Source organism: Coregonus lavaretus (genome assembly GCF_964263955.1).
Source record: "Coregonus lavaretus genome assembly, contig: HAP1_SCAFFOLD_1009, whole genome shotgun sequence".
Classification (NCBI taxonomy): Eukaryota; Metazoa; Chordata; class Actinopteri; order Salmoniformes; family Salmonidae; genus Coregonus; species Coregonus lavaretus.
Genome location: NW_028156130.1, coordinates 42,351 through 181,334, shown reverse-complemented (window position 1 = coordinate 181,334; position 138,984 = coordinate 42,351). Strand labels below are relative to the sequence as shown.

Here is a 138,984-nt window from a genome sequence, read left to right as displayed (position 1 = left end):
CTCTCTTTCTTTCTCTCTGGGGGCACAAAGATAAGACCACACTTTAGTCCACAGATCAAAGTGTGTGTGTGTGTGTGTGTGTGTGCGCACGCTTGAAAGACAAACCTATTCAATAACATAATTCACTTAATTAATGGATGATCTAACAATAATAATAATAATAATATGCAATTTAGCAGACGCTTTTATCCAAAGCGACTTACAGTCATGTGCGCATACATTTTTACGTATGGGTGGTCCCGGGGATCGAACCCACTACCCTGGCGTTACAAGCGCCATGCTCTACCAATTGAGCTACAGAGGACCACAAATGACTTATATGCTTGATATCACAGCACAATGAACATTATTTCTCTGGTTTCTACAAATTATTTTTATTCACTGAGGATAATATGCCTAATTCTAGGTGTTTTTGAATGTGTTCACTCTTGTCAAACATGCCTCAGAAAAGCTTCTCTTAATACTCTGATACTTAACTCCTATAATTTAGTGATTAGCCTGGTCCCAGATCTGTTTGTGCTGTCTAGGTCCTACGGTCATCGTCATGTTTGGCACAAACAAATCTGTGACCAGGTTATATTATCTCTACTTTTGCTTTAGACTTGACCCCTGACCCCTGCCTGCAGCCCATGTCAGAGGGGGGGTGTTGGGAGTATGTCCTGCTGTGGTACTACCACCACCGCTCCGGGGAGTGCCGGCCGTTTGTCTACGGGGGCTGTGAGGGCAACCACAACCGCTTCAACACCAAACACGAGTGTCAGAGGTGGTGTGGGAAAGAGAGGAGAGGTAGGGAACAACTTGGTGGCGGTAGTCTCCAGGTTAGAGAGTTGGCGGGGAGGAAACCCTCATTAGATGGGGGACATCTGTGGGGAGGTGAACCGACAGCCGGAGGGTTACCGGCTTCAATATCCCATGTGCTATATACCGCTGTTGTGCCCTTGAGCAAGGCACTTTACCCCTAATTGCTCCAGAGGCAGGTTGGGTACTGTGACAGCAAAAAAAATAGGATTTTTCAGTCCAAATGGACCAATAAAGCAAGTATTGTATTCTATTGGAATAACTACAGAACATTTGGGAAGGAGAGGAGAGGTAGGGAACCACTAGGGATGACTAGGGAATGACGAGGAGATTTGGGAATGAGACGTATACGTATTTCCATTTTCAAGGTATGTCCATTGTGACAACTAGCATGTCCGTTGACAACTAGAAACTGTACATTTCCTAAAAGAAAATGCAGCAGTTGAATGCACCATCAATCAGGGCCAAGGTTGGTATTCAGGAATAGAAGTGGTAAAAGATGGAAGGAACCAATCATACTAGCCAGAGCTGGCACTAGAAAAGAGAGGTGGTCTAGACAGCCATTGTGAATCTTGGGATAAACATGGGCACACACCAGACAGCCGGGTCAAACATTATTTGAAGTGCACTTGATTTAGCTTGCCGTTTGACAAATGTATTTGACATCAGTCTGGCACACACAAATGCAATGTCAAAGAAGCATGCGCAGTAAGCTATTGTTGCATTACATAACATATCCATTGTTTCTTCACAGGTCTTGAGCCTAGAAGGTGAGAGAGAGCCCGCCAATCAAGAAAATTCTTTTTTGTAAATGCCACAGTGTAAAATGTTAGAATTTTTGTGCAGATCTGTTTTTTTATATTTAAAGTAAACTAATGATTACCCACACTTGAGAGAAATGCCCATATAGACCAGAACTGAATTTGAAATTCTTTATCTGTGCCTGTTTGAGCTTGCCTGGCTTAATAACCCAATAGAAAAGTCCCCAAGCTGCAAAACCTTGCCCATCTGGCAGTCTCAAGCAAATGCTCAATGGATTTCTCAAGTATTTGAACGCAGGCATTATATTTTCTATGGACTATGAGAATTATAGTTGACTCACTATGTGAATGTTATGAATGTGTTCTTTCATGTTGTATGTTTTAATCAAAAGACAGCCTGCCATTCTGTTATACTACTTCTAAGTGCATCATTTGTTCTAGCTGTTTAAATTCTGAGTTTTTATCACTTAAACCCTGAAACTACTGAAAGATTTGTATTGTATTGGTACATGATTCTACACCAATGGCACTGTTTATGTGAATTGATAATGAGTATTTACTATTTTAATGTGTGTCATTAAATCACAACAATGAGTCTATGAAGTTTCTTTACCCCTGTGTGTGTCAGTGGCGGTTGGTGCCATTTAAGATGAGGGAGGACTATATATATTTTTTTTAGCATGGCCTTATTTCTATTACAGCGTATTCAATGACTGTCATTCATATTAAATTCACCCAGTTAAATGTTACATCGATAGGTTTAGGCAGGGGCGCAACTTTCAATGGGGACGGGGGGGACATGTCCCCCCCCAGTTTTATCATTGGAATGTGATACAAAACAAGGCAACCGCCTTGCACACTCTTGCCTGAATCTAGCTGATCTACAGTGTAATCATTAGTCCAACAGTTGCAAATGAGAGTTTCTATTGGACAAATTCTGGTATGTTTATCCTCGTTTTGTTCCGTTTGCTTCTGTTTAAGAAACGTTTTTCAACAGAATCGGCGGAATGAATACACCCCTGAACACACGCAAACAGTTCACTTAAATAGCCACATACAAACAGCTCGTTGTATTCCTTCTCACGTCTACGCGTCCTCCTCTCACCTCTTCCCTTCGTTTGTGGACTTCAATGAACAACACATCAGCTATATGTGACCAGGCGAAAAAACCTTTCCAAGCCAAACCTTCAAATCATGACCGCTAACCGCTACACACAGCCTACATCGTTGTCACCATATTTGCTAAAGTAACGTCATAGTCAACATAGCTAATAGAACTAACGTGTTAGTAAACCCGCTACAATCATGCAGTAACGTTACAGTGTACAGTCAGTAAGCAGTTTAGCAGTTACACCGGCGGGCCCCGGTGGCAATAAATTAGTAAAACCAAAAGCTTACCTTGACTTGGAAGAGTTCCAGTGTTGGATAGTCATAGCCAGCTATCTAACATAGCATCCCTCTTTGGGCTGGGTGTTTGAGTAGGATAAACTAGCTATCTAGCTGCATTTGCTAGCTAAGCAAGTGAAAGTGAGAAAAAAAAAAGAAATATAGCTAGCTTTCTCTCTCTCTCTCTCGCTCCTCCATTTTTGAAGAAATTGATTTGTTCAAAACTATTCAACTATTGTCTTTCTCTCTTTGAGTCAACCACTCACCACATTTTATGCACTGCAGTGCTAGCTAGCTGTAGCTTATGCTTTCAGTACTAGATTAATTCTCTGATCCTTTGATTGGGTGGACAACATGTCAGTTCATGCTGCAAGAGCTCTGATAGTTTGGAGGACATCCTCCAGAAGTTGTCATAATTACTGTGTAAGTCTATGGAAGGGAGTGAGAACCATGAGCCTACTAGGTTTTGTATTGAAGTCAATGTACCCAGAGGAGGACAGAAGCTAGCTGTCCTCCGGCTACACAATGGTGCTACCCTACAGAGTGCTGTTGAGGCTACTGTAGACCATTGCAAAACAGTGTGTTTTAATCAATTATTTGGTGACTTGTGAATATATTTAGTATAGTTTTATCTAAAAAGAATAACTTTTTTAATGTTTCACTCTTTTTATTTTTATGAAATTTGCTGAGGAGGATGGTCCTCCCCTTCCTCCTCTGAGGAGCCTCCACTGGTGTTTGTGTACGTGCATAAGTGTGTTTTTGTGTGTGTGTGTGTACGTGCATGTGTACATGCGTGGGTGTGTACGTGGGTGCGTATCGTGACCTCTTTTTTTGCACAATTTGGATGGCTACTTTGAAGCTTGGCAAAGTCACGGAACTAAATGCTGCCATGTTGGCTCGCTCTCTCTCAGTACTCTCTCCCTGCTTGTTTTGTCCCTCTGACTAAATGAATGTCCTGCACACCAGGGGCCACTGAATTCCCTATTAAGAGCATCTCTCTCTCTCACGCACATTCACTCTCTCTCTCTCTCTCTCTCTCTCCCCTCTCTTCGCTCACTTTTTCTCACAATTATCATCTTCTCCTCTATCCCCTAACTCTCTCCATCCTCCCTTCCCCTATCTCTCTCCATCTTTCCCTTCCCCCTAACTCTCTCCATCCCTCCCTTTCCCCTAACTCTCTCCATCCCTCCCTTCCTCCTAACTCTCTCCATCTCTCCCTTCCCCCTAACTCTCTCCATCTCTCCCTTTCCCCTAACTCTCTCCATCCCTCCCTTCCCCCTAACTCTCTCCATCTCTCCCTTCACCCTAACTCTCTCCATTCCTCCCTTCCCCCTAACTCTCTCCATTCCTCCCTTCCCCCTAACTCTCTCCATCTCTCCCTTCCCCCTAACTCTCTCCATCCCTCCCTTCCCCCTAACTCTCTCCATCTCTCCATCCCTCCCTATCCCCTAACTCACATTACACAACCCTATCACCTACCTTACGTAAAGCACCAGGCTTAAGGCTAAAACACCCGGGGGTGGCTGACTACCCACCTGCCTGTCTGCCTTCCCACCTCTCTCCACTACATATGTCCCCGCAACACGGGGCGACGTCAGGCAGGCTGAGGGCCAGATGAGAGCCCAGCGAGGGACCAGAGGGCTGTGTTTGTCAGAGAAGAGGACACACCGCCTACGCTCAGTAGCAGGTGAATCCTGGTTGAAATAGGTTGGTAGGATGGATGGATGGATGGATGGATGGATGGGTGGCTGGATGGATGGGTGGAAGGGGGTTGGGAAAGGAACAGATTTGACTTATTCCTTTTACCATATTGTTAAGTTCCCAGCTGACAATTTCAAAATGTCGCTCACAACAAAGGGGACTAACAAATAAAAATCACTTTGACAACCCAAAAAAAAACATAGATGCCCACTAGGTTTGCCTCCGAAAATACATACTAAATTAAAAACCCACAACAACTTAGGATACGGAGTAAAAAGAATATGGAGCAAAACAAACAGGAGAAACACCAAAACTCTGGCTTCTTTAAAACTTAAATAGGTTGAGCTCGAAATCACGCCTCAGCTGACGTGAAGTGTAGCTCTCCCAACATCTCTCAAGCTCAACTGGAGCACTGGGCCAGTCACTCTTAATCATCACCTGGGCTAGCACAGGTGAAACACCTTCCAACTAACGAGATGGACAAGCCAGCACAGGTGTAACACATACTTAATTACAAGGTAACACCAATCGGTGCGCCTTACGTGCTAACGTGCTACCTCTAAATATAAATGGAAAAACCAAAACCCGTAACAAAATATATACAGTGGGGAGAACAAGTATTTCATACACTGCCAATTTTGCAGGTTTTCCTACTTACAAAGCATGTAGAGGTCTGTAATTTTTATCATAGGTACACTTCAACTGTGAGAGACGGAATCTAAAACAAAAATACAGAAAATCACATTGTATGATTTTTAAGTAATTCATTTGCATTTTATTGCATGACATAAGTATTTGATCACCTACCAACCAGTAAGAATTCCGGCTCTCACAGACCTGTTAGTTTTTCTTTAAGAAGCCCTCCTGTTCTCCACTCATTACCTGTATTAACTGCAACTGTTTGAACTCGTTACCAGTATAAAAGACACCTGTCCACACACTCAATCAAACAGACTCAAACCTCTCCACAATGGCCAAGACCAGAGAGCTGTGTAAGGACATCAGGGATAAAATTGTAGACCTGCACAAGGCTGGGATGGGCTACAGGACAATAGGCAAGCAGCTTGGTGAGAAGGCAACAACTGTTGGCGCAATTATTAGAAAATGGAAGAAGTTCAAGATGACGGTCAATCACCCTCGGTCTGGGGCTCCATGCAAGATCTCACCTCGTGGGGCATCAATGATCATGAGGAAGGTGAGGGATCAGCCCAGAACTACACGGCAGGACCTGGTCAATGACCTGAAGAGAGCTGGGACCACAGTCTCAAAGAAAACCATTAGTAACACACTACGCCGTCATGGATTAAAATTCTGCAAGGTCCCCCTGCTCAAGCCAGCGCATGTCCAGGCCCGTCTGAAGTTTGCCAATGACCATCTGGATGATCCAGAGGAGGAATGGGAGAAGGTCATGTGGTCTGATGAGACAAAAATAGAGCTTTTTGGTCTAAACTCCACTCGCCGCGTTTGGAGGAAGAAGAAGGATGAGTACAACCCCAAGAACACCATCCCAACCGTGAAGAATGGAGGTGGAAACATCATTCTTTGGGGATGCTTTTCTGCAAAGGGGACAGGACGACTGCACCGTATTGAGGGGAGGATTGATGGGCCCATGTATTGCGAGATCTTGGCCAACAACCTCCTTCCCTCAGTAAAAGCATTGAAGATGGGTCGTGGCTGGGTCTTCCAGCATGACAACGACCCGAAACTCACAGCCAGGGCAACTAAGGAGTGGCTCCGTAAGAAGCATCTCAAGGTCCTGGAGTGGCCTAGCCAGTCTCCAGACCTGAACCCAATAGAAAATCTTTGGAGGGAGCTGAAAGTCCGTATTGCCCAGCGACAGCCTCGAAACCTGAAGGATCTGGAGAAGGTCTGTATGGAGGAGTGGGCCAAAATCCCTGCAGCAGTGTGTGCAAACCTGGTCAAGACCTGCAGGGAACGTATGATCTCTGTAATTGCAAACAAAGGTTTCTGTACCAAATATTAAGTTCTGCTTTTCTGATGTATCAAATACTTATGTCATGCAATAAAATGCAAATTAATTACTTAAAAATCATGCAATGTGATTTTCTGGATTTTTGTTTTAGATTCCGTCTCTCACAGTTGAAGTGTACCTTTGATAAAAAATTACAGACCTCTACATGCTTTGTAAGTAGGAAAACCTGCAAAATCGGCAGTGTATCAAATATTTGTTCTCCCCATTGTATATATATAGTAAAAGGAATAAGTCAAATCTGTTCCTTTACACAGTGCCAGGAGAAAGTATTCGTACCCCTTGACTTATTCCACATTTTGTTGTTTTTCAGCCTGAATTCAAAATGGATTAAATAAATAAAAATTCTCACCCATCTACACACGATACCCTATAATGACAAAGTGAAAACATGTTCTTAGACATTTTTGCAAATGTATTGAAAATTAAATACTAAAATATCGAATTTACGTAAGTATTCACACCCCTGAGTCAATACTTTGTAGAAGCACCTTTGGCAGCAATTACAGCTGTGAGTCTTGCTGAGTAAGCCTATAAGCTTTCCACACCTGGATTGTGCAATATTTGCCCATTATTCTTTTATAAATCCTGCCATAGCTTTTTAAGTAGATTAAAGTCAAAACTGTAACTCTGCCACTCAGGAACATTCACTGTCTTCTTGGTAAGCAACTCCAGTGCATATTTGGCCTTGTGTTTTAGGTTATTGTCCTGCTGAAAGGTGAATTCATCTCCCAGTGTATGGTGGAAAGCAGACTGAACCAGTTTTCCTCTAGGATTTTGCCTGTGCTTAGCTCCATTCCATTTCTTTTTTAACCTGAACAACTCCCCATTCCTTAATTATTACAAGCATACCCATAACATGATGCAGCCACCACTATGCTTGAAAATATGGAGAGTGGTACTCAGTAATGTGTTGTATTGGAATTGCCCCAAACATATCACTTTGTATTCAGGACAAAAGGTGAATTGCTTTGCCACATGTTTACCAGTATTACTTTAGTTAACCTTGCAAACAGGATGTATCTTTTGGAATATTTGTATTCTGTACAGGCTTCCTTCTTTTCACTCTGTTATTTAGGTTAGTATTGTGGAGTAACTACAGTGTTGTTGATCCATCCTCAGTTTTCTCCCATCACACCCATTAAAACTCTAACTGTTTTAAAGTCACCATTGGCATCATGGTGAAATCCCTGAGAGGTTTCCTTCCTCTCCGGCATACTGAGTTAGGAAGGACGCCTGTATCTTTGTAGTGACTGGGTGTATTGACACACCATCCAAAGTTTAATTAATAACTTCACCATGTATGTAGTAGGTCAAATGTATATGTAAAATGTAATATGTAAAATGTTATGTATATTTAACAAAAAAGCTGTAAAAAAAAAAAAAAATGTATTTGTGTCATCCGAAGATGGGGGGTGATGGATGGGTTAATGAAAAAAAAAATGAAACGAAATTACATGAAAATATCACCATGCTCTAAGGGATATTCAATATATATATTTTTTTTATTTTTTATTTTACCCATCTACCAATTGGTGCCCTTCTTTGCGAGGCATTGGAAAACCTCCCTGGTCTGTGTGGTTGAATCTGTGTTTATAAGTCCATACAATTTATTATGTGACTGGTTAAGCACATTTTTACTCCTGAACTTATTTAGGCTTGAATGCTTTAATTCATTTGTTAAAAAATTTCGACAAACATAATTTCACTTTTGATTTATGGGGTATTGTGTGTAGGCCAATGCAAAAAAATCTACATTTAATCAATTTTAAATTCAGGCTGTAACACAACAAAATGTGGAAAAAGTCAAGGGGTGTGAATACTTTCTGAAGGCACTGTATATGCCACTGAGCAGACACTTTTATCCAAAGCGGCTTACAATGAAGTGTGTGAACATTTGTAGTATGTGTTTGTGATCCATGTGGGAATAGAATCCACAACCATGGCATTGCTTTAGCACCATGTTCTTACCAACTGAGTCCCACAAAACCTAGTGAATTAACAACAGCAGAGGTCAACCCTTCTATAAAGCATGCTTGATGACATGTTCAAGTATGTGATCTTTCCTGAATGAAGCATTTGGATAGTATCACCTCTAAACCAGACATAAACCTAGGATTTATCCAACATAATGGGTACCATATGGGCACACAGTGTGGACAAGCCTGCCTGCTGAGATGATGCTGCCCTTGCCTATACATTCACCCAAGTCACGACTTATCTAACGTCAAGCCAACCTGCTTTATCTAACATGCCACTTAACCTCTAAAAGTCTAAGCCTTGGGGAAGGGGGGGCTTTACTACTAAAGCCCATAGAAACACATTCATCAATGGCAAAACAGACAATCCAAAAATAAACCATACAGAATAAGTGTCTGTTCTGTATCTAGGAGGCATAAGAAAGCGCAGGATGATTTTTTTTTTTTTTACACATATTTTACCCCTGTTTTTTTGGCACAAAACTACCTCCATACTTCCTTCATTTTTTAAAACCAGTACCAAGTTACCTTCAGACGAGTTCCGTCTGAAGGTTAAAAAAAAACGGAGACCACCATGGTGTTCGTGAGAGTCTCCCCTTTCCACAGTGTGTCAGATTTTCGGGATGTCTCCAAGTCTGCCACTTTCCACCGCAGATGCGGAAAACTGACATAAGCAGATGCAATGGATTGAGATGCAGCCCATGCAAAACAAAAAGTTATCTCAAGCTTAAACTGATGGATTTTGATGGGGATCTTCTTATTAAATGCACAGGTGCGTCAATATACTCTTATGGATAGGAGATAGCTCATTGATTAATGAGAATGTGTGTGTCTGGTGTCTACCTCAAATGGTACCCAGTGAGGAGGATGGACTGGAGTGCAATTAATTGTTCCAAGGATTTCAAATGGCAATTAAGGAGAAGGAGGAGGACAGTGTTATGTCCACAGAGAGAGAGGAAGTGTCATTGTCACTGATGGCTCTCAACTGTGTGTGTGTGTGTGTGTGTGTGTGTGTGTGTGTGTGTGTGTGTGTGTGTGTGTGTGTGTGTGTGTGTGTGTGTGTGTGTGTGTGTGTGTGTGTGTGTGTGTGTGTGTGTGTGTGTGTGTGTGTGTGTGTGTGTGTGTGTGTGTGTTTGTGTGTGTGTGTGTGTGTGTCATCCTCATCTATGCCAGGTAAGCTCAAGGAACTTTAATTGAAAGCTCAGGAAGTGTACCTTTTGTGTACCAAATGGAATATTCCAAGACATGCCTACTCTGATATATTTGGCCATAGCAGTATAGAGATGTAATGCCCCTACCATAGCTGTAAAAACAAGATAAACTCCTAAAAAGTTATTTTGAACACAAGTATTTATTTGTGTTGCATGGCATATATTTTTTAATGAAGAGAATCAAGGTCCAGGTAAACATCTGAAAAGTATTGTTCGGAAGGTTGCGCACTGCAGCATGGAAAGCATGGTGCGCGCGGAGCTGTCCATGGTGCTGAATGCTGTAGCGTCAACAAGTAGTGTCCTTTTCATTCTCTAGGTTTCGCATGAGCGCTATATTGAAACTATTGGAAAAACATGATATTGGCTGACACATACTGGTTAAAACTTTTGAAACTGCAAATAGCTTAATTGTAGGCTTAAATCGGAGGTGTTACAAAAGTGTCAGAAGGGTGACGAAATGTATCCTTGCACGGGGGTGTCAACTGATCAGAGTCAGTGTGTGATCTTTGAGAGAGAAGAGACCCAAAATGTCAACCCTATGACGTTAGTGCTGGCGCACGAATGAATTCCGAACGAATGGACGCGCGAGCCAAAATCGTGATCAGAAGACGCTGAAAGAACAAGGCGAGAACGAGGTTGGGAGATCAGGGAAGACCGAATTTAAACGCCGGGATTACATATATTGTATAGCCTATTAAATTGTTATCTAGGGTTGTTTTCTTTGTTTGTTTCTACTAGTCACAAGTCTTCTAGAATTACAGTGCACGGAACTTGGTAAGTTCTTTTTTGATCTGGCACATTTCCATGTGCTCAAATCATGAATGTAGGTACATATTTCGGATCAGACCTTTTTAAACCATGAAGTGTGGCTTTATATCCTTTTCAATAGGGAGGACAATAACGCATAAAACTGAGCTACTCTTTGGAATATTGTCTTTAGGCATGGTGAACATGGAGAGGGATATATTTGTCAGATAATTGGGGACTTTTAAAGTTTAGTGACCAATAAACTGACCGTTTTCTCTCTCTCTCTCTCGCTCTCTCTCTCTCTCTCTCCGGCCGCCTAAGACATCATGATGCCGTTCCTAAGAACCCTACTTGTGCTGGCTGTTCTGTGCGCGCCATCCTCCAGCCTCTGTCTCAGACTGTACCAGAGCGACTCCAACCTCCTATGTGACGACGACATACTAGCTGAGGTACAGAGGAACAACGTTCCCAGTGACGAGTTCCCAGTGTCGGATAGCTGGGGCTCCCTCTTCAAATCCGGAGACACCATCTCCTCCGCAGAGTCGCGCGAGAAAAGGACGTCGACTTACCCCGCCAACTACAGGTTTCTCAGTCAGACGCAGCTAAGGAGTAAGATGTTCCAGAACAGTGTAAAGAATGACCGGCTGAGCAAGTTTACCCTCTCTCTAGATGTGCCCACCAACATCATGAACATTCTCTTTGACATGCAAAAGTCCAAGAACCTGCGCGCAAAAGCGGCCGACAACGCGCGTCTGATGGCGCAGATTGGACGAAGAAAGCGACAGTAGCCTATCTCTCCAACGGTTGAAGCCGCTACCCTGATTTACCATTACATATTAGATTTTCACTCTGACAAATGAAGTTTGCTGGAAGTTGTATTTTTCCTCAAGTCGACCTTTCAGATGCAGTATTTGTGAGATGTTTTTTTCTGTGTGTATTTTATGCACATAAATGGTTGCCTTCACTTTGAGTATGATCTAGCAAACTTAAATCCGAAACATAGGAATTATTGAGATTGACTTTTCTGAAGTACAATTTGAGTTTTTACTGCATAGGCCTATTATATTTTAGAATCACTTAAATGTAATGAAAATCAAAAGACAATTCGAGATTATTTTGAACTATGCTACACACTGAATGATTTTCACGTCTGTTCAGAATATAAATTAAATTAACGTTTTTTCAAGATAAGGTTAGTCTCTATAGGCTATACAACTTCTATAGTCTTCTACTTGAGTGTTAAAGGTCGAATCAGGAAATGTGGTCTAATGAGAGGTGTCTTAGAAATTAGATAAGGCAAATGAAAATGGGAAATATGTAAATATAGGATATGCATAAGAGCTGTAATTAGCCTGTCAATGGAAATGGGTTGCATTTCTTCGCAATTGTGCCCGCGTTTTACATTTACATTTACGTCATTTAGCAGACGCTCTTATCCAGAGCGACTTACAAATTGGTGCATTCACCTTATAGTTTTATAGGAAAAGCAAGGCATGCATATGCTTGAAATACAGGACAGTACGGTACAATACAAATTATGTGAACAAATTGCATTCATTGAAATACGCACGCATGTTGTGGCATTTTTTGTGTAAAGAGAAGCGAGTTAGCCTATATAACTTTGTGAATAGACACTAGAATATGAAATGTTTATGAGTTATTTCAAGGTAAATGCATGGAAGCCTCAATGTTTGATCATCAAATGTCTGTTATTTTTATACGCAAAGGGATTATTTTTCCTCAAATAAAAGCAGATGAATTAAACTTTGTCTTCAATAACGGCCATTTTCACATTTAGAAGTTGTTGGAATTGAAGTGTTAGGCATAACCAAGTCAGTCAGTCAGCCAATGGAAAACAACAGCTTTGTCTATATGAACTATAAATATATTATAGGCCAAATACAGTGAGGGAAAAAAGTATTTGATCCCCTGCTGATTTTGTACGTTTGCCCACTGACAAAGAAATGATCAGTCTATAATTTTAATGGTAGGTTTATTTGAACAGTGAGAGACAGAATTACAACAACAAAAATCCAGAAAAACGCATGTCAAGAATGTTATAAATTGATTTGCATTTTAATGAGGGAAATAAGTATTTGACCCCTCTGCAAAACATGACTTAGCACTTGGTGGCAAAACCCTTGTTGGCAATCACAGAGGTCAGACATTTCTTGTAGTTGGCCACCAGGTTTGCACACATCTCAGGAGGGATTTTATCCCACTCCTCTTTGCAGATCTTCTCCAAGTCATTAAGGTTTCGAGGCTGACGTTTGGCAACTCGAACCTTCAGCTCCATCCACAGATTTTCTATGGGATTAAGGTCTGGAGACTGGCTAGGCTACTCCAGGACCTTAATGTGCTTCTTCTTGAGCCACTCCTTTGTTGCCTTGGCCTTGTGTTTTGGGTCATTGTCATGCTGGAATACCCATCCACGACCCATTTTCAATGCCCTGGCTGAGGGAAGGAGGTTCTCACCCAAGATTTGACGGTACATGGCCCCGTCTATCGTCCCTTTGATGCGGTGAAGTTATCCTGTCCCCTTAGCAGAAAAACACCCCCAAAGCATAATGTTTCCACCTCCATGTTTGAGGGTGGGGATGGTGTTCTTGGGGTCATAGGCAGCATTCCTCCTCCTCCAAACACGGCGAGTTGAAATGATGCCAAAGAGCTCCATTTTGGTCTCATCTGACCACAACACTTTCACCCAGTTCTCCTCTGAATCATTCAGATGTTCATTGGCAAACTTCAGACAGCCCTGTATATGTGCTTTCTTGAGCAGGGGGACCTTGCGGGCGATGCAGGATTTCAGTCCTTCACGGCGTAGTGTGTTACCAATGGTTTTCTTTGTGACTAATGTCCCAGCTGCCTTGAGATCATTGACAAGATCCTCCCGTGTAGTTCTGGACTGATTCCTCACCGTTCTCATGATCATTGCAACTCCACGAGGTGAGATCTTGCATGGAGCCCCAGGCCGAGGGAGATTGACAGTTATTTTGTGTTTTTTCCATTTGCGAATAATCGCACCAACTGTTGTCACCTTCTCACCAAGCTGCTTGGCGATGGTCTTGTAGCCCATTCCAGCCTTGTGTAGGTCTACAATCTTGTCCCTGACATCCCTGGAGAGCTCTTTGGTCTTGGCCATGGTGGAGAGTTTGTAATCTGATTGATTGATTGCTTCTGTGGACAGGTGTCTTTTATACAGGTAACAAGATGAGATTAGGAGCACTCCCTTTAAGAGTGTCCTCCTAATCTCAGCTCGTTACCTGTATAAAAGACACCTGGGAGCCAGAAATCTTTTTGATTGAGAGGGGATCAAATACTTATTTCCCTCATTAAAATGCAAATCAATTTATAACATTTTTGACATGCGTTTTTCTGGATTCTTTTGTTGTTATTCTGTCTCTCACTGTTCAAATAAACCTACCATTAAAATTATAGACTGATCATTTCTTTGTCAGTGGGCAAACATACAAAATCAGCAGGGGATCAAATACTTTTTTCCCTCACTGTATGTGCTTTAGCATTCAGGTGCGTTAAACACACACACATACACACACACACACACACACACACACACACACACACACACACACACACACACACACACACACACACACACACACACACACACACACACACACACACACACACACACAGTTGGGAGTCATCAGTGACCGTTACATTTCTTCGTCTCTTTATATTTTATTATGTATGTCATTATATTATATAAAAAATCGCATTTATTATGACAACAACAAGTAAGCCTATGTGCAAACTTTAAGGTGTGAACCAGTTGCATGTTAACGTTTTTTGTCATGAACCTTGTACTGGAGGCAGCTCTGCAGAGTGGTCACTAGCTGGCACAGCCACAAAGTCATAACATCTTTTTTAAACCTAACCATAACCTTAACCCTAACCTTAACCACACTGCTAACCCTAATGCCTAACCCGAACCTTAAATTAAGACCAAAAAGCATATTTTAGTTTTCATGAATTTGTACAATATAGTACATTTTGACTTTGCAGCTGGCCTATCTAAGGGGAAATCGCTCAGTTCTGTCTCCAGGAGAAGACTCATGACAATAAACGTCAATCTGCGAACCAGCCAGACTATAAACAGAGAGGAAGAGGAAGAGAAGAGTCCCAACTCGGCGGAAAATCTGTCTCCCTCCAGCAGGTGGCGGTATTTCGTTGTTTCGCCACCAAGCAAGGGTTTTTTGCATGGAGGTCAATGAGAGTGTCGAATTTGGTCAACAAAAAAATGTATGGCTTATTTGCTACCTGAGGTTTATTTGATCAAATATAAGTTTTGTAATGCTTAAGTTGTTACGAGTGTACTGATAGAAGTAGAACACATGACATCCCGGTAAGTCTGAGAAAAAACGCTTTATATCAGAGTTGTCTCGAGATGGCTATGCATATTCATGACATGAGGCTAGTAGCATAGCATCTCTTTCCATTGAATACAGGAGGTTGAAGTCAACAACCCTCGTTGAATATTCAAAAAAGGAGTACAATAATGAGATTTATGTATCCACCAATCCAAAGAAAGGATAGGCGGGAGCTAGACAGCCTGCTGTGCCTCTTTGTGGACAATGACTCCCATTGTTAGGGCGGAGAGACACGTATCTTGTCAGTATATCCATAATCTTTGCTACAATTCAATTTCAATTCAAAGGACTTTATTGGCATGGGAAACATTTGTTTACACTGCCAAAGCACATGAAATAGATAATAAACCAATGTGAAACAAACAATACAAAATGAACAGTAAATATTACACTCACAAAAGTTTCAAAGGAATAGAGACATGATAATGATGTGCAAATAATTAAAGTACAAAAGGGAAAATAAATCAACAGAAATATGGCAACAGGTCACAAATCTTACTGCAGTAATGGCACACTGTGGTATTTCACCCAATAGATATGGAAGTTTATCCAAATTGGATTTGTTTTCAAATTCTTTGTGGGTCTGTGTAATCTGAGGGAAATATGTGTCTCTAATATGGTCAGACATTTGGCAGGAGGTTAGGAAGTGCAGCTCAGTTTCAACCTCATTTTGTGGGCAGTGTGCACATAGCCTACTGCAGCCTTTCTCAATAGCAAGTCTATGCTCACTGAGTCTGTACATAGTCTAAGCTTTACTTCATTTTGGGTCAGTATGTTGTACACCGAGGATGTTTTTGCAGAATTCTGTATGCTGTCTCAATTTGGTGTTTGTCCCATTTTGTGAATTCTTGGTTGGTGAGCGGACCCCAGACCTCACAACCACAAAGGCTAATGGGTTCTATAACTGATTAAAGTATTTCTAACCAGATCCTAATTGGGATGTCGAATTTTATGTTCCTTTTGATGGTATAGAAGGCCCTTCTTGCCTTGTCTCTCAGATTGTTCACAGCTTTGTGGAAGTTACCAGTGGTGCTGATGTTTAGGCTGAGTTATGTATAGTTTTTTGTGTGCTCTAGGGCAATGGTGTCTAGATGGAATTTGTGGTCCTGGCAACTGGACCTTTTTTGGAACACCATTATTTTTGTCTTACTGAGATTTACGGTGCAGAAGATCTAGGTGCTGCTGTAGGCCCTCCTTGGTTGGGGACTGAAGCACCAGATCATCAGCAAATAGTAGATATTTGACTTCAGATTCTAGTAGGGTGAGGCCGGGTGCTGCAGACTGTTCTACTGCCCTCGCCAATTCGTTGATATATATATGTTGAAGAGGGTGGGGCTTAAGCTGCATCCCTGTCTCACCCCACGGCCCTGTGGAAAGAAATGTGTGTTTTTGCCAATTTTAACCGCACACTTGTTTGTGTACATTGATTTTTTAATGTCATATGTTTTTCACCCAATGGCACTGTCCATCAATTTATATAACAGACCCTCATGCTTTGAGTCAAAAGCATGAGAAGACTGCCTTTGTTTTGTTTTGTTTGTTTGTCAATTAGGTTTGTAGGGTCTGTCGTATGGTAATTTGGTAAAAAGCCAATTTGACATTTGCTCAGTACATTGTCATCACTCTATACCATGTTTCTTGAAGGATGACAACAAATATTTTTTGGAACTAAACACAGATACACCACAGCCTGTCATTTAAAATAGAAACAAATTAGTCATAGTGAGCAGAACAAGCAAGGAGGTGGGCAGAGCCAAGCACGAGTTAGCGAGACCCTATTGGCGCGTTCTAGCAGACATCTGCATATTTCCGATAGGGAACGCCTCTTTTGTGAAGTGCGCGTGTGCATTAACTCAATTCGCTTTTGCGCTCCTAAACAACACGATTTTTTCAAACTTTTGCAAAGGGTAAAGTCTACAAAACGTAGTCCACTCTGTTCTTTAAAGATTTTAGTTTTGGGAACAGAAAACCGTATTGATCAAATGTTTCATCGATGAAAAAATGTGCAGAATGTCGGCCAAAATCAATCTCGTTCCATCTTCTCCCACTGCCGGCCAGTGGGCTTCCTCTCAGTGGTAGTGAGCGGAAACACCAAGCGGATGCTTCACATATATAAGTCCGGTGAAATAGTTATCTCATTGTTCTATCTGTGATGACAATGTCTGTATTTCCAATGTATTTGATGAAGTCTGGGTTCCTGAACATTTTCGTGTGGTTTAGGCTCGTACAATTACAGTAGCCGTGAGCAGCGCATGTTGAGCATCTTATACATACTGTAGGTCGCAGGATGGGGCAAACCATCATCTATGCGTAGCTCACTGCTCCCCCTACTGCCCACTGCAAATCATGACATTTGACGTCATATCCGTCGACATGGGCACACAGACAGGAAGGTTGCATTTGGCGACGTGGAAGTGACTAGTCGTCTGTTGTGAGGCTGTACACCAACCACACTGATCCACAAACATTCCGTAACAATGATAAAGAAATTTGACAAGAAGGACGAAGAGTCTGGTAAGATATATTAAATGTAAAGAAGTTAATATAGCTACTTTGAAATAGGTAGCGTATTTTTTTGTGCCAACTAGCTACCGCTGACAGAATACTAGCCAGCTGGCTAGCCAACATCTAGGTAACTACACTACCCTAAATGTGTCTTCGTTTGGTGGATAAAAAAAAAAATCAAATGGACGTGTCTATCTGTTGATCACACTAGCTACATGTGTCTATTTGTTGAGCAGATATGCCAATTGCCTGCTATCTAGCTTAAAGCGTCTCAATCTGTCAAATTAGCTTGCAAACGAGCTAAACTAACGTTAATTGGTTATGAAGTGAAGACTAAGTTAACTAACTGCGCCAAGTCAAACATACACTTATTCTTCTTTGGCTGTGCCGTGGAATTGTTGATAATATATTCAAAACCTAGTTAGCTACATGTGTCTATCCAATGTACCGTATCCCTGTAGTTGGTTAGATAGCTAATTTAGTTAATTTAAAAACTGTCAATGTTGTCTTGCTCACTCAAGCTTGATGACCATAGCAAGATGAGGTTTCAGCTACCTACGTTAGGAAGTTACGAGAATCACATTCAACACTATAGTAATGACGCATAACAAGCGAAGCTACCTAGTTAGTTTTTATAAACTATCTTTATACACTGCTAAAATAAATAAAGGGAACACTTAAACAACACAATGTAACTCCAAGTCAATCACACTTCTGTGAAATCAAACTGTCCACTTAGGAAGCAACACTGATTGACAATAAATTTCACATGGTGTTGTGCAAATGGAATAGACAACAGGTGGAAATTATAGGCAATTAGCAAGACACCCCCAATAAAGGACAGGTTTTGCAGGTGGTGACCACAGACCACTTCTCAGTTCCTATGCTTCCTGGCTGATGTTTTGGTCACTTTTGAATGCTGGCGGTGCTTTCACTCTAGTGGTAGCATGAGACAGTCTACAACCCACACAAGTGGCTCAGGTAGTGCAGCTCATCCAGGATGGCACATCAATGCGAGCTGTGGCAAGAAGGTTTGCTGTGTCTGTCAGCGTAGTGTCCAGAGCATGGAGGCGCTACCAGGAGACAGGCCAGTACATCAGGAGACGTGGAGGAGGCCGTAGGAGGGCAACAACCCAGCAGCAGGACTGCTACCTCCGCCTTTGTGCAAGGAGGAGCAGGAGGAGCACTGCCAGAGCCCTGCAAAATGACCTCCAGCAGGCCACAAATGTGCATGTGTCTGCTCAAACGGTCAGAAACAGACTCCATGAGGGTGGTATGAGGGCCCGACGTCCACAGGTGGGGGTTGTGCTTACAGCCCAACACCGTGCAGGACGTTTGGCATTTGCCAGAGAACACCAAGATTGGCAAATTCGCCACTGGCGCCCTGTGCTCTTCACAGATGAAAGCAGGTTCACACTGAGCACATGTGACAGACGTGACAGAGTCTGGAGACGCCGTGGAGAACGTTCTGCTGCCTGCAACATCCTCCAGCATGACCAGTTTGGCGGTGGGTCAGTCATGGTGTGGGGTGGCATTTCTTTGGGGGGCCGCACAGCCCTCCATGTGCTCGCCAGAGGTAGCCTGACTGCCATTAGGTACCAAGATGAGATCCTCAGACCCCTTGTGAGACCATATGCTGGTGCGGTTGGCCCTGGGTTCCTCCTAATGCAAGACAATGCTAGACCTCATGTGGCTGGAGTGTGTCAGCAGTTCCTGCAAGAGGAAGGCATTGATGCTATGGACTGGCCTGCCCGTTCCCCAGACCTGAATCCAATTGAGCACATCTGGGACATCATGTCTCGCTCCATCCACCAACGCCACGTTGCACCACAGAGTGTCCAGGAGTTGGCGGATGCTTTAGTCCAGGTCTGGGAGGAGATCCCTCAGGAGACCATCCGCCACCTCATCAGGAGCATGCCCAGGCGTTGTAGGGAGGTCATACAGGCACGTGGAGGCCACACACACTACTGAGCCTCATTTTGACTTGTTTTAAGGACATTACATCAAAGTTGGATCAGCCTGTAGTGTGGTTTTCCACTTTAATTTTGAGGGTGACTCCAAATCCAGACCTCCATGGGTTGATACATTTGATTTCCATTGATAATTTTTGTGTGATTTTGTTGTCAGCACATTCAACTATGTAAAGAAAAAAGTATTTAAGATTATTTCATTCATTCAGATCTAGGATGTGTTACTTTAGTGTTCCCTTTATTTTTTTTGAGCAGTGTAGTTTGACAATCCAATTATGTCTTAATGTGGCTGTTTTTTCTCTTCGCTGCAAAATTAGGAAGTGGCTCTAACCCTTTCCAGCATCTTGAAAAGAGTGCAGTGTTGCAGGAGGCTCGTATCTTCAACGAGACGCCGATCAACCCCAGAAGATGTCTTCACATCCTCACCAAGATAATTTACCTGCTCAACCAGGTGAGAAACAAATCCATTACTTGCAAACCAGTTGTTTTGCATGTATACCCTTTGATATTAACAAAACACTTTTTTATGTTCTGTCCAGGGGGAGCACTTTGGAACTACGGAGGCGACTGAGGCCTTCTTCGCAATGACCAGGCTCTTCCAGTCCAATGATGTGAGGCTACATTTTTGTTTTGGGTTTAATTGATTTCAATACAATTTACTCATCCCAGAAGGGGAATTATTGCTGATCATACAAGAAAACAATTAAACAACATTATCGACAGAACATACCACAACATATACCATACATGATGACAAACTCACACAAACTAACTTCAGACAGGTCCAGCTAGTGCCGTTAAATTAGTATTCAATGAGTAGTGTTGTAATTGACATATTGTAGAGAAATGTGTCGCATAGTGTTTTTGTATAGTGTTATCTGCTTTTTGAAAATGTCTCTTTGTATTCCTTCAGCAAACCCTGAGAAGGATGTGCTACCTGACCATCAAGGAAATGGCCAACATCTCTGAGGATGTCATCATTGTCACCAGCAGCCTGACCAAGGACATGACTGGCAAGGAGGATGTGTACAGAGGACCCGCCATCAGAGCTCTCTGCAGGATCACTGATGTCAGTTTCTCTGTCTGTCTCTCTGTTTTCTTTCTGTCTCCATTCTGATAGCTGAACAGCATTTTCTATTACATTTTTTACATCCAGCTTACATTGTTATTGTCATTGGACTGAACCTATGCTTTTTGGTCAATAAACTGAAGCCCCACTTTGTAACTCCGTCCCACAGACCACCATGCTGCAGGCCATTGAGAGATACATGAAACAGGCCATCGTTGACAAAGTGCCCAGTGTGTCCAGCTCTGCCCTGGTCTCCTCTCTGGTAAGAAATTAGCCACACAGCGCCTGGATGTCTCAAGGTGACTGTGTCGTCTGTAAGTACTCCCATTGCTTTGTGGGTAATGTAGTTTGTTGTTCCTGTGTGTCTTTAGCACATGGTTAAGATGAGCTACGACGTGGTGAAGCGCTGGGTGAATGAGGCACAGGAGGCAGCGTCCAGTGACAACATCATGGTCCAGGTGGGTTACCCACACAAACACTGCGTACACACACCGCTCACACACTGTTGATAACATGTTCATTAGGCACCAAGCAGAAGAAAACAGTCAAACGGGGAGGTTCTATCTTTACTCTTTCAATACGAAATACACTGAAAAAGGTTTTGATATGTTGTTCCCTAATGAACATGACCCGGATAAGTTGAAAGAGAATCACTTCCACTGTGACCCCCCCCCCTCAGTACCACGCCCTGGGTCTGCTGTACCACCTGAGGAAGAATGACCGACTGGCCGTATCCAAGATGCTCAACAAGTTCACCAAGTCTGGCCTCAAGTCCCCCTTCGCCTACTGCATGCTCATCCGTATCGCCAGCAAGCTGTTGGAGGAGACCGAGGCAGGGTAGGTAGCACCATGGAAGTACTGTCACATAGACCAGGGTTTTCATAACTCTGTCCTGGGCCCCACCGGTGCATGTTTTGGTTTTTGCCCTAGCACTACACAGCTGATTACAAATAATCAAAGCTTGATGATGAGTTGGTTATTTGAATCAGCTGTGTAGTGCTAGGGCAAAAACCAAAACATGCACCCATGGGGGGCCCCAGGACCGAGTTTGGGAAACCCTGCTATAGACTGAGGGAGGGTAGGTAGCACCATAGAACCACTGTCACATAGACTGAGGGAGGGCAGATAAGCACTGTCATGGACCGTTTACTTGAATGGGTTTTCTATTTATTCTATTTCTATGGGTAGGGGTAAAACAGTGGGTTGGTGTCTAATGTTCCCTTTCATTGGTATGTATTGTTTTTATTGAACACAAGGGGGGGAAGGGATCTGTACAGTGACATCATGCATTACATGTTCACATACACATGGCAGTGGAGGACACAGAATACAGTGTCACATTTTACTTTATAAACATACTGGTATATTTTTCTCTTCCTGTGTGTGGCATTGTAATAAAAATGGTATGCTATTTTTCTGTTTGCAGACACGACAGTCCCCTGTTTGACTTCATTGAGAGCTGTCTGAGGAACAAGCATGAGATGGTGGTGTACGAGGCAGCCTCAGCCATAGTTCACATGCCCAGCTGTACAGCCAGAGAGCTGGCCCCTGCTGTCTCTGGTGAGTCTCTCTCTCTCTTATCTATTACAGACAGTTTGGTAATTACACCTTGCTTTCTGGTGTCCACATGTGGGTAGCTACCTGTAGACATAGATATTTGTGAGGTTGTAGTATCCTATGATCCTAGTACCTCTGGTTTTACAACTTGACTGTGTGTTAATGTGTTTCTCTCCAGTCCTGCAGCTGTTCTGCAGCTCTCCCAAAGCATCCCTGAGATACGCAGCCGTCAGGACCCTCAACAAGGTTGGTCTCCACTTCTCCATGCTCTTCATTACTCTGAATTACCAATAGTAATGTAGGCTATATCATGCAGATGAAGGATATGTTTTAGATTGAGTGTACTGTATTTACAACTGCATTTCCCCGTTTGTCCACCAGGTGGCAATGAAGCACCCGTCGGCGGTGACTGCTTGCAACCTGGACCTGGAGAACCTGATCACGGACTCGAACCGTAGCATCGCCACGCTGGCCATCACCACACTGCTGAAGACGGGCAGCGAGAGCAGTGTGGACCGCCTCATGAAGCAGATCTCCTCCTTTGTCTCTGAGATCTCTGACGAGTTCAAGGTGAGGAGGAGGATGTGTTTCAGTTTTAATATGTAGTTTCTCCTCAATGATATGCTCTTGTTTTTTCCCCCTCTGCAATACTCTAGTTGAATAATTTAGGAATTGAAATGGTTGGAGAAATCAATTAGAATACACTGAATATGTAATCCCCCCTCCCCCAAAACAATCTTTGTAGTAAGTTATACTATAGTCTATAGCATCATTCTGGATATTTTAAACAATGCTTTAATCTATTTCCAAACGAGGGTATTTCTTCACCAAAGGGAAGTCCTATCATCTGACTGCTGGGTGTGGTCCTATCATCTGGGTATGGTCCTATCATCTGACTGCTGGGTGTGGTCCTATCATCTGACTGCTGGGTGCGGTCCTATCATCTGACTGCTGGGTGCGGTCCTATCATCTGACTGCTGGGTGTGGTCCTATCATCTGGGTGTGGTCCTATCATCTGGGTGTGGTCCTATCATCTGACTGCTGGGTGTGTGTGTTTCAGGTGGTAGTTGTGCAGGCCATCAGTGCCCTGTGTCAGAAGTATCCCAGAAAGCACAGCGTCATGATGAACTTCCTGTCCAACATGCTCCGAGATGACGTGAGTTGAATACACTGACTCGAACACACCAAAAGTAGCCTGTCTTTTTTCACTGATGTGTAGGACAATAACCTATTTTAGCACATTTATGCCCTTTACACTGACATATGAAGCCCATCTATGGACTACAGACAATAAAGAGCTCTTTGGCTAACTCTGGCACATTTACATTGATTTGACCACTCAGTTACTGATTTATTGTACGACTGTCCCTGACACATAAACCATTTAAACTATGCCTCCCCTCTCTCAGGGTGGCTTTGAGTACAAGCGGGCCATCGTGGACTGCATCATCAGCATCATTGAGGAGAACCCAGAGAGCAAGGAGACGGGGCTGGCCCACCTGTGTGAGTTCATCGAGGACTGTGAGCACACGGTGCTGGCCACCAAGATCCTCCACCTGCTGGGCAAGGAGGGCCCGCGCACGCCCTCGCCATCCAAGTACATCCGCTTCATCTTCAACCGCGTGGTGCTGGAGAGTGAGGCCGTCAGAGCCGGTGAGAAACGGGCGAGTGTGTGTGTTTTAAGTTGACGTTTCTACCGGAAACCCCTGCTGGCCTGGAGTTGTCAATAGCGTGTGTGTTTGAGAGACAGTTGTGTGAATGGTAGTTCTGATAAATCTGTTGGGATTAGCTCCATTGTTAACTGGTGACATCACCAACCATGAAAGGTTCAATTCACTAATATGAAAATAATACCAAACAGAGTACGTAGGCAAATCGTATTTGCGCCTGGCTTTTCAACAGAAACTCACTGTTAATCATGAAGGGTTTAAACTAATTTGAGTTAGCACGTTTTTGTTTCTACACATTGTGTAATAACTAAGCCTAGCTCCTTTCTCCTCCCTCTAGCTGCGGTCAGTGCTCTGGCTAAGTTTGGAGCCCAGAATGATGACCTTCTCCCCAGTGTGTTAGTCCTGATGCAGAGGTAGAGACAGCCTTTCATTGGCTCCCTGTCATACTGATCCATTTCCTGGTTGCTATGCAGTGTGTGGTTACTACTCTAAAGTGTGTTGACGTATCCTGTGGGTTTCTAGGTGTATGATGGACAGTGATGACGAGGTGAGGGACAGAGCCACCTTCTACATGAATGTTCTGCAGCAGAAGCAGAAAGCCCTCAACGCTGGCTACATATTCAACGGTGAGAACCCACTGCGCTCCTAGTTTGACCTTGAAAGCACTACAACATGTGGACATGTCTGGTATAATTCAGAAAGTACGGTTGTGTTTTTTTGATTGTTGTCACTCAAACTCTCAGCGAATCGACACATGCTGAGAATTTTTTTTCCATCGAACCTCAAAATGAATACATTTATTATATTATTGAACCGTGTGTCTCCTCCCCTCAGGTCTGTCGGTGTCTGTCCCAGGTCTGGAGAAGTCGCTCCATCAGTACACCCTGGAGCCCACAGAGAAGCCCTTCGATATGAAGTCCGTTCCCCTGGCCAACACACCCATCACAGAGCAGAAGACAGAATTCGCTGCTGTCGCCACTAGCAAGCTGCCAGAGAAACCAGGCCCGACGCGCCAAGACATCTACCAGGGTACAGTCACCTTACTTGAAACTATCATGGCAAGACATGGTGTTATCACAAGGAAACAAAACATTTGGTCTGAATTTCTTGAGTAAAAACATCCAGTCACATTTATTTTCCAAGCTATAGCACACAATATTTGACATGAAACACGTTCTTAATGAACGATAGAATTCAGTGTGCTTGAAGTTATTAGCCATGGAAAACCAAGGATCATAGTAGCAGTAGTTGTGATCCTGGTATTGTGAGAACTTCAGGGCAGCTTTAATATTTAAGTAGTTAGGAATAGGGGTGGATTTGGAACTGGGCCTCTCCTCTAATCTCTCCTTCCCCTCTCAACAGAACAACTGGCAGCCATTCCAGAGTTCCAGGGCCTGGGTCCTCTCTTCAAGACGTCGGAGGCGGTGCAGCTGACAGAGGCGGAGACTGAGTATGTGGTGCGCTGCGTCAAGCACACCTTCGCCAGACACATGGTGTTCCAGTTCGACTGCACCAACACGCTCAATGACCAGCTCCTGCAGAAGGTAGGGCTACGCTGGTGACTGGTGTGAATGAGGAAATTCACGTCTCCTTGCCAAGGTGTGGAGATCTAGTTTGGTGCAAAATCACCCCAAATCCCTCCTTACAGTGTAGATAGCTTTGAGCAGTTTGTATTCAATTCATAAAGCTTTATTGTCCATTCGATTTGATAGTACAGTAGACAGAAAAGTGTCTTTGGTGGCTCACATTAAACTCTACAACACTGACGTTAAGACACAGGACAAAATATATCTAAAATGTTTAGAAATTAGAAATGTATTAAGTCTAAGTCCACTGGGTTGTTGTCCTTCAGGTTATGGTTCAGATGGAGCCGTCGGAGGCCTACGAGGTTCTCCACTATGTCCCTGCTGCTAACCTGCCCTACAGCCAGCCTGGCTCCTGCTACAGTCTGGTCAGACTGCCTGAAGATGACCCCACCGCAGGTTACTTTATTATTAAACCTCTGTGTGTGGGAGAAAGAGAAATAAGCTATTTTCATGTCACTCGGTTAAAACCCTGGATTTCTCCGAAAAACCCCCCCAGAAGGATCTGAATGGGGATCATGTAGCACCTAACCAAGATCAAAACACGTGGGTTTTCCATTGAGAGAAAAATGCAGTTATCTGCTGGCCTTCTTCAAACACTAAGGACACTGTTATTTACATCACATAGGCCTAGTCATGTAATGAATGCACCATATGTGTATGTCATATTGAATGTGCTCTGTGCTCCCCAGTGTCCTGTACGTTCAGCTGTACTCTGAAGTACCTGGTGAAAGACTGCGACCCCAACACAGGAGAGCCCGATGACGACGGTTACGATGACGAATATGTGGTATGAGCTCAATAGAAAACCTATTTTTAAAATCTCTAAAAACCCATTTATCAAAAAAATAATTTCAAAGAACCCTTCATACATCTCGTTTACCGTCAATTGCCGAAACTCTATTCACTCCTTCTCTTTTTCTACCTTCTCTCCTCTCCTCTCTCCCCCCGTGTGTCAGCTGGAGGACTTGGAGGTGACTGTAGCAGACCACATCCAGAAGGTGTTGAAGCCCAACTTCGCCGCAGCCTGGGACGAGGTGGGAGACGACTTTGAGAAGGAGGAGACGTTCGCCCTGGCCTCCGTCAGAACGCTAGATGGTAATTATTTCAATCGGGATCTTTGGATTTATCACCCCAAAATTGAAGCAGTGTACATTTTGTGAGATGTTTTAGAGCAGTGGTTCCCATACATAGAAATATAATTATTAACAATTGTATTTTTTTCTCCATACTTTTCTCTTTCCATTGTGACTCACCTAAAGCCTTTTTGAGCTTGTTTGTGAGGCATCAAATGGGCTATTTCTAACCATAAGTCTTTAAATACAACCCAATGGAACTGGCCTCGTGACAGTATTTGACCTATGTATTTAACCCAGGTCTGGAGTTGGGGAACTGACTTCACATTAAATGATCTTTGTTGATAATATTTATCTTATGACACAACTACATATTTAAGGCAGTGTGAGTAATATGTGTCTTTGGACACAAGCACATTTGAAGGCAGGTTGTATCTAGGGGGCTACAGTGTGTTGAGTAAAATCTCCCAGTTGTCTCTGTAGAGGCCGTTGGTAGGTAACGTCTCTCTGTAGAGGCCGTTGGTAGGTAACGTCTCTCTGTAGAGGCCGTTGGTAGGTAACGTCTCTCTGTAGAGGCCGTTGGTAGGTAACGTCTCTCTGTAGAGGCCGTTGGTAGGTAACGTCTCTGTAGAGGCCGTTGGTAGGTAACGTCTCTCTGTAGAGGCCGTTGGTAGGTAACGTCTCTCTGTAGAGGCCGTTGGTAGGTAACGTCTCTCTGTAGAGGCCGTTGGTAGGTAACGTCTCTCTGTAGAGGCCGTTGGTAGGTAACGTCTCTCTGTAGAGGCCGTTGGTAGGTAACGTCTCTCTGTAGAGGCCGTTGGTAGGTAACGTCTCTGTAGAGGCCGTTGGTAGGTAACGTCTCTCTGTAGAGGCCGTTGGTAGGTAACGTCTCTCTGTAGAGGCCGTTGGTAGGTAACGTCTCTCTGTAGAGGCCGTTGGTAGGTAACGTCTCTCTGTAGAGGCCGTTGGTAGGTAACGTCTCTCTGTAGAGGCCGTTGGTAGGTAACGTCTCTCTGTAGAGGCCGTTGGTAGGTAACGTCTCTGTAGAGGCCGTTGGTAGGTAACGTCTCTGTAGAGGCCGTTGGTAGGTAACGTCTCTCTGTAGAGGCCGTTGGTAGGTAACGTCTCTGTAGAGGCCGTTGGTAGGTAACGTCTCTCTGTAGAGGCCGTTGGTAGGTAACGTCTCTCTGTAGAGGCCGTTGGTAGGTAACGTCTCTGTAGAGGCCGTTGGTAGGTAACGTCTCTGTAGAGGCCGTTGGTAGGTAACGTCTCTCTGTAGAGGCCGTTGGTAGGTAACGTCTCTCTGTAGAGGCCGTTGGTAGGTAACGTCTCTCTGTAGAGGCCGTTGGTAGGTAACGTCTCTCTGTAGAGGCCGTTGGTAGGTAACGTCTCTCTGTAGAGGCCGTTGGTAGGTAACGTCTCTCTGTAGAGGCCGTTGGTAGGTAACGTCTCTCTGTAGAGGCCGTTGGTAGGTAACGTCTCTCTGTAGAGGCCGTTGGTAGGTAACGTCTCTCTGTAGAGGCCGTTGGTAGGTAACGTCTCTCTGTAGAGGCCGTTGGTAGGTAACGTCTCTCTGTAGAGGCCGTTGGTAGGTAACGTCTCTCTGTAGAGGCCGTTGGTAGGTAACGTCTCTCTGTAGAGGCCGTTGGTAGGTAACGTCTCTCTGTAGAGGCCGTTGGTAGGTAACGTCTCTCTCTGTAGAGGCCGTTGGTAGGTAACGTCTCTCTCTAGAGGCCGTTGGTAGGTAACGTCTCTCTGTAGAGGCCGTTGGTAGGTAACGTCTCTCTGTAGAGGCCGTTGGTAGGTAACGTCTCTCTGTAGAGGCCGTTGGTAGGTAACGTCTCTCTGTAGAGGCCGTTGGTAGGTAACGTCTCTCTGTAGAGGCCGTTGGTAGGTAACGTCTCTCTGTAGAGCAGGGATCATCAACTAGATTCAGCCGCGGGCCAATTTTTTCTTGAGCGGATTGCCGGGAGGCCAGAACATAATAAACCAAATCTTTTTAGACTTCAAATTGACTTCAAGAAGCCTAAACAGATATAATATTTGACTAAAACATAATAATTTGAAATCTTGATTACATTTGGGGACATTGTCCTGCGTAGGGTGCCGTCTTTCGGAATGGACGTTAAAACGGGTGTCCTGACTCTCTGGTCATTCAAGAGACCTCTCTGTTCCCTGTTGTCTCTGTAGAGGCTGTTGGTAACATCATCAGTTTCCTGGGCATGCAGCCCTGCGAGCGTTCAGACAAGGTCCCTGAAAACAAGAACTCACACATCCTCTTCCTTGCCGGTGGGTATTTTATTTATTTATGTTATCTTGATTTGAATGAATTATTGTTTTGCTATGTGAAGTGTATTGTAGGCTCATTCTGTACCCTTTATTACCGTAAATATGTTAAGAGCCGTTCCCAACCTTGACACGGCAGCTTGTGGTGGATGCAAGCCTCCCATTGGTCCTTGGTATGAATTACAGTTTCTATGTCCCTCCCCTTCCTCCAGGTGTGTTCCGGGGGGGTCATGACGTGCTGGTGCGCTCGCGCCTGGCCCTGGCCGATGGTGTCACTATGCAGGTGACGGTCCGCAGCTCTGACGAGACGGTTGTTGACATCATCCTAGCCTCCGTGGGCTAGAGGGCGCCAGCGAGGCCTGTTCATCAACAGGCCACGTGCCAATCCAACAAAGAAGAAGCTCCGAATTCAATGGCATATTCTAATTATTTTGTCCACTTTTTCCCAATTCACAATATTCTCCACGCAATGTCCTTCTCCCCTGCTTTGTCATTTGAATGTGTCTTCTTGTTGTGTTGTAGGGTAGCCTGTTTGTTGAGATGGAATACGTTATGGTGAGATGTGTGTACTACTGGCATCCTTCAACACACAACTCATTGTGTAGACTGGCCCCAGATCAGTTGGTGCTTTATAGCCAACTCCAATGGTCATTCATAGGAGTTGGCAAGGCAGCACAAACAGATCTGGGACCAGGCTAGCGTCACTATATTTCCACTATAATTATCTATCAAATCTATTAAATGTTGACCAAGGAAGTACAAAATGACTGTGTTTTGTGGACTTAATTATTGTTACACAAGCTTTTTGGAAAACTAATTTTATTTCAAGGAAAGTTTACTTTTCTTAGTCAGTGCTGCATTTCCTCCATACACAGAATGTAGAAATATCAAAATAATTTTCCTTGGGATGCAACCTGTTATAAATGCTCTACCACCTTATGAATTACATCAATTTGTCATAAACAACTATTAATTGAACCCCAAAGATAATCAAAATACTTTTGAGATTAGCTTGGGCAATCTTTGCTTCCAGTAAGATTTCCCATGGTACACAAATGTCCCTATAGTAGCAGTAGTTCCATTTAGTATTGTCATTTGCAGCTAAGCTACTGTAATTTTGTTCATACCGAGTAGCAGGCAGACAGTATCTGTCGGACTTGGCGCTTTGGTGACCTCAATAACAGGAATGGATTCAAGATGTCTGTGTGTCATATCAGGTTTGATTCAATGTGCACAGTTCTCATTCAGGTTGAAGTTTTTCAATTATGGGTGTTTTTCACGACCGACCCATCCAGTCAGAATCAGAATCTTCTGCACACTACTTTTTTCTCACATAAACCATGCATTGTTTTCAATGGGAGATGTGAATATGTTCATTAGGCACCAAATGGAAGAAAAGGACTACCTGGGCTGGACTCCAATAAGAAATTCATATTTTTGTTTTCCCATTGCAAAACGTTTTAAATCCTTCCCGTTGTGAGCCCGAATGAACATGACCCAGGTTATGCTCGCAGATGTCAAGTTCAGATTGTCTAATGCTGGTGAGGTTGCTCAGAAGGCATTGATGAAGCTAAAGTAGGCGTTGAGGAAGCCAGTAGGGTCCTCCAGCTGGGGATAATGGCTGATGTGTTCATCCAGAACCGACACAGTGGACCTCTGGACCAGTTTCCTGAAGGACAATGACAACATTGGGTTAGGAGGGACAAGAGGACTTATTCATACATAAGGAATACTTGCATTCTGTAACACCCAAATGAATGACTGCGGCTAAATACAGAAACCCAAATACTTTTTGTCCACATATGTATATACAACATTTTTTAAAGCATTTGTCTCAGGGCTCTATTCAATCAGTTCTGGTTTAGCTGACATCTGCATAGAGGTTGTTTTGGTGGTGTCGGAGGTGGAACTGCGTTAGCGCTGTCAAATCCACAAGCGGCTCCCGTCATTATACCTAAAGCGGACATTGCTATTGGCTGCACGGAGTCACATTAAGAGAAATTCCATGCAGCCTTGTTTACAATTTCAAACACTGGAATGTGAGATGTAATTACAGCTCCATTAGGCTGATTGAAAATCATGAAATTAAATAATGTTTTCTATTTGAGCGTAATTATTTCTCGTTCTGAACTTTAACGCGAGTGGGACAGGTGTGGCTTCATGACAATGATCAAGCGCAGCTCCAATTGCAGTTACACCGCCAAAACATCAGCTATGCGGGTGTCAGCTATCGCCGGTTAACGCTTAATCTGATTGAATCTAGGCCAACGCCTATCAAACTCTACACCATATTATTATTTTGAGCTATTTGCTATTATTTAGATTATAATCTGTTATTTTCCTGTTCTTGTTGCAGTGTCTCATTAGGCCACTAGGTTATAAGTGCAGTACTCAGGTAACTGAGGAACACGTAATGTGAAACGTCAGTGTACCGGTGTTCATCATGGAATAAAACCTGAGCGTAAGAAAGATGCTGTTTAAGGAGGACCACTGAAATATGAGGATACTGAACTAATAAACAGTGAGAGGTGGGGTGGGGGGGGACTTCAAGTCTGTTTTCTCTCTCCATTGATACTTTGGGTTGAATGTTGAGTAACTTTAAAGTCTTTTTTTTATCACTATTATCTAAATCCTGCAGTGGCTGAGTGGAATTGTCACTAGCTTGCAGAGCAAGATGATGATAGTTCAAAACCCGAGTAGGTCTGTAGCTAAGGCTATAGCCTCAAGATAGCCTTCTCCTGTGGCACAGAGGCTATGCCAGAAGGTACAAAGAACATACTTGTTTTTCCCCTTTTCGGACTAAAACCTTATGTTGAGGGAGCCCAAGACGTCATGAAAGAGGGTGGCATAAGCGAAAATCATGTGCCTCTCAGTGGAGAGGTTGTGGGCTCGAATCCAAGCAGAGTCCATAGGGAAAGACTTGGCAGAGACTCTGGGGCGGGGGGCGGTGATTAGCAGTGGGAAGCGTCTTTTGGAAAAATGGTGAGAGAGTCCAAAGAAGTGAGCAAACTAGACCAGCTGAAACTCCAGCAACTGACACAGAACAGTTCAAGTATGGAGGTGAAGGAAGGTAGCAACCGGAGGTGGCGAAGTGGGTAGAGTTCAAGGCAAGCAGAAGCAAAGACTAAACAATAAAAAAAAATTTCTTCAAGATTTAACCATGGTGTTTTTCTGGTTAATTATTGCATAACCATCTGCATTTATATCTCTGAATACAGGGACCATGCCTCCTCTTCTGTTCTCTTCGCTCCCCATCTCAGAGATGAAGGGTGGTCCTCTTCAATCCAGAGCCGGGACAGGGATTCCAACCAGCAACCTCATCTGTGTGAGGCAGGGAGCATCTACCATCGCCACAGACCCCTTCACACTAACTAGGAAACACTTGGTATATTAAAAAGGTTGACATCTGAAGAGAGTAGGTTCATGTTAAAACGACATTGGCTGGGATTTGAACCCATGACCTTGGCGATTCAAGGCAATGACAATTACTGTTAGACACCAACTCCTTCAACTCAGTGTCCTTTGATAAACCTGTGTATAAGATAAACTGCTCAGACAAAGAGAGTATTTAACATTCTACACAACCTATGGACTGAGCTTTGAGCCCCAAAATACCTCTACAATATACACTGCTCAAAAAAATAAAGGGAACACTTAAACAACACAATGTAACTCCAAGTCAATCACACTTCTGTGAAATCAAACTGTCCACTTAGGAAGCAACACTGATTGACAATAAATGTCACATGCTGTTGTGCAAATGGAATAGACAACAGGTGGAAATTATAGGCAATTAGCAAGACACCCCCAATAAAGGACTGGTTTTGCAGGTGGTGACCACAGACCACTTCTCAGTTCCTATGCTTCCTGGCTGATGTTTTGGTCACTTTTGAATGCTGGCGGTGCTTTCACTCTAGTGGTAGCATGAGACAGAGTCTACAACCCACACAAGTGGCTCAGGTAGTGCAGCTCATCCAGGATGGCACAGCAATGCGAGCTGTGGCAAGAAGGTTTGCTGTGTCTGTCAGCGTAGTGTCCAGAGCATGGAGGCGCTACCAGGAGACAGGCCAGTACATCAGGAGACGTGGAGGAGGCCGTAGGAGGGCAACAACCCAGCAGCAGGACTGCTACCTCCGCCTTTGTGCAAGGAGGAGCAGGAGGAGCACTGCCAGAGCCCTGCAAAATTACCTCCAGCAGGCCACAAATGTGCATGTGTCTGCTCAAACGGTCAGAAACAGACTCCATGAGGGTGGTATGAGGGCCCGACGTCCACAGGTGGAGGTTGTGCTTACAGCCCAACACCGTGCAGGACGTTTGGCATTTGCCAGAGAACACCAAGATTGGCAAATTCGCCACTGGCGCCCTGTGCTCTTCACAGATGAAAGCAGGTTCACACTGAGCACATGTGACAGACGTGACAGAGTCTGGAGACGCCGTGGAGAACGTTCTGCTGCCTGCAACATCCTCCAGCATGACCGGTTTGGCGGTGGGTCAGTCATGGTGTGGGGTGGCATTTCTTTGGGGGGCCGCACAGCCCTCCATGTGCTCGCCAGAGGTAGCCTGACTGCCATTAGGTACCGAGATGAGATCCTCAGACCCCTTGTGAGACCATATGCTGGTGCGGTTGGCCCTGGGTTCCTCCTAATGCAAGACAATGCTAGACCTCATGTGGCTGGAGTGTGTCAGCAGTTCCTGCAAGAGGAAGGCATTGATGCTATGGACTGGCCCGCCCGTTCCCCAGACCTGAATCCAATTGAGCACATCTGGGACATCATGTCTCGCTCCATCCACCAACGCCACGTTGCACCACAGACTGTCCAGGAGTTGGCGGATGCTTTAGTCCAGGTCTGGGAGGAGATCCCTCAGGAGACCATCCGCCACCTCATCAGGAGCATGCCCAGGCGTTGTAGGGAGGTCATACAGGCACGTGGAGGCCACACACACTACTGAGCCTCATTTTGACTTGTTTTAAGGACATTACATCAAAGTTGGATCAGCCTGTAGTGTGGTTTTCCACTTTAATTTTGAGGGTGACTCCAAATCCAGACCTCCATGGGTTGATAAATTTGATTTCCATTGATAATTTTAGTGTGATTTTGTTGTCAGCACATTCAACTATGTAAAGAAAAAAGTATTTAATAAGATTATTTCATTCATTCAGATCTAGGATGTGTTATTTTAGTGTTCCCTTTATTTTTTTGAGCAGTGTACTTTGTCTGTGTGTAGGGCTTTTCATTTCTGGTATTATTGCAGACATTAGAAGGAATACACAGGCTCGTGCTCCAACAACAGGAGAAGAGGTACTACCTTATGTACCCTACGACAAAATAAAACTTGATACGCCATAGAAATTATTAAATTAATATCACGTTTTAGTCATCGACCAAACATTAGATCCTATTTCAGTTGTACAACTGACTAGGTATCCCCCTTTCCCTTATTTGAGACAGGAAAAAAACAGGATTTTTCAATCCAACCCTAAGCAATGACCCAGTGCCTGTGAATGAAACTCTCACTAACACCTTTAATAACGCAACACATGTCAATAGGATAAGAGTATGGAGGAGGTGCACTTACTGGTAAAGGAGGATGAATTGGGGGTGAGGGTTGACTGGATCCAGGGGTCCATAGATCATATGAACTGAAAGACAAGGAGGTAGAGAGATGACAGTCAGGGAGAGGGATTATGGAAGAGGGGTTAGAGGTTAACGGGGGGGGGGGGATGTTGATTGACGTATCAACAGCTAGTGTGTTGAACAGGATTCTATGGGGATGGGGACCACGTGTAGTAGGGAGGGAGGTATGGATCACACCACTACCAGCTAACCTTAATGGGGCACAGATGGGCTAATAAACTCCTGGGAGGTATTAGTCTGCGCTAAGTAGCTTAGCCTCATTGACTGACTCGCTGGTCACCTCAGTTTAAACCAGAGGGGAGATTTACCGCTTACAGGCACTGTACAACGGCATTCAGAACTTCAGTGTACTAACTGACATGGCACTGTAACTTGTATTTGTGCAGTTTCATAGTAGGCACAAACTTACCCATTGCAGGAAATCAACGTCAACGGATAGAACAGCAGTGATTGAGTTAAATTAATGACGGACAGAGTACATCATTATCCTTGAAACTTCCTGCCATTGCCCTTCTGTCATTACAGAACCTTCAGAAATTATTCACAGTCCTTGACTTTTTCCACATTTTCTTGTGCTACAAAGTGCGATTAAAATAGATGTAATTGTCTTTTGTCAACGATTTACCCAAAATACTCTGTCAAAGTGGAAGAAAAATGTGAATTTTTTTTATTGTAATGGAAAATAAAACAGTAATATATTTGGATAAGATAGGTCTTCAACCCCCTGAGTCAATACATGTTATAATCACCTTTGGCAGCGATTACATTTTAGCCATTTAGCAGACACTCTTATCCAGAGCGACTTACAGTTAGTGAGTGCATACATTTTTCATACTGGCCCCCCGTGGGAATCGAACCCACAACCCTGGCGTTGCAAGCGCCATGCTCTACCAACTGAGCTACAGGAGGGCCCTGCTTGTGTGTATACAATCGTAAAAAAAGCAGGGGTCTAGCCCCCCTTGAGGTTCTTGAGAGCAGACATGGAAGTGAGAGAAGGGAAGAAGTCCATTTGAAGCAGCAGCAAGGGATGAACAATAGACTGAATGACACAGAAGAGGTGCATTGACAAAAAATTACATGGACACGAGAATTTGAGAATCTTCACTGTGAAATATTCTCTAAACGTGTGCATATTAAAATCTGTACAATGGTGGATGTGATCATTAAAAGCATGAGTGACTTATGAATGATTCCCATACCTCTGTCTTTCCAATCAGACTTTATTTACAGTATGTATGGTAGAAAAATTCTAACATTTATTGTAATGGAAAATAAAACAGTAATATAAGATAGGTCTTCAAACCCCTGAGTCAATACATGTTATAATCACCTTTGGCAGCGATTACAGCTGTGAGCCTTGTTGGGTATGTCTAAGAGCTTTGCAAACCTATATTGTACAATATTTGCCCATTATTCTTAAGAATTCTTCAAGCTCTGTCAAGTTGGTTGTTGATCATTGCTTGACAGACATTTTGAAGTCTTGACATAGTTCAAGCCGATTTAAGTCAAAACTGTAATTTAGGCCACTCAGGAACATTCAACGTCATCTTGCTAAGTAACTCCAGTGTATATTTGGCCTTATGTTTTAGGTTATTGTCCTGCTGAAAGGTGGATTTGTCTCCCAGTGTCTGTTGGAAAGCAGACTGAACCAGGTTTTCCTCTAGGATTTTGCCTGTGCTTAGCTCTATTCTGTTTGTTTTTTAATCCTACAAATTTTTTTAAATCCCTAGTCCTTGCCGATGACAAGCATACCCCTAACATGATGCAGCCACCACCATGCTTGAAAATATGAAGAGTGGTACTCAGTGATGTGTTGGATTTGCCCCAAACATAATGCTTTGTATTCAGGACATAAAGCTAATTTCTTTGCCACATTTTTTGCAGTATTACTTTAGTGTCTTATTGCAAACAGGATGCGTTTTAGAATATTTGTATTCTTAACAGGCATCCTTATTTTCATGCTGTAAATTAGGTTAGTATTGTGGAGTAACTACAATGTTTTTGATCCATACTCAGTTTTCTCCTATCACAGCCATTATACTCTGTAACTGGTTTAAAACCACCATTGGCCTCATGTTGAAATCCCTGAGCGGTTTCCTTCCTCTCCATCAACTGAGTTAGGAAGGACATCTGTATCTTTTTTTTTCACCTTTATTTAACCAGGTAAACCAGTTGAGAACAAGTTCTCATTTACAACTGCGACCTGGCCAAGATAAAGCAAAGCAGTGCGATAAAAACAACAACACAGAGTTACATATGGGGTAAAACAAAACAAAGTCAAAAATACAACAGAAATACATATAATATACAGTGTGCAAATTTTGCAAGTTATGGAGGTAAGGCAATAAAATAGGCTATAGTGCAAAATAATTACAATTAGTATTAACACTGGAATGATAGATGTGCAAGAGATGATGTGCAAATAGAGATACTGGGGTACAAATGAGCAAAATAAATAACAATATAGGGATGAGGTAGTTGGGCGGGCTAATTTCAGATGGGCTGTGTACAGGTGCAGTGATCAGTAAGGTGCTCTGACAACTGATGCTTAAAGTTAGTGAGGGAGATAAGTGTCTCCAGCTTCAGAGATTTTTGCAATTTGTTCCAGTCATTGGCAGCAGAGAACTGGAAGGAATTGCGGCCAAAGGAGGTGTTGGCTTTGGGGATGACCAGTGAGATATACCCGCTGGAGCGCAGACTACGGGTGGGTGTTGCTATGGTGACCAATGAGCTAAGATAAGGCGGGGATTTGCCTAGCAGTGATTTATAGATGGCCTGGAGCCAGTGGGTTTGGCGACGAATATGTAGTGAGGACCAGCCAACAAGAGCGTACAGGTCACAGTGGTGGGTATTATATGGGGCTTTGGAGACAAAACGGATGGCACTGTGATAGACAACATCCAATTTGCTGAGTAGAGTGTTGGAGGCTATTTTGTAAATGACATCGCCGAAGTCAAGGATCGGTAGGATAGTCAGTTTTACGAGGGCATGTTTGGCAGCATGAGTGAAGGAGGCTTTGTTGCGAAATAGGAAACCGATTCTAGATTTAACTTTGGATTGGAGATTCTTAATGTGAGTCTGGAAGGAGAGTTTACAGTCTAACCAGACACCTAGATATTTGTAGTTGTCCACATACTCTAGGTCAGACCCGTCGAGAGTAGTGATTCTAGTCGGGTGGGCGGGTGCAAGCAGCGTTCGGTTGAAGAGCATGCATTTAGTTTTACTAGTGTTTAAGAGCAGTTGGAGGCTACTGAAGGAGTGTTGAAGCTCGTTTGGAGGTTTGTTAACACAGTGTCCAATGAAGGGCCAGATGTATACAAAATGGTGTCGTCTGCGTAGAGGTGGATCTGAGAGTCACCAGCAGCAAGAGCGACGTCATTGATATACACAGAGAAAAGAGTCGGCCCAAGAATTGAACCCTGTGGCACCCCCATAGAGACTGCCATAGGTCCAGACAACAGGCCCTACGATTTGACACATTGAACTCTATCTGAGAAGTAGTTGGTGAACCAGGCGAGGCAGTCATTTGAGAAACCAAGGCTATTTAGTCTGCCAATAGAATGCGGTGGTTGACAGAGTCGAAAGCCTTGGCCAGGTCAATGAAAACGGCTGCACAGTACTGTCTATTATCGATCGCGGTTATAATATCGTTTAGGACCTTGAGCGTGGCTGAAGTGCACCCATGACCAGCTCGGAAACCGGATTGCATAGCGGAGAAGGTACGGTGGGATTCGAAATGGTCGGTGATCTGTTTGTTGACTTGGCTTTCAAAAACTTTTGAAAGGCAGGGCAGGATGGATATGGGTCTGTAACAGTTTGGATCTAGAGTGTCACCCCCTTTGAAGAGGGGGATGACCGCGGCAGCTTTCCAATCTCTGGGGATCTCAGACGTTACGAAAGAGAGGTTGAACAGGCTAGTAATAGGGGTTGCGACAATTTCGGCGGCTAGTTTTAGAAAGTAATTTTCCTTGTAGTGACTGGGTGTACTGATACACCATCCAAAGTCTGATTAATAACTTCACCATGCTCAAAAGGGATAATCAAAGTCTGCTTTTTTAAATTAATTTTTAATTTACCAATAGGTGCCCTTCTTTGCAAGGCATTGGAAAACCTCCCTGATCTTTTTCCTTGAATCTGTTCTCGACTGAGGAACCTTACAGATAATTGTATGTGTGGAGTACAGAGATGGAGTAGTCACTCAAAAATCATGTTAACACTATTATTGCACACAGAGTTAGTCCATGCAACTTATTATCTGACTTGTTAAATTCATTTTTATTCCTGAAGTTATTTAGGCTTGTCATAACAAAAGGAATTGAACAGTTATTGACTCAAGGCACTTTTTATTCATTAGTAAAAATTTCAGAAAACACAATTCCACTTTGACATTATAGGGTATTGTGTGTAGATCAGTGACACAAAATCTAAATTGAATCCATTTTTTATTATTTTAAATCCAGGCTGTAACAACAAAACGTGGAAAAAGTCAAGGGGTGTGAATACTCTTATGATGGCACTGTATATCACTCATCTATATGAGATTATATCATTTTTAGTTATCATTCAGTTATCAAAGGTTCATTCATAACGAGACACTCTTGTGTAACAGACTTCACATAAACCAGGCATTGATGTTTCATCATTGCTCAGCAACTAGACAGACAGTACTCACCAGGGATGAAAGTAGAGGTGAGAGCACCAACCCATCTGTCTCTGTGCTTGTCCCTCTGGTTAATAAACTGCAGGATACTATGTGGAGAAGGGATATGCAATCTTATTACCATCACTATTAAATCACAGATCAATCAGTCAATCACTTTTATCAGTCACTGTATAGGGAGAAACGGGAAACTAGCTTATCTTAATCAATGCAATCAAAAGAAAAGTACAAGGATTACAACATTATCTATGCATATGGAAACAATTATCTGTTTATATACAGTATATTATAATTTAGATGGAAAATGTGCACATTTATTCAGTGCAATTTGGTTGGGTTAAAATTCATTTTTGAAATAATTTTTTTCCACCTATAACAATGTATCAAATAACACCAAATTTGACTAGCCATGTTAGTTTCAAATGAGTCAGATCTGTCTAGTGTCTACTCTATTCCGTATGTATAGGCATTTAACTAGTGAGGTCTGAAAACACAGAGATCTGTCTAGTGTCTACTCTATTCCGTATGTATAGGCATTTAACTAGTGAGGTCTGAAAACACAGTGTACGGTACAGTACCTGTCCATGACCAGGTTCCCATCATTGAAGCGGACCCCTGTCCACATGTCGAAGAACTCAGCGTCTGTGGGCTGGGTGTAAGGACCAAACACGTCCCCAAGCCTGACATGAAACCAAGAGTAAACAGGGTAAATGCTATATCTTTACACTACATTCAATATGTTCGCTCAAACGCAATTGAGTGCTGGTTAGGTAATCCTCCATGTTTTTACTCGGTTTATTTCGTAAGCTATGCTTTGCAACAAATATAAATACCTTCATACCATTTAAATAAAATGTTGTGTACAGCTTTGAAACAGTAAAATGGTTGAGGGGTTTATTATTTAGCTGAATGCACATAACTAGAGCTGGCCCACATTGCCAACAATGTTATCTTACTGTAAATATGTCATTTTACGGTTACATGCACACAATAATGGGATTATTGTGGATAGTCATTAATATAATAGTTCGATTCAAATGTTTACATGCTTTGCAAGAATAACGATCTCCCTAATAATCGTGTTTACATGGACATGTCGGAAATCAGGATACCTGATGGCACTCTGATAAATGCAGAAAATCGCCAATCAAAATTAAAGTCTAACTACCAATTGGATTTCACGAAATTGGGGAGAAAAAGGGGTAAAAGTATCAACTAAAAAAATAAAAAATAAAAAATCTACCACCGCGACCACGTTATTTTTGGGAAGCATATTTGATTCTAAATTCGGACATATCAAGTTTGTATGTGAAAACTATTTCTGAAGCCGAAACCACAGAGACGCCATCAACATTTGCTTGCGAGATTAGAGTGCGTCAATTCACATACACAGCGTAGCATATGCCAATTTAATTGTCAATCCATAAAACAGTTGTATATGTTATGTTCGCTATGTAGCCCTTATGAATTATTGCTGTGTTCCTTTTGAGTAACCTTATATGTCCTACAGCAGCCTCCGTACATGCCAGCTTTAAACAGTTATGTTAGCTCACGAATGTGAGGGGAGTTGTTGCTAATACACCCGAGCAGTTTATAAAGAATGTAGCTAGTCTTATTCTTTCTACATACCAGTATTCTCTCTTGAAATCAGAGTTCCTCGAGTTTCCTAGCCCAAGCTATATGGCTGTGATCGAAATCAACACAGGTAGGCATAACGTTATAGTTTTCAAATATGCATTATTTGGCACTGGCAGTTAAAACGTAACACTAAATAGATACTTTAACTAAACATGTCACAATTCTAGACGTAACAATACACAAACATTTATTATTATTTTCTGGCAATTTATCCGCTCCTTTTACCAGCATTGTTTTTTAATTTGACACGCTATGATGCCGTTAACGCTCGCCCGTTCTCTTCTTCTATTATATAATGGCGGTCCGCAAACAAACGTTAAAGTTGCATGCCGCCAACTACTGTGCAGTCCGTTCTCTCATTCACTACCGTGCATATTAATTCCAGCGTGTAGACGCTAGCCAGCACATGCGCAGATCAAATGCACCGCTGGAACTCCGATGAAGGTGTTTACCTGTACTAATAATTCAAAAAAAATATTCTGAAAACCAGGTAATTGTCATATACTTAGATTTTGACCCCACACCGATCAAGATAAACAGAGTAAAGTGTTTATATGAATATTGCATAATCTGCCTACTGCCATAATCAGTTTAATATCGAAGTATGACTGTGCATGTAAACGTACTCAATGTTTGATTGCAGATAATTCAAATTACACAATGAAAAATATCAATGACCGAGCCCCTTGCTGTAACCCTGTTAGCTTGAGCTCATGTGTCTCTTCTGTGTCCATGTTAAAGATTCAAGCAATGTGTACAGTATCAGGAAACGTATACTGTATGTGAGAACACAGGCATGTACCCTTTAGAGAAGACCATGTAGTTGGTGAGACGGGTCAGCACAGAAGAGAGGAAGCTGGAGTCCTTGAGGAGCTGTGTGGGAAACAGCATGGCGATGATCCAACAGAACAACAATAAGCAGTCATAATCCAGAATATCCACAGTAAATGTTGACTAACCTTCTGAAGGAATCTGGGATGGTGTGTTTCAGGGAATATTCCTGTTTAAGAAAAACATACATAAAATACTACATAACCAAACATGGCAAGTTAACAGTAAGACAAAGGCTATCAAAGCAATGTGTCACTTTTACATGGAGTTACATTTACATTTTAGTCATTTAGCAGGACGCTCTTATCCAGAGCGACTTACAGTTAGTGAGTGCATACATTTGTCATACTTTTTCATACTGGCCCCCCGTGGGAAACGAACCCACAACCCTGGCGTTGCAAGCGCCATGCTCTACCAACTGAGCTACACGGGGCCCCGGTAATCTACTTTGTACACATATGAAATAGTCCTTGCTATCTGGGATCCTTGGGACATCCCTACCCCTCCCCCATTGCCGTTTAGATTTAAAAGGGTTAGGGTAGGGGTTTTCTGTGCTACCTGCTAATTAATTGCACACACCTGGTGTCCCAGGTCTAAATCAGTCCCTGATTAGAGGGGAACAATGAAAAAATGCAGTGGAACTGTCTCTGAGGTCCAGAGTTCAGTTTGAGGGGATTAGAGTTTAGGGTAGGGATGTCCCAAGGATTCCAGATAGCACTAACCCATAGGAAACTATTGCGGTATAGTGTGTATGACTCGGAGTAGAGGAATTTGTAAGAACAGAAAATCACTGAATTGAATTAATCCAAGGGTGAGCAACTCTGGTGCTAGCGAGAAGCAGGGTGTGCAGGCTTTAGTTCCAGCCTAGCCCAGATACTCAAATAGCAGCCTGCGGGCCACAGCTGCAGGTGTCATAGGCTGCAATTGTGATATTTTTTTCACTAATTGGTCTCTTAACCAATCAGGTCAGCTCTGAAAAATAGCTGATGTGATTGGTCAAAAGACCAATTAGTGGACAAAAGATTAGAATTGGGCTGCTTGTGTAAACGCAGTCTTAGTAAAAAATATATATTTATAATCGGACAAGACAGGTGTGTTTACACCAGCTGCCCATCTTTGTCTAATCAGGCTCTGATTGGTTAAAGGTTGTACGCTACACACAACATATAAATACACTCCAGAGTCTCTTCACCAGCACTGTTCATTGGGCATCATGGCTGCTAGTATTGGCTCAGGGTAAGATAGTGGCAAGCTCAATGTTACGTTCATTACTTGCAATACTTTGAGTATGTTGGTTAACATTCAACCCCTTTGTCTGTAGGGGCCTCCTCCTTGCTTTGCTGAGCTGGGATGTTCATTGCTATCCTTATCAACAAGGTAAGAGCAACATTAGAGTGCTCTGTTTGCTTGAGTTTTTAGAAGATCTTCATTTATCTGAAATCAACATTAACTAACATTTGTTTGTTCCTTCCCCAGTTTATAGGACCAGCTCTCTCCATCGAAGAGGGTCACACCCTGATCCTGCTGACCTAGAGTTCCAGGCAGGGGAGATCTCTCACTTTGAGAGCGTCTATGAGCACGGCAATAGTCGGAGCGAGACCGACGAGCATATGCTGCCTCCTCCTAAAGGTGAGGCTGAAGGCTCTATTCCTGTTCCATACCGACTAGCTCGTGTCAGCTCCAGCAGCAACCAGCAGGTTCAGGAAGAACAGCCAGAGCCTGAAGCGCCAGAGCCTAGTGGGGAGTCTTTCCAGGGTGGAGAAGACCCTTTACTGCACCATTGGGGCCCCGGCTCTAACAAGATTCCTTGGCATGAGCAGAACAACAAGGTAAGGTTCTGATATCTTCTGGTTTATGTTAATGATTTCTTAGTATTGATGCAACTTCATTAATAATCCATATTTCTTGTTGGCTACAACCATGGTTGTTCCCAGGCTAAGGGTGGTGTCTGGTTGGAGTCTTCCCAGGGTGTATTTGTCTGGGTACCATCAGTATGGTCACTACATGGCTACTAGGTAAGGTTGATTTCTGTCATTTAATTTCTGATGTGTTGCAGCTTTAATTTGGATTTTTTTTTTTTCTCCTGGCTCAGCAGCTCTGTATTAACCTGGATCCTGGTATCATTTGGTTATGGTGCTCTACAACTTTGAATAAATTACTTTAAATCTATTCTTTTGTCTGGTTTGTCCATTTAAAATGGTACATCTTACTAAAGTATGTTTGGCCATTTGTGCTACCTGTAGCCAATCAGGAAAAGAGCTGGAACTGTACTCTACCTCCATTGGACAGACAGAGGCTGTTGATGGTCAAGTGTCCTGTCCTGTTGTGGTCACTCCTGTGAGATACAAAGATGGGGAAGGGGTCAGTCGGAAAAAGATCTATAGCATCCACCATATTTCAACTTTCCTGTTGTCAGGTAATTGAAGGGAAAACAATAGACTATTGAGATGCAGCCCTTTCAGTACTGATGGTTCCTCCAGGATTGGTTTCCAAGCCTAACCTTAACCATTAGTGGGGGGAAATGCAAACTGACCCAAGATCAGTGTCTAGGGGCAACTTGATTCTACTTGGTGCAGCAGTGCTGAGCTGTAGAGTAGTTCCTGGGCCACAGTGTCTCCGTAGTCGTGGGAGAGCAGGTTGACCCTCCGCTCTGTCAGACCCAGGTGGGACACCAACGCCTCCACAACGCTGGCCTGCTCAAAGATGGAGTAGCGGTGGGGCCTCTGTCAGGGAGACATCATGTCAGTATAGGTGAGAACCTTAGCTAGAGCAAAAAGTGCCTATTTGGATAACTTCTGCTAATGCATGTTCACTTGCTTTGTCATTACTGTTGGCACTGTTTGTGGGTTAATGTGTAAGTTTCTCTCCCTGGTTGATTCCCTGGCTTTCTAACCGATGCCTCCTAGACAGTATAGCCCACAACTCAAGTCTGTCATAGCTTGCGACTCACAGGTTTGTCACTGAAGCCAAAGCCAAGGAAGTCCAGAGCAATGACTCGGTTAAAGCGCTGATTCAGGGGCTCCCATATCTGTAAGACAGAAACACACCTGGCATTAAAACACCTGTCCAGATACCTGGATCATGTTCATAAGACAACTGAAATTGGGTACTACCTGAACTTGTCAAAATGCTTGTTTTCATTTCCTGTTGCAAAGCAATATGCTACAGTGTGCACTATTGAACATGGCCCTGTTCACAATCTACCATCAGATTGTACAATAATGGAATAAGAGCTATCCCAGCAAACCAATTGATCAAATCTGTGCATAATTCTATAGACAAGCCCCTTTCTCTTATCAGCATACCTTGTACCAGTCAAGGCTGGAGGTAGGGAAGCCATGGAGGAGGATGACTACATCAGAGCTGCCTACAGCACCATAGGTTTCTGACAGAGGAAAAAGTCAAGCATACACATCGTTCATCACGTACAGTGGCTTGCGAAACTATTCACCCCCCTTGACATTTTTCCTATTCTGTTGCCTTACAACCTGGAATTACATTTTTTTGGGGGGGTTGTATCATTTGATGTACACAACTTTGAAGATGCAAAATAATTTGTGGAACAGAACAAAACTTGAGTGTGCATAACTATTCACCCCCCCTCAAGAATTTCCCTGTATTTAGCGCCATCCATCATTTCTTCAATTCTGACCAGTTTCCCTGTCGATGGAAAAACAGCCCCACAGCATGATGCTGCCACCACCATGCTTCACTGTGGGGATGGTGTTCTCCAGTGTGATGAGAGGTGTTGGGTTTGCGCCAGACATAGTGTTTTCCTTGATGGCCAAAAATCTCAATTTTAGTCTCATCTGACCAGAGTACCTTCTTCTATAAGTTTGGGGAGTCTCCCACTTGCCTTTTGGCGAACACCAAATGTGTTTGCTTATTTTTTTTCTTTAAGCAATGGCTTTTTTCTGGCCACTCTTCCGTAAAGCCCAGCTCTGTGGAGTGTACGGCTTATAGTGGTCCTATGGACAGATACTCCAATCTCCATTGTGGAGCTTTGCAGCTCCTTCAGGGTTATCTTTGGTCTCTTTGTTGCCTCTGATTAATGCCCTCCTTGCCTGGTCCGTGAGTTTTGGTGGGCGGCCCTCTCTTGGCAGGTTTGTTGTGCTGCCATATTCTTTCCATTTTTTTATAATGGATTTAATGGTGCTCCGTGGGATGTTCAAAGTTTCGGATATTTTTTTATAACCCAACCCTGATCTGACTTCTCCACAACTTTGTCCCTGACCTGTTTGGAGAGATCCTTGGTCTTCATGGTGCCCCTTGCTTAGTGGTGTTGCAGACTCTGGGGCCTTTCAGAACAGGTGTATATCATGTGACACTTAGATTGCACACAGGTGGACTTTATTTAACTAATTATGTGACTTCTGAAGGTAATTGGTTGCACCAGATCTTATTTAGGGGCTTCATAGCAAAGGGGGTGAATACATATGCACGCACCACTTTTACGTTATTTATTTTGTAGAATTTTTTGAAACAAGTAATTTTTTTTATTTCACTTCACCAATTTGGATTATTTTGTGTATGTCCATTACATGAAATCCAAATAAAAATCAATTTAAATTACAGGTTGTAATGGAACAAAATAGGAAAAACGCCAAGGGGGATGAATACTTTTGCAAGGCACTGTACCATGAAAATGTTACATAGGTCAATGAAGGTCAGTAAAGTAAAGGGCTAAAATTATGACTAATCTGAACATGGGCTCCAACTTTTAGCAGTCCAGACTGTTCACTGTACTGATTTAAAGGAGACACTAGATGGCTACAGTAGTCCGCGCATCACTGCATGCATCTCAATAATGTACAGTAGTCCGCGCATCACTGCATGCATCTCAATAATGTACAGTAGTCCGCGCATCACTGCATGCATCTCAATAATGTACAGTAGTCCGCGCATCACTGCATGCATCTCAATAATGTAAAGGAATGCTAATTAAAGCTCAGTTTCTTCCTCTTTCTTTTGTCCACATTAATCTGTGACAACTGGACAGGTCAAATACATTACAGTACACTTCCCAATAATTTACATTTACATTGTCATTTAGCAGACACTCTTATCCAGAGCGACTTACAGTTAGTGAGTGCATACATTTTTCATACTGCTTTCACCGCTCCTGTCAATTAAATTACATTTGCTTTATTGGCATGACGTAACAATGTACATATTGCCAAAGCTTACTTTGGAGAATTACAATATTAACATAATTAAAATAATAATAATCAATATTGTCAACTGAACAACAATAACCAAGGGTCAAAATAACCATACACTGAACAATGACAATGGCATAGAGGACATGTGCAGGTTGGTTAGTCTGTCAGGCACTGTCCCTCATTTTATGGCAGGCAGCAATGTAGTGCGTTGCCAACCCACAGCTCTCTGCGTCCTCCCCCAACAGGACGGGTAACCTATTCTCATCAGAGAGGTCTTTGAAACCTTGAATAAGGGTTTCAAATTTGGGGAAATGACACTAATTGTTTTATATTTTTGACATTTTGTCAGGAAATGCAGCTCTGTCTTGGGTTTGCGGTGGCGCAGTAGTTGCACAGCCTTTCATCTACAGGGAGACAGGTTTTCCTGTGTCTACCCTTCTCAATGGCAAGGCTGTGCTCACTGAGCCTGTACTTTGCCAAGGTTTTTCTAAGGTTTTGATCAGTAACCATGGTCAAATAGTTTGCCATGTGTACTGTCGATTTAGGCCCAGATAACACTGCATTTTGCTTTGTGCTTCCCAATAAGTAATGTAGTTTTGTTTTGACTGTGTTGTAATTTGGTTTATTCTGATTGATTGGATGTTCTGGTCCTGAGGCTTCAGTGTGTTAGTAGAACAGGCTTGTGAACTCGGCCCCAGGACCAGCTGGATGAGGGGACTCTTCTTTGCTCAGCTCTTGCCATTGCAGGGCTTGGTAATGCTATGAGATGTTTCAAAAACTTAATTGCTCTTTTTTTAGTTTGTATTATTATTATTGGATATTTGCCTAATTCTGCCCTGCATGCATTGTTTGTAGTTTTCCTCTGGACATGTAGGAGAATGTTACAGAACTCTGCATGCAGGGTTTCAATGGGGTGTTTGTCCCATTGGGTGAAATCTTGATTTGCAAGTGTACCACACACCTCGCTGCCATAAAGTGCAATTGGTTCAATCACACATTCAATTAGTCTTTAAAGATCAGTACAGTGCACCACTAGCAGGTATGTACAGGGGATAGGGATATGGATTCATAAGCATGTTCAATTTCAAAATGTACTATGGTTGGATTTATATAATCTGAATCAAATGAGAATAGAACCTATCCCTCCATTCTACTCTTACTGATGCCAAATCGTACCTCTGTAGAATATATTGTTGCCCCTGAAAGTGAAGAATGCTCCGGCAGAGTGCCAGGTCAGGAGAGCAGGGGACAGTTGGGGAGGAGGGAGGTGGAGGTAGACCGCCAGCAGAGGAATGCACAGCAAGCCCACAAGAAGCCACCATGCCCTCATCTTTCCTTAGGTAGGAGGGCCGGAATCGCATTCTGCACTCTGGAATATACGGATGAAGACAACATTGGGGTCACAGCACGACATGTAATTTAGGCTACTATCATCCTTTCACATGACTAGTTTACAAGTGCCAGACCTATTGTGTGATGATGTCATGTGACACCGAGATACTTCATAAATTCTTGAAGCAACATGGTCGGCAAAACTAGACTTTGGAAGATCGTCAAAATAGTGGGCTACAGGCAAACATCGCTGTCTCCTTGCAACAATAGGCTATGCTATCATTCTGTTTAAAAAAATAAGATATTAGCCTACCTCTTGGAAATGTGTCAGTTCTGGACACTAAAATAACACTTCCGCCTGGGGCACTGTCAGTGCTGTACCTACCTACAGCCGAGTCGCGGTTCTGTCATTCCTGTGCGCTCAGTGTCCGCGTCCCGGTCATCTGGGTATGTTTCGAACCTTGGCCCAGTGCACTGTATTAGTGCAGAGTCGGGGAAATTGTATTATTTTGTAGTGTCGCATGGAGGATTGTGTCGTAGTAAATATATAATGTTATAGCTTGGTCTGACTAAAATCTTGTGCATAACCCATCTTGTGTTGGGCCTTTGGATTTAATACAATGCACAAAGACTTCTATCTTGTCGGCCTTATCAGCAGGTGGCTATGGACAACACCCACGCCATAGGTCTCTCAGTTCTCCCAACTCACGAGTTATTGCTCTGAGGACATACACACACACACCCCCACACACACACACACATACACACACACACACACACACATCATCATTGTTAAACATACACACATACACACACACACACATACACACACATACACACACACACACACATATACACACACACTCACACACACACACACACACACATACACACACGCACACACACACACATCATCATTGTTAAGCACACACACACAAAAACCCCCTTCTCTTAGGCTGAACATCTGAAGACAGAGAACCCGACTCAGAGCCAATGCAATGGAAGTGACCTCGACCAACTCATCAGGACCAATCAGAAGATCAGAACTACTAGAATCAACCTACTTTATTTTATTGTATAAAATGTCAGCACACAATGTTTAGGGGCTCGCTCTCTCAGATATCTCCCTACGAGGTTGACGAACGGGTCCGTGCACGCTATTTACAGATATCTTTACCTCTGAATAAACTGCCTTATATTATACAATCATCCACCTTGTCCGAAAGTCTCTACTTGGTCTCCGTTCTCCAGTAAACTTGTGATCATCAACAAACTTGGTAGCAGAGGGTGGTTTTCTAACTCTGAATTCGGTCCATAAAAGTTGATAGAGACAGGAGACAAGTAAGAGACGGATCTGAAAGGACGGGTGACCTGTCCGCAGGAGCAGCCGGGAATCCAGCTCGCCTCAGGAAACTGATCTAGACGGCCGTCAATACAAAGGTAAGCAGAACCTGTTAAAACAAAATCTGCATATTGTATTGTAGGATAAACCCAAATTATGATCAGTAGTACTGGGCGTGAGTATGGATTACTGTTAAATTTATAACATATCTATTATGACTCAAAAGGCATATATGTAAAGATATCTGAATTCTTTAGGTTTTTACTGTTGAAATGTGACTCTCTAGGGGAGGAGTCTAGTTACAGAGGTTGTGGTTCACGAGAGACGGACCCTTTTATTTTTTGCTGTTGATATCTGAAATCTTAGGTTTTTACTGTTGAAATGTGACTCTAAGAGAAGAAGTCTAGTTACAGTGGTTTTATTTCCTGTTGAAATGCGGCTTTCTAGTGAGGAGCCTATTACAGAGGTTTTGGTTCACAAGCGATGGACCCTTTTTATTTGATCCACAAGAGAAGGATCTGGTGACTTGATAAAAAGATTCAGATAGTCGGGTTGAGTTAATTCCGTGAGAATCCAAGTCCAGAAAAGGTTCTCCCGACTAGACGCCAGTTGAATGGTTTAAACGACTGGGAGTCTCCTTGAGGAGAATCAAAAAAATAAAAATAAAAATACAAGTTCAGATAGTCGGGCAATTGGTTGACGTGGCACTCAACTATATGTACTGTGAGGAACTTAAACTGAATTCGTGTGTTGATGCTGATATGTAATGAAAATGTAATTGTTGAAATGATAACCTGAATGTTGTGTAAGATTGGCCGTTTCATGAGACTAACTAGTGGATAACTTTTAAGAGGACCACTGAGTCCTATTTTGCCTGTTATGTAGCCGCTGCGCTAAAAGCTGACTTGAACTTTTTCCCTCTTGTGGTGTTGGTATTTTCATAATTCCTAAAATTAGATTGATAATTATTTTGGGAGCGCTCGAGTTTGCTAATATATTGTTCCAAAAGGGCGATTCTGATACCTTTTGGGAAAATATATAATAACTCGAATACCTGAAAAACAATAATAACTTTTGCAAAATAATTCCCAAAATTAAATTGATAATTATTTTAGGAGCGCTCGAGTTTGCTAATATATTCTTCCAAAAGGGCGATTCTGATACCTTTTGGGAAAATATATAATAACTCGAATACCTGAAAAACAATAATAACTTTTGCAAAATAATTCCCAAAATTAAATTGATAATTATTTTAGGAGCGCTCGAGTTTGCTAATATATTCTTCCAAAAGGGCGATTCTGATACCTTTTGGGAAAATATATAATAACTCGAATACCTGAAAAACAATAATAACTTTTGCAAAATAATTCCCAAAATTAAATTGGTAATTATTTTAGGAGCGCTCGAGTTTGCTAATATATTCTTCCAAAAGGGCGATTCTGATACCTTTTGGGAAAATATATAATAACTCGAATACCTGAAAAACAATAATAACTTTTGCAAAATAATTCCCAAAATTAAATTGGTAATTATTTTAGGAGCGCTCGAGTTTGCTAATATATTCTTCCAAAAGGGCGATTCTGATACCTTTTGGGAAAATATATAATAACTCGAATACCTGAAAAACAATAATAACTTTTGCTAAATAAATTCCTAGAATTAGATTGATAATTATTTTAGGAGCGCTTGGGTTTGTTAATGTATTCTTCCAAAAGGGCGATTCTGATACCTTTTGGGAAAGTATATAATAGCTCGAGTACCTGAAAGACAATAATAACTTTTGCAAAATAATTCCTGGGATTAAATTGATGATTGTTTTGGGAGCGCTCGGGTTTGTTAATATATTGTTCCAAAAGGGCGGTTCTGATACCTTTTGGGAAAATATATAATAATTCGAATAATTGAAAAACAATAATACCTTTTGCAAAATAATTCCTAAGAATAAAGTATTGAACATTTTTTGTGTACGAGGGTGGGACATCAGAGATAAATCTCAGTCAGCGCCAAGAATACATTGCTGGATTCGGCCAGTGACGGGCTGAGAGCACCAAGATAGTCTAATAAACTGTATAACCATGGCAACCACTACCGTCCCAAAACTCAAATTTAATGAATATCTAGATAAAAAAATACAGGATAGAGCGGGAGGGAAAGAACAGTATAAGACAGTGAAGAAAGTGTGGGAGGGAGTGAAACTCAAATGGACACAGGCAGGTTACTTTAGCGGGGGTGCCCCGTCTAAAGGGCAACTCACCTCTATGGAGAAAGAGCTAGGGGAGGCAGTGAGGGAAGGAACAGAAAGTGAAGTGGAAAGGAATAAGTCTCACTTATTCAAGAAGGAAGGGACTAAACACAGAGAGAGAGCAGAGGCTGAGCTAAGGATAGGTACGTGGGCAATTGAGGAAACACGACGAGCACACCCATACAAGAAACCAGACATGATGGGTGTGGTGATTGAACCCACAACTGAGACAACACCAATAGTGGGGACACAGTCCATGAGTGACATACCAGCGCCCTCAGCACCACTGTATCCGACCCTGCCACAGGAAGCGAAGAGCACACCACCCGCATACACACCCACTCCTCCAACTAACCCTTATAACCCATTCCTAAGTCCTGCAGTGGTACAAGCGCCTGTGTTCGAGGTGCAAGGAGGACACCTAGAGGGGAACATGGCACTAAGCGTAGGGCAAGGAGTACTTCACTGTGTGGAAGTCCGAGCCAACAGCGAGCCACAAGGACGAGAGGAGCCACACCCGGCCGGCGGAACCCAACCCAGACCCAGTCCCACAAGAGGGGGTTCCAACCCAGAGTCCCTGGTAATGATGACTCAAAACCAACCGTCAGATCTATACAGGAAAGGGGGAGCATCTGGCCTAAGACAAGCAGCTGCACCCAATCAGCCTAAACCCAGACTCTCAGAATGGTTTGTCGAAAGAGAAAGGGGAAGTACCCAATCCATGACAGAAAGGGGTGCAGGGGACAATGAGCTTTGGGGGTCGATAGGGTCTGGCTCATTAAGAAGCTCACGGGGGGTCTCAATCGGGGACCAACCAAGTGAGGATGATGAAGGAGAACAAAGGAAGGAAGAAAAAACCTATGAGGCTGAGTGGGATGCGTGTCAGGGACAGGCGTCACATAACACCACCATAATAGAAGAAGCAGAGAAGGGGAAGACCTGGGCCTTGAAAGGGGTGATGGTGGGGGAAGTTGTTGACTTGCATGAACCCATCAGAAAATCTGCCAGACTTAGGGAAAGGGGATTGAACTCCCAAATGCCACTTAGACCAACAGCAGACCGACAACATGAAGAATACCAACCCTGGAAGATGACTGACCTGACCGCCCTGATGGATCAGATGCCCAGCCTCCATGGTGGAGCGTCTGCTTGGCTGTTGCAACTTCAAACCCTTACATCTGGATTTAGGCTTGCTCTGGCAGACATGAAGGCACTCTTGGCCAGGGCCACAGATCACACCACAATGATGGTACTGACAAGAGAGGCAGGTCTGGAAAAGAGCGAAGGTGTGACGCCACCGGAAGTCTATAGAACTGTGTTGTGGGAAGTTCTGAGGAGGGCATATCCTACCGAACGAAACCATGCAACACTGACCTCTTTTACCATCGGTCCTGGGGAACAGCCAGCTGCCTACCTGGACAGGGCCAAAACCACCTGGAGAACGGTCCATGACGAACCATATGATCACTCCGACACCACGTGCAGCATGTGGAAAGAGATGGTGGTGAGCGGGACCCCAAGTGACGTTCGAACCAAACTAAGGGGAACTGTGGGATTAATGGCACTCCCTAGGGCGCAGTTTAACTCCCATGTCCATCATCACATCACCCAATACAATAAAGACAAGGGAGGGGCGGAAACACATGTCCAATCCCTGCAGGTGCAGCTGCTCAAACTACAACTGAAAGAGGCACAGAAGGGAGATAAGCCAAAGAAACAGATGGTGGCTGAAGACCAACCTGACATTTCTCAAATAATTGAAAAAACTGTCTCACAAATGATACAAACACAACAGCCGCCTCCAACAACACTCCCAACGATCGCAATGGTGCCTCAGCCATACTATCAAGCACCAACTCCACCATATCAGCCACCGGTGGCACCATACCAGACTCAATGGGGACAGCCAAGGCCACAAGGTAATGGGGGGGCCTGTTACAATTGTCATCAATATGGACACTCTGTCAGATGGTGTCCATTACCACCTAGTCCGCAACAGCAACACTGGCTGGCAAACAGGGGTAGAGGTTATGCCTTCAGAACAAGAGGAGGCCCAAGACCGATGTACCAGCCACATGCTGCCCTACCAGCATATAACCACCCACAACAAGACCCAAACCAACAGCCTAACCAGCAGCCAGCTCCTACCTTCCAGGGCATGTCAGACGAATATTCTCCCTGGCCCTGAAGCTGCCCACCACCACAGAACGGGAATGGGGGTCAGCATTTTCCACTCCACACTGAACCAACTGTCATGTGTGAAGTGGAGGGAGTTACCCACCAATTTTTGGTAGATACAGGATGTACGTACTCTGCCATAAGATCTCGTCAACCACTCTCTTCGGAATCAATACAGGTGGTGGGGGTATCAGGAACACCCGAAGCACAAAACAAGACCATACCATTGCTCTTCCAATGGGGCCCTTCCAATTTGAAGCATCAATTCCTATATTGTCCCAACTGTCCAATCAACCTATTAGGAAGGGACCTATTGTGCAAACTGAAATGTTCAATCTACCTTACCGAAAAGGGTGTGGAGGTTTCCATTGATCCCATTACCTCCACACCAGTTCATCCAGTTAGGGTGCTGATGCTACCCATCATCCCAACCCCAGTGCTCTCCCTGACCCAAGAAATATACTGGTTGAAGTGCATCGAATCCGGCCAAGGAACCCCTGAGGTTCAATTCAAGTTCAACCAGCTGAGACAACTCATTTACACATTTCACCCATACAAGACTCCTCAAGCTGAAATCCACTGTACACTTAATGTGACTGACAATGATGTCAACCCATATACCGATGACTGGGATGAAAACATGATGCACCTGACACCAACAATCAGATGTTGTACCATAGTGTGTGGACAAGAAGGAGTGGCTGCTCCGGTTATCCTACCTTCCCATTTGAAATCCTGGTACCTACTGGGCGAAGAATCTGCTCCCCATGTTACACTGGCAGTTGGAAACGGTTTTGAAGCAAGGAGCCTTGGGCCTATGATCAGAAGAGCATCCAAACTCCTGTGGGAACCCACCCAAACTCCAGGAATAACCAAAGCCACCACTGAGAACATGTGGAGGTTTATGACAGTTGACACAGAGGAACATTGCCTTCCTGAACGTTTGACTCTCCCAAGACACCATGGTAAACCTTACACAGACCACCCCTCATCACAAGCACTGCTTTCCACCATTGATGAAGGCATATGGACACACACCCCATTTGATGTTGGACAACTACAGGTGGCACCAGTCACCATCACCTTACTCAACCCTGATCAAATTCCTATCTACCGAACACAGTACCGTCTGAAACCTGAACAGACCATGGGGATCAAACCAACCATAGATGGGTTGTTGGGAGCTCGTGTCATATATCGCACTGTGTCTCCATGGAACACACCAATCTTACCAGTCTTGAAAACAGGAGGTGAAACATACCGGATGGTACAAGACTTCCGAGCAGTGAACGACGTCACTGCACCCATTGACCTACCTGTCCCTGACCCTCACATTACACTGAGTAATCTCTCACCAAAACACCAATACTTCACCGTTGTGGATCTGGCTAATGCCTTCTTCAGCATTCCACTGGATGAGGCTTCACAGCCTCTCTTTGCCTTCACATATGAACATCAACAGTATACGTATTCGGTTCTTCCACAGGGTTACAGGTGTTCTCCCGGAATCTTCAATCATATCTTGAAGACACACCTGGCTGAATTGAAAATCCCTGAAGGAGTGATACTCATCCAATATGTAGACGACCTTTTGCTGGGGGCTCCCACATCTGATCTCTGTCTACAAATGACAAAAACCCTACTTGACTTCTTGGCTGTCAAAGGCTACAAGGTCAAAATGAGCAAAGTCCAGTCCTGTCGCAGAACTGTCCTTTTCCTTGGCAGAGAAATCTCAGGAGAAGGTGCTGGTCTCTCGAAATCCCACCGAGATTCCATACTCCATCATCCACGTCCCATCACAGTGTCAGGCATGTTGTCCTTCCTGGGGTTGACAGGGTACAGCCGTACCCACATCCCTGACTACACATCCAGGACTGAACCACTGAGAGAAATAGTGAGAGAAGCAGGACCAAGAAACTTACACTCCTCACTTACCTGGACACCTGAAGCATCAACAGCATTTGCTCTCCTAAAAACCGATCTCTCGGTGGCAGCAGCTCTGACAGCACCCGACTACAAAAACAAATTTCATCTTGATGTTTCTGAAAAGGAGGGGTTCACTTCTTCCATCCTTTTTCAGAAACAAGAGGGGGAGAGAAGAGTACTGATGTATCATTCCTCTAAGTTGGACCATATTGAAGCAGGTCAGACAACATGTTCCAGGTACGTGGCTGCAGTGGCAAAAGCTATTGAAAAAACCGCCCACCTGGTAATGTGCCACAAATTGGAAATCCATACGCACCATGGGGTTGCAGCATATCTGATGAGCAAGGAATTCACGTTCAGCGCTGAAAGAAAGAACAAAATCCAGAATAAATGCACCCAATCACACATTACTTTTGTCAACACCGACAAAAACATGGCAGACGCACTCAATGCAGAAGAAGGGTTGGCACACTCCTGCGAAGAGAGGGCGGCACAGGAACTGAAACTGCGACCAGACTTGGGAAACGAGCCCCTTACCAATCCTGATCTATGGTTGTACACCGATGGATGCTGCTATAGAGGAGAAGAAGGGAACATAGCAGCATATGCAGTGGTACAGCAGCTTCCAGACGGGTCACACGTGACCCTGGAATCAGACATCATCCCACAACCTGCCTCAGCCCAACTAGCTGAGATCATTGGTTTGACTCAAGCCCTGGAAAAGGCTGAAGGAAAGACTGTAAACATCTACACTGACTCAGCATATGCTCATGGAGCAGTCCATACAGATGGACCACAATGGGTCAGACGTAACTTCACCACAACAGGAAACCTTCCGATCAAACACAAGGCACAAATGGAGAGACTGATAAAAGCAGTCTCACTACCTGAGCAGGTGGCCATCATGAAGTGCAAAGGACATCAGCAACTCAAGAACAAAGTCAGCGAGGGAAATGACGCAGCTGACAAAGCAGCCAAGAAAGCTGGGGGCTACACTCCAAGACAGATGGTGCTGCAGACTCAACCAGCTAGAACAGAACTCACAGACCAACACATAAAGGAACTACAATTCACAGCGGGCCCGTATGAGCACTCGGTATGGGGACAGATGGGAGCCACCAAAGGACCTGATGAACTTTGGAGATGCCATGACGGCAGGTTGGTGGCCCCAGCTAATCTCTGTCCCGAGCTGATACGTGAGGCTCATGGGCCCACCCATGAAGGGAAACTCAAAACTTTACAGAAGGTTTCCCATATTTGGTGGCACCCACACATTAAGGACATGACAGACTTGTTTTGTGATGAGTGCAGCATTTGTGGCAGCCACAACCCAAAGAAACCTTTCCAAACACCCATGGGTTCATACCCAGTACCTAATGCATGTTTTCAGGACATTAGCATAGATTACACTGACATGGGGGCTGATAATGTAACTAATGGGAAAAGGTACTTATTGGTAATGGTAGATCGATTCTCCAAATGGGTTGAGGCAATACCAACAGCACGTGAGGATGCTAGGTCAGTTATTAAGTGGCTGCAGACTGAACTCATACCAAGGTATGGGGTTCCAAGACAAATTCGATCCGACAACGGGTCCCATTTCAGTAACCAACACCTGAGACAGGTGGAGGAGAGGTTCGGCATTGTGCACAAGTTTGGGTCTGTGTACCGGCCGCAATCTCAGGGCCTCGTGGAACGCGCCAATCAAACTTTGAAGGCTAAGATAGCCAAGGTATGTGCAGGTTCAAAGTTGACGTGGGTTGAAGCTCTGCCCCTGGCGTTGATGGCCATGAGAGCCTCTCCAGGAGCGGGCACCCATCTCTCTCCACATGAGATTATGACTGGTAGAGTCATGCCTGGTCCACCAAGGGAGGGAGGTCATATGCCCGCCCTTGATGTACAACAAATTGTAATGTCTGAATATGTGAGAAAACTAACGGAACTCTCTGCAGCTCTCTCCAAACAGATTCACAAGGTCCAAGAGGGGGAGCTGACGGGAGATCCGGCGCTGCTGAAGGTAAAAGTTGGCGACTGGGTAAGGATCAAGGTTCACAAGAGAAAGTGGCAAGATCCCAGGTGGACTGGACCGTACGAAGTGAAGGAGGTTACTTCACACTCAGTCCAGGTCAAAGGTAAATCAGGCGCACCTTGGCACCACTTGACACATTGTACACCAGCACCAACTCCTTCCAGAACCCTGACTGAAGTCAGAAGTGATTTAATCACATTAAATTCGGATCAAATTCTTGACACCAACACTATCTGAATATGTGGAGGAGACTCCCATCTTCAGATACTGGAGGGGAAAAACAGAGGAGGGACAGACCACCATGAGAGAGACTGGGGTGCTCTGCTCCACTCCTTGTTTTGCTGATTGTAACTATTGGGGTTACTCTAGGAATCATACTCTGGTCAGTACAGCACATGACACAGACACCCATTACACCCACTAGTAAACCTAACGACACATTCAATGCCACAACCATACGTCCGACCAACCTGCACTCCGACACATTGAGCCCAGATCAGAATGTAAGCCACAGCCACCACGTAAATAAACGACAAGTTGTCTCTAACACCCTTTCCTGTGGGCCCAGACAATTGTATAGAAGCACCACATTATGTATACCCTTTAATGTTACCACTACTGCGACAGTGCCGTGGGTAGACTTCAGAGAACTTACCTACTACCGTGACTGGGACTGGTATATGACAGTGGGGGTCACCCATAGCGATTGGACTTGGACAAACTTGGTATGTGAGACTAATTATGACTGGTCCAGTTGCACCTCTACTGCATTAGGAAAACAATGGAGGAAACTCTTGACTTTGACAAAAAACTCTAAAGGACTCAAATTTACTATCTATCCTGGTATTGCATTAGGCTGCCAGGACTTTAGACTTGCTCCTTATGTAAGCTGTACCACTGCACCAGTCCATTGGAATGTTCGAATTTGTCATATTAATAACACAAAAGCACAGGCTATTAATGAAAATGGTAATAAGAATAATTCTATTATTTTACTTACCACTCCACCTACTTTGGATGATGCAATCCTGACCGCTACAGGTGTCTCTGGCCTTTCTAACAACTGGCTCTTGTTGACTGAGGAAGCGGCAAAGGTAACTCATCAGAGTTGTGTGGTTTGTATGGGGGCACGGCCATTGCTTCGCATTATCCCTGCCGCCATTACGCCAGAATGCTTCCTGTCTGTCATGAAACATGACAACCCTTCCGCCAATTGTACACTATGGGACGTAGTTCATCCCTTGGTTACTAAAGCAACTAAGAAACCAATTTTTTCCTATCAGGTGGCTAGAGCTAACTTTACCTGTGTTAATTTCACGAAAGGTCTACCATTGTTGGGTATGGTACCTGTTGGATGGTGTCGGTTTATCTATACGCCTAATGCTGAGTTTAAACCTGTTTCCAGGGCTGATGTCTGGTGGTGGTGTGGAGGCGTTCATCTGTTTGATGGACTGCCTGGAAATGCCACAGGCACCTGTGCACTAGTCTCTCTTTTGCTACCAATATCTGTGTATCCAACAGGTGTTCAGGAGCTGGTGACCCATGTGTCTGACTTAATTCCTACCAGGACCAGGCGCGCTGTGGGCCCTACTCATGGGGACCCAACCTACATTGATGCAATTGGGGTCCCTAGGGGGGTACCAGATGAGTATAAATTGATTGACCAAGTAGCCGCAGGTTTTGAATCTTCATTTTGCTGGTGGTGCACAATTAATAAAAATGTTGACAGAATCAATTATGTCCATTTTAATGTTCAAAAATTAGGCAATTGGACACAACAAGGTTTTGAGGCGGTGCATGGCCAGTTGGCTGCGACCTCTCTCATGGCTTTCCAAAATCGTATTGCTGTCGACATGCTCCTGGCTGAAAAAGGAGGAGTATGTGCTATGTTTGGTGAACAATGTTGTACCTTTATTCCCAACAATACAGCCACAGATGGCAGCTTGACTGTCGCCCTGGAAGGGTTACGAACTCTTAATGGCAAAATGAAGAGCCACTCAGGGGTGGACACTTCAATGTGGGACTCTTGGATGGATGCGTTTGGTAAATATAAAACGCTTGTTTCTTTTATACTTGTATCCATCTCTGTTTTTGCTGCAATTCTAGTGCTTTGTGGATGCTGTTGCATTCCATGCATACGGACGCTGACAACCAGGATTATAACCACCGCTATTGATCCACATCCTGCAGATAACGGTCAGATGTTTCCTTTGCTTGCTATTGACGATGCTGACCAAGGATATCTGGATGATGAATAGCATTTAAGCTTTTTGTCACGTCTCTTGTGAGACGTGAAGAGGGGGAATGTAAAACTTTATCCTCTGATAAAGTTTTCCCTATTTTGCCAATTGCAGCATTTAAGCTTTTTGTCACGTCTCTTGTGAGACGTGAAGAGGGGGAATGTAAAACTTTATCTTCTGATAAAGTTTTCCCTATTTTGCCAATTGCACTATTAAGCTTGTGTCACGTCTTAAGGTTTCCTTCTTTACTGTTACTTGGTCACGTCTCTGGGGAGACGTGAAGAGAGGGATTTGTCGTAGTAAATATATAATGTTATAGCTTGGTCTGACTAAAATCTTGTGCATAACCCATCTTGTGTTGGGCCTTTGGATTTAATACAATGCACAAAGACTTCTATCTTGTCGGCCTTATCAGCAGGTGGCTATGGACAACACCCACGCCATAGGTCTCTCAGTTCTCCCAACTCACGAGTTATTGCTCTGAGGACATACACACACACACCCCCACACACACACACACACATACACACACACACACACATCATCATTGTTAAACATACACACATACACACACACACACATACACACACATACACACACACACACACATACACACACACTCACACACACACACACATACACACACACACACACACACACACACATCATCATTGTTAAGCACACACACACAAAAACCCCCTTCTCTTAGGCTGAACATCTGAAGACAGAGAACCCGACTCAGAGCCAATGCAATGGAAGTGACCTCGACCAACTCATCAGGACCAATCAGAAGATCAGAACTACTAGAATCAACCTACTTTATTTTATTGTATAAAATGTCAGCACACAATGTTTAGGGGCTCGCTCTCTCAGATATCTCCCTACGAGGTTGACGAACGGGTCCGTGCACGCTATTTACAGATATCTTTACCTCTGAATAAACTGCCTTATATTATACAATCATCCACCTTGTCCGAAAGTCTCTACTTGGTCTCCGTTCTCCAGTAAACTTGTGATCATCAACAATTGCCAGGGAGCTGAGCTCTAAATCTTCAGGAGCCATCTGTCGGTGTGGATGTCCAATAAGCATGCTACCTGTGTTGAGGTTTTGTATTCATGCATCCATTTCCAGATGTCCACTTTCATGGAACAAATCATATACTGATTTGAAAATGACTATTACAATAACAATTACACTATTTAGGGAAGGCTGCTCATAGCATGAATCAATGGAACAGTAGTCGAGGGAACTTGCATTATCCTACTGATAATCAGTGCCATAATCAATATCTAGCTGATTATTAAAATGAGACAAGGCCAATGTGGTATATATATATGATTATATTATCCTATATATTTTTTCTCCATGCATGAGGAAATCACCGACCTGCAGCCATCCAGTGGACGAGTTATATTTCAAAACCCACCCAGACGTACCACTAGATGGAATTGTAAGACAACTAAAGCACTAATCAGACGTCTGACAGAAGTAGGGTTTCATTACAGGCAGAAACATACTATTATTAAAAGGACACGTTAACTTTTTTTTAACCAAATCTGTATTTTGGATGTAAATGGCATGTTATAGAAGTTACCAGAATTTTTTTTTTTTGTTGATTTCACTTCGATTTGATAAACATATCCCACCAGCGATATACTGCCTCATGCAATCACAGGCGAACAGATAAAACATGAACAAAGGATCCAAAACCCAAATACGTCCTTACAAAGGATCCAACACCCAAATACGTCCTTTAGGAAACGGCAAAGCTCTCAGTGTTCCACGTCTTTAGACGTTATACAATGACATTGTGTCATTCCGAAGTTTATCCGCAACCTTCTATTCCATTTTGTTGGCCTTGAGCAATACTTTTCCATGTGCGCATGCACAGGCTATATACCATTTTCATCCAAAATACAGATTGATTTTTTTTCAAGTGCACTTGTCCTTTAAGGTGGCCGGTTATGCATGATAAATGAAAAACATGGCTGTATTTAGGCTAAATATCCATATTTTTATTTTTAAAAACCATACACATTACTCGACAAGTTTCAAATGTAAATCCAATCACGATAATCATTTAAATTACTCAAGAAAAACTGACATTAAGTAGTTTTTATTTCCAAATGTTAAGATAAAAAAAAAAGAAATCCATAAAACAGATGGATAAACATTCATTCCCTTTACAGGAAGAATCTACAGAACAAACTTATGGATTCTTTTTTCTTCCCATTTCTCATTTTTGCAATCTCAAGCTGCTTTTTTTATTTGTAAAAACACAAGGAAAACAACTTATTCCCAAAATATAATTGTCATTGAGCAACTACTGAACATATCCCTTTCCTCCCTGTCCCCCCCTCTCTTGGCCCACTACACCCAGCTTTGGGTGAGAGGTCTAAACAGGTGAGGGACTTAACAGTCAGAATCTGCACCCTGCTGCCTAAACAAAAACAACCCAACATGGCTGACAAGCTACTTCACAACATTAAAAAATGTGTTAGTATTTTGACCACAGGCCTATATAAAAGCCTAGTCTCCTATTTCATACCATTTGCCACCCTGAGAAAAATATTCCTATAATCAGAACCAATTACAACCCTTTTTATTGAGTGCCCCAACCCCGTCCCAAATGTTCCATTGTGTAATTTGTGTCAAACCCCAAAACTCTGGTTCAGTAGGTTGAAAGTTATCGTCTGCGTTTCCATAAAAATACAAAGGTACAATTTCTATGGTTGTCTGTATAAAAATGTTCCCAAGGGAGGTGTTATGAAACAAAGTACCCCTGTGCAGTTACCAGTGTATGCCTAGTCTTTTTATTCTTTAAAAATGTATGTGTCAATCTTTTAGTTTTTCCAGTATATCAGGTGTCAAAAATATTTTACAAACAAATCAAATGCAGCAACATTTATGACTGTGAAAGGAGTCTTATGGGGGAGGTTGATTTTTCAAATGTCAACAATCCAGAAATTGAGGGGAATTTAAGTTTTCATGAAAAGAAATGAAAATAATTGAATGAAATATGAAAATAATCCACTCGCTTAAAAAAAAAAACATTTTACCACCTAAAGACCAAAAATGTGAAGTTAAAATGTTTTCTTAATTTATAGAATCAGTTTTCAATTCAACCCTTTTCTATGCCTGAGTAAACAATATTGTACATTGGCAGGGCCTGAAGTGTCGCTGAGTGAAAAAAAAGACAAGAAAAACAGAACTGATTCTCAATGTGATGACCAACTGCCAAACTCCCTTTATGAACTCTTAAAGTGTAAAAAAAATACTAGGATTTTAATACCCCTCCCCTTAACCCACAATTAAGGAAATTAGAAACAGGACTTTTGAGTTTCCCTGTGAACGACAAAAATGGAACATTGAAACTGCTAAAGCAATGAACGTAGTAAATATTTATAGAAATGTGAATGGATAGAGTCCCTTGGTGGTTCTTACCCCTTCCCTCTCCTGTTGAAACCCCCCCCCCCACCCCCAATGGACCTCTTCGCTATACAAGCCTTAGTGTTTATCTGTTTGGCTAGGTTTCCATTTATCTACAAATATATAACAAATAAAAATTGCAGGCAAAAATAGTTAAGTTTCAATAGAAACACCCTTTTTTCCTGAAAATACAGCAGTATCTGAAATAGTCCTCTTATTCAATGTTTTACTCTGTCCCTCATTTTTCTGCATCATACGTCAGGAAGCTCTTTCGTCTACAAACAGAAAAAAAGTATCTACAAACTTTGTAAACAGACCTGCTTTTTCCAAAAACATAAATAATTAAAAATATTAACAGCCAATGGAGCAGAAAAAACATTTCTGAATGAGCAAGGGCCAAAGACATAAATATACAACACCATTCAGATAAAGAGAAGCTAAAGGTTGTCTTTACTTTCTTACAGCTGATCTTCAAGCCAGGAGGAGGACCTCCACCCTCCTCATAAAAATAATAATATTACCAAAAAAAAAAACAGGTCACTTTCAATCTGAGTTTATATTCACCCCTCTTGCACCGAGAACAACCTAAAAGTTATCAATGAGGGAGGGGTGGAGACAAAAGAAGCCCGCGCGTTGCCAGAGGGGTATTTTTTAAAGAAAATAAAATGTCTAATTAAATAAAAGAAAATCATCAAAACCAAACCCTACATTCTCATGAATGTTTGCTCTTGTTTCAGTCCAGCCCAAGCTCTAAGCTTACAGAAGACTATCCGCTCTCCATTCCACTCTACCCCTCCTTTCCTCTTCTCCTCTGCCGTCTCTCCTCCTCCTCCGAGGCGAGCTCCTCGTCGTGGGTAGAAAAGTGGCCGTGGTGGTGGTGGTAGTAGTAGTGGCTGAGGGGTGGGGGGGCTGGCTCAGAATCAGAGGGAGGTCTCCAGGCTGTGTAAGGGGCTCCCTGGGGCCGAGGGGGTCCCTGCTGCCTTGTTGCCCTCCACGTAGAGGTGGTTGTTGCCGCTCTCCACTGCATTATTGTTCTGGTTGGGCGAGGGTGTCGGCTCGAGTGACGGGGAAGGAGGGGTGGGCGTGGCGTTGCGGGGGGAGGCGGAGTTGCGCTTGGTGGGGGCATCATCCTCGGCGTCGGTGTCGTCGATGAGGGGGATGGAGGGCTCCGAGTCCTCTATCCTGAACTCTGGGTGGGTCATGAAGTTGTGGATGGAGCTGCGTGACTCTGGTTTCTCCAGCCCCTCATAGGGGGACAGGGAGCTGCGGAATGCATTCACCACCCGGATCTGTTGGGGGGAGGGAGGGTAAGGGACACACACAGTCAGTCTCAACATAGAATCATACACACATATACATTTAGCATTTTCAATTGCAGCTCAAACCATGGACACAAAAAAAAAAAATGGGGCTTTGTTTTTAATGGGTCAATTGCGGTGAGTTTGGGACAGGGGACATGAAAAAACACCATTGATTTTGTTGTGAAACTCTCAACAAGACATGCAAGTATGCAGTGAGGACTAGTCCCGGAGGCTACGGTCAATCGTCAACCCTGATCACTTTTGTTACAGTCTTTCCTCGGACTGAGACTGAGCACTCAGTGGTGGAAGAAACCAGTCAACAGTTAGTGGGTCGTGGGACATATGTCTCTTACCGTCGGCTTTCACACCTCAAGAAAACTCTCGGGATTCAACAAACCATTGAGAAAACAATGCAACTGTTTTGAGGGGAGTAGTAGTAGTAGTAAATATCATTTTAAAAATCCAGCTCCAAAAATCCAACCCTCGGTTCATGTTATTCAAAATGCAAGAAAAATCGAGGCATGTTCTGGGGCGATGTTCTGGACGAGAACACATCCATAGAGGACAGAAGCTTGGACACAGATAGGTTACTTGTTTTGGTCATGCTCAGGGGGAGGGAGGTGAGGAGGGTCAGTCACTGATTATGTTGATGTGGAGAAAACAAACTGCAGCAGCCAAGCAGATCTAAAGCTTATAGCTAGATACGCAACAGCACAAGAAACACTCAAACGGACTATAGAGACTGAACCCATGCAGAGCGGTGCTACCTTGTGTTCAACAGTAGTAAACCTTTGAGTATAGCCCATGACACATTTCACAGAATCTAAGGAGGAATATGGTTGAGTCAGTAAGAGTCGGGTGCTTTTTTGCTTCATTTTTTGGGGGTGACAACAGTGGACAGTACACACTTGCTATGAAAGAGGAATATTGAAATAAAAAGTATATCAAATTATATCAATCCTAAATGTTAAGTGTTCTCATCAGCAAAGCACCTGGAAAGAGAGGGTTCATCATTTAGTGGGGAGATATGGCTTATACCCCAAAGAGACAAATTGAAATTAAAACATGGTCAAAACACTGCTCACTAGTCTCAAAGCCTCTGAAGAAACATCACATCAGTTAATACAATCAATGTCTGCAACTGCAGGTCAGCCAGTCTAAAAGAGAACAGTTGAGTTCACACAGACACACTCCCTGGTAGAGAACAGTTAATACACTCGGAACACATAACAAAGCCCTTAATCTGGGTCTAAGGAAAGAAGGTTCATTTGGGAAGGGATAGCTTTGGTTATTTGCGGGATGCCGAAAATTCCATTCCGGAGAGGACAGAGACATTCCAGGAGCCTCCTGCACACAGTACAGCAGCCCCCGGAATGTTCCACTGATTGTCTATTAGTTGGGCGACAAGGTGGCTGGAATACCCAGACCGACCTAACACTCTGGACTGGACTTCACCCTGGAAAGACCCTGAGAAAGAACCAGGCCGGTCTAAAATGGAAAATATCATTATTGGTTACGTGGCAAACGTTGACCAACATAACCAAAACATTGACAATATATTGATTTGGAGAGAGAAATAACTCATTTGTTTATGCTCAGTCAGAGACAACCTCTGTTTTTTGGGGGGATTTTAGCAATACCATCTACCGTGACCATGGGCATATACTCAAAACATTTACACAGCTACTCGAGAGGGGGGCCAGAGCTGCAACAAGACCCATGAGAGCGCTAGTAGCCAGGGGGGCCAGCCAGGGGGAGGGGGGCACAGCAGCAGATGTGACCAGACAACAACCTAAATCCAACGTTCCTCTAGCTCCTCCCTCCCTCCTCTCCCCCAACCTCTATCTTCAGAGAATGAAGCAGAAGCAGGAACAGAAAACAAGATGTGACACAGAAAAAAACCCTCAGGACTTGTGGTGACCTTGTGGGTGTTACAGTACATCGATATACACAGCAGTTATGTTTCCAAGCAACATGGAAGATGTGGTTGTTTTTTGTATTTTTTGTTTTTTGAAGAAAAGGAGGGACAATTAAGAGTGAATGAATTCAACGTTAGGCGAGAGTAGAAGAGGACAATGTTAGATTTTCATGCACTAAGGAAACACACACTCACACCCCACAGTGGAAGAAGCGGTGTTGGCGTCAGTGGCAGTAGTAGAAAAGGCTACATGTGTAGGGCTAGAAACATTGGTTACATCGTGCTGTTGTTGGCTGGAGGTGGAGGGCTGCCGCCTTAGCTGGCGCTCCTGAAAGGAGCTTCCGCTCTGGAAGGCACTCACTACATCCATCTGCAAGGAATCAGATAGGGTGACAGGAGAGGATAGGGCCCAGAACCCACAGCAAGAGGAGAGAGGCAAGAGAGAGCGAGCGGAGAGAGAAAGGGGAGCAAGAGGGGAGCGAGAGAGAGAGAGAGAGAGAGAGAGGGGAGCGAGAGAGAGGGGAGCGAGAGAGAGCGAGAGCGAGAGCGAGAGAGAGAGAGAGAGGGGAGCGAGAGAGGGAGAGAGAGAGAGAGGGAGAGAGAGGGGGGAGCGAGAGAGAGAGAGAGGGGAGCGAGAGAGAGAGAGAGAGAGAGAAGCAAGAACAAGAGGAGACCAAGAGTGGAAGAAACCAGAGAAAGAAAGGTGAGAGCAAGATGACAGAGAAAGAGAGAAAAGGCACCAAAATACAATAGAAATGTATATTTACCCCCTCAGAGAGACATAGCAGTTGAGAGAGAAAGGGGGGGAAAGGCACTGATCTGAAGAAGGTTTCCCCAGAGCCTGATCTGACGCTTTACATTTACTCAGAAAAGAAATCATCCCATATTCAAATAACTTTCACAACTGGTCCTTTAAGATAACTGTACCTTTATTTGCTCTGCATTATGTGGTCTTCTCAGTATCACGCAAAAAGGGGCATTTTCTTCAATGACCATTACATTAACATGATGTTCAACTCAGCTTGTTAGAAAGCCAGAAATAGAATAGGCAAAAAGGACCTTGCTTTAGCTTTCCAAAGCAAACAGGAAATCAAGTCAAAAGAAGGCTTCTGAGGGGAACATGCCAGCCGTTGATTCAAAGTGCTGAGAGGAAGGGGATGAGAAGTGCGTAGTGTTAACCATAACATAACCTTATGGCTTGTGATTCCTCTCTGCTGTGGTCGACATCGGTGGAGAAGCAGTCAAGGAGGACATTACCTGAGTCTGGATGCGGTTGAGGCCCCTGAACCAGAGAATCTGTCCACGGCGCAGCTCGCGCTCGGCGTGGTCGATCTCCTCCATGTCCTCCATGTCCTCCAGCTCCTCATCTGGGATCTCCTGCCTCTGGGTGCCGTGGCCGGCAGACTTCAGGAACCTCAGACTTTTGGTGGGGATGGATGAGATCAGCTGGAGGGAGGAGAGGGCAGAGGGGTTAAGGGCTTATCAGAGTCCAAACCATGTCTGCAATATTGGACAGCAAATCCCATCTCTGCCACAGCTGCACAACAGGCACCCTCACACAATGTGCATCAGTTAACCGAACCACCAGTTTCCACAGGAAGTCAGCTCTGAAAATAAATGTGCCTGAGGCTAAAGTAATGGTTTGTTGTCTGGTGACAAAGCAATGTTTGGTCTGTGGTCATATCCGGCCATTTATTTGCTAGGTCAGCATCACAAAATGCAACACCAAGGAAATCACAATCAACAACATAATTAAAACAGGAGAAGGCCAACATGAAATTGTAATTCAATAGATATTTCAGAAATAAGATGACGGTGCTCAAATCAGGAATTCTAGATCCTTATGTAAAAATTATCATCCAACTAGCCATTTCAATACAGCGTAGCTACCCAACACAGCCACATTGGGGCAGTAGTGTATCTCTGACGGATGGGGCCGTGTTGGAAAGTTACAGGTGACGCACTTGCAACTCACTGAGTGTGTGTGTGTGTGTGTGTGTGTGTGTCTTCTTACCTGACCCCAGAGGAGACTGCTGAAGCCCAGAAAGGTGCACCATAGCCACTGGTCGATGCTCAGGCCCACGCAGCTGAACGGTTTGCCTCCCCACTGCACTATGACTATCTGAGTGGCCGGAGAGGAAAGAAACATATTTAGAGGTCAAGCTCATTTTCAGTCATGCCAATGGTTTCTTGGCTTGCTGGTAATTCCATTTTGACGGATGTGTGTTACACCGGTTTTCATGTGAACCATGTGGGCCAGTATAAAAAAATTAATAAAAATGTATTCACTAACTGTAAGTCGCTCTGGATAAGAGCGTCTGCTAAATGACTAAAATGTAAATGTATGAATATGGTTTGGGTTTCGTTTTTCTTCATCCTTTATTTATCCAGGTCAGAGCCATTGAGATGGGACTCATTTAAGGGAGCCCTGGCCTTCTTATATATGGGGAAGCATCTATATTCTTCCAGAAATGGAGCTCCTTCCCTACACAAGTGTACTACTTTTGTAGCCTGCAGTCAGGCCAAATGTAGGCCTCCTGTAGCTCAGTTGGTAGAGCATGTCTTGTGGGTTCGATTCCCACGGGGGGCCAGTATGAAAAATGTATGCACTCACTAACTGTAAGTCGCACTGGATAAGAGCGTCTGCTAAATGACTAAAATGTAAAATGTATATAAGGAATAGGGTGCCATTTCAGACATAAACATCTGAAACCCTACCTCTTCAAAGAGTATCTTAAATTAACCCATCAACAACGTGCACTAGTCTTTTGCTGCTAGTGCTGACTTTGCTGATAACTACTTTGAGGGGAAATGTACTGATACGACTGTGATATGTGGTTCTCTCACCTATCTTAAGATGAATGCACTAATTGTAAGTCGCTCCGGATAAGAGCGTCTGCTAAATGGTGTCTGTTTAAAGCAGTGAGCAACTCCGTCAGGCAGACATGCCACAGCCTGAAGACACTAGGCACTAAGTTACCTGGATGATGAAGGTGCCGAAGACGATGGAGCAGAAGATGAGGTTGTTGAAGATGCCATCGAAGACGTTGCGCTCGCCGTGGATCTTCCTGGCATTGATCTCGTTGAAGAGCTGCAGGAGGACGAAGGTGTTGAAGATAATGGTGTAGTGCTCCGAGGGAGGAGAGTGGAGGGGCGCGTACCGCCCACTGTCGATGTCAAAGATCTGCTCGCCTGGGAGGGGGAGGAGAGAGATGGAGTTGTGTTGGCCTACTAGTTTTTTAAATATATTTTTCTGAATTTAGATCACATGTCAAACTAATTTCATGGATGGCCGCTCCTTCCTTGTACATGACTGCTGAATTAAGGTCACTAACTAGTAAAGAACTCCCCTCACCTGGTTCTTTAAGTCTTAATTGAAAGTAAAAAACTAGCAGACACTAGGCCCTCTTTGGAATGATTTAAAGGTACACTCAGCGATATGATGCAGAAAGTAAACAGCATAGTGGGTAGATTTCCGCAACTACTAAGAACGTTGAAGCTCAACTTCACCGCTGTTTTGGTCCGGCGGCTACCACGCGCTAACAGCGTTAAGCGAAACCCTTACACATGTGCAGACACTGTATGAGAGCTAAGTGTTGCATCTCGCTCATTAAAATATCTGCGGTGCTGCTCGTGGCAACATCATTAGTCTACTTTTAACCTTTATTTATTCAGTAAGTCCCATTGAGGTCAGAACACCTCTTTTACATCAAAATACCTCTTTCAGATCAGTAAATTTCACTTAAACTTTCAAATGTTCTCGGCCTTCGAAAGGGAAGAGCCCAGCCCTTTTGTTGACTGAGGTTAATCTGACACTGAAATGAGACTGGACAGCCCAATGAGATGGCAGCCCAGTCACTAGACAGTGTGGTCAACCTATTTTTCAAAAATACACCGGATTGGTGGAGTGAAATGTGTTGTTCTACATGGTCAGCAATAGTAGTACGGCGAACCCTGGAGCAAATTAGGGTTAAGTGCCTTGCTCAAGGGCACAGACAGGTTTTTCACCTTGTCGGCTCGGGTATTCGAACCAGCGACCTTTCGGTCACTGGCCCAACGCTCTAACCGCTAGGCTACCTGCCGCCCTAGTTAAGGTTGTAGTAGTTAAGGTGCTACGATCAGAGAGCCAGTCGATCAAGACCGCCTCATACCCATGTGAAATTCCATGGCATATGGTTACCCGTTTCAGCTCAGTGTGCAATTAGAGTGAGATGCAATCAGTGAGGCAGATAATGCACACACGCTCCAGTCATTTACCTACGAAGAGCAGGGTGAAGATGATGATGAGCTGGTAGACTCCGTGGCCGAGGATGTTCTTCATCATGGTGCGGGAGATAAGGGGCTTGTTGCGGCCGTACGGCTTCCTCAGCAGGAGAGACTCGGTGGGGGGCTCGGTGGCCAGGGCCAGGGAGGCAAAGGTGTCCATGATCAGGTTCACCCACAGCATCTGGACAGCTTTCAGTGGAGAGTCCTGGAGGGAGAGAGGGAGGGGGAGAGAGGGAGGGAGCGAGAGGGTGGTAGGAAAAGGAGAGGGGGAGACAGAGAGAGGGATGGTGGTATGAAGGAAATGGAGAGGGGAGGAGAGAGAGGGGGTGTGAAAAAGAGGAGAAGGAGAGAGAGAGAGATAGAGGACAGGGAAGGGAGTTGAAAGAGGAGGAGATAGAGAAAGCAGGGGAGAGCAGGACAGAGTGAGAAAGAGGAAAAAGAAAAGGATTACTCATGCATTCAGTTCTACTTACATAACATCCTCCACACTATCCCAACGGCAGACTGCCGACACAAATCCAACCAACGCATTAAAAGAAGCGCAGGCCATAACACGAAGCGCCGATGCTGCCTGAGCAGTGATCATTGAAAGCTAAGTCTTCAGTAGCCCACACACTGCTCAGAAATGACACACAAGCAGCTATACAGTGTCCACTTCCTGACTCACCAGAGCTACTCAGGCTCCAGTACAGAGGCAAACCACTTCACACCAGCAGAGGAGCTAGCAAGCTACATGCGTATTAGCGGCTTAGCATGCTAGCAGAGCAGCTAGCTTCATACACTTTAGTGGCTTAGCATGCTAGCAGAGCAGCTAGCTTCATACACTTTAGTGGCTTAGCATGCTAGCAGAGCAGCTAGTTTCATACACATTAGCGGCTTGGCATACTAGCAGAGCAGCTAGCTTCATACACATTAGCTGCTTAGCAAGCTAGCAGAGCAGCTACCTACATACATTATACATCCAAAAGTTAGCAGCTTAGCATGCTAGCAGAGTGGCTAGCTACACACACGTAAACACATTAGCATCTATAGTAGCATTCAGTGTGTGTGTGTGTGTGTGTGTGTGTGTGTGTGTGTGTGTGTGTGTGTGTGTGTGTGTGTGTGTGTGTGTGTGTGTGTCTCTTGACCCGTGTGGCCCTCTAGTAAATGCTCATTGCTCATGACCCAAAATTACAGCACTGTTGGATAATGCACTCAGCTCGGGCCCAGAGCTTTAAATAGCTGTTTGTTCCTTTTCTATTGCAGGCCCATTTACCATTGTTTTATGCCTGGTTGAACACTGATTTGGCGGCTGCTGTGACCGACAGGTCAAATAGGGGCAGATGATTGCTACCTCTAGTCACAGAGAACCTGAAAAGTAGGACCTATTTCAAAACCTGCTCTGATCCAAGGGAATACATTAGAATAAATTGGTTGCGGTTTCCAACGTGCAGTGCACCATTTTGTACTGCCTCAGTCATTGTTGATACACACACACACACACACACACATACACACACACACACACACACACAGATCATAGACTTCAGTCATAGGTGAGAAAAATCTTGCCATTCAAGCTAAGGGAGGATAGATCATGGAGCTGCACCTAAGAACCAAACCCTCGATTCCCTCTACAAACTCCCCTCTGAATGCAAATCAAATCCAAGAGCACAGCGATTCGTTTTTCTCCATATCACATACAATGAGTCATGTCCGCTCTATTCATGACATTTCTATCTGCAGCGTCCCACATCACCAGCGGTTCCGTACCTGTATGATACAGGAGCCGGTGAAGGCTATGATGATGGCCACCACATTGACGGTGAGTTGTGTGTGTGTGTGTGTACACTGAGTGTACAAAACATTAAGAACACCTGCTCTTTCCATGACAGACTGACCAGGTGAAAGCTATGATCCCTTATTGATGTCACTTCTTAAATCCACTTCAAATCATTGTAGATGAAGGGGAGGAGACAGGTTAAAGAAGGATTTTTAAGCCTTGAGACAATTGAGACATGGATTGTATCTGTGTGACATTTAGAGGGTGAATGGGCAAGACAAAAGATTCAAGTGCCTTTGAAAGGGGTATGGTAGTAGGTGCCAGGCGCACCGGTTTGAGTGTCTCAAGTGTTTCATGCTCAACAGTTTCCCCGTGTGTATCAAGAATGGTCCACCACCCAAAGGCCAACTTGACACAACTGTGGGAAGCATTGGAGTCAACAAGGGCCAGCATTCCTGTGGAACGCTTTCGACACCTTGTAGAGTCCATGCCCCAACGAATTGAGGCTGTTTTGAGGGCAAGGTGTTCCTAATGTTTTGTACAGTCAGTGTATGTGTGTGTTTTAGGGAATATATATTTTTTGGAGACCTGCTCGCGCAGCGCGAGAGAGAGCAGGTGTGCTGCGCTCTGCTTGTTTCAGCAGAAGGTGGGAGAGGGGCGGGAGAGGAGAGGAGCAGGTGTGTGTGACAGTCTGCATGTGTGGCATGGAGGGAGAGAGAAAGTAGCTGTCCTATTTTTAGACAAAGCCTTTTCATTTTAAAAATAGGCCTATATATTTTTTTCTTCTTACAAATGAATACTCTCCCAAGTAGTGGAATACTAACGTCCGTTGGGATATTTGAATAACCGTGCCCATCCCTAGTTTGTGTGTGTTACCTGCGTGATGCAGGCGCCAGTGAAGGCCACGATGACAGCCACTACGTTAACGGTGAGCTGAAACTGGAGGAACTTGGAAATGCTGTCGTAGACGTTCCGTCCCCACATCACCGCCTTGACGATGCTGCTGAAGTTGTCGTCCGTCAGGATGATGTCAGATGCCTCCTTGGCCACGTCCGTGCCGGCGATACCCTGCAGGTAACACACATACACATTAAGTTCTATATTCAAGTTGTGCAGAGCTCGTGGTCTAGCATTAACGCCCCCCTGCTCTAGATACACATACATCTCTCCCAGGAGACCGGCGTTCGATCCCCACTCCAAACCTTCATACGGTTTCTCCATATCCCGGTCTACCCCTCTGTCAATTCATAACGGTCTCATTAAGTCAAAATGCATAAGAGAAACAAGAGTTAGATATTCAAGTAGTCGTAGCCCTATACACATGTAATTGCGGTGCAGTACGTTTGTTGTTACTGTTGATATGTGCCGATATGTGATGGCCATTGGTCACTTCTGAGCGTGATGTTATCCGTCAGTCAACTTTGTTGAACTTTAGTTTCACATTTGTATCAATTTTTTCCCCACATTATATATTAATTGTATTGCTTTGTAAACATGCAGTAAATTACATCCATGAAGTTTACAATGCCATCTTTAAACCCAACAACCTTTTTGACTCCCCATATAAAAAATGCAGATTAAAGTTACATCATGATCGTTATCTGGACTTGTGACGATATGACTCATGGTTATCTGGACAGTATGAGCTGCCATACAGTATGGGCAATCATTTACAGCCAAATAGTATCAACATGTTACTTTCTGATACGACGGGCAGAGAAATGAGACTCACCATGGCGAAGCCGACATCGGCTTTCTTCAGGGCGGGCCCGTCATTGGTGCCGTCTCCTGTGACTGCTACTACCTGCCTCTGTTCTAAGACCGTACTGTCGATGATACCTGGGGGGAGAGAGAAGGATTTTGGGGGGGATTAAATTACTCATTAGAAACTACAAATTTCAAGACACTGACAATTTTTCATTTTCATCCTGAAAGAGCAAAGCAAAGTACCTTTGACTAATGTGTGCTTGTCGGTGGGTGAGGATCGTGCAAGTACTCGGAGTTTGGGCCAGATCTTATCGATGCGCTCTTGTTCAATCTAGAAGGGGGAAAAGGAGACTAATTAGCCTACAATCCCAATTCTTAATCTATCAACCATGCTGTTAGTTTGTTTCATTAGTCCATCAGGCCCAGCTAACCCTACTAGGTTTATAAACACTGAACTACAATGTCAAACAGGGTCGTGTTCATTAGGGCACGCAATGGAAAAAGGTCTCAAACCTTTTGCAACGGGAAATTAAAATACGTTTTTCTTATTGGACAAGCCCAGGTAGTCCCTCCCTGTTTCAATCAATTTTCTTCCGTTTGATGCCTAATAAACACGACCTAGTTGGTTGGGTTTCGGTGTAAAGGCACAACAATATATTTAACCCACCTCTCCCTTCTCGTTGCGTATCCGTCGGTTGAACTCCTTGCCTTCCATGCACAGGAACTCGTCTCCGGGCTGCAGGATGCCGCACTTGGTGGCAATGGCACGGGCCGTGTTGATGTTGTCCCCGGTTACCATGCGTACCGTGATGCCGGCACGCTGACATTTCTTGATGGCGTCTGGGACCTGGAGGGGCAGAGAGAGAGAGAGAGAGAGAGAGAGAGAGACGTGTTAGTGTGACTGACTGGCTGCGAAATCCGGGTCTCCTGCCAGTTGCAGGACTGTCCTAGCCTGCGGAGCTCAAGCCTAGGCATCAGCTCAGGGAGTGTACACAAGTCTTCAGGTCTCGGGCAAGGTCATTGTACGAGCGAACCACTTCTGTTCCATAGGGAACAAGTCATCCTCAGTACTCCACCTGGTTGCAATGGGTCTTTAACTACGCTTTTACCATCACAGGAGCTGTTGATAGACCATGTGTGAGGCTGACAGAGATTATCCATTAACTAGGACCCAGAGTTGTTCCTAGTCAGTGGCCTCTCTGAATGTCACATATCTATACTGACAAGAACACACTTCGGGGTCAATGGAAATGTCAATAACACAATAAATCTGACATCTGCATACAACTGTGGGCGGAGGCTTGCTTCCTTTTCACTAGCATCATGCCCTAGAAGCAATGTCGGGGGTTTGGTAGGTACAGTGGGGGAAAAAAGTATTTAGTCAGCCACCAATTGTGTAAGTTCTCCCACTTCAAAAGATGAGAGGCCTGTAATTTTCATCATAGGTACACGCCAACTATGACAGACAAATTGAGAGAAAAAAATCCAGAAAATCACATTGTAGGATTTTTTATGAATTTATTTGCAAATTATGGTGGAAAATAAGTATTTGGTCACCTACAAACAAGCAAGATTTCTGGCTCTCACAGACCTGTAACTTCTTCTTTAAGAGGCTCCTCTGTCCTCCACTCGTTACCTGTATTAATGGCACCTGTTTGAACTTGTTATCAATATAAAAGACACCTGTCCACAACCTCAAACAGTCACACTCCAAACTCCACTATGGCCAAGACCAAAGAGCTGTCAAAGGACACCAGAAACAAAATTGTAGACCTGCACCAGGCTGGGAAGACTGAATCTGCAATAGATAAGCAGCTTGGTTTGAAGAAATCAACTGTGGGAGCAATTATTAGGAAATGGAAGACATACAAGACCACTGATAATCTCCCTCGATCTGGGGCTCCACGCAAGATCTCACCCTGTGGGGTCAAAATGATCACAAGAACGGTGAGCAAAAATCCCAGAACCACACGGGGGGACCTAGTGAATGACCTGCAGAGAGCTGGGACCAAAATAACAAAGCCTGCCATCAGTAACACACTACGCCGCCAGGGACTCAAATCCTGCAGTGCCAGACGTGTCCCCCTGCTTAAGCCAGTACATGTCCAGGCCCGTCTGAAGTTTGCTAGAGTGCATTTGGATGATCCAGAAGAGGATTGGGAGAATGTCATATGGTCAGATGAAACCAAAATAGAACTTTTTGGTAAAAACTTAACTCGTCGTGTTTGGAGGACAAAGAATGCTGAGTTGCATCCAAAGAACACCATACCTACTGTGAAGCATGGGGGTGGAAACATCATGCTTTGGGGCTGTTTTTCTGCAAAGGGACCAGGACGACTGATCCGTGTAAAGGAAAGAATGAATGGGGCCATGTATCGTGAGATTTTGAGTGAAAACCTCCTTCCATCAGCAAGGGCATTGAAGATGAAACGTGGCTGGGTCTTTCAGCATGACAATGATCCCAAACACACCGCCCGGGCAACAAAGGAGTGGCTTCGTAAGAAGCATTTCAAGGTCCTGGAGTGGCCTAGCCAGTCTCCAGATCTCAACCCCATAGAAAATCTTTGGAGGGAGTTGAAAGTCTGTGTTGCCCAGCGACAGCCCCAAAACATCACTGCTCTAGAGGAGATCTGCATGGAGGAATGGGCCAAAATACCAGCAACAGTGTGTGAAAACCTTGAAGACTTACAGAAAACGTTTGACCTGTGTCATTGCCAACAAAGGGTATATAACAAAGTATTGAGAAACTTTTGTTATTGACCAAATACTTATTTTCCACCATAATTTGCAAATAAATTCATTAAAAATCCTACAATGTGATTTTCTGGATTTTTTTCCCTAATTTTGTCTGTCATAGTTGACGTGTACCTATGATGAAAATTACAGGCCTCTCATCTTTTTAAGTGGGAGAACTTGCACAATTGGTGGCTGACTAAATACATTTTTTCCCCACTGTAGGTAAAGTATATCATATCAGATTACTCCACTGTATCTTTGCTAATGTCGGTCTGCTTGTTTTGTTTGACTGTGGTCCATAAACTGACCTCGGGTCTGACGGGGTCCTCGATGCCCACCACACATACACAGGTCAGGCTGGTGAGGATGTCGTTCTCCTGGTCCCAGTCAGGCTCGCCCTCCGAGACAGGGAAGTCGCGGTAGGCCAGGCAGATGGTGCGCAGGCCCTCTGAGGCCATGGGTTCAATCACCTTCTTCACCATGTCCTCTCTGTCCCGGGGACGGAACACCTTGGTCTCGCCGCTCGCCGTCAGGAGCTTAGAGCACCTGGTGGTGGGGGAATGAGAGAGAGAGAGACAGAGAGAGAGAGACAGAGAGAGAGGCTCTCTTAGCAGACGCGGTTATCCAAAGAGACTTACTGAATGCATACATTTAAGTACGTGTGTGATCCCTGTGGAAATTGAACCAACAACCTTGGCATTGCTAGCACAACGCTCTTTCCAACTGAGCCCCACAGGACCATAGAATCCATACAGGGATTTAGATTTACACTTAGTTTACCATTGATATCAATGTCTGACTAAGTGAAAATTAGTCAACTTAAGTGGACGTTATGATTCGCCCCACACTGAATACTGAGAGCAGGTTGATTTTGCTTGAAACCCAAACCTACTTCTTGAGGAGGATCTCGGAGGCTCCCTTGCTGAACATGCGGAAGCTCCCATCGGCGTTCTTCAGCACGGTGCTCATTGACTTCCTGCAGGAGTTGAAGGTGTAGACCTTGTAGAGCTTCTCCTCAGGGATCTCGTTGCGGACAGCCTGGTAGTCACGCTTCAGGTCATTGGCGAAGCCCAGCAAGGCACATTCGGTTTTGTTGCCCACCTGGCGCGGCAGACCACCTTCCTTCTCCGGAGACTGGTTACAGAGAGAGACACACCAAGTCTCATGTAAGGGTCATGTTCAGTTGGCACAAAACGGAAGAAACCAGTACCAAAGGGATTGCAATGGGGAGGTACCATCTGAACTTGCCCAATAAGAAAAGATTGTCTTCCGTTGTAAAATGTTTTGCTACAGCATGGCCTAATGATTACGACCCAGGTCATGTTGGAGGCTATTAACAGTACATTCAGTCATCATACTAGTGATTTGTTATTGACATGACATGTACAAGCAAAACTCCTACCCCACATTTATACTAGTTATTTGTTACTGACATGACATTTACAAGCAAAACTCCTACCTAGGGCTGAACGATTAATTGCATTCGCGATAATATCGCGATTTGACTGAACGCGATTTTCTAATCGCAACGTGCGCGATTTGAGGTGGTCACGTGACGCGACTTTTCATGCTGTCCAGCGCAATGGCCTCTTGCTCGACGGAACAGTCAGAAACTGACACAGCTGATACTTTAATATCGAAGAGGAACAGCACGTCGGTGGTGTGGAACTATTTTGGTTTTAAAAAAGAAGATGCTGAGCAGCGTCAGGTGTTGTGCAGAGCATGCCGTGCTCCGATTGCTACTTCACGGGGTAACACTACAAACCTGTTTCAGCACTTAAAAAAATACCACAAATCAATGCATGACAGTTGTATGACCAAAATGCCGAGCATCAGTGCGCGAGACAAGCCAAATACCTCAAGACAGGGATCACTGACAGAAATGTTCGAAAGTGTCACTCCGTATGAACGTAATTCAAAACGGCACGGAGAAATCACTCGGACAATAACCGAGTTCATAGCCAAAGATATGATGCCTCTCAGCACGGTGACCAAGCCTGGGTTCATGGCATTAATACATACGCTTGATAAACGTTACAGTATACCCTCCCGCACATACTTCAGTCAGACTGCCATACCGGAGCTGTACAAAAAGTGCAAAGAGAAAGTCGCCGCGGAACTTAAAACGGTGGAGTTTTTTGCTAGCACTACTGATATGTGGTCAAGCCGCACAGCTGAGCCGTACCAGAGTCTTACAGTCCATTTTATTGATGAAGATTTCAACCTCCGAGCTCGCTGCCTACAAACTACCTACGTCCCAGACGATCACACAGGGGAAAATATTGCAGCCGGCCTGAGAGAAGGGCTTGTCAGCTGGGATCTCCACGAGGAGAATCACGTCTGCATCACGACGGACAACGCGTCGAATATGGTGCTTGCTGCGCGGCTTAATGAATGGACGAGGCTCCAATGTTTTGGCCACAGATTACATCTTGCCATTGGTAAGTTATCGTGTGTGTGTGTGTGTGTGTGTGTGTGTGTGTGTGTGTGTGTGTTTGTGTGTGTGTGCGCGAGTGCGAGAGAGAGAGATGCGTCGATTAGTAAAGCTGAATATACAAATATATATAAATGATATTATATAAATCGGATGGGATTAAATAAATTCATACTTCCACTCCTTTTCTAATATGTAAATTCATTTTACTTGCTTATATCATATGTCTGTCTGTGGTGGAATGCCCACCTGCATTTTTTTTCTTTTCTTGTTTTTGTTTTTTACATGTTTTTTTAGTGTTTATGAGAGAGAGAGAGAGAGAAAGAGAGAGAGAATTGACATGCAAATAAAGACCCTTTGAATTGAGAGAGAGAGAGAGGATGTGTTGTGGATGTGTGTATTTCAGAATTACAGCTAATTTGAGTGTGTAATAGTGAGAGCCTTGTATCAAAACTCAAATTGTGTGTAATACACTACTTTTTATTTCTTTTAGAAAATGCACTCAAAGATGACAGAGTGTCAAGGGCAACAGCACTGTGCAGGAAGCTGGTGGGGCACTTTTCCCACAGTTGGAAGAAGAAAGCAGCCCTGACGGAGGCACAGAGAGAGCTCAAACTCCCTGAGCACAACCTCATAACGGAGTGCCCAACAAGATGGGGTTCTAAAGAAATGATGATTGCCAGAGTGCTTGAACAGGCCAAAGCCATTTCTCAGGTATTGTCTGGAGATCGATATGCACGCTCCCTTATCCCAACCTGGCAGGATATTGACGTGTTGGAGTCGATTCACAAGGCACTGCATCCTCTACTGGAGTTTACTGATGCTCTTTCTGGAGAGGAGTATGTAAGCATCTCCTACCTCAAGCCAGTTCTCCACCTTTTTGCCACATCAGTCCTGGCTGAAGATGCTGAGGACACTGACCTGACTAAATCAATAAAAACCAAAGTCCTAGCATACCTCAATAACAAATATGGAGACCCAAACATCCAGGAGCTTTTGGATGTTGCCTGTTTCCTGGACCCTAGGTTCAAAATACAGTACATCAGTACAGACAACATCCCTGCTATCAAGACTCGTCTGAAGACAGAGATAGTAGACTTGGCACAACGTACATATCATTGGGTAAATAATTATGTATTTCACAAAAACAAAAATTTTCTGTAAAATCTAACTGGAAAACTAATGGCTGTTGTTTTCATCTAATAGGAGAAGAGGTCTCGTACTGAAACTGTTCAGATGCCTCAAAGTGCACAGTCCTTGGGGGAAAAGACGAAGAGGTCTCTTGGCAGTTTTTTCAAGACCAGTTCAGCCTCTCCTTCTTTGCCTGTAAATCTTGAAGATGTCGCAGAGGCAGAGATAAACAATTACCTGATGACTCCTACCATTGATGGAGAAGATGATCCATTGGCTTGGTGGAGGGTGCACAAGATCAGCTACCCACAGTTGTGCACCATGGCACGCAAGTATCTTTGTGTACCTGCTACAAGCGCTCCCTCAGAGCGTCTTTTTAGCACAGGAGGGAATATTGTGACTTGCACTCGCTCAGCCTTGAAGCCAGAAAAAGTCAATATTCTGGTTTTCTTAGCAAAAAACCTGTGAGCCACTGAGAACAGAACTGTTGGATAAGTATGGCTGGCAGTGCCATACTCGTAGTGAACTTTAGTCTGTGTGGTGTGTTATTGTTGTGTACTTGAGATAAGTGAGGCTCATCTATTTTATATTATAATATTCAAATCGTTTATAAAAAATAGTTTGTCTAAATTAAAAGTGCATTTCTCATTTTTTATTTATAACTTTATTTACTTTGATTTTACAAAATATTTTCAAAGCAAATTCCTTGTTTCAGTTGTGTGAAATGTTACTGACTTGGGAGCAGTAAGATACATACAATTTAAAATTATTTTTTTCTTAAGACTGTACCTTTTGCACACAGTGTTTACAAAGTTCATGCCTTTGTTTAAATTATTTAAATGCACAGTGGCAAAGCCACAGATGTTTCTGTAATGAGCAGTTCAATAAAAATGTCATTTATTTCAAGTCATACATGTTTGAATTTAATTCTAACAAATAGACCCAGCCTATGGGAAAGAACATTTCACACTAAATGTATATACTATTGTGTTGGTCATATTTAAATCATTCATTATGTTTTGTAGGGGAAAAAGGATAAATAAATTAAATCGCATATTAAATCGCAATCGCAATATTGGGGGCAAAAAAATCGCAATTAGATTATTTTCCAAAATCGTTCAGCCTTACTCCTACCCCACATTTAAATCAATTAAATTAATCGTCAACATCTACTCTAAACCCATCATTGCCTGCACATCGATAGCACACACACACACCTGTGCAGTTCTCCTGGATAGACCACAATTTCTCGAGGCAACCTCACTCACCATAATGTTGGTGGTGTAGGCGCTGTTGACGCTGATGCCCAGGACGAGGATGTCCATGATGGCGGCGGGGAGGAGCTGGGGCTCAGGCACGTTGCGGTAGTGCTTGTCGGCCACGTAGGCCTGCACCACCGTCATGCGGTTCATGGTCAGCGTGCCCGTCTTGTCCGAGCAGATGGCCGTAGCGTTGCCCATGGTCTCGCAGGCGTCCAGATGACGCACCAGGTTGTTGTCTTTCATCATTTTCTGTTAGGAAAAAGACGGAGGAGGGAGAAGGGGTCATTGAATTAAATCATCAAAAAGGTCATTGAATTAAATATGAGCTGCAGAAGGTAAATATGAGCTGCAGAAGGGGTCAAAAGTCTAAAAATAGAAAGGGACGGTTTAACTAAGCTATTCCATTCAACAGTACTGCTGTGACAACCTCTCCTCCATGCATTAACAGCTGCTATAGCTTTAGTCTACAGTGGTGTGAGTGGGCTGGATAACTCCTTAGATACTGGTCTTCCAGAGCTAGAGTCTACTACTGATATTAGTAATCAGCCTGTTGGCCCAACAACTCCAGTTAGAAGGATCATGACATAGCCAATTGGCTTTAATGTATCATGGAAGGTTAGCCAAGACTAGCTTTAAGAGGCTAAGTGAAGGGCTAACTGGCTGAAGGCTAACCTACTTGTAAGCGAATAAAGCTATGGTTAACAAGTAAAGCTTGTTGGATGTGCGGGACCGTTCACACTGCTTGCGGTAAAAAGCTACACCAGGAAGTTAACTGATGAATTGCAACCTTGCACATCCACTATGGCTGTGCGATATGACCTAAAAATCGATTCACAATATACACTATATGTACAAAAGTATGTGGACACCCCTTCAAATTAGTGGATTCGGCTATTTCAGCCATGCAATCTCCATAGACCGATATTGGCAGTAGAATGGCCTTACTGAAGAGCTCAGTGACTTTCAACGTGGCACCATCATAGGATGCCACCTTTACAACAAGTCAGTTCGTCAAATTTCTGCCCTGCTAGAGCTACCCCGGTCAACTGTAAGGGCTGTTATTGTGAAGTGGAAATGTCTAGGAGCAACAACGGCTCAGCCACAAACTGGTAGGCCACACAAGCTCACAGAACAGGAAGCGCGTAAAAATTGCCTGTCCTCGGTTGCAACATTCACTACAGAGTTTAAAACTACCTCTGGAAGCAACGTCAGCACAAGAACTGTTCGTCTGGAGATTCATGAAATGGGTTTCCATGGCCGAGCAGCCGCACACAAGCTTAAGATCACCAAGCGCCGGCTGGAGTGGTGTAAAGCTCGCCGCCATTGGACTCTGGAGAACACTACCTGCCCCAATGCATAGTGCCAACTGTAAAGTTTGGTGGAGGAGGAATAATGATCTGGGGCTGTTTTTCATGGTTCGGGCTAGGCCCCTTAGTTCCAGTGAAAGGAAATCTTAATGCTACAGAATACAATTACATCCTAGACGATTCTGTGCTTCCAACTTTGTGGCAACAGTTTGGGAAGGCCTTTTCCTGTTTCAGCATGACAATGCCCCCGTGCACAAAGCGAGGTCCATACAGAAATGGTTTGTCGAGATCGGTGTTGAAGAACTTGACTGGCCTGCACAGAGCCCTGACTTCAACCCCATCGAACACCTTTGGGATGAATTGGAATGCCGACTGCGAGCCAGGTCTAATCTCCCAACATCATTGCCCGACCTCACTAATGCTCGTGACTGAATGGAAGCAAGTCCCCGCAGCAATGTTCCAACATCTTGTGGAAAGCCTAACCAGAAGAGTGGAGGCTGTTATAGCAGCAAAGGGGGGACCGTGAGACGTGGTGTGGGTGAATGGATGATCTCCGCATGTGTATTTTCCCACCGTAAAGCATGGAGGAGGTGGTGTTATGGTGTGGGGGTGTTTTACTGGTGACACTGTCTGTGATTGATTTAGAATTCAAGGCACACTTAACCAGCATGGCTACCACAGCATTCTGCAGCGATACGCCATTCCATCTGGTTTGGGCTTAGTGGGACTATCATTTGTTTTTCAACAGGACAATAACCCTGTTGAAAATAGCCCTTACACACCTCCAGGCTGTGTAAGGGCTATTTTACCAAGAAGGAGAGTGATGGAGTGCTGCATCAGAAGACCTGGCCTCCACAATCCCCCGACCTCAACCCAATTGAGATGGTTTGGGATGAGTCGGCCGCAGAGTGAAGGAAAAGCAGACAACAAGTGCTCAGCATATGTGGAAACTCCTTCAAGACTGTTGGAAAAGCATTCCAGGTGAAGCTGGTTGAGAATGCCAAGAGTGTGCAAAGCGGTCATCAAGGCAAAGGGTGGCTATTTGAAGAATCTCAAATATGAAATATTTGTATTTGTTTAACACTTTTTTGGTTACTACCGTCGTGGTCAAAAGTTTTGAGAATGACACAAGTATTGGTCTTCAAAGTTTGCTGCTTCAGTGTTTTTAGATATTTTTGTCAGATGTTACTATGGTATACTGAAGTATAATTACAAGCATTCCATAAGTGTCAAAGGCTTTTATTGACAATTACATTAAGTTTATGCAGAGTCAATATTTGCAGTGTTGACTCTTCTTTTTCAAGACCTCTGCAATCAGCCCTGGCATGCTGTCAATTAACTTCTGGGCCACATCCTGACTGATGGCAGCCCATTCTTGCAAAATCAATGCTTGGAGTTTGTCAGAATTTGTGGGTTTTTGTTTGTCCACCCGCCTCTTGAGGATTGACCACAAGTTCTCAATGGGATTAAGGTCTGGGGAGTTTCCTGGCCATGGACCCAAAATGTCAATGTTTTGTTCCCCGAGCCACTTAGTTATCACTTTTGCCTTAGGCAAGGTGCTCCGTCATGCTGGAAAAGGCATTGTTTGTCATCAAACTGTTCTTGGATGGTTGGGAGAAGTTGCTCTCGGAGGATGTGTTGATACCATTCTTTATTCATGGCTGTGTTCTTAGGCAAAATTGTGAGTGAGCCCACTCCCTTGGCTGAGAAGCAACCCCACACATGAATTATCTCAGGATGCTTTACTGTTGGCATGACACAGGACTGATGGTAGCGCTCACCTTGTCTTCTCCGGACAAGCTTTTTTCCCCAAACAATCGGAAAGGGGATTCATCAGAGAAAATGACTTTACCCCAGTCCTCAGCAGTCCAATCCCTGTACCTTTTGCAGAATATCAGTCTGTCCCTGATGTTTTTCCTGGAGAGAAATTGCTTCCTCGCTGCCCTTCTTGACACCAGGCCATCCTCCAAAAGTCTTCGCCTCACTGTGCGTGCAGATGCACTCACAACTGCCTGCTGCCATTCCTGAGCAAGCTCTGCACTGGTGGTGCCCCGATCCCGCAGCTGAATCAACTTTAGGAGACGGTCCTGGCGCTTGCTGGACTTTCTTGGGCGCCCTGAAGCCTTCTTCACAACAATTGAACCTCTCTCCTTGAAGTTCTTGATGATCCGATAAATGGTTGATTTAGGTGCAATCTTACTAGCAGCAACATCCTTGCCTGTGAAGCCCTTTTTGTGCAAAGCAATGATGACGGCATGTGTTTCCTTGCAGGTAACCATGGTTAACAGAGGAAGAACAATGATTTCAAGCACCACCCTCCTTTTAAAGCTTCCAGTCTGTTATTCTAACTCAATCAGCATGACAGAGTGATCTCCAGCCTTGTCCTCGTAAACACTCTCACCTATGTTAACAAGAGAATCACTGACATGATGGCAGCTGGTCCTTTTGTGGCAGGGCTGAAATGCAGTGGAAATGTTTTTTGGGGATTAAGTTCTCATGGCAAAGAGGGACTTTGCAATTAATTGCAATTAATCTGATCACTCTTCATAACATTCTGGAGTATATGCAAATTGCCATCATACAAATTGAGGCAGCAGACTTTGTGAAAATTAATATGTGTGTCATTCTCAAAACTTTTGACCACGACTGTACATGATTCCATGTGTTATTTCATAGTTTTGATGTCTTAACTATTATTCTACAATGTAGAAAATAGTAAAAATAAAGAAAAATCCTTGAATGAGTAGATGTTCTGAAACTTTTGACCGGTAGTGTATATATAAAAAAAGTTCACGAAATAACCTTTGTTGCACAATTAAAGGTTGATTCACTGCATTTCAAACAGTCAGGAATAATCTAATTATACCTAGGCTAAATATAAGCCTTCCACAACCATTAGACCCACTAATAATTTAATACAAATAGTTTAACTTGTTTTTTTGCAATAATCACTGATCTGACTTTCAAGTCTATGAAAATGTTAAAAGAAAAAAAATGTTTTTAACCATGCACATCCACTAATAATGACCAACTTCTTGTAACAGGCATTATAGAAAACGAACACAGGTCTCATTAACAATCTCTCAAGCACAAGCCCACGTGCTAGTGAGTAGCCAGCTAATCTTTATATTTCAAGTCTAGCCAACCTGGATCTATTTGCTAGCTAACAAGGTAGAACAGTTGAACTGTTATAAATAGACCCTCCTGTTTATCTCCAACTGTTTGAACAACATAGCCTGTTCACCTTGTTTATACTGTATGTTGAAATCACGTGGCCTACCTGGATAAGATGGTTATTTCTCAGAATGAGAACGAGTTGGCAATTTTATTTTTAGTCATTTTAGCAGACGCTCTTATCCAGAGCGACTTCCAGTTAGTGAGTGGATACATTTTTTCATTCTGGCCCCCCCGTGGGAAACGAACCCACAACCCTGGCGTTGCAAGCGCCATGCTCTACCAACTGAGCTACACGGGGCCTATCTTTCTATGCTCATTGCACATTTATAAAACCCAGACTAGCCAGCTAGCACAGAAGGCTAAAATGCTGCTAGCGGTACCGCAAAGCCACAAGCGACAGAAACTGAGTATTCATTTTCCACAACATGTTCGTTGACACTCGATTTAGTAGAGTCTGCTCTGTTCTACATTTTAAAAACGGTATCGTTAGAAAGGCTAAGTTCTTCTCTATTACAGTAAAATAAAGTCAAAACTTTATTTTAACTTCATCATTATGTTAAACTACTTGTTTTCAGAGAGGAAGAAGTTATCTTTCATCTTTGTAGTGAGTGGCAGGGGGATGGGCTTGGTGTCTGTGTGCGAGTGGGAAGTTGCACTGTGCACACAGCACAGAAGGAGCGAAGGAGACGAGACCAAAAAAAACAAACAAAAAATAAAAACCTAACCTCTTGCAATACAGGCTTTCGGAACATCGCATTAAAACATTAATTTGATATATCGCCCAGCCCTAACAGACACTAGAACCAATAAAATGGCTTATTGTCTGGTATAGTGTTTGTGCCGCAGACCCTGAGGCGGAACCTACTTTGACGGAGTAGGCCAGGGAGATGGTGACGGCCAGGGGAAGACCCTCGGGGACGGCCACCACCAGCACGGTGACGCCGATGATGAAGAACTTGACGAAGAACTGGACGTAGATGGGCGTGCAGTCCTTGTGCCAGGGCAGGCCCTGCACCCAGAATGTGTCCACCACGAACAGCACCACCAGGATGATGACAGTGATGGCTGACATCACCAGGCCTAGAGAGGACACAATAGTGAGACTCATCATCCACAATATAAATCAACAGGGGTGTAATCATTACGCCGATTCTGTTGCAAAAATTTTTTGCAACAAACTTTTTACTCTCAACGGAAAATGTTTTGCAACCAAAACTAAAGTTTCTATTGGACAAATTAAGGTACGTCCCTCCCTGTTTTGTTCTGTTTGCTTCCGTTTGGTTCTTAAACGGTTTCCGATGCAAGACGTAATGAATGCACCCCAGGTCTTCCTACTAGACTACAGAGTACTGACCAGAACCTCAGAGAGCGATACCGCAAGAGAGAGAGGGGAGAGAGAGCGAGACCGTAAGAGAGAGAGGGGGGGAGAGAGAGAGAGAGACCGCAAGAGAGAGAGAAACCGCAAGAGAGAGAGCGGGGGGAGAGAGAGCAAGACCGCAAGCGAGAGAGGGGGGAGAGAGAGAGAGAGACCGCGAGAGAGAGAGGGGGGAGAGAGAGAGAGAGACCGCGAGAGAGAGAGGGGGGAGAGAGAGAGAGACCGCAAGCGAGAGAGGGGGGAGAGAGAGAGCGAAACCGCAAGTGAGAGAGGGGGGAGAGAGAGAGCGATACCGCAAGAGAGAGAGGGGGGGAGAGAGAGAGCGAGACCGCAAGAGAGAGGGGGAGAAAGAGAGCGAGACCGCGAGAGAGAGAGAGAGTGCGACACCGCAAGAGAGAGGGGGGAGAGAGAGAGAGACCGCAAGAGAGAGGGGGGAGAGAGAGAGACCGCAAGAGAGAGAGGGGGGGAGAGAGAGCGAGACCGCAAGAAAGAGAGAGGGGGGAGAGAGCGAAACCGCAAGAGAGAGAGAGGGGGGAGAGAGAGCAAGACCGCAAGCGAGAGAGGGGGGAAAGAGAGAGAGAGACCGCGAGAGAGGGGGAAGAGAGAGAGAGAGAGAGACCGCGAGAGAGGGGGGCGAGAGATAGAGAGACCGCGAGAGAGAGAGGAGAGAGAGAGACCGCAAGCGAGAGAGGGGGGAGAGAGAGACCGCGAGACCACGAGAGAGAGGGAGAGCGCAACACCGCAAGAGAGAGGGGGGAGGAGAGAGAGCGAAACCGCAAGTGAGAGAGGGGGGAGAGAGAGAGCGAGACCGCAAGAGAGAGAGGGGGAGAGAGAGAGAGACCGCGAGCGAGAGAGGGGGGAGAGAGAGAGAGACCGCGAGAGAGGGGGGAGAGAGAGAGAGAGAGACCGCAAGCGAGAGAGGGGGGAGAGAGAGAGAGACCGCAAGCGAGAGAGAGGGGGAGAAAGAGAGCGAGACCGCGCGAGAGAGAGAGCGCACCACCACAACAGAGAGGGGGGAGTAGAGAGAGCGAGACCGCAAGTGAGAGAGGGGGGAGAGAGAGAGAGCGAGACCGCAAGAGAGAGAGCGAGACCGCAAGAGAGAGAGGGGGGAGAGAGAGAGCGAGACCGCAAGAGAGAGCGAGACCGCAGGAGAGAGAGGGGGGAGAGAGAGAGACCGCGAGAGAGGGGGGAGAGAGAGAGAGAGACCACAAGCGAGAGAGGGGGGAGAGAGAGAGAGACCGCAAGCGAGAGAGGGGGGAGAGAGAGAGGGGGAGAAAGAGAGCGAGACCGCGAGAGAGAGAGAGAGAGTGCGACACCGCAAGAGAGAGGGGGGAGAGAGAGAGAGAGACCGCAAGAGAGAGGGGGGGAGAGAGAGAGACCGCAAGAGAGAGAGGGGGGAGAGAGAGAGCGAGCAAGACCGAGAGAGCGGGGGGAGAGAGAGAGCGAGCAAGACTGAGAGAGACCGCAATAGAGAGAGAGGGGGGCGAGAGAGAGAGAGAGACCGCGAGAGAGAGGGGGGCGAGAGAGAGAGAGACCGCGAGAGAGAGAGGGGGGAGAGAGAGAGAGAGACCGCAAGCGAGAGAGGGGGGAGAGGGAGAGAGACCGCGAGAGAGAGGGGGAGAAAGAGAGCGAGACCGCGAGAGAGAGCGCGACACCGCAAGAGAGAGGGGTGAGGAGAGAGAGCGAGACCGCAAGTGAGAGAGGGGGGAGAGAGAGAGCGAGACCGCAAGAGCGAGAGGGGGGAGAGAGAGAGAGACCGCGAGAGAGAGAGGGGGGAGAGAGAGAGAGAGACCGCGAGAGAGAGAGACCGCGAGAGAGAGGGGGAGAAAGAGAGCAAGACCGCGAGAGGGAGAGAGCGCGACACCGCACGAGAGAGGGGGGAGGAGAGAGAGCGAGACCGCAAGTGAGAGAGGGGGGAGAGAGAGAGCGAGACCGCAAGAGAGAGAGCGAGACCGCGAGAGAGAGAGGGGGGAGAGAGAGAGACCGCAAGAGAGAGAGGGGGAGAGAGAGACCGCAAGAGAGAGGGGGGAGAGAGAGAGAGAGAGACCGCAAGAGAGGGGGGAGAGAGAGAGCGAGACCGCAAGAGAGAGAGGGGGGAGAGAGAGCGAGCAAGACCGAGAGAGCGGGGGGAGAGAGAGAGCGAGCAAGACCGAGAGGGGGGAGAGAGAGAGACCGCAAGAGAGAGAGGGGGGAGAGAGAGAGCGAGACCGCAAGAGAGAGGGGGGGGGGGGGGAGACCGAGAGAGGGGGGAGAGAGAGAGAGACCGAGAGAGGGGGGGAGAGAGAGAGACCGCGAGAGAGAGGGGGGGAGAGAGAGCGAGACCGCGAGAGAGAGGGGGGGAGAGAGAGCGAGACCGCGAGAGAGAGGGGAGGAGAGAGAGAGAGGGGGGGAGAGAGAGCGAGACCGCGAGAGAGAGGGGGAGAGAGAGAGCGAGACGGCAAGAGAGAGAGCGAGACGGCAAGAGAGAGAGCGAGACCACAAGAGAGCGCGAGACCACAAGAGAGAGAGGCGGGAGAGAGAGCAAGACAGCAAAAGAGAGTGAAAAAATAGAAGTACACTGACCGGCTTTGCCAATTTGGACTGCTAATTTGGTGAGCTTCCCCTGGAGAACGGACTTCTCCTTCTTCTCCTTCAAGTTGGATTTCCTCTTCTCCTCGGTGTCGACTTCGTCACTGTTGAGCGGCTGCATTTCCATGGCGGCTCCGTCCGCGGCTTTAGCTGAGGGGGAGAGAGGACGTTGACTTACATGTTGGACTGACTCAGAATGGAGGTACTCCTACTGCAGTTTCGGTTACCAGCCCTTAAGGGTGAGAACGCTTCTGGTTTTCATTCTTTAGTTCTAATCAACTGGACTGTTTGGCAAGCCAATTAGCTGATCAATGAGCTACCAGTTAGGAAGGAAAACCAGCACTAGTAGAATAGCCTTGCCTTTCTGCCTACCTGGCTCATGTTCAGTAGGCACGAAGCGCAAACAAAGGTTTTGAAACAGGATTTACTATGGCCCATTGTAATTTTTCTATTTCAAAACATTCCCTGTTTCGTGCCTACTGACCACAAGCTGATTACCTTCTAATTCTTGCAAGTTCATTTAAAAAAGCAAGTCACTGCAAAACTGTTAAAGCAAATTTTTTTTTTAGAAATAGAAGCCTTGAGGGGGGCGGGGTTGAGATAAGCAAGTTGGAAAATCAATGGCAAGTAGCTACATCTCTCCAGTCCTTTAGTGTGATTCAATAAGGGGTGATTTTCAAAGAGACTTGAGAGGGTGCCATATTTTTTGCAAACGTTTTATTTGCAAACGTAGTGCTTTTGAAGGGAACTTGGGTTAAACGTCATTGCAATTATGAGTCCAGTCCAATGTAATTAGGCTTTGGTAGGAATCAGTTTGAAAAAAATTAATATGTATACACTCACTAACTGTAAGTCGCTCTGGATAAGAGCGTCTGCTAAATGACTAAAATGTAAATGTAAAATGAATCAAATTACCATATTCCCACTCAGAGAGCAGCAGCCCTGGGATCTGTGGAATCCACAGTGGCCAAACAGACACCACTTCAATTCCTCTAAAGGCCCCTTCCCTCCCTCCGTCTCTCCCTCCCGGGTTGGACAACACACCTTGACTCTTCTGACCAAGTAACCTAGAAGACGACGGCGGGCAGGCGTGCTAGGCAGGCCAGCAGGGCTGATCTCTAACCCATCTCTCCCAATGATAAAATCATTATCTCTGGCCCTGCCAGAGCTAGCACTGCAGGGGAGGATACCTGTGTCGGCTTCATCTCAGTCTCTCTCTCCCAACCCTGGACTGACTGAACAGTCGTTATAGAATCGCCAGTCAAGTCTATCCCCAGGCTCCTCCCTTGCTGATGCCAGGAGCCACACAGCCAGCGTGTACAGGATGGGTGCCATGATATTCCCGGGTGGTGTGTTCTGCATTTACACAGCCTGAACCCCAGACTGAGGGATTATTCTGGGGTGGTGTGTTCTGCATTTACACAGCCTGTAACCCCAGACTGAGGGATTATTCCGCTCCCTCCTGGCAGACAGAGAATCAAAGGACCGCCACCAGGACCTCAATTAGCAGGCTCAGGCTAGCTAACAGCATGGCTGCCGCTCTGTAGACACTGGGTGACTCAATGGAGTTTAGAAAGCTGGGTCTCATAGTCGTACAACAGCATGACACTGAACAGCTGACTCATAGCTGGATTCAACAGCACCTGTCGCTCAGTGCAGGAGAGAGACAAGGAAAAGAGAGGGAAAGAGAGAGAAACAGAGGGAGAATGGAGAGAGAAGGGAACATGCTGGCCTAGACAAGACAATGAATGGACCAGTCACCGGCACGCACGCTCTGACCCACAAGGCCACAGAGTAGCATGGGGAAACACAACCTGACACTGGTTAAGCTGCTACTACTACTGACACCAGGCTAAGCGACAGGTCAAGGTTAAACTAAAATCCAATACTGTTAAATGGGCTAAGGAGTTAGCATTAATATAGAGTGAAACAGATCAAGGTACAGTAGCAGCGCGCAACCAAGCCAAAAGGAAATGAAATGAACTCCGGTCTGTTAGACTCACCTTTCTTGCGGTTTTCGGCTGCTCCATCTTGCTCTGTGGATGGAAAGCAAAATCGAGAAGAACAGAGTCAGTCACCTATTGGGAAGCAATTTGCAAACGGCTGCAATTCTGACCACCAACTTAATATCAAAATCTCCCATTTTGATTTGATACCGTGAGAGACGGCAATAATTTTTATGAAGCCAAACAGATGAGTGCTGGGGTTGCATTATGACATGCAAATTGTAAATCAGCTCCTCCAGCCAACAGGTAATTTCTACCCATACCAAACAGGTCCACACACACGATAGAACTACAGCCAGCCGCTTTCATCATACACAAAACACACCGAAAGCCATAAACTACATAAATTGATCCACATCCTACTTTAGCATATTAACTTGATTCAAAACCTACACGTATGCACATATACACTATACATATAAAAGTATGTAGACACACCTTTAAATTAGTGGATTCTGATATTTCAGCCACACCCGTTGCTGACAAGTGTATAAAATCGAGCACACAGCCATGCAATCTCCATAGACAAACATTGGCAGTAGAATGGCCTTACTGAAGAGCTCAGTGACTTTCAACATGGAACAGTCATAGGATGCCACCTTTCCAACAAGTCAGTTCGTCAAATGTATGCCCGGTCAACTGTAAGTGCTGTTATTGTGAAGTGGAAACTTCTAGGAGCAACAACGGCTCAGCCCGTGAAGTGGTAGGCCACACAAGCTCACAGAACGGGACCGCCAAGTGCTGAAGCGTGTAAAAATCGTTTGTCCTCGGTTGCAACACTCACTACCGAATTCCAAACTGCCTCTGAAAGCAACGTCAACACAAGAACTGTTCGTCGGGAGCTTCATGAAATGGGTTCCCATGGCCGAGCAGCCGCACACAAGCCTAAGATCACCATGCGCAATGCCAAGCGTCAGCTGGAGTGGTGTAAAGTTTGCCGCCATTGGACTCTGGAGCAGTGGAAACGAGTTCTCTGGAGTGACAAGTCACGCTTCACCATCTGGCAGTCAAACAGACAAATCTGGGTTTGGTGGATTCCAGGAGAACGCCACCTGCTCCAATGCATAGTGCCAACTGTAAAGTTTGGTGGAAGACGGAATAATGGTCTGGGGCTGTTTTTCATGGTTCGGGCTAGGCCCCTTAGTTCCAGTGATGGAAAATCTTAATGCTACAGCATACAATGACAGAAGGCCCTTTTCTGTTTCAGCATGACAATACCCCCGTGCACGGTCCATACAGAAATGGTTTGTTGAGATCGGTGTTGAAGAACTTGACTGGCCTGCACAGAGCCCTGACCTCAACCCCATCAAACACCTTTGGGTTGAATTGGAACGCCGACTGCGGGCCTCACGAACGCTCTTTGTGGCTGAATGGAAGCAAGTCCCCACAACAATGTTCCGGAATCTAGTGGAAAGCCTTCCCAGAAGAGAGGAGGCTGTTATGGCAGCAAAGGGGGGAATAACTCCATATTAATGCCCATGATTTTGGAATGAGATGTTCAACCAGCAGGTGTCCACATACTTTTGGTCATGTAGTGTACACACACACACACACACACACACACACACACACACACACACACACACACACACACACACACAGCCTTGATTGAATAGAACTACAATTGCTCAACAAAGAATGCCAGAAAGCACTGCGCTATATGTACAATGAACACCTAACCTCATATACTGCATCGTGAGCTGCAAGCACTCAATACAAGGCTGTGGACTTCACAGGCTCAGCAGCATTGAACACGGCAGCAAGTGCTAAAGTAAAGCCTTGCCAACTATTCCCATTGAAGCAGCAGCTCTCCCAAAATAAGTTCCACCACAGCTGAGACCTGACCTGTGCTCAGCCCTTCCTCAGCTTAGCTCTCTAGTTCAAACATCCCTCACTCTCCTCTGTCAGCTCAGTGCCATCTGCTCTGCTGTGTGAGTGAGTGAGTAGTGGCACCACTGATTCTCTACCTGTCTGACTCCGCTTCCTCACACTTCTCTGCACATCAACTGCATCTGTAGAAATTCAACAAAAGACTGTTGAGAGGAAAAACTCCATTCTTTGTGAGACGGGCAAAGGCATAATAAAATAATTGTAAAAAGCGTGGGTAGAGAGAAAACTGTGGATGATGCTCTTGCGTGCTGTGAAACATGAATGGATTCCACCGCGCTCTCAAATGTCAACGTACTTCTCTTCTCCTTCTTCTCCTTCTTCTCCTTCTTCTTGGCCTCCTTCTCCTCCTCGTCATCCTCGTCATCCTCCGAGGCGCCCAGTAAAGCGAAGATTATTCCAGTTTGAGAGTTCTCACCCACGGCCGTGACCAGCATTTTGCCGGAGCCCTCCATGACGTGGGTGCCTGCAGAGGGAAAACAGATAAGGGGGGGGGGTGAGGTAGCGCCGCCATAGACATACAACTGATGCTTACACTGTATAGGCCTCTGCCAGGGTTTTCCTTACTATTACTTAGGATAGGCCTTGTCTACATGGCTTTAGCTAACATTTTCCATTATAGTCAAATTCTATGGGGAGTGGGGATTGTGGGTGTTAGCAGTCCTGGATGCTGATTCCTGTGGTAAAGTGAGTAAACCTGGGGGATACAGATAAGTATGATGTTTGCGCCTGCCCGCAGATAGAGAGGAGAGGTAGGGTGAGGTAGGGCTAAAACGTCAGGCGCCTAGCTAATGCTACAGTGTAAATGCCAGGTGTTCCCCTGACTATTACTTAGCTCATGCTACAGTGTAAATGCCAGGTGTTCCCCTGACTATTACTTAGCTAATGCTACAGTGTAAATGCCAGGTGTTCCCCTGACTATTACTTAGCTAATGCTACAGTGTAAATGCCAGGTGTTCCCCTGACTATTACTTGGCTAATGCTACAGACACCAACATTCCCGGCTTCATTTGTCTGCTATAAATTGGTACTGATAGTAAGGAATATTTGGGTGTTTCCAGTCCTGGGTCCGGATCGGGAGCCTGTGGTCATTGTGAGTAAATCTGACGGGAAAAACTGTAGGCCTATTTACAGCTAAATATGAAAAAATGTAGGCCTATTTTTACAGCTAAATATGAGAGCATACAAACGTAATAAAGTGTATCACGTTTTGGAATGACATTTCAAAAGCAGAGTCAAGCCTCAAATACTCGCCTTGGATGACAGCACAAACACATTCGCACACTCCCAGCCTTTAATCAAAAGCCAATTGTGAGCCTAAGTGAATTAATGGAAACATGAGCCCCACAACACAACAGTAGCTTTCTCCAGAATTTAATGCCCACAACTGACTGAGAAAGAACAGAGAGACAGTGAGAGAGAGACCGAGGGAGGAATAAGTGCATTAAGAGCTCCCCCATGCCTGTGTTAATTAGGCTGTATTTCTCTCTCAGAACAGAGGCAGGTGCTGGTCTGAGCTGGGTGGGAAGATGATGATGATGATGCAGACTAAATGCAGACAGGCTCTCTTGGAGGTGAGACCACAGAGGGCTGGGAGAGGCAAACAAGCACTTTTTAAATCCTCTCCTTGGGGATCTGACCAAGGAAGAGCTATTTTATTAAAGGATCAACTTGCTTTCATAAAATGGGATTAGGGTCCAGACAAGCAATACCTTGGGACGGCAAAATAAAACAGGATTTAGAGGTCTATATATTTCACAGTGCTCAAGTAGTCCTGGACCTACACCATCAAGTCCACAGTCAGGGGTCGTATTAGAGTTCAGAAATCTGCATTTTCAAAACGCAGACCATCAAAAAATCTGTTTTATATTGAAAGTCAGTGTTTTTTTTGCTTTTTTGCCTTCACAGAAAATACATTAGCGCAACACATCAGGCAGAAAACAGCTTCATTTTTCATCAGACAAAAGAAGTGCAACACTATTTGGCTAGCACCCACACAAGTAAATTAGTTTACAACGAAAAAGCAAGGTATTTTTTTTGCAAAAACGATGCATGGCATCATATTTCTAATGTTTATCATAGAATGAATGTAGCCAGCTACATTTCCTAATGTTTTTCTTGAAGTTAATATTGCATTTTACCTGAGAAAAGTAGGCTACACCGAGAAAAGTACCAGAGAAAAGTAGCTACACATCAGTCAGAGAGCTGTCTGCTGATAGAAAGCCATTTGTGAATTCACATCAGAGTGCAATTGAAGTACAACAGTCTGATGCCGAGCAGAAATTACAACAAGCAGCATTTCAGATCTGCGTTTACAAATGATTTTTTTTGCAGAATTCTGCATTAACGCAATCCCTGACAGTACTGCTGGACTCCAGCTCAGAATATTGCTGGATACTGCCTGCATACCCCATTCCATGACAAAGTAAGATCATCTATCAAAGGCCTGGTCTTATATTCCAGTTGCAAAAATTGTTTATTGCACTATTAGGGGTGGGGTACCTGGCATGATATTTCATAGTTGTAAAATGGTTTATTCCACTATTAGGGGTGGGGTACCTGGCATGATATTTCATAGTTGTAAAATGGTTTATTCCACTATTAGGGGTGGGGTACCTGGCATGAAATGTCATAGTTGTAAAATGGTTTATTCCACAATTAGGGGTGGGGTACCTGGCATGATATTTCATAGTTGTAAAATGGTTTATTCCACTATTAGGGGTGGGGTACCTGGCATGATATTTCATAGTTGTAAAATGGTTTATTCCACTATTAGGGGTGGGGTACCTGGCATGATATTTCATAGTTGTAAAATGGTTTATTCCACTATTAGGGGTGGGGTACCTGGCATGATATTTCATAGTTGTAAAATGGTTTATTCCACTATTAGGGGTGGGGTACCTGGCATGATATTTCATAGTTGTAAAATGGTTTATTCCACTATTAGGGGTGGGGTACCTGGCATGATATTTCATAGTTGTAAAATGGTTTATTCCACTATTAGGGGTGGGGTACCTGGCATGAAATGTCATAGTTGTAAAATGGTTTATTCCACTATTAGGGGTGGGGTACCTGGCATTATATTTCATAGTTGTAAAATGGTTTATTCCACTATTAGGGGTGGGGACAAATATAGGCCTGGAAACTGAACTACAACCACATGAGCTTCATAGTATAAAACAAGGCAGAAGAACAAGAATAGGACAGCTACCTGACAACAGCATGGGGTCTCTATCCAGCGTTTTCTTGACGTGGTCCGACTCCCCCGTGAGGGAGCTCTCGTCGATTTTGAGATCATTTCCTTGAATAAGAATACCGTCCGAGGGTAGGAGATCACCTGGGACACACAAACAGGAGAAGAAATAGTCCTTCATGAATTCACAAGACGTGTGGATGAACACAGAAAACATTACACGCTCTGGTCAATTCATCCTCGCCAATAACTGATAATTGGGTCCCAAACGTCACCCTATGTACTATGTAGTGGGCCCATAGGGCTCGGGTCAAAAGTAGTGCTCTTATATAGGGAATAAGGTGCCATTTTGGATGCAACAAGAGACGCCTCTTACCGTATTTTATCTGTGCAACGTCGCCGACCACAATCTCAGCCACGGGGATTTGGATGACTTGGCCGCCGCGGACAACGGCAAACTTCTGCTCTTGTTCGATGCGGCTCTGCAAGCCACGGAATTGCTTCTCTTTGCTCCAGTCGTTAAACGCCGTCACCAGCACCACGCAGACGACCGACAGCAGGATGGCGGCGCCCTCGATCCAGCCCGCCTCCGCCTCGCCATCGTCCTCCACCCCTCCAGCTGCGCTCCCACAGTCTGCAGACGGATCAAAGCACACAGTTACAGGGATAGACCGCCAGGTGACTAACAGACACAATCTGAACACACATCATTAAATGTTGATGTAAATGGTTATTAAATAGTAAACGGGTAAGAACCAAGGCCCAGCTGGAATCGGCGTCCGCAGAATTTATTTTAAATAAACTATCCCTCTGCAGTGAATTTAAGTCAAATACAAATACAACTACACAGTTCAGTACATTGGACACCTACAGTGCCTTCAGAAAGTATTCACACCCCTTGACTTCATCCACATTTGGTTGTGTTGCAGCCTGGAATTGTTTATGATTCAATTGAGATTTTGTGTCACTGGCCTACACACAATACTCCATAATGTCAAAGGGGAATTATGTTTTTAGAAATTACATTAAAAATGAGAAGCTGAAATGTCTTGAGTCAATAAGTATTCAACCCCATTGTTATGACAAGCCTAAATAAGTAAAGATTTGCTTAACAAGTCACATAATAAGTTGCATGGACTCACTGTGTGCAATAATAGTGTTTAATATGATATTTGAATGACTACCTCATCTCTGTACCCCATACATACAATTATCTGTAAGGTCCCTCAGTTGAGCAGTGAATTTCAAACACAGATTCAACCACAAAGACCAGGGAGGTTTTCCAATGCCTCGCAAAGAAGGGCACCTATTGGTAGATGGGTCAAATAACAATAAAAAAGCAGACATTATATATCCCTTTGAGCATGGTGAAGTTTTACACTTTGGATGGTGTATCAATACACCCAGTCACTACAAAGATACAGGTGTCTTTCCTAATTCAGTTTCCGGAGAGGAAGGAAAACGCTCAGGATTTTCACGATGAGGCCAATGGTGACTTTAAAACAGTTACAGAGTTTAATGGCTGCGATAGGAGAAAACTGAGGATTGATCAACATTGTAGTTACTCCACAATACTAACCTAAATGACAGAGTGAAAAGAAGGAAGCCTGTACAGAATATAAATATTCCAAACATGCATCCCGTTTGCAATAAGGCACTAAAGTAAAACTGTAAAAAATGTGGCAAAGAAATTAACTTTATGTCCTGAATACAAAGCGTTATGTTTGGGGCATTTTGTGTAGATCGTTGACAAAAAAAAAGACAAATCCATTTTAATCCCACCTTGTAACAAAATGTGGAAAAAGTCAAGGGTGTGAATACTTTGAAGTCACTGTAGGTGGTTTAGAAACTATCAGGCCAATCCGAAGTGCTCTGATTTAAAAAGAAAACATCAGAGCCAGCACAGGATGGTCAGAAAACCACTGAGTTAACTCCATTACTGCCTAGGCATCAAGTAGAAGAGGTAAATAGGTGTTGCTTACGTTCTCGTTCGGCATCTGGAGGTCTATAGAAAGAAAGGCCTAATGAAACTATGGCTGCCACTTCCAGGATAATCAGTGTTACGTCTTGTAATGCTTCCCAAACTAATTGAAGAAATGTTTTGGGCTTTTTCGGAGGTATTAAGTTCTGCCCGAACACTTCTTTTCTTTTGTCGATGTCTGCGGGCTGCCCACTTAAACCTGGGGGAAAAGAGAGAGAGATGGAATTAGCGCATTTGTGTTAACATTTTTTTTAGTATCATTGAGATTTATTTTTGACAACCATTACATTTTTACATTTACATTTTAGTCATTTAGCAGACGCTCTTATCCAGAGCGACTTACAGTTAGTGCATAAATTATTATTTTACAAAATTTCATACTGGCCCCCCGTGGGAAACGAACCCACAACCCATGCCTCTTTAACCTCATCGACAACAATGCATGTAGACATTTGGTGAATGAATTAAATGAAAACAGCCAGGACCAGAAAGACAGAATAGATTGAGTGAATACCAACCAAATAGGTCAGAGAGCCGTATTCTGTCGCAGGGCTCCTGAAAACAAGCACCCACAGGGCATCAGTGTTTCTGACAGGCCGTGCAGTTCCAAATAAACACACTGTAAGACAACAATGCCACCCGGTGACAATACACATTCTACTTCTGCAAAATAACAAGTCAACCGGAGCCACGCTCTCCGATTTTTCAAGGGTAGAATTCCAGGATATATTAAAAAAAAGAAAAATAATTGAGGACAGTCAGAAAACCTCCATGTTATTAAGACAAATCACACAAGTGACTTTCCCCCGCCAGTAATTGAATACACAGATTGATAACTGGAGATGCAGTGATCATTTTTACATTCAGACAGTCACAGCAAGGCCCTATCATTGTCTCACCTTATTCAACGTGACAAGGCCCGACTGCTCTGTGGACCCATTCATTTGTGTGCACAGAGAGCATTTCGCTTGCCGTGCAGCTCATTAAAATGCCTGCTCTCCACAGGCAAAGGAGGGCGGTCACATTCAAAATACTTTTCATACATTTGATGTGGCTTTTCGACCTATATTTAAAGGCAGACAGTCAGACGGAGACTGAGAGAAAGGCCGAGAGAGAAGGGACTAATCAATAGTGATCTGGGAGATAGATTGGGAGGTTATAAGCAGGCTCTAGGAGCAGAAATAGAGAGCGCAACAGAGAGAGATGAGAGATAGCTAGAGACAGACAGACATGGACTAATGAAGAGTGGGAGACTGGGAGGCTGTAGGTAAGCTGTAGGGAGTCAGTCGGGAGGCTGAGGCTCCCAGTCTAATGAATGGAGACTGAACAGCAGCAGAAGGGCCAGCAAGGGCTCACAGTCTGCAGGCAAGCACTGTGCAATGACATCACATGTAGCAGTGGGTAATTAGTCAGCATTGCAGAGCAGCAGTGGGGTGGAGAAGGAGAGGAGAGTGAAAGATAGAATAGAGAAGGGCGAGGAGATTGAAGGATACAAGGGAGGAGAGGGGGCATGCACACCTGCTGAGATACGATTCTCTGCCAGAAGGAGCTGTCAGAATCAACTTTTGAAGGTGCTACTGGAACATCCAGTGTAATATTTCAAGTACAAGAGATAGGGCAATTTGGCCACGTCAAGACCACTCTATTCACATTCGCATTACATCAAACTCCTGGTGGAGATAGCATGCCGGAATTCACCCCACAGAACAACAAGTAGCGAGCAATACACTAGAATATTGCGCTGCTGCTCTAAGCCTACTTACAGCAATTAGCCTATAACGTAAACCCCATGACAGTCATTTGACTGATCGTTTTCAGATCAAAAAAGGGACGTTTTATAGCTGGTGTCTATGTATGCGTCAAACTGTATCTCGTAATAAATCCATATTTCTGCGTGTGTGTTTACATGTTAAAGTAGTGTGTCGAGGGGCAGCCAGTCAGCCAGCTAGGGAGGTATAATGCAGTCTTCCCTCTCTCTCCCCCAGTGTGTTTGCGTGCGCGGGGATGAGGTGCTGCTGGTGATGACTCACCGTTTACAGCACGATCAAAGGCTAAGGTTTATCATGCTGCTGCTGCCGCACTGCTCTCTAGCTGGCTGTCCCTCACAGTCTATTTTGATTCATTACCAGCCTCTAATGAAAGCATGCTGACAGCTAATACTCGCTCCATTTTCCACAATCCACCACTTTCTCTCCACCCCATCTCCGTATTAGTGAAATAAACATTAGTGACAATAGAATGATTAAGGCAAGAGGACGTATGACAAACAAAAGGTTCAAATCATGTTAGCGTTTGAATCATTTAGCTATTTGAAAGTCCATCACCAGTCACCCGTGCGACTATTCATTAACTCTTTAATAATCAACTTGTCCCCGCTTAACCCCTCCAAGTACTGTCCTATTCTCCCGACACTGTGGTTTAAAATTAGCCCTCTGGACTTTACTCGTGGTGCAGGTGGTCAAATGATTTGGGCAAAACAGCCATGGATACATGATCTCTGCAGAAGGAGAGTGGAGACATCTAGAAGTCTACGGAGGAATAGCTTCCCCTAGCAGGCGTCCAGCTTTATAACAAACCTGCTACTACTAGTACAGTGTAAGTCCTCCAGCAGCCCCAACAGTACATATTTTGGTTGTAGACCGGCACAAACATACCTCATTCAACGCTTGATGATTAGTTAACAAGTTGAATCAGGTGTGCTTGTCCAGGGCTACAATAAAAATGAGTACTGTTGGGGGAACTTGAGGAATGGAGTTGGAAAACACTGCAGTAGACTATAGACCAGGGTTCTCCAATCCTGTTCCTGGAGAGCTACCCTCCTGTAGGTTCACTCCAACCCCAGTTGTAACTAACCTCATTCAGCTTATCAACCAGCTAATTATTAGAATCAGATGCACTAGATTAGGGTTGGAGTGAAAACCAACAGGACAGTAGCACTACACAGCTGATTCAAATAAGCAACTCATCAAGCTTTGATTATTTGAATCAGCTGTGTAGTGCTATAGACAGTAGTTGATGGAAGCAAGATACGTTTTCATTCTGACAATCTTGCCTTAACAATTAGGAAACGTACTTTTGTGTTCCATCGGCATTCTGCGCAAAGTCTACCAGAGATGCTGTTTCAAAGACATAGCCTTGGTTTCAAAAGAGAACAATACTAGCAAGACTGACACAGCTTAAAAGTACAGGTAGGGTCAAAAACAAAACATCATGAAATCACCAATAACCAGAGACAATCCCAGAAGTGAGCAATCAACTATCCTGCTGAAGGGACTTTAACACCAGAGATTACAACAGGTAAATCAATCTGCAGGCAGATGGGTATTGCAGCACTTCCACGAGATCAATATCACCAGATAAATGTAGTGGCACCCAAAATACGTCTACTCTGAAGAGTTCGAACAATAGTGAAAGAATGAGCGGGCAATCTGAAAAGATTCAGGGATTGCATAGCTTTCAGAAATCTGCATTTTGAAAACGCAGACCATCAATATCTGCATTTTAAACCATTTCACCTACATTTTATATTGAAAGTCAGTGTTTTTTTTGCTTCAATAGTGATTAGGGGTGAGCAACTATAGCTCACACAAAACAGTGCACACATTCAGCAGAAAATAGCTTCATTATCATCAGATGACAACCGAAGTGCAACGCTATTTTGGCTAGCAGCCACGTATATTAGTTTACGACACACTTTTGGCTAGCAGCCACACGTATATTAGTTTACAACGAAAAAGCAAGTTTTTTTTTGCAAAAACAATGCATGGCCATCATATTTCTAATGTTTATCATAGAAAGAATGTAGCCAGTTAATCTTTGCATTTACTGGAGAAAAGAACACAGGGAGAAGTAGCTACACGTCAGTCAGAGCACTGTCTGCTGATAGAATGGCAGTTCCTGAATGTGGGAAACTGATTGGTCTGACAATGAAAGCCAAGATTTCTCATCTGAGTGGAGAAGCGCAACTGAAGCACAAAATTAGTCTGAAGCCCAGCAGAAACGACGAATAAGAAGCATTTCAGATCTGCGTTTACAAAACACAGCAAGATTTTTCTTATGCATTTTCTTTTTTTTCTGCGTGAAAAACACGATGCATTAACGCGACCCCTAAGATTGTCAATAATATTGTTGCTCAGGGGCAGAGTTATTTAAAATTCAGCTTATGCAGAAGAATGTGGTTAAGGGACAGAAGAACAGCCTCTTGTAAGAGGGGAAAGATTGTGGTTACAGTGTAGAAAATAGCCTTGTGGAGGTCTGGTGGGTACATATAGTATTCTGGGCTAAATATAGTGTGACATTCAAGGGTTATAGGAAGGCCTGCTCCCTTTAAAACAAATGTTAACGCTGTCCCTAGTAATGCTGTAACCAGTAAAGAAAGCAGATTTTCCAAATAAAAGCTGGAAGTGGTCAAAAGATTAGTGAAAGCACTGGGCTTTAGAATGGAGAAATAGCCTACTAACTAATTAGCAATCCTCTTTCGATTGTCAAGCTGGCAGTAATCTTAAATGACGGCTTAATTTCCTGGGCCAACAGTGAATGAGCTGATTGAAATACATGTGTCAAAAACTCTGGGGCACCCAGCCAAGTAGTGGAGCTGCTGCACTGCACACGCTGTGGAGGAAACAATGTGGAGCTACTCTAGCTTATCAGGGGCAGGGTGTCATGTCAAAATGTTCCCAATTTTCACGTTCTGATTGTTTTGACTGTTCTGATCGATTATGACATGTACATTCCTCACAGTTCAATAATTGCACGCGTCTACTTATGTGGATGGCTGTGCTTGTGCGGATGTCTCCCTCCACACCCTCCCTCACCCATAATTAGCTAGCTAGCGAGCTAGCATAATTAGTGGTCAAGCTGGTCGAGATGGCTTGTTCTCAGAGGTGTGCAGTTTTCGATTGTGTAGCTAAATAAACGATAGCTAGCTAATTAAGGCCGAGGGGGTGGAGAGACATCCGAATGAGCTCAGCCATCCACATAAGCAGACGTGCGTGCAATTATTGAACTGTGACAATTTTCAGGCTCTGAGAAATTTTACAAAATCACATCACAATCGATCAGAAAGTGAAAATGAGGAGAATTTAATTGAGAACATTTTCACACTGGGAACATTTTCAAATGACACCGGGAAGGGCACTACAGTGGCTGTAAGCTATGGTCACTTGAAAGGAGAGCAAGCTGTGTAAACTCAAGTGTACATTGTCAAATATAGGTGGATGGGTAGAGAATCATTCATTTTCCAAATTAACACATTTCTCAGAGGAACATTCTATCAGAAATGACTAGCCATCCAAAAAAGTGCAAAGTAATAATACTGTAAATTCCTGTCAGCGGAAATGAAAGCGATGATTTTAAAGTTTCTGAACATGCACAAGGCCTAACTAAATGGACAGATAACCCTATCTGATCTCATCCGCGTTTATCCTTAATAAAACACCAACTGGCATGACTACTTACATGACATTGTGTCTCTAGCTAGCATACATCAAGACAAAATAAATCTACCAACAACAATATTATACAAGGCATGGCCCTGTACAGATCCCCTGCTTTGTCATTACAAATTATACAAACTTTACAATTCACCAAAAACATCCAAATACAAAGCTCAACAAATCCTTGCAATTGACACATTTAAAACCCCCCAGTTGGAGCTTTACTCTGGCACTTTGACACTGAGCTGGCAGAACAGAATCCCGCTATGACTAGGCCTAAATACTTCTGGTTGTTAATCATCTTGGTGTTTCAATACTCACTGAACAAAGGGCAGGAGAGGACAAGTACCATAACTGACTGATCTAGGGCATTTGAGATCATTCAAGCCTCAAGTATGAGCGGTCTTTCTGTTCGGCATTTCAACCGGTTGACACAGATGCTCAGACACGTGTAGACGATGGTCATTGTAAATCTGGTACTGGCACCGACCCTCTATATAGCTTCCATTCTACAGTTTTTTACTTCCTTTCTTATTTCTCATGTTGATTTTTTTAGTTCTACTCCTTTGATATTGAATACTGCACTGCTGGGAAGGGCCTGCAAGTTAAACATTTCACTGTGCATGTGACAAATAAAACTTGAGACACCAGTCTCAGCTACCGACCCTGCAAAACCTTTTTCAATAATCACAACAGCTTTGAGCAGATATTCAAGCCTTGTACAAAGCCAGGTGTGTGTGGTTCTGATGAAGACCATTGATGGCGGAAAAATTTATATTTTAACTTGAATAAAACAATGCATTTTTAATGGTGAGTGAGTGTTGAGCATTTTCCTTTTCAAAGAATGTCAGCTATGAATATGAGAAAACCGTTGTTAAAAAAAAAAAGATTATGCATGAAAGAATGGGGCAACCATTGTCCAAATCATTGAAATATTGCATATACTATAACATCATGGTATGTTAACTCTAATACAAACCTATCTGATGTTCAAAACAACAAACCCTTGTGCCACTTCTGAAGTTCAAACCAACAAATGAATGTTGCACAGGGGTTTGGAAAACAGGGGTTTGGAAAACAGGGGTTTGTAGAACCTACACCACCTACAAACGGATGTGGTACAGGCCATTCATTACTACCATTGAAACCATGCCGTTTTAATCTGGGATCAAACCGAAAATCCCCTCCCCCAAGAGTTCAATCCAGGTCATGCCGGCGATTAGGCACAACAACTTCTATGTGGGGACTGGAGAGAGAGCGGTAAACCAATGTATGCAGGAGAGGCTCTACACAAGCAAGTCCCTGATGTAAAGTGACTTGGCACTTTTTCCACACACTTGGCATGGCCAGATCTGCTGAGTGGACAGAGAGGATCAGCGTCTACACACACAGACAGGATATAAAGCAGACAACAGGGATAGTCCCTGAGGAACGGAACAGGGGTACTGCCTGAACCACCTTATAAAAATAGGATAAATATTGCAGTGGTGGTGGGGACTTATATATATATATATATATACATACACACACACTTAAAAAAGCAGTGCCATTTTTTAAGATTAGCTGCTACACAGACCAAGACATTGCTGGGGAGAGCCCTGAGAGACCTGTGCACCGGCTACAGCAAAAAGACAGACTCTGGTAATTAAGTGTTTTTCAACTCTCGTCTCCAGGGCATGATGAAAGGGGGATAAAAGCATGCCGTGCTGCTGGAAAGCTGCACAACGGAACAGGGTAGCAGACCAGTTCCGGAGATGAGCGTCTTGCCCACACCACAACGTTAAACCAGTTACTAGCTGTGCACACCATCCTGTCCTGTCCCCACATGTGGAACATTGACCTGCAGAGTCTGGTATGGTGCCCAGGCAGACAGCTGGTCTGTCGGAAGCCTCCCTCCGCACATCAGAGGTGAAAAAAGAGAGCGAGAGATACACAGGCCCCAGAATAGCTCAAGGCCCGGACCGGGTCAGTACCACCCTTCCCCGGCCACCTGTCTACTAGGATACCAGCTTTCCAAGGAAGTGATGTCAAGGTGCTGTGGATGACACGGCCCAATGACATGCTCTCTAAGCTAGCATTCACAACTAGCATTCAAGAACAACAGATCTAATCCAAATGAAGAGTGATGAAGGTGAATTGGTTGAGAAATAGAACGAGGCGGTATCTACCATCGACAGGTGACGTTTTCAATCGGGTGCAGAGTCCTTGAACATCCCCATAACTTTCCCTGATTTTGCCTATTGCCTCTGCCCCCCGCAGTTCCATGAGAGACCGCAGGTCCTTTAGCGAGCAGCCAAAGTCCCCATCATGGTTGGCCGTGGACGTGGAGTTCTTCACTCCGCTGTACGAGTTGTTCGCCATAATGTCCCTCTGCGCGCGCGCACCGTCGGCTACGGTGAAAAATGGTGTCCCAAAGGGAGAGCTAAAATCCTCTGCGAGCAAGCCCAGTAGTAGTTCCCATAAACAGCTACAGGTCCTTCAGAGGAGGATGGTGGTGAAGTGAGGAGACTCCAGGTAGAAGGACTTGGACAGATCAAAAGCCATTTCCCTCAGACCGTGGCGTGCCCTATTCTTTCATGTTCACCGAGGTTCACACACGCAGACTCAGAAGACAGCATACGAGGATCTGAAAGAGAAAAAATACATAACGTTGGTCATTCAGAATTCAAATGGCATGTTTCATTTCAATAACAGCACTTATTATGAAAAAGTCACAAGGCAACACACTGATGGTATAATCCAAACTATCAGGCAAAGACGCTTGTAGTCGTTTGCTTCACAGCACCCTTCTGAAAATAGATTGTAGGAACCCCAGGTCACTGGCAAAGACTAATAACCGAGCCCTGTCCATTCATCTTTTACCCCCCCCCCCCATGTTAGGGACCAAAGTGCAGAATAAAGCACAGCAGTGGTCAGCCTGTTTGAAGGAGGATTCTATTTGATTAAATTCTTAGAACCATCAGAAGGGAATGTGCCAGGTTCGAGCCGGACAGAGGGGTGCACCGGAATCAGGAAGTCAAAAAACGGCAGGAAAGATGACATGTAAAAGGCAGCTTTGTATGGAGAAAGGCAATTCAAATGGTCCGTGATGAAAATGACCCAACCTATACTGGCTAAAGGGCAAAATAGGACAGTGAATGACCAGTGGATCCACTAGGGCAGTGGTTCTCAAACTTCTCCTCGGGACCCCCAGACGTTTCAAAAATGTGTTGTAGCCCTGAACTAGCACACCTGATTCACCTGGTCAAGGGCTTGACGATTAGTTGACAAGTTGAATCATGTGCGCACACTCTGGAATATATCAAATACATGGAACGGCTGGGGGTCCCAATGGAGAGGTTTGAGAATCACTGCTCTAGAGGAAAGGAATTTACCACTGAAGGGGAGGCGGGGGACGCACTTCCTACTCCCTCTCTCAAAGTGGTCACCAGCTGGGCAGTCGGTTTTATTCACTGTCTGCATTAGTGTCTGGGTGTAACAATGAACTGAATGAGAAAGAGAGGAAAAGAAGAGTAGAGAGAGAGCGCACTTCCTTTTTAAAGTCGGATAGGAACATAATAGTCATAATTGCATCTGCGTCAGGCCAAAATCCCTAAATATTTTAAGATGCCCAGAAAAAGAGCGCTTTAACGAGGGCGCGAATGTGGTACATTCACACAAGTGAACATTTTTAATTTCTGTAACTGGACAAATGAGAGCAACCAAATGAACCCACTACTTTCAGACTGATTTTTGGGAAACTAGTCGGTCACATTCGTCAATTCTATTTGGAGCCATCTGCCATGGAAAAAGGGCAGGATTTATTATTCTTTACACAACATAATTGCAGGGCTGGTTGCATTTCTGAGGTGCCATAAAACCTCATTTGAGAGGGAAATATCCCTTGTGCTGGCCACAAGTTTCGGGTGAGATTGAAACGTATGCAGAGGTCTCCACCAAAATATTTCACGTGGTAGTGTTTTTTTTTTTATAGTTGTCAGATGTGTGAAAACGCAAAGTGAAACTTTTTACCGTTGCCTAAGTGGAACTTATACTCTAATTTTAGTGTGGCCCATTTATACAAGGAGGGTTGCAGTTCCTAATTGAAACCCTCTGGCAACTTGCATTCTGCCTGACAGGAACGGCATCTTTCCACAACTTAAGACAAATTCAAGTGAATTTCCACTGTGGCCCAGATGACTTACCATGTTAACTTGCCTATTGCTGTGTGACTCCCTCAATGTTTTTTTCTCTCCTAAATGGCCCTCTAAAAATGGTTGGCATATTTGAGTTGCCCTCAGCACCCAGCGAACGCACATGTTCAACCCCAAAGTAATGGTGGCGGCCCAACTGCATTTCCCCTGTCCTCACATCTCATGCTCTGAGCCTGCACCACCAAGATGAAGGAAGTGCCAACATTTGCTGAGCGTTTACAGTTTCAGGTTGCGGAACAGGTCACATGTCACAACAGTGGAAAATCATTGTGATTGGATCTCAGAGTTAACAGCTGGCATGGTATGGTTGAACAACGACAGGAGCCAGGTTAACCCTTCGTGCATGACACCAGCAAAACCCTTACTAAGTAAGAGAAGACCAAAGAAAGCTATTGGGGTTTCACAACCGTATAAGAATAGACATTTGTCATAAAAAAGCCCAGCAGTTTCTCCTTTCCTGGGAGCAGAAAGTATTAAATGTACCAGCTCTCTATGGCCAAACGGTGCAAATGTTATCTGTTCAAATGACTTAACGTGTGGTGCTGGACTTCCAAGCAATGCCCCTAAACTAAGGAAACCCTCTTGGTCATGGTTGGCACTTTGAACCCCTCTACATGCCAATTTACTCGATGTGAGTCAAGGACAGCAATTCCAGGGATCCCTCTGCTATGGTCTTGCTGGTGCGGATGGGTATTTTTAGCGTCCTACAGAATACCCCTCCCTGTCCCCATCCCCCCACTCTGGCCGCTGCTGAAGTGGGTCAGGGCGTGTAAATGTGGAGGGTACAAAGCAGAGGCAGGCACCCAGACTTACTCATATCATGCAGCATGGCTCAGTGCTATCAGAGGGCCACTTCACACCAGAGATTGGGCACCTCTCTACTTTACTCTGTCGCCTACACGACCAGCCTGCCAATTCACGACACCATGCAGACGTGTCCCCGCCCGGCGTCAACTCTACGACACACTTCCTTTTCCCAGTTCTCTTCTGCCAATTTAAATCGAGACTTGTGATCGTCTCTGGGGGGACATTTAAAAATCTTCCTTTTCCGTTCCACTTTCTCTTCTGTACAAGCAAATGAAATAAATTGAGCCTCTTCAGGGTTTTTAAGGGGATAGAGGTAGATTTATGGAGGCTAGGGTTTTATTTAACTTGTATGTCCTTCATTTTCAAGAGCAGGCCATCTTTGATCAAGTAACTTTGAAGATGAGAGCCCTTGGGCTCCTTTTTTAACTGACTCTGCTGGGCAGCTCTACGGCCTGAGGTAGGGCTGGGCGATATGCCCTATTTGACTATATACACCGGTATTGATGCACGGACCGGTTTGGGTTTTTACTTGACCTTCTATAACAGTATTTGAATGTTTGGTTTGTTAAAATGTGATACGCCGCCTGTAACGTCCATTTTGATAGTTTACTCCGTTATTCGAGTCATCTCTCTCTGCGCCGCTTTCCACACAGACCTAGCCCCGCCCCCATCCCTCAAGGAGTGCATTTGTTGTTGCTCGACCAGAGACACTTGCGTTCAGTCTGCGTGGTCAATGCAGCACAAGCAACAATGTTGATGACAACAATGCCGTTTTCACTTTCTTAATATAAATCCAATAGCATTCTATAATTAAACTATTAGTTTGTGTTTCTTACATCTGCAAATGGCTAGTTTGTCTTTTCTTAGCAAGTTGGGCCTAAATCATTGTTAGCCGCTAATGCTAATCGCTAGTTAGCTGGCTTGCTAATAAAATTTACTAAGTCAGAGAAAACGTAACTAGCTATACAGCCTGATAATACCAGTGATGGTGTAGACCTAAATCAGCATGTTGTTTGGAAGAAACACAAAAGTACTGTCAATCTCCCTCGGCCTGGGGCTCCATGCAAGATCTCACCTCGTGGAGTTGCAATGATCATGAGAACGGTGAGGAATCAGCCCAGAACTACACGGGGGATCTTGTCAATGATCTCAAGGCAGCTCGGACCATAGTCACCAAGAATACAATTGGTAACACACTACGCCGTGAAGGACTGAAATCCTGCAGCGCCCGCAAGGTCCCCCTGCTCAAGAAAGCACATATAAAGGCCCGTCTGAAGTTTGCCAATGAACATCTGAATGATTCAGAGGAGAACTGGGTGAAAGTGTTGTGGTCAGATGAGACCAAAATCGAACTCTTTGGCATCAACTCAACTTGCCGTATTTGGAGGAGGAGGAATGCTGCCTATGACCCCAAGAACACCATCCCCACCCTCAAACATGGAGGTGGAAACATTATGCTTTGGGGGTGTTTTTCTGCTAAGGGGACAGGACAACTTCACCGCATCAAAGGGACGATGGACGGGGCCATGTACCGTCAAATCTTGGGTGAGAACCTCCTTCCCTCAGCCAGGGCATTGAAAATGGGTCGTGGATGGGTATTCCAGCATGACAATGACCCAAAACACACGGCCAAGGCAACAAAGGAGTGGCTCAAGAAGAAGCACATTAAGGTCCTGGAGTGGCCTAGCCAGTCTCCAGACCTTAATCCCATAGAAAATCTGTGGAGGGAGCTGAAGGTTCGAGTTGCCAAACGTCAGCCTCAAAACCTTAATGACTTGGAGAAGATCTGCAAAGAGGAGTGGAACAAAATCTCTCCTGAGGTGTGTGCAAACCTGGTGGCCAACTACAAGAAACATCTGACCTCTGTGATTGCCAACAAGGGTTTTGCCACCAAGTACTAAGTCATGTTTTGCAGAGGGGTCAAATACTTATTTCCCTCATTAAAATGCAAATCAATTTATAACATTTTTGACATGCATTTTTCTGGATTTTTTTGTTGTTTTTCTGTCTCTCACTGTTCAAATAAACCTACCATTAAAATGATAGACTGATCATGTCTTTGTCAGTGGGCAAACGTACAAAATCAGCAGGGTTTCAAATACTTTTTTCCCTCACTGTATCTCTGGGCTATCCAACAGGACTGTTTTCTTATATGCAGACTGACATAGGCCCACTGAATATGACACAAATACATATGTAAAAGGTATCCATAAAAAATGTTTTGCCTAAATTAAGAAAATGCTCTTTATCTTTAATATGTCTCTATGCCAATTTGATTAAAACAAGAACACTTGAGAAATCCGAAAAAGAAGGAAATATGAGCTTTCGTGTCTGTTTAGACTCTAGCCTAATTGAGCCACCATGAGTCAGACTCAACTTGCCCTTAAACTGCAGTGTGGAATATCCTTGCCCTTACAATATTGAGGAGATACGCAACACTCCAGCGTGAGTAAAAAGCAGCATCATACAATGTAGGCTTACTTAATACAGCAGACTATATTTAGCTTTCCATGAAAGCCTACATGGGGTTGAATGTCACCTCAGATTAATGTGACAAAGGCTCCATTGCCTCTTACATAAACAATTGTGCCTTTTGCAGTAGGGGTCTTGGTTACACATTTTCCTTAGTAGGTCTTACAATAGTAAGACAACAGGAGGATTATAGTAGTCATTTCTTAGATTTGATGTTGTATGTTTGATTTCCTGCCAATTACAGACAATGTTCAACATGAGTGGGAAATATGGTTTAGCAGGTTGCCAGTGAAGTGAGCACGCATCAGGCAACCCTGCCAGGGTCCATATCAACGATGAGTCTGGGATGCAGGGTCTACAGGGCCAAATCATTACCTGGAGTAGACAGCACATTGTCTGAAACTTTGTTTAACAGGTTAATTATGTTACGTCATAGTACCTACCTAATCCTAATAGTAACTATTCGACAATTGCAATATACATGTTATATTATGACACCTGTCTATTCTAAATGCAATTAATATTAACTACATAGCCTACTGCTGCTCAATAATCCTAATTTACCAAGAAATGTGTTACGACGAGAAGACTGAAATCCTATAGCTATTGTACTGAGGTAATTAGGTCAAACCCTCTGACTGAACCACAACCAAACACTTTAACCACTCAAAGGCATATGTTTCCTTTCCAAAACAATGTAAGACCAGTAGCAGACTAATAATTAGTCAGTCGATCGTGAAACTCCTCATGAATCATTGGCATAGAAATCTTATGCAATACACAGAACATACACCTATTTTAATAATTGAACAGGGACAAAAGCAAGTGAGAAGAGTTACATTACTGTATGCTCAGTTTGTCTGCTGGACTGCTTCTGGTTCATTCCTGAGTGACAGCAACCGTTTTGGTTAAAACTACAGCCTCAGACACATGTCAAAGGTTGCTTTTTTTGATGGGCGAGGTGAATCATTAAACAAAATGTATGGATCTCTAAAAGGCACATGTCTAGAAGATAGAAATCCCACTCCTACATACAACTCCTATTGAATGCCATGAATGTTTTCAGAATGCAACAATCTTGATAAAATTGACAGCAGTCAGCAGAGAGAACAATGCTATTTCACACATCTCAGAACACCCTGACCCAAAACAAGCTTAAACTCATATCCTACCCTGATATGGGTTAAAAACGTTATTTTATACAACTTGTCCAATTATCACCATTCCTCTCTTACATGACTCCAGCATTGCAAATTCTTCAAATATTATGGATGCATATTAACGCACATTACTAGACTTCAATACAAGCGTTGCACGGATCAATGGAATTCCCAATGTTTGCAACTTGAAGACATATTCACAAACGATAAGTGATTGTAATCCACATGGTCAACCAGCAGCATTCATTCGAAGCTCAGCATTCAGCACAGAGACTCGAATGCATTGCTGGCAAAGCACAGCAAGACGGGTGCCATTTAATAGGATAAGGACTGATCCCTTCTCTTAGACACCAAAACGTGATAGGAGACGAGCTATCACACTGGGACCAGTACACAAGCTTTGCAGTAGGAAAAGAGAAATTTGAAAAAATTGCCTTTGGACTATCTGTAGTCAAGGTCAAATGATTGGTTCCGTTGCCTAGTCATAACGTGAACAAATAACGGTTGAGGTTGGTAGCTATTGGTGGCACACTGAGCGAAAAGAAAGCATGACTGGATAATTGATCTGTAGTAGCTAGTTAGATGGATCAGCTATGGGCAATGCTGCAACTAAATAGATACACCGGCGGTAATGTAACTTGTTAACTTTAGTTGTACTAAGTTGAAACTTCGCTATCTCAGCTGTTATCCAGAGTATGACAGGTTCCATAGACGGAGTTCAGACAGAACTGCTAGTGGCTAACTTAACGATATGTTGCGGCGTAGCTACGGTTGCAAAACATTTAACTTTAAAGGTAGGTTGGCCAATGTTAGCAGCTGGTTCACTAACGTTAACCTGCTAGGCTAGCTAGCTTCACCTAGCTAGCTAGTTTCTGCACACAGTTAACATTAGCTAGCTATATCCTTCGTTTAAACTGGGTAACATTTGCTGTCAGTCAGGACTAATGTTACCTAGCTAACAAGTCGGCTATGTCACAAGGCAACCACTGGTTACTACTATAGCTAGCTAACGTTAGTAGTTATAGACGAGTGAGAAACGTTAGCTAGCCAGCTAACGTTGGCTAACCAACTGGGCACCTGACGTTAGAACTGACCAGTGCAGTAGAATAACACCATGGAATATTTTCAAGTGGACTGCCAGTCGTCGAGGCTTAACGTTAGGTAGCTAACCGGCAAAATTGCCAATGTACCCAAGCAAAATGTAAGCCAACTACAATTTCTCAATTGAAAATAGTGTATCAAATGTAACAGAACCATAAAGAAACGGAGATGGTCCTTGTGCGGCAAGAAAGCTAGCCAACTATCTAAATTACGCTAACCTAACTACAGGTTATCGACTCCTTGTGGAGTGCACTGCATGTGTCAAGTCAACTATTAGCCAACTACGCTAACAAGTTCAGGCTGAATAAAAAGAACACAACAATTATGATTCTGAATGAATTAAATTGGAGTCCGAGTCGACCAGTATGGCTGGACTCAAATAACGTTCACATAACTAACTACTCATACGAATAATACAACAAGCTATTTGAGCCACTTGGTTATTTCAAGTGGTTTTCACGATTTTTGCTTATTTTTCACTCCTGCTTAGTACAGTAGGGCTTCGGCTTCAACCTCCACCTCCTGTCCACGAGCTCCTCCAAAGCTACAGTGTGTGCAGTCGAGCCCATTTCAAAATAACGTTAAACCGTTATTTAGCTACACACCTTTTCAAACACCAAGTCACCGGCGAGTTAGTATTTTCGCGCGTTACAACACTTTGGAAATTCCATTAACTTGTCACTAAGAGCCGTTGTTGGAAAATGTTAGGTAGGTTAATGTCCGAAGCAAATTGTGGTGTAAAGAACCAGAAGCCCAATGTCAGTTGTTCCATCTTCTTACCCAAGTGGAAGCTAGACATGAACTCACGAGCAGCTGCACTGAGCTAGCTAACGTTTACCGTTGAGCTAAAACTGTAGTAATGAGATAAAACCAAAACGTCCCGCTATTGCTTACCAGAATCAAAGCTTGGCTTGTGTCCATGTCGTTACTTATCGAAATATATATTTGTGTGCAAAAAAATTATCTTACAAAGTACTTACTCTCCGTTCTCCGAATATCACCTCTGAGTCCTTCTTCTCTTTCCCTCTCCTCAGTCTCTCACTACAGACTGCCCCTCTTTCCCGATCTGTGATAAAACCCCGCCCACTACACTGTCACAACATCGCAAGGGACATGTGATTCACGTCAGGGGGATGGGCAACAACTCCAATGTAGATCCCCATTGGCTTAACCAAGATATCAGTCGCCCGTGGAAACGGTTACGTTATCAATTCCATTCCCGGATGGAGATCCTCTCGCACTCAGTCTTTGCCCTGTCTTACTTTATTAAAATATGATGCATGTAAAGATCAGTTCTTGCCTCGTATGATTTAACCAGCATTAAATGTGCACTGACATCTGTTTATTTGTGTGTGCATCTCTCTGGCTCTGTCGGTTGTGTTAGCTCCACCCACCTTCCCCGGCGGCTAATCAAACCTGACGTCATTCTTTCCATGACGTCGCGATTTTTCTATGTATTCAATGCTTCTATGTTTGATTCTTCAGCACATCAGGGTGAAGGAGGGGCACATTCGTTTGGAATGGGCTACATCATCTGCCTATTATATTGCAGTGAAAATATATATATATATATTGCACAAATCAAGTTTGAATCACAACAAGGACTGACTATCTGAGTAGCCTACAGACACACACACACACACACACACACACACACACACACACACACACACACACACACACACACACACACACACACACACACACACACACCAGCAGTGCCGGACATACTCATATTATGCATAAGGCTAAAATATCAAAGTACAGAGTAAATAACATGTCAAAGTACAGAGTACATAACATCTTGCACTAAACTTCAGCATAATATAAGTGTCAATAATCTGAGTTTAACAATGAAGCTCTACATTACCTCTGAGTCAATCCATTGACAATAGTGAACTTCAGATAGCGGTGTTGTTCCTGGAGTGAGGGTGTAAGATCAGGTTGTGAGCTGGTTGACGTCACATTTCCAAAGGCACACAGGAGATGCCATGAGAGGTGCAAGAGAGCTGTGTGTGGGCCTCGCTGGACAAGGTCGCCCTTGAATGTGTGTGTGGGAGTGTGTGTGCAAGTGTGTGTGCGAGTGTGTACAAGTGTAGGTGCACAAGTGTGTGTGTGGAAGTGTGTGTGCACGTGTCGGTGTGTGTGTGTGTGACATCTGGCTACCATTGATCTGTGTATTCTCTGCACCCATTATCTGACCCATATTGATCGGGGCATACATAATGCTGCATAATCTCTGCCAGGCTGGCTCTATGATTATTACATCAAAGCAATGCATGCAGGTCTTCAACTGTGTAAAGAATGCACATATTATTTCCTCTATGTAGCTCGAATGCCTTTATTGTTTCATACAGTAATTAACAGTGTTTATATTGCAGTTGCAACATCGATTCTTGAAAATCCATTCTTGCATGCAAATGAAAATAACCAAAGCCAACTTTTTTCTACCTGAATTTTCTCCCACTTTCCAGGATGCTTGCATGGTTGTTAAAATACCAGTATCACAATCCTACGATCCTTGATTTTCCATGGCAAAGAGGCAAACATGAAGCAGACTGAACTCTTTAAAAACCTGCTTTATGTAAAATATTGTTTGCTATAGCTTGGAAAATAAACACGTGACTGATTGACAACTTTAGGCTGTTTGTTTCCAACATTAGGATTGTTTTCCTCATAAAATTAAGTTTACATCATGTTTTGTTTCCTTGCCATTATATTTCTAAGTATTGCAATACTGGTATCTTAACACAACCCCACTCATGATGCTGAATTTTCTCCTAAAATTAACTGACCTACAGTATATTACATACAGGAGCAGTTACCCCATTGGTAATTACTGGGTACAAGAGTGCATTTTGCACATAAAATCTGAACTCTCACCTTTGGGGGTTTTAACAATCCTATAAACATCAAAAGGTGCAACAGTCAAACAATTAAGAAATGCAATGAATTAAAATGATGAAATACCCATAACATATAATTTGTAGTCTAAATCATGGTCCTGAATGGATTTGTAATTCAGAAAAGGTATTTATAATCCAGAATTGTATTATGCGGTAAACAGCATTTGTGTCATGTTGCAGCTTTGTGATTTAGACCCTTTATGGGCCCTGGTCAAAAGTAGTGCACTGAAAATAGGGAATAGGGTGCTATTTGGGATGACTCAACCCCAAATCACTTGTTTTGCACAGTGGACCTTGGGTTGATCAACAGAAAGCAGCCTGTCCTCAGGACTACCACATAGGTTGTGTTCCAAATGGCACCCTATTCCCTATGTAGTGCACTACTTTGGACCGGGACCCATAGCCATATACTACCTGCTCTTCCCTTAATGGGTCCCATTGTTTTACTTCGAAAAACATTGCTGCACTTCTTCAATTTACCGCTCCGGATTTATAAACAGGAGAAATAAGTTGTTTAAACGATGTGTAATTTGGAACTAAATGTGGCAATGTTCAATCGGTAGGTCTGAATCATAACCTTGTGTCAGGGAGGAACAGAACAGAGAGAGGGGAAGGAAATGAACACAACATAAATATCTCCAGTCCTCCCTTTTCGGCTTCCCTCACAGCCATCTCTGAGACTGGGTGTTAATGACCGCTGTTGACTTGAAGTTCAAACCAGAAGCGTTTCACCACAGGAGTTATGCAGCTGATATCTTTTCAAAAGTAATATGCAGGCCTCTCATGAGCCACATGAGGCAAGCAAACAAGTTTCCTTGCAGGCCTTCCAAATCCTGCTCAGCTGTGGAAAACGTGTATCCTATTTTTATGTGTGCCAGTTTCCAGTTCTCTCTCTCTCTCTCTCTCTCTCTCTCTCTCTCTCTCTCTCTCTCTCTCTCTCTCTCTCTCTCTCTCTCTCTCTCTCTCTCTCTCTCTCTCTCTCTCTCTCTCTCTCTCTCTCTCTCTCTCTCTCTCTCTCTCTCTCTCTCTCTCTCTCTCTCTCTCTCTCTCTCTCTCTCTCTCTCTCTCTCTCTCTCTCTCTCTCTCTCTCTCTCTCTCTCTCTCTCTCTCTCTCTCTCTCTCTCTCTCTCTCTCACACACACAAACACAGTTCAGCTTCAGAGGCTCTCATTTTGGGCCTCTCCCATTGGAGGCCCGCAGCGTCGTGCCCGGCCCTCGAGCAGATGTCCCTCTAACACAGAGAGCAGAGCAACTGCCTTGGCCTCATCCAAAATAGCACCCTATTCCCTATATAGTGCACTACTTTTGTCCAGGGTCCATTAGGATCTAGTCAAAAGTAGTGCACTGTGCAGGGAATAGGGTGCCATTTAGGACACGACCCTTCCCTTTCCACCCCAGGGCCTAGCTGTTCCACGCTATGGGTGATGATGTCGCTGGCTGCCATGCAACAGAGATCCACACTTCAAATTTGATGAGGTTGAGTGCACACACACACACACACACACACTGCAGAGACAAAATTAAGCATGCCCACACATACATGCCCACTCCCTCACTCACTCACTCACTCACTCACTCACTCACTCACTCACTCACTCACTCACTCACTCACTCACTCACTCACTCACTCACTCACTCACTCACTCACTCACTCACTCACTCACTCACTCACTCACTCACTCACTCACTCCCACACCCACATACACACACTCACACACGTTTTGGGACTATGAGAAAGTCATTAGGAATAGTTCATTAAAAGTTGGGTGGGTAAATCAAATAAGAGCATAATTTATTGCAGTGGAGGATGCCATCCATCCTCTGCATGTCTTTCCGTAACATGATTTGTCTTCCCATTACTAGCAAGCTCAGTAATGTTTGTATACGCTATTGTTTATGTAAGTATGACAGCAAATGAATTTGAATTGTGCTCTGTGCTAACATTCGCAACAGGCAATGAAGCTTGTTAACTGTTCCAAGCAGGGCTTTCTAAGACAATCCAGACAGTCTGGTCATTAGAACAATGAATAAAGACAACAAATGATTTACTTTATGAAGGGACAGTTTCTGCTTGTGTATGCTTTCGGGACTTTATAATACCTTGGCTTAATTGCCTTACAATACAACATACAGTGCATTTCGAAAGTATTCAGACCCCTTGACTTTTTCCACATTTTGTTAAGTTACAGATGTATTCTAAAATTGATAAAATAGTTTTTTTTCCCTCATCAATCGACACACAATACCCCATAATGACAAAGCAAAAACAGGTTTTTAGAAATTTTTGCAAATGTATTTCAAATACCTAGTACTTTGTTGAAGCACCTTTGGCAGCGATTACAGCCTCAAGTCTTACATTTACATTTACATTTTAGTCATTTAGCAGACGCTCTTATCCAGAGCGACTTACAGGAGCAATTAGGGTTAAGTGCCTTGCTCAAGGGCACATTTACGTCATTTAGCAGACGCTCTTATCCAGAGCAACTCACAAATTGGTGCATTCACCCTATAGCCAGTGGGATAACCACTTTACAAATATTTTTTTGGGGGGGGGGGGGGGGGGGGGGTAGAAGGATTACTTTATCCTATCCCAGGTATTCCTTAAAGAGGTGGGGTATGACGCTACAAGCTTGGCACACCTGTATTTAGGCAGTTTCTCCCATTCTTCTCTGCAGATCCTCTCAAGCTCTTTTAGGTTGGATGGGGAGCGTCGCTGCACAGCTTTTTTTAAAGGTCTCTCCAGAGATGTTTGATCTGGTTCAAGTCCGAGCTATTGCTGGGCCACTCAAGGACATTCTGAGACTTGTCCCGAAGCCACTCCTGCATTGTCTTGGCTGTGTGCTTAGGGTTGTTGTCCTGTTAGAAGGTGAACCTTCACCCCAGTCTGAGGTCCTGAGCACTCTGGAGCAGGTTTTCATCAAGGATCTCTCTGTACATTGCTCCGTTCATCTTTCTCTCAATTCCTGACTAGTCTCCCAGTCCCTGCCGCTGAAAAACATCCCCACAGCATGATGATGCTTCCACCACCATGTTTCACCGTAGGAATGGTGCCAGGTTTCCTCCTGACGTGACGCTTGGCATTCAGGCCAAAGAGTTCAATCTTGGTTTGATGAGACCAGAGAATCTTGTTTCTCATGGTCTGAGAGTCCTTTAGGTGCCTTTTTTGCAAACTCCAAGTGCCTATTAGTGAGGAGTGGCTTCCGTCTGGCCACTCTACCATAAAGGCCTGATTGGTGGTGCTGCAGAGATGGTTGTCCTTCTGGAAGGTTCTCCCATCTCCACAGAGAAACTCTGGAGCTCTGTTAGAGTGACCATTGGGTTCTTGGTCACCTCCCTGACCATGGCCCTTCTTCCCCGATTGCTCAGTTTGGCCGGGCGGCCAGCTCTAGGAAGAGTCTTGGTGGTTCCAAACTTCTTTCATTTAAGAATGATGGAGGCCACTGTGTTCTTGGGGACCTTCAATGCTGCAGACATTTTTTGGTACCCTTCCCCAGATCTGTGCCTCGACACAATCCTGTCTCGGAGCTTTACCGACAATTCCTTCAACCTCATCGCTTGGTTTTTGCTCTGACATGCACTGTCAACTGTGGGACCTTATATAGACAGGTGTGTACCTTTCCAAATCATGTCCAATCAATTGAATTTACCACAGGTGGAATCCAATCAAGTTATAGAAACATCTCAAGTATGGCCAATAGAAACAGGATGAACCTGAGCTCAATTTCGAGTCTCATAGCAAAGGGTCTGAATACTTATGTAAATAAGGTATTTCTGTTTTTCATTTGTAATACATTTACAAAAATGTCTAAAAACCTGTTTTTGCTTTGTCATTATGAGGTAGATTGAAGAGGGAAAAATCAATTTTAGAATAAGGCTGTAATGTAAGAAAATGTGGAAAAAGTCAAGGGGTCTGAATACTTTCCGAATGCACTGTATATTACTAAATCAACTATTTACTCATTGTTGAAATATAAAACATTTAACCAGGGTTGGTATTTCGAAGGGGTTTTGGGACTTCAACTCATAGAAATACAATTACCCATTCAACCATCATAGAACATTGACTTGAATTACAAAAATGTCCATTCTAGTAATTCTATTCCTATGGATTATCTTGGGGAAACGAAAAGTTTCCCAAAAGCTGAAGGCTGTATCAACCCGGTTTGGTTGAATCAGTCCCTCTGTGGAAATAGGCCTTACGTTTTTCTGCCTTGCATGGATGTCAAGTGTCATTATAAGTCACTGTGCATGTTCATGTGGTTAAAGATAGTGACAAACTATAACAATCTTTAAAAAGAGGAAATTCTTCTAAGATCTAAGATGAATTTCCGCATTTTATAAAGTTTGACATAATCAAATGATCTAGCAGTGAGAGAATAATCACAGTGTTATAGACCAAAATATATGACAAACATAGTCATGTACGCTAAGGTTGATATTTCAGAGAAGCCAAGCAAATATACCCAAGATGGCCACTGTCTAGGGTTTATCCTAACATAGACCAGTAATTATTGGGCTCCACAGACAGACATTGGAGCGAGAAAGCAGATGAATAGCCTAATTATGGGTTGAAAAGAACAGCTTGTAGCAGGTGGCATTGTGCGTATTTGGTTCCAGTCACATGGAGAGAGTGAACTTGGCAGTAGACCTCTTAGTGTCTTATCAACTTTTGTGATACTACTGTGGGTTGATAATGGGGAAAGGGGATACCTAGTCAGTTGCACAACTGAATGCATTAAACCACAATGTGTCTTCCGCATTTAACCCAACCCCTCTGAATCAGAGATCTACTGGGATCTACAGTGAGGGAAAAAAGTATTTGATCCCCTGCTGATTTTGAAAGTTTGCCCACTGACAAAGAAATGATCAGTCTATAATTTTTATGGTAGGTTTATTTGAACAGTGAGAGGCAGAATAACAACAACAAAAATCCAGAAAAACGCATGTCAAAAATGTTATAAATTGATTTGCATTTTAATGAGGGAAATAAGTATTTGACCCCCTCTCAATCAGAAAGATTTCTGGCTCCCAGGTATCTTTTATACAGGTAACGAGCTGAGATTAGGAGCACACTCTTAAAGGGAGTGCTCCTAATCTCAGCTTGTTAACTGTATAAAAGACACCTGTCCGCAGAAGCAATCAATCAATCAGATTCCAAACTCTCCACCGTGGCCAAGACCAAAGAGCTGTCCAAGGATGTCAGGGACAAGATTGTAGACCTACACAAGGCTGGAATGGGCTACAAGACCATCGCCAAGCAGCTTGGTGAGAAGGTGACAACAGTTGGTGCGATTATTCGCAAATGGAAGAAACACAAAAGTACTGTCAATCTCCCTCGGCCTGGGGCTCCATGCAAGATCTCACCTCGTGGAGTTGCAATGATCATGAGAATGGTGAGGAATCAGCCCAGAACTACACGGGAGGATCTTGTCAATGATCTCAAGGCAGCTGGGACCATAGTCACCAAGAAAACAATTGGTAACACACTACGTCATGAAGGACTGGAATCCTGCAGCGCCCGCAAGGTCCCCCTGCTCAAGAAAGCACATATACAGGCCCGTCTGAAGTTTCCCAATGAACATCTGAATGATTCAGAGGAGAACTGGGTGAAAGTGTTGTGGTCAGATGAGACCAAAATCGAGCTCTTTGGCATCAACTCAACTCGCCGTGTTTGGAGGAGGAGGAATGCTGCATATGACCCCAAGAACACCATCCCCACCCTCAAACATGGAGGTGGAAACATTATGCTCTGGGGGTGTTTTTCTGCTAAGGGGACAGGACAATTCACCGCATCAAAGGGACAATGGACGGGGCCATGTACCGTCAAATCTTGGGTGAGAACCTCCTTCCCTCAGCCAGGGCATTGAAAATGGGTCGTGGATGGGTATTCCAGCATGACAATGACCCAAAACACACGGCCAAGGCAACAAAGGAGTGGCTCAAGAAGAAGCACATTAAGGTCCTGGAGTGGCCTTGCCAGTCTCCAGACCTTAATCCCATAGAAAATCTTTGGAGGGAGCTGAAGGTTCGAGTTGCCAAACGTCAGCCTCGAAACCTTAATGACTTGGAGAAGATCTGCAAAGAGGAGTGGAACAAAATCCCTCCTGAGATGTGTGCAAACCTGGTGGCCAACTACAAGAAACGTCTGACCTCTGTGATTGCCAACAAGGGTTTTGCCACCAAGTACTAAGTAATGTTTTGCAGAGGGGTCAAATACTTATTTCCCTCATTAAAATGCAAATCAATTTATAACATTTTTGACATGCGTTTTTCTGGATTTTTGTGTTGTTATTCTGTCTCTCACTGTTCAAATAAACCTACCATTAAAATTATAGACTGATCATTTCTTTGTCAGTGGGCAAACGTACAAAATCAGCAGGGGATCAAATACTTATTTCCCTCACTGTACTGTAGGGCTACACAGGTAACAATACACTTAGGGAAATGTGAAAGTATGATAGCAAATCAGGGAGAGAGAAAATAAATGTATGCTAGAGTACTACCATCATAAAAAAGATAGATCAATCTCCCATTTGCTGTGCTAAACATGTTTCGCCGAAACACATGACAGTGCCTCATTATCCCATGCACCCACGTACTGTACCGCTCTCCAGTCATGTGACCCTTGATTGATGTTGAGAAAGTGGAAAGTGTGAACGTGGAAATTGCCAGGGTGTCACGGATTCTGCCGAGGCTGCTCCTCCTCCTTGCTCGGGCAGGCTTCGGCGTTCGCCGTCCCCGGAGTACTAGCTGCCACCGTTAGATGTTTCGATGTTTGATTGCTTTTGTCTGTCTATTGCACCTGTGTCCGTTTGTGTCTGATTATGTGTCCTATAAGTTGCCTGTCTTGTGTTGGTTAGTTTGTGTGTTGTTATTCGCCTGTCCGTTAGTGCTGCGTGTTTTCTCTGTTTGTTGTTTTGTAGTTTACGCACAGTTTGCGTAATCGCTCGCCTCTGTTTTATGTTGAGGCCGTTGATTGTATTTTGCCTTGTGTTGCACTGGTAAACTTTGTTGGACTAAGCTTCGGTGTCCTGCGCCTGACTCCCACACCACATTAACCTCAGCCCTTGACACAGGGTCCCTATCAGTCAGGACATGCTGTGTTATGACTTCCTATGGTCACCAATCTTTCTCCATTACTTTTGTTTCTTGAAACATAAATTGTTTTCAGTTCGCTCAGCACATTCGCATGGCAACTTCCTTCTTTTAGAGTGACTGGAGAGAGAGAGAGGGAGGGGATCCAGTGTGAGGAAAGAAGAAAAATTGGTGAAAAATGAAATAAACACAAACATTTGAATAGCTACCCTACTTTTGTGTGTTTATATACTGACATTGACACAAAGCATGAATGTGGCTTTGGCCCCATCACACTCAAGGCTAATATAAGGATAGTGTAAACAGAAATGTTGCAAATCTGATGTAGAAGAGAAGCAGATATTTCGTTTTTTGTAAAAACATCCATAGATATAAACATAGATGGCACTGATAAGGTCCGAATTGATGTGTTGAATTTCATCTCAGAATAAAGTCGTGTTGAACATCAGAGTGGGTGCGATTAAATTTCACACCTACATCTCCCATACCTAAAGGACATAGAGGATTTGGTATTAAGAGGGTATGAGTCATTGGCGTAGGACTGACTGCGCTTCAGCCCCGGCCAGTACTTAAGACAGTGTCTCTATTATCAGACGGCGTCTGTGTCCCAAATGGCAGCCTATCCCCTACATAGTGCACTTCTTTTCACCAGAGCCCTATAAATTACTGCAATATGTAGGGAATAGGGTGCCATTTAGGGTGCAGACAAGGTTTATATCAGGGTAGCTTGTTTAGGGCCCACAGATCTTAATGAGAAACACTCATTCCCACCAAGCATATCATCAGCCTGCCATAATTACCGTAATCACTTTTTTCTAAAACCCGAGAAGGGGCAAACATGGGTTAGTGTGGTCTAGGGCTCCCCAATTACCTCCACAATAAACACACATACAGTGCTGACAGAGGGCAAAAGAGGAGCAACGACAGCACCCATATTTCCACCAGGAGAAGTAGCAGTGGCCAAAACAGACACAGGTATAGACACACACACACGTACGTACACACACACACACACCACTCACACCACACACACACACACACACACCACGCACACATATTCAAGGGTGACCTTGTCCCGTGAGGCTCACACACACCAAGACCCCTCAGAGCCCAGAGCCGGTGTGAGGGAGTAGTGTTAACAGAAGGGTGAGCACAGGGTTAGGTGGGACAAAAGGAAAAAAGAGAGAGAGAGAGAGAGAGAGAGAGAGAGAGAGAGGGAGAGAGAGAGAGAGAGAGAGGGAGAGGGAGAGGGAGAGAGAGGGAGAGCGAGAGAGAGAGAGAGAGAGAGAGGGGGGGGGGTTCTGTCATGGCTATGCTGCCCGCCTTGGTCCTGGTTATGTTTGTGTTTCCAACTACTCCTGGAATTTACAGCAGCAGGCATTGACCAGGGCAGTACAGCAACAGAGAGGTGAACAGCCCTGCTAGACCCAGAGCTGCAGTGGAGTTGTGGAGAGGGGGGGAGAGAGAAAGAGAGAGAGTGGGGGTGTACAGAGAGAGAGAGCGAGAGAGAGGGGATATACAGAGAGAGAGAGAGAGAGAGAGAGAGAGAGAGAGAAGGGGGGGATTATACAGAGAGAGAGAGAAATGGGGGGTGTACAGAGAGAGGGGGTGTACAGAGAGGAGAGAGAGAGAGAGAGAGAGAGAGAGAGAGAGAGAGAGAGAGAGAGAGAGAGAGAGAGAGAGAGAGAGAGAGAGAGAGAGAGAGAGAGAGAGAGAGAGGGGGGCTCTGTATGAAAGAGAAAGAAAGTGTGTGAACTTTTTAAAGAGAGGATGAGCGAAAGAGATGAAAGAGATACAAAGAGAGAGAAAGGGGCGTACAGAGAGAGACAGAAAGAGACACACAAAGAAACTATGTGAACTGGAAATAGGGGAAGAGTGAGGGAGGGCGGGAGGGAGGGAGGGAGGGCGGGAGGGCGGGAGGGAGGGAGGGAGGGAGGAGACAGTGGTCTTACTCAGTCCTGAGACAGCAGCACTAGGGTTATCTGGCCAAGTTTCCACTCACAAACAATAATTCACCTCAAGTGCCCACTCTGGCTGAGTAGGTAAGGACACCAGCCCAGCCCCGCCTGTTACATTACGTCTGCGTCCCAAATGGCACCCTATTCCCTACATAGTGCATAATTTTTTGACCAGAGCCCTATGGGGACTCCCTATGGAATAGGGTCATTAGGGACACAGCCTTCAACAATGGTTGAGGGGTTAGTCACCCGAGGGGGACAACATTTGACTCTGGACTGCCTTTCTCTGAACTTCTCCTTTTTTCCGCGGTCTGTTTTCCATTGATATCTTCCGTATTTACATTTGCACTGGCTCCAGCCTGCGGTGGGGCTGGAAAGTGTATTTCATTCAGGTCAGTGAACATTTTTACGTACCATAAAATGTAGGACATATAAATAGTCTTGACTTGATTACCAAATGGGCAGCGAGGCTGAAAAGAAACCACCTGAGATTCACAGAATGATTTTCTATAAGCCCAACTTGATTCTTTTTACCGAGCAACAGCATCTTTGCACTCTATGAGCTAACATGGTTTGGTACACAGTTGGTACACTACTCAAGTATGCACAGCATGTGTCAATTAAATTAAATAGTTGTTTACACTGATATAGTTATTCAGACACTCAAATGTCACAGATATCACTGTGTGTACTTATTATTAAAAGGAAGCGTTGGGAGCGGTTGGGCAGCTTGCTGGCAGAGGTGACATTGGGGTAAATTGGCAGTAAGCGGCGTAATTATAGATCGTTTTCACCGTGTTTAGCTGTTCATTTAGCCATGGAGCTTGGCCCAATAAAAACCTGCTCCCCACTGCCTCCACCCACTCAACCCCTCGACAGCGCACCGTCACATCCCTTGAAAAATAATGAACGGCGGCCAAATTAATTATATCCCGAAAACCAACCAAATCCCTTTTTTACTTGACACACAGCGTGAGTGAGCAGTGGAGCGGGTATCACAGAAAAAATGTACTTCATTACGAGAGCAGTCTGATCTGGACCTGTATTCATAAAGCATCTCAGTGCTGATCTAAGCTCAGTTTGGCCTTATGGATCGTAATGAATAAGATTACATGGACCTGATCCTAGATCAGCACTCAGATTCTGAGATGCTTTATGAATACAGGCCCTGGCTCTATTGCCCAGAACATAGGCACGTAGGGGGGCACAGCAGGGGGCACAGAGGGGGCAAAGAGGAGAGGATCCAGTGGGAACTAGGTGGCCTCTCCCCCCCATCTCTTTCCTTTCACACAGGGGTCATTCCCCCGGAGAAAGAGCTGGAGGCTGGATGGAGAGGAAGAGAAACAGGCTAATACTGCTCGGCCCTGGGGCTTCCTGACCGGCTGGGAGTCCCTTGATACACACAACACACACCTCCCTCAAACAGGTAATGGCCCTGACCCTCTGTATCAATGAACACAGACCTAATGATAAAGTACAGTAACAGTAACAAAGGGAGGGAGGGAGGGACTTTAGCAAATATACAATTCAACCAATCCTATGGCCAAATGAGACTGTAACATTATACCAGATATAAAATGTGGGTTTAATTAACCCCTATCATCATCCAACATCATATCAACTTTTGTTATCCACCAAGGTAACAGTAAATACAGGTAATTGCTCAGTTGAGCAAATTAAATTCTCAGCTGAGAAAGAGAGAGAGAGAGAGAGAGAGAGAGAGAGAGCGAGAGAGAGAGAGAGAGAGAGAGAGAGAGAGAGAGAGAGAGAGAGAGAGAGAGAGAGAGAGAGAGAGAGAGAGAGCAAGAGAGCGAGAGAGCGAGAGGGAGAGAGAGAGAGAGAGCGAGAGCGAGAGAGAGAGAGAGAGAGAGAGCGAGAGCGAGAGCAAGAGCGAGAGCGAGAGCGAGAGAGAGAGCGAGCGAGCGCGAGAGGGAGACCAAGAGAGAGAGGCAGAGGCAGATATGGTCTGCATGATCCATAACAGATGGATATGTCAGATATGCCCAGCCAGGCTTACTCAAATGCTTAGTGGTAATGACCCCTGTGTGAGTCTCTCCCCCTTTGCTCAGTGCTCCAATTATCCCTGGTCTTCTCCGCCTGGGGATAAGCAAGAGCCATGCTCCCATAATAGATGGACGGACGGACAGACGGACAGAACCATTACCAAGCCATCACAAGAGGAAGGAATTTATAAAACAAGCCAAGAAGAAACAGTGAATCTTCACTGTAATGAAATAATCAAAACTAGCCATGACCCAGATTATCCCTTTATAACAACATTGTTGGGGCTTACTGAGTCAATCCACTCCATGGTCATTGAGACTGCTCCTGGCTTTGATACAATACAGTAGCTATATCTCCTGGGTTTATGGAACAAAACTAATATCGTTTCAGTGTTGACCTCCTCTCTATTACTAGTTTATTGTTTACAATAATCCCAGGGAAGATGACAGGGGCATACACTCTTAGAAAAGAAGGTGCTGTCTAGAACCTAAAATGGTTCTTGGGCTGTCTCCATAGGAGAACTCTTTGAAGAACCCTTTTTGGTTCCAGGTAGAACCGTTTTGAGTTCCATGTAGAACCCTTTACAGAGAGGGTGTCACACCCTGGCTCTGGGACTCTATATGTTGAGCCAGGGTGTGTTCTTTCTGTTGTGTTTATTTCTATGTTGGCCAGAGTGACTCCCAATCAGAGGCAACGAGTGTCAGCTGTCGTTGGTTGTCTCTGATTGGGAGCCATATTTAAACTGTCTGTTTTCCCTTTGTGTTTGTGGGTTCTTGTTCCGTGTTGGTCATTGTTACCGTGGACTTCACGAGTCGTTTCTTGTTTTGTTTATTGTTGTCTATTATCACTAAAGATAATAAAGTTAAACATGTTCGTTCATCACGCTGCGCCTTGGTCTATTCCCTACGACGATCGTGACAGAAGAACCCACCATAAAAGGACCAAGCAGCGTGTCTAGGAGAAGGCAGACTGGACATGGGAGGAAGCGCCGGGAAAGGAGATGGAGAGGTTGGCGATGGCCCAGGTGGGCAAATCGTGGTCCTGGGAGGACATGCTCGGGGGCAAGGGACCTTGGGCTAGGATTAAGGCCCTGGCGAGAGAGGAGCAGCAGCGTCAGCAGTGTCATCGTCGGATGGACGAGAGGCAACCCCAAAAAATTTTTAGGGGGGGGCACACGGCATGGGCGGCTGGGCAGCAGGAGGCTGCCACAGGGCGATTTGGAGAGGAGGCCACCGGGTTAGGGGGGCCAGAAGGCAGGTTGGCGGAGCCTGGATGGAGAGCGGAACCAACTTCCCGTACTCAGGCATGGCAGCATGGGACGGGGCAGGTTCCGCGGTATGCGGAGCGGCGTACTGTGCCACGAGTGGTCCGGCATAGTCCTGTACGTCCTGTGCGAGCACCATGCACGTGTCGTGCGAAGGGGGGTATGCAGCCAGGACGGAGTGTGCCGGCTCAACGCTCGTGGTCTCCAATGCCTCTCCGCGGTCCCGGATATCCTGCTCCAGTGTCACGTGCTGTTATGCCAGTACGGGTACACAGCCCTGTGCGTCCTGTGCGGATGCCTCACACAGAGTGTGTGAGGGTAGGCATTCAGCCAGGACGGGTTGTGGCCGCTCTTCACTCCAGGTCTCCTATCCGTCTCCACAGCCCGGTTCGGCCTGTCCCTGCTCCACGCACCAAGCCTACGGTGTGCGTCGCCAGCCCGGTCCGGCCTGTCCCTGCTCCACGCACCAAGCCTACGGTGTGCGTCGCCAGCCCGGTCCGGCCTGTCCCTGCTCCTCGCACCAAGCCTACGGTGTGCGTCGCCAGCCCAGTCCGGCCTGTCCCTGCTCCTCGCACCAAGCCTACGGTGTGCGTCGCCAGCCCGGTCCGGCCTGTCCCTGCTCCACGCACCAAGCCTACGGTGTGCGTCGCCAGCCTGGTCCGGCCTGTCCCTGCTCCTCGCACCAAGCCTACGGTGTGTGCCGCCAGCCCAGTCCGGCCTGTCCCTGCTCCACGCACCAAGCCTACGGTGTGCGTCGCCAGCCTGGTCCGGCCTGTCCCTACTCCACGCACCAAGCCAGGGGTGCGAGTCGTCAGCCTGGTAAGGCCCGTTCCTCCTCCACGCACCAAGCCAGGGGTGCGCGTCGTCAGCCTGGTAAGGCCCGTTCCTCCTCCACGCACCAAGCCAGGGGTGCGCGTCGTCAGTCCAGCACAACCCGTGCCTGGGTCACCGGTGCCTGGTAAGCTAACCGCTCCTGCTGCATCCTGTTCCGCTCCAGCCAGCGGGGCCAGACTGGACCAGGGGCGCTATGGGGGGTTTATTGGAGGGTGGTGGGCAAGGCCGGAGCCAGAACCGCCGCCGAGGAGGAATGCCCACCCAGCCCTCCCCTGTTTTGTTCAAGTTGAGGCGCGGTCGCAGTCCGCGCCTTTAGGGGGGGGTACTGTCACACCCTGGCTCTGGGACTCTATATGTTGAGCCAGGGTGTGTTCTTTCTGTTGTGTTTATTTCTATGTTGGCCAGAGTGACTCCCAATCAGAGGCAACGAGTGTCAGCTGTCGTTGGTTGTCTCTGATTGGGAGCCATATTTAAACTGTCTGTTTTCCCTTTGTGTTTGTGGGTTCTTGTTCCGTGTTGGTCATTGTTACCGTGGACTTCACGAGTCGTTTCTTGTTTTGTTTATTGTTGTCTATTATCACTAAAGATAATAAAGTTAAACATGTTCGTTCATCACGCTGCGCCTTGGTCTATTCCCTACGACGATCGTGACAGAGGGTTCTACATGGAACCCAAAATAGTTCTACCTGAAACCAAAAAGGGTTATTCTATGGGGACAGCCGAAGAACCCTTTTGGAACTATTTTTTCTAAGAGTGTATAAGGACATAAATAAATATAAATAAATAACATGCCATTTAGCAGACGCTTTTATCCAAAGCGACTTACAGTCATGCGTGCATACATTTTTGTGTATGGGTGGTCGCGGGGATCGAACCCACTACCCTGGCGTTACAAGCGCCATGCTCTACCAGCTGAGCTACAGAGGACCGCTACAGAGGACATGGAGTCACCCCATATTACACAGTAATATAGAGACAGACACCCCAATGTTTTTGAAAGTATTTTCATGCTACTGACTTGTCCTCACCTCTGTTTGTTCAGTTGTGAAACTCTGCAAATGCAAATTCCATCCAGTCAGTGGGTTGTCAAATGACAGTTAAAATGTCTATAATGACGGTGTTTCCTCCGACACATTGGTGCAGCTGGCTTCCAGGTTAAGCGGGCGGGTGTTAAGAAGCGTGGTTTGGCAGGTCATGTTTCGGAGGACGCATGACTCGACCTTCGGCTCTCCCGAGCCCGTTGGGGAGTTGCAGCGATGAGACAAGATCGTATCACAAAATAAAATAATAAGAAATAAAAAATAAAATAAATAAAAATGTCTGTTATGCAATTCACTTCCTGGTGACCGTCAGTGACCTCAGTGATTGGTCAGTATAAATGGAATAGATGGAGTTGACTGGTGAAAACAGGAAATGACAATTTAATTGGTGGCGAAGGTGCTTTGTTTTGAGCAATTAACTAGTGACATCATGAAATGGTCCCATAAACAACTAACTGAATCACTGATACAGTCAGAACACAATCAGATCAAGTCTATTTTTGCTCAGAGGATAAATGCCAAGCCTTGAACCAAAGGGCACAAAACAAGGGAGCGTAAAAGGCCTGAAACCTCAATAACAGTAAGTCTCATTGACTCATATCTTCATATCCAGCATGACCAATGTTGAACTGTTTTTGAATGCTTGCACTTTCTTTCCACTATTCCTGGAATGTATTTATAATTCCAAACCAAGTCTAAACTGGTGCATGGATTAAGGACTTCTCACTGGTTAAGGTTGAACTAATCTGGTTTAGGTTTAACCTGATAATCTGGATTAGGTTTAGATTGATAATCTGGTAGGTTTAACCAGATAATCTGGGTTAGGTTTAACCTCATAATCTGGATTAGGTTGAACCTGATAATCTGGTTTAGGTTTAATCTGGTTTAGGTTTAACCTGATAATCTGGATTAGGTTTAACCTGATAATCTGGGTTAGGTTAATTTGATAATATGGGTTGGGTTAAAAGGATTACCACACATTGATCCAGACCTGCTGTTTACTGGTTACTGGCCATAGGAACCTAGGGACCTTGTTAATGGGCAAGACATATACAGGGCATCGGTGTATCTTTCACCCTGTCAGATTTAGTTTCTCTGCTTTCCAGCACTGGCATATCTCCCTCTCTTCTTCTCTCTCTGTCCCTCTCCCCCTCTCTCTCTAATGCCTGCCATCCCCTGTGGTCTCTAATAGTTAATGGAAACTTTCCTCTCCCTCAGCATGTCACTTCAAGAGCAGGGCAGGTGTTTTCCAGCCCTCCGCCAATGACAGTAGACCACCCTGCCTTGCACCGTTGTCCACCAGGAAAGTAAACCACACTGCCTTGCACCGTTATCCACCAGGAAAGTAAACCACACTGCCTTGCACCGTTATCCACCAGGAAAGTAAACCACACTGCCTTGCACTGTTATCCACCAGGAAAGTAAACCACCCTGCCTTGCACCATTGTCCACCAGGAAAGTAAACCACACTGCCTTGCACCGTTATCCACCAGGAAAGTAAACCACACTGCCTTGCACCGTTATCCACCAGGAAAGTAAACCACACTGCCTTGCACTGTTATCCACCAGGAAAGTAAACCACCCTGCCTTGCACTGTTATCCACCAGGAAAGTAGACCACCCTGCCTTGCACCGTTATCCACCAGGAAAGTAGACCACCCTGCCTTGCACCGTTGTCCACCAGGAAAGTAAACCACCCTGCCTTGCACCGTTGTCCACCAGGAAGGTAAACCACCCTGCCTTGCACCATTGTCCACCAGGAAAGTAAACCACCTGTCACACCCTGGTTCTGGGACTCATTATGTTGAGCCAGGGTGTGTGCAGTCTATGTGGTTTTGTTCTATGTTGGGTGTCAAAGTGGTGATTTTCTAGGTTTGGTCAATGACTCCCAATCGGAGGTAACGAGTGTCAGCTGTCGGCTCGTTATCTCTGATTGGGAGCCATATTTATTTCTGTATGTTTTCCTGTGGGGTTTGTGGGTTATTGTTCCGTTTCTGTCAGTTTAGCAGAGGACTTCACGAATCGTCGTTTGTTTTGTATTTACGTGCTTTACTTTATTAAAGTTATCATGTTCACTCAACGCGCTGCGCTTTGGTCCGTTCATTCATCAGACGATCGTGACAGAATAACCCACCAAAGTAAGACCAAGCAGCGCGTCCAGGAGCAAAGGGTCTGGACATGGGAGGAGGCGCCGGGTCAGGAGAGAACGTTGGTGGATGTCCTCCTCGGCTGGGGACATATTACCCAGGAGGAGGCCGTCCGGTACCGGAGGGCGATGAAGGGGGAGAACCTGGCAGGAGAGGAGCAACGGCATCGGCAGGGCCATCGTCGGAAGGACGGGAGGCAACCCCAAAAAGTTTTTGGGGGGGGGCACATGGCTTGGGCGACTGAGCAGCAGGAGGCTGCCACAAGGCAGATTCAGAAGGCTACCAGGTTAAGGGGGCTGACGGAGGCAGAGAAGGGACGGATTCAGGAGGCTACCAGGTTAAGGGGGCGACTGGGAAAGGCAGGGAAGGAAGGTGTAGAGGCACGGCGAGAGGTACTGGGGTGTGTAACCAGTCCGGTCCGGCCCGTTCCTAATCCCGAGGTACAGCCAGTAGTGTGTGTCCCCAGTACGGTACGGCCTGTTCCGGCCCCTCGCACTAAGTGTACGGTGCGCGTCGCCAGCCCAGCCCGGCCTGTTCCTGAGCCTCATACGAAGCCTACGGTGCGCGTCGCCAGCCCAGCCCGGCCTGTTCCTGAGCCTCATACGAAGCCTACGGTGCGCGTCGCCAGCCCAGCCCGGCCTGTTCCGGCCACTCGCACCAGGGATACGGTGCGCGTCGCCAGCCCAGCCCGGCCTGTTCCTACTCCACGCACCAGGGATACGGTGCGCTTCGCCAGCCCGGCCCGGCCTGTTCCGGCCACTCGCACCAGGGATACGGTGCGCGTCGCCAGCCCAGCCCGGCCTGTTCCTGCTCTCCGCACTAGGCCTTATGTGCGTCCCCAGGGTCCAGCATGCCCTGTTGCTGCTCTCCGCACTAGGCCTTATGTGCGTCCCCAGGGCCAAGCATGCCCTGTTGCTGCTTCCCGCACTAGCCCTGAGATGCGTGTCCTCAGCCCGGTACCTCCAGTTCCGGCACCACGCATCAGGCCTACGGTGCGTCCCCAGGGCCAAGCATGCCCTGTTGCTTCTCCCCGCACTAGCCCTGAGATGCGTGTCCTCAGCCCGGTACCTCCAGTTCCGGCACCACGCACCAGGCCTACGGTGCGCCTCAGACGGCCAGAGTCTGCCGTCTGCCCAACGGGGCCTGAACTGTCCGTCTGCCCAACGCCGTCTGAACTGCCCGTCTGCCCAACGGCGCCTGAACTGCCCGTCTGCCCAACGCCGTCTGAACTGCCCGTCTGCCCAACGCCGTCTGAACTGCCCGTCTGCCCAACGCCGTCTGAACTGCCCGTCTGCCCAACGCCGTCTGAACTGTCCGTCTGCCCAACGCCGTCTGAACTGCCCGTCTGTACTGAGCCTGCAAAGCCGCCCGTCTGCCATGAGCCTTCAGAGCCGTCCGCCAGACCGGAGCCGCTAGAGCTCTCCGCCAGACAGGATCAGCCAGAGCCTTCCGCCAGACAGGATCAGCCAGAGCCTTCCGCCAGACAGGATCAGCCAGAGCCTTCCGCCAGACAGGATCAGCCAGAGCCTTCCGCCAGACAGGATCAGCCAGAGCCTTCCGCCAGACAGGAGCAGCCAGAGCCTTCCGTCAGACCGGATCAGCCAGAGCCTTCCGCCAGACCGGATCAGCCAGAGCCTTCCGCCAGACAGGATCAGCCAGAGCCTTCGGCCAGACAGGATCAGCCAGATCCGTCAGCCTGCCATGAGCAGCCAGATTCGTCAGCCAGCCATGAGCAGCCAGATCCGTCGGCCAGCCATGAGCAGCCAGATCCGTCGGCCAGCCATGAGCAGCCAGATCCGTCGGCCAGCCATGAGCAGCCAGATCCGTCGGCCAGCCATGAGCAGCCAGATCCGTCGGCCAGCCATGAGCAGCCAGATCCGTCGGCCAGCCATGAGCAGCCAGATCCTTCAGCCAGCCATGAGCAGCCAGATCCTTCAGCCAGCCATGAGCCGTTCAGCCAGGATCCGCCAGAGCCGTCCAGCCAGGATCCGCCAGAGCCAGCCAGCCAGGATCCGCCATTGAGTCAGGTGCTGCCCCTTATCCTGGTGCTGCCCCTTAGTCCGGTACTGCCCCTTAGTCCGGTGCTGCCCCTTAGTCCGGTGCTGCCCCTTAGTCCGGTGCTGCCCCTTAGTCCGGTGCTGCCTCTTAGTCCGGTGCTGCCCCTTAAACCGGTGGGGGTCATTTGGAGGAACCTACGTAAGCGGGTAGTGACGATGGTGGGGTGGTGGTCTAGGCCGGAGCCAGAACCGCCACCGAGGAGGTATGCCCGCCCAGCCCTCCCCTGTTTGGGGGTTTTGAGGCGCGGTCGCAGTCCGCGCCTTTAGGGGGGGGTACTGTCACACCCTGGTTCTGGGACTCATTATGTTGAGCCAGGGTGTGTGCAGTCTATGTGGTTTTGTTCTATGTTGGGTGTCAAAGTGGTGATTTTCTAGGTTTGGTCAATGACTCCCAATCGGAGGTAACGAGTGTCAGCTGTCGGCTCGTTATCTCTGATTGGGAGCCATATTTATTTCTGTATGTTTTCCTGTGGGGTTTGTGGGTTATTGTTCCGTTTCTGTCAGTTTAGCAGAGGACTTCACGAATCGTCGTTTGTTTTGTATTTACGTGCTTTACTTTATTAAAGTTATCATGTTCACTCAACGCGCTGCGCTTTGGTCCGTTCATTCATCAGACGATCGTGACACCACCCTGCCTTGCACCATTGTCCACCAGGAAAGTAAACCACCCTGCCTTGCACCGTTGTCCACCAGGATCATGAGAAAAGGAGGGTATATTTATCAACCTGCCTTTTGTGCGTTTCCTGTTTTGACATGCTGTGTGAGGGTGGACCTTGTGTGCTCGTGTGTGTATTTGTGTGTGTATGTGTGTGTGTGTGCGTGGGGGGGGGGGGGGGGGGGCTCTCTGGACATGCATAAGAGAAAAGGCATTCTGGGATGGTACACAAGTCCTTCTCCGTGTCACTGGTAATATCATCAAGACAAATATTCATTTTGGTGGTGACAAATACGATGACACACACGGAATTGTGTAAAACAAAAGGTAAACCGACGCGTACAAATAGCTCTGAATTGTCTGTTGTGAAGAACATGCTACTTTGTTGATTTTCAGTTTCAGTGCAGAGTTTTGGTAAATGTGCATGAAGACAGGCTAACCTTTAGCCTTGACTATGTCAAATTCCACCCAGATCTCCAGTATGTGTGAAACCAAAAAAACTGTCTGGGCTTTGTTTCACGAGAGGAGGAAAGTGTCCTGCCAGTGGTACCACATGCCCATTATAGGAAATACAGCGCTATACAAAAACCCTGGACCAAGTTAGACAGACAGAATATACCCTGGACCAAGTTAGACAGATAGAATATACCCTGGACCAAGTTAGACAGAGAGAATATACCCTGGACCAAGTTAGACAGAGAGAATATACCCTGGACCAAGTTAGACAGAGAGAATATACCCTGGACCAAGTTAGACAGAGAGAATACACCCTGGACCAAGTTAGACAGAGATAATATACCCTGGAACAAGTTAGACAGAGAGAATATACCCTGGACCAAGTTAGATAGAGAGAATACACCCTGGACCAAGTTAGACAGAGAGAATACACCCTGGACCAAGTTAGGTAGAGAGAATACACCCTGGACCAAGTTAGACAGAGAGAATACACCCTGGACCAAGTTAGACAGAGAGAATATACCCTGGAACAAGTTAGACAGAGAGAATATACCCTGGACCAAGTTAGACAGAGAGAATATACACACATTTGACATTGGTGCTGAGTGGAAAAAAAGGTTAAATTTACACCAATAAAAAAGGTATGACAGTTAAGATGATTTTCCACTGCTCGTAATTCATCAGCGCAGCTTTCAAATAAACCCTCTGTTTCCCGTATTCAGTCTACAGAGTTTCTTTGTCCAGGTTAGACACTTCAGTTTAGTAGGTTTTAGAGGAGGGAGTGTTGTGAATAGTATGAGAACTTGTTTATTGGTGCCTTCCTGCTATTCATAACATATTTTAGGAAGGCCGTCACAATGTGTGGCAACTAGTGTAGAATTGTCGCCCCTTGCGGGTCGAAGAAGGCCTTTTTTAATAGCGCATGGGTTGGAACGCTTCAGGAAAGCGGTCATGTGTTTGCGAGGCAGAGGTCCTTGAGTTCAAGTCTCGGTATGAGCTGAATCAGGAGGAAGTGGTACTCAGTAAGCAAGCAGCGTGACGTCCTTTACACTAACAATCTAGACTCACACACTGAAATGTACACTAAATACACGCACACAAGCACACACAGTTAATAGAGAGGCCACCAATTGGTTACTGTAAAGCTTCTACACGACAAATGTCCTTCCTGAGCCCAAATGGAGCTATATCTACATTGAGCCAGTTTCAGGCATCTACAAACACAGCCTAGTTAAACAGGCCCATATTAAATAGTTCAGTTTAGGAAGTGGACACTTGTAGCCCAGTTAGAATGAGTCCTGAATGGAGCCAAAGATAGTGGATATTACTCTGTGCTGTAGCCTAGTTAGAGATTTCTCATAGCTCTAGCTCCAGTAGCCCAGTTACAGAGAGACCCAGCACAGTCAGTCTCTCCAAACTGTCAAAATCACACTTTGTCCAAATAAGTAATGCTAATGTGCTAACATGATAACGCTCACAGCTACTCTAGCATATAATGCCAATTAATTAGAAGATCTGCCAAACATTAGTCTAGCAACGCTAGCTAATGTGCTAACATTCTCAGCTAGCTTAGCATGCCCATTCCAAGTTATGCCAAACATCAGCCTAGCAACACTAACATAAGATGCTAATTTTCCCAGCAAGCCTAGCATGCCCATTCATTTCAAGGTCTGCCAAACATCAGACCTAGTGACGCGCTAGCAAACTGGAACGTAGCGTCGGCGCCATCCAGTTTACTCCCTGCTGTCAAACAAAAGCCTAATAGCTGTCAAACGTAGGCTAGAGGTGACGGAACTACACAGAGCCGGCCTTCAAAACACTCCTTTCCTATAAAAGGGAGACGAAGAGGAGTCTTGGAACAGCTCCTGGAATAAGGCTGCAAGTCATCATCCGCTGCCATTAGCTGGAGCTATGGCTATTAGCTAGCTCAGTGTTGATACGCTTATGCCATTTCAGTGTAGGTGCCACTGTGGAAATAGAAGAAACTGTATACTAGGCATAGACTGTTTAATAGATTCATCAAAAGAATGGGAATACAGATAGAGCCATTTGTTGTGAAATCCT

The 138,984-nt window shown here is 44.8% G+C and overlaps 4 protein-coding genes and 1 long non-coding RNA gene across 6 annotated transcripts; 3 read left to right on the top strand and 2 right to left on the bottom strand.

Moving 5' to 3' along the window:
- Nucleotides 1–10,899: 10,899 nt before the first annotated feature.
- Nucleotides 10,900–11,361, top strand: LOC311126752 (urocortin-3-like; the record flags this gene model as incomplete). The annotated part of the gene is made up of 1 exon (XM_084200738.1): nt 10,900–11,361. One exon carries the CDS (start codon nt 10,900–10,902, stop codon nt 11,359–11,361), a length of 462 nt encoding a protein of 153 aa, XP_084056864.1.
- A 5,979-nt stretch (nt 11,362–17,340) lies between these two features.
- LOC311126753 (coatomer subunit gamma-2-like) lies at nt 17,341–29,447 on the top strand. Its single transcript, XM_084200739.1, has 21 exons — nt 17,341–17,478; nt 19,757–19,890; nt 19,979–20,050; nt 20,353–20,508; nt 20,678–20,770; nt 20,880–20,966; nt 21,188–21,345; nt 21,935–22,068; nt 22,244–22,311; nt 22,447–22,635; nt 23,126–23,221; nt 23,475–23,718; nt 24,073–24,148; nt 24,258–24,361; nt 24,570–24,764; nt 25,098–25,279; nt 25,588–25,717; nt 26,011–26,108; nt 26,278–26,416; nt 28,585–28,683; nt 28,893–29,447. The coding sequence occupies exons 1-21, from the start codon at nt 17,442–17,444 to the stop codon at nt 29,021–29,023; spliced, it is 2,622 nt and encodes an 873-aa protein (XP_084056865.1). The 5' UTR covers nt 17,341–17,441; the 3' UTR covers nt 29,024–29,447.
- A 60-nt stretch (nt 29,448–29,507) lies between these two features.
- On the bottom strand, nt 29,508–48,426 carry LOC311126754 (mesoderm-specific transcript homolog protein-like). Its single transcript, XM_084200740.1, has 12 exons — nt 48,325–48,426; nt 47,784–47,976; nt 44,751–44,830; nt 44,396–44,473; nt 44,032–44,168; nt 43,722–43,780; nt 41,574–41,614; nt 41,417–41,487; nt 39,555–39,656; nt 38,989–39,065; nt 34,258–34,321; nt 29,508–30,349 (listed from the first exon to the last, which is right to left on the bottom strand). Exons 2-12 carry the CDS (start codon nt 47,935–47,937, stop codon nt 30,232–30,234), a joined length of 981 nt encoding a protein of 326 aa, XP_084056866.1. The 5' UTR covers nt 47,938–47,976; nt 48,325–48,426; the 3' UTR covers nt 29,508–30,231.
- LOC311126755 lies at nt 40,545–43,563 on the top strand. Its single transcript, XR_014613066.1, has 4 exons — nt 40,545–40,681; nt 42,767–42,822; nt 42,922–43,274; nt 43,380–43,563. It is a non-coding gene; the product is annotated as an uncharacterized lncRNA (long non-coding RNA).
- A 13,571-nt stretch (nt 48,427–61,997) lies between the features above and the next one.
- On the bottom strand, nt 61,998–115,574 carry LOC311126751 (plasma membrane calcium-transporting ATPase 1-like). Of its 2 annotated transcripts, XM_084200737.1 has the most exons (22): nt 115,486–115,574; nt 106,941–107,398; nt 99,339–99,536; nt 97,733–97,990; nt 97,375–97,500; nt 94,462–94,629; nt 92,274–92,306; nt 90,265–90,420; nt 87,193–87,407; nt 81,850–82,092; nt 77,909–78,150; nt 77,325–77,562; nt 74,948–75,127; nt 74,524–74,611; nt 74,306–74,412; nt 73,450–73,641; nt 70,803–71,016; nt 69,526–69,737; nt 68,560–68,667; nt 67,803–67,991; nt 66,823–66,915; nt 61,998–64,615 (listed from the first exon to the last, which is right to left on the bottom strand). In XM_084200737.1, exons 2-22 carry the CDS (start codon nt 107,131–107,133, stop codon nt 64,247–64,249), a joined length of 3,822 nt encoding a protein of 1,273 aa, XP_084056863.1. In that variant the 5' UTR covers nt 107,134–107,398; nt 115,486–115,574; the 3' UTR covers nt 61,998–64,246. The 2 variants fall into 2 exon arrangements, with proteins under 2 accessions (XP_084056863.1, XP_084056862.1); XM_084200736.1 differs by lacking the exon at nt 66,823–66,915.
- Between the last annotated feature and the right edge of the window lie 23,410 nt (nt 115,575–138,984).

Coding starts and splice junctions, on each gene's coding strand:
- LOC311126753 (XM_084200739.1), top strand. CDS start 17,442: ATGATAAAGAAATTTGACAAGAAGGACGAAGAGTCTG. Junction 22,069..22,243: donor GCTGGCCCCTGCTGTCTCTG/GTGAGTCTCTCT, acceptor GTTTCTCTCCAG/TCCTGCAGCTGTTCTGCAGC. Junction 22,312..22,446: donor CCGTCAGGACCCTCAACAAG/GTTGGTCTCCAC, acceptor TTTGTCCACCAG/GTGGCAATGAAGCACCCGTC.
- LOC311126754 (XM_084200740.1), bottom strand. CDS start 47,937: ATGAGGGCATGGTGGCTTCTTGTGGGCTTGCTGTGCATTCCTCTGCTG. Junction 44,831..47,783: donor CAACAATATATTCTACAGAG/GTACGATTTGGC, acceptor TTCCTCTGTCAG/AAACCTATGGTGCTGTAGGC. Junction 41,488..41,573: donor ATCCCAGATTCCTTCAGAAG/GTTAGTCAACAT, acceptor TTTCCCACACAG/CTCCTCAAGGACTCCAGCTT.
- LOC311126751 (XM_084200737.1), bottom strand. CDS start 107,133: ATGGCGAACAACTCGTACAGCGGAGTGAAGAACTCCACGTCCACGGCC. Junction 90,421..92,273: donor AGCCGAAAACCGCAAGAAAG/GTGAGTCTAACA, acceptor TCTCCCCCTCAG/CTAAAGCCGCGGACGGAGCC. Junction 64,616..66,822: donor CCAGCCAACAACAGCACGAT/GTAACCAATGTT, acceptor TCCCCCCAACAG/ATCCGGGTGGTGAATGCATT.